Raw genomic sequence first — 129,771 nt, forward strand, 5'->3', positions numbered from 1 at the left:
ACGAAAGTTTGACCTAATATCTGAATTACTGTGAGATCCAGATTCTCACTAGCACTTCATCCATGGTGTCTAGGCCATCTCTTACAGCTAGAATTGCATGGAAGAAAATCAACAACATTTCACCTGTTCTCGTCTCTTCAATCAGGAATCTGTGTTTTTAAATCTCAGGGGCAAATGCATGGATCTCTAAAATACTCTTTTCCAAGTTGCTAGCAGGGCTATGAATTCAGTAAAATTAGCTTATTACCAACATTATTTTTATAAGATTATTTTGCAGATCAAAGTGTTATTTGCAGTCAAAGATTGCCAAAATCCCATAGATTCTTATGATCCATACATAAAATATAGCTATTCCGTTCCAGAAGCACCCCCAAACTGGACAAGCAACTACCTTTGGGGCTGAAAGATTACTTGAAACCAAACTGTCACAAAGTACTAAGCTGAACTGCTGGTCTGCAGGAGTAAGATGGTAGCATCTAATCTTCTGTCTGACTTTGAGGATAGGTTATGTCTTAAGCAAATCACTCAATGGTTTGAACAGTTTTGTTATTATCACCTCTGAATCATAAACTTTAAGCTAAAACAGTGAACCAGAGCTCCCAGAAGGCAACCTGTTCACCAAGTGTTTCTGACTAATCTTAGGAAGAAGTCCATGTAAATAATTCTAAACTCTTTCTCTCCTTCTCTTCCATATTCTCTTGTCCTCTACTTTTTAGAGTTTATAATCGTCACACTACTTAATAATTAAGTTCTCAACAATGGACATTTCTCTAGGAATGGAGATGTGTGTAAATTCGTTTCATATTCAGATTGTCAGGCAGCAGAATCAGCTGAACATTTTTAACCTATGATTTCCTAGTTTTGTGATCCTGGGAAAATTAAACTTCTTTGGGCCTGCTTTTCTTTTTCATTAGTACAATGTAACTAATAATCCCTGCCTCATCAGGTAAACTGTAAGAATTAAGTGACATATAAAGTTAGTAGAATGTTATAGGCAAGTAAGATATCTTAAATATTTTAAACAAAAATTTGAATTTATGTACTTAAATAATTTGTTATGGATGTGTTTTTCTTTTGTCAAAAATGTCTCTACTGTTAAATTATCTTTATTCACCATTTTAAAAAGGGAATAATCAAGCTTGTTTAAAATTTCCATGATTTAAAATCTTTATACAAATACAGCATTACATTCTGTTCCTACTTTTGAGTTAACTTATATTTTTAAATGTATGTTATCACATAGTCTTTATCATATTTATTTTGTGCATTCAAATTTTTCATAGAGTGATGTATGCTAATTATCTCTTTCCATTATTGAACATGTAATTTGTTTCTTATTCTTCAACACTATCATCAATAATATTGGATGGGAGGAGAAATTTTGTGTATAAGAGCTTTTTTTAACTTGTTAATTGTTAATTTCCTAGGATACAGTTCCAGAACTGAAATTACTAGATCAAAGGATGTGAATACATTTTTATGGTTCTGATCTGTTTTGTTGATTTAAAGTGCATGAAAGGAAGACACTACTGTGAGAAAGAATAGTCAGAGGTCTAAATTTGTGGATTTGGAGGATTGGAAAAGAAATATTTCAGAAAGAATAAAAAAGCCTTAAAAAATCAGAATCAAATAAGAGTTCAATATGAATAAAAGGCAATGGAAAATCCACCCGACCAACGCTGGGTGCTGTAGCTCACACCTGAAATTCAGGCAACATGGCAGGCCTAGGCAGCTTGAGCCAGGAGTTTGAGACCAACCTGGGCAACATAGCAAGACACCATCTCTAAAAATTTTTTTTTTAATTAGCCAGTGTGGTGGCATGTGCCTGTAGTCCCAGCTACAAGGGAGGATCCCTTGAGCCCAGGAGTCAGAGGCTGTAGTGAGCTATGAACATAACTGTGCATCACAGTCTGGGTGACACTATGAGATCCCATCTCTTAAAGATAACTTCACTTTGAAGTAAAAGATTTATTTTGGCAGTAATAAGAAATCAGTCTGGACAGATTGAGAAGATTCTTACAAGAAGGGACCCTTAAGAGCGAGATAAAATAAATTAAGCTTGCAGTAGTATGCCTAGAGTCCAGGACAGCAGCAAAATTGAGAGAAGGAAATGGTTTATGACGAATTGCTGGCAGTGGGATTGAGGCTGAATTGGATGAGGACATGAAGTTGTGGAAAATAGCCAGAATTAACACTTCACATGTGATGTCAAAGAAGAGGAAAATGGAAAGCAAATACAGACAGTTGAGAGAAAAATAAAAGGACGTAAAAAGAAGCAGTGTACGAGAGTGAAGAAAAGTATACTTCCCCACAGTTCCCACCTGAGAGACTAGAAGTGAGCAGAAATAGTTGTCACTCAAGTGACAGCAGACCGGCAATTTTGGGAAGGGGACCAAGTTTATTGGAGGGGTGAGATGGGCAAGAGATATTGATGTTGAGTTGAGAGTAGGATGTTCAGATGAAAAGGCCAAGTATAGCCTGTTGGAAGGCATTACATTCCTCAGGACGTTAATGGTTTAAGTTGGATACATGCAAAACAAATTTATATTGCAGAATATTTATTTTACCAGAAGATGGGGAAGATACAGTGAAGTTTCTGAGATGGCCTCATTAGCCAAGGCCGTGGACCAAAGCAGCAAGTGATTCTGGCTTATCAGCCATGGCCTCCCAGGATTGAGGTAGTGTCAGAATTTCATTAGAAATCATGTCCCATCGCTATGGTCTCAATGTTTGTGCCCTCCTTCTCCCCACCACCAATTTCCTATGTGAAACGTAATCTCCAATGTAATAGTATTAAAAGTAGGGCCATTGGGAGGTGATTAAGCCATGGGGGCAAAGCCCATGTGAATGGGATTAATCCCCTTTTAAAAGAGGCCTGAGAGAACTTCTTCGCCACTTCCACCATCTGACAACATAGCTGGAAGGAAGGCGCTGCCTGTGAGGAAGAGGATTCTTATCAGTCGCCAGCCTGCCAGCTCCTTGATTCTGAACTTCCCAGCCTCCAGGACTGTAAGCAATAAGTTTCTGTTGTTTATAAACCACCCAGTTTATGGCACTTTTGGTATAGCAGCCAGGATGGACTAAGACACCCATTCTCTAGTTCCACCATCACCATCATATGTGGTAAAATATAATTGTGGTAAAGCATCAGGACAAGAAGAAATGAAATTCAGAATTATTTAATGGAGATGCAAAACTAGTAATACTATCATAGGCTCAACTCATTTTATTTGGGGGTCAATGACATATAATTTATGAGTAATTACTTTTTTATTTGAGAAGGCACCTGTATCGAAAGACCCCTCTAGGCCAGGCACAGTAGCTCACATCAGTAATCCCAGCACTTTGGGAGGCCGGGGCAGGAGGACTGCTTGAGCCCAGGAGTTCAAGACCAGTCTAGCCAACATAGTGAGACTTCATCTCTGTTAACTTCGGGAGGCTGAGGCAGGAGAATCACTTGAGCCCAGGAAGCAAATGTTGCAGTGAGCTGAGATCGTGACACTGGACTCCAACCTAGGTGACAGAGCGAGACTCCATCTCTAGAAAAAAAAAATTAAAAAATAGCTGTGCATGGTGGTGCCCACCTGTGGTCCCAGCTACCCAGGAGGTTGAGGTGGAGGATCATGTGAGCACAGGAGTTTGAGATTTCAGTGAGCTATGAACATGCCGCTGCCCTCCTACCTGAGTGGCAGAGTAAGACCTTGTCTTAAAAAATAAAAAATAAATAAAAATTTTTAAAGATTCCTCTAAAATATATCTGCAAAACTCAGAAAATCTTCCCCATTAAGAGGAGGAAAAATAGGTTTTAAAACACTACCCATTAATGAAAATTTGGCAGGCCTTCACACCTGCAAAAACTTACAGATAGACTCATGTCCACACCAGACAGTCAGAATTCTGGATTCATCTTTTAACTATAGAAAATTCCACAAGAAGAATCAAATAATCTCCTGGGTCATCCCAAACCACTGAACACATACCCACTATTATAAATATAATCCTTTGCATTTTTCCTTAGAGGAATACTAATGACATGTGTGGACCATATGTTGCAGTCTAATATCTCCGCAATCAGCAAGGAATTTCCCTGGATTTTTTTTATAGGATCCCTGAGGAACCAGAAATAGACAACAGGAAAATTCAGTTTGAAGTAACCCTCTTAGATTGAATTAAATATAGTTGTATCTGTAATGGTATAAGGATCTGCTAGAAAATTTGAAATGTACAAAGTGTTCCTGAATTTGTATGATTTGTCTATTTTTAATTATTACTTTTAAATTTCTGAGGAAAATATTTTGTTAAAATAAGACCATTCATGAATCATAAATAAGACCATTACTTTGAGTAAGCCCATAGTTAGTCACCTCAAAAAAGGCTCGCACCATCTTAGAGATGAGTAGAGAATGCGCTAGAATAACTCACAGCCATTGCAACTGCTCATGGCCCAAGGTGCCTCTGGACAATTAAGCTGCTAAGCATTCTTAGTTTGCAGAAGGCTCTAGAAATTGCTACTGGTGAGTCACTCTAAAGCACTGTATCAGAATCAAGCTAGGAAAGTGTTAGATGCATCCATCTCCCAAGAGTTTTGAACCACAGGTCTCCAGGGTCTTCTAAGTACAAAAGATGTTCTGGCCCAGGGTCTCCTGCTTTCTTAAAATCTGCAAAGCTAGAGTGAGGAGAGAAAGGAAGAAGAGACAGAGAAGGAGAGTGGAGAATCACTCTCTTGCTCATTACCAGAGGTTATTTTGATTCTTTTAAATTGATAGAAGTACAGAATTACATATTTTTCCTTTTCTGTAACTCCAGTAAATATGTTCATTGCAATTAAATAAGATTTTGCAGTCCATTACCTTGTAATGAATGTAGCCTTTGGGTGTTTTTGAAAACTAAAATTAAAAGAAAAATGAGCAAGTGAATGTGTTGATTAATGTATCTATAAAGATCTTACACTAGCTTTTAAACAGACTAATAAACATTTTAAAGCAAAATAAGAACTTGAAAATAAGTATATTGTATATTTGTTTTTATTCTCTTTTCTTTATTTATTTAGACAGGGTCTCCCTCTATTGCCCATACTAGAGTGCAGTGATGCAATCACAGTGCATTGCAGCCTCAGCCTCCTGGGCTCAAGGGATCCTCCTGCCACTGTCTCCTGAGAAGCTGGGATTACAGGCACGCACCACCACACCCGGTTAATTTTCTAATTTTTTGTAGAGACAGGATCTCACGTTGTTGACCAGGCTGGTTTTGAACTCCTGGTGGGCTCAAGCCATCCTCCTGCCTCAGCCTCCCACAGTGCTGGGATTACATAACAGGCATGAGCCACCACTCCCAACCTGTATTGTATTTGTAATGACAAACCTGTTTTTCAAAACAACCACATGAATTAATATTGTTCAATACGTTCTGAAGACGGAGACAGGAAATCACAAGGAGATAACATTGCTATTGCACACAGTAACTTGGAAGAGGCAGCAGCCACTAAAACTGCTGCCCAGCCAGATGACAGTGATTATCATGAAATTTGTCAACAGTTTCAAAGCTGTACCCATTTTGCTTAAAAGAAGAATCATATTGGCTGGTACAGTAGCTCATGCTGGTACTCCTAGCACTTTGGGAAGCTGAGGCAGGTGGATCATGAGGTCAGGAGATGGAGACCATCCTGGCCAACATGGTGAAACCCCATCTCTACTAAAAACACGAAAATTAGCCTGGCATGGTGGCATAAGCCTGTAGTCCCAGCTACTCAGGAGGCTGAGGCAGGAGAATCTTTTGAACCTGGGAGGGAGAGGTTGCAGTGTGCCATGTTGGGTGAACTTAATGCCACTGAATTATACACTTTAAAATGGTTAAAGTTGTAAGTTTTATTTTATATATATTTTTACGATAAATTTCTCCTCTTTGCATCAGTCACTAACTCCTCCCCATTTTTCCTCCAGAGTGCCTGTTTTATGTTTTTCTGTCTTCATTGCCTCAAGCCTTCATCATCTCTCATCAAGGCCATTGAAATGAATCCCTAAATGGCCTCTCTGACTTCTGCCTCTTCCAGTCTAATCCATTTTACAATTCTGATGTAAATCCATCTTACAATATCATCTGATGTTACACTCTCAGTGTCTCACTCTTGTCTCCAGAAGCTTGAAACATATCGACCCAGCCTTATCTCTCACTCAGAGGGAAAGCTGGTATGTTTAGGAGAGGTCATATTTTTTAATGTGCATTATTTAACTTCTTTTGATTGTAAAATGTAACATACATGCAAAAGAGTGCATTAAACTTTGTGTATAGTTTTAAAAAGCAGCGAGGTTAAGATAGAACACTGCTCATTAGAACCTAGAGCTGCCTTAATCCACTGCTGACTGGACAGTATTGGTAGGCTTACAGAGAGGCCCTTAGTGGCTGGAAGAGTCTCAGAAAAAGAAGAGACAGAGACAGGCTTTCTCACTTCATCACTATAACCCAAGCATGGGTTATAATACCTTCTAGCAGGACCAAAGTGGGCACACAGGCATGTCTTTTAAAAAAATCCTTTCAGCAATTACAATATGTAAAATGAGCATAATACCCAATACACAAAAGTAAATATGGTACAGAAGCTAGAGCTAGGAAGATGAATATGTTATAGCTCCTGCCCTGGAGGAGACAGACGTGGATACAGATAATTGCAATAAACAGCAATTGGTCTATAATAAACAGGTATACAAAGTAACAATGTGGAGCACAGAAGGGTTTGGAAACAGAAGGAATTAAAATTAATCCAACCATGAAACTAAGCCAGAGCAATCAGTATTGGGATCCTTGTCATCACTTAGTCTAAAATTCCCACTTTGAGCTGAGAAGGAAGGTGCTTAAGAACCAAAAGAGATGGAGGGGGGAAAAATGACTTCATTTCTCCATTGCCAGAATCTCTGAAGTAACTAGCAGCAAGTTACCAGTAGAAGTTGTGGAGTTTCCTTCTCCAGAGATCTTATGAGCGACATTGTAGCCCTATGTTTTCAATGCACTGCCAAATTTGTTAACACAACTGGATGCTTGCCATCCTGCCACTTCATTCTGTGCTGCGTGGACACAGTCGTAAGCGTGTGAAGCACTAATAAAGCACTTAACGTTATTTTTGGACTTATCTGATTTCCCTTTCTACTGAGTTTGTAAGTTCCTTGAGGGCAGTGCATCACACTGTGCTCTGAGTGGCAAACATTGGACCCACTAAAGGTAGCTTAAAAAGGAAAAATGATTAACTTTAGTTATCTCCAGGAGGGCTAGGAAACTAGGTTCAGAGGGTACTCCACACCCAGGAGACAACAGCAACACCTGGAATGTAACTCTGGAATAGGCTCCAGAGCAGGTGTTACCATCATGGGCATGGGAATCAGCTGTTCCTTTTCCCACAGAAAAAGTGTCAGGTTGTTAGAGGGACAGAAAATGAATACTGGGCAAGCCAAAACAGTGGCAACTATATAGTAGATCCTCCACAGGATTTAAACAATTTCAGCCAAATGAAGATACCTAATACCATTAGAAAAAGGACATATTTGACAGTCAGGCTCAGTGGCTCACACCTGTGATTCTAGCATTTGTGGAGTCTGAAGCAGGCAGATCACTTGAGTTCAGGAGTTTGAGACCAGCCTGGGCAACATGGCAAAATCCCGTCTCTACAAAAAATTAGCTGGGTGTGGTGGTACGCATCTATAGTCCCAGCTACTCAGGAAGGAGGCTGGGATGGGAGGATCACCTGTGCCCTGGGAGGTCAAGACTGCAGTGAGCCAAGATCACGCCACTTCACTCCAGCCTGGGCAACAAAGTGAGACCCAATCTGAAAAAAGAAAAAATCTGTTTTCAGTCCTCTCAGGAATACCTCAAGGGATCAAGTTGCTAGTGAAATAAGCCAACTTCTAAATAAAACTAGCAACATGATTAGCATTTTCTTATCATGGTTACTTAACCCTTACTAACCTTCTTGAGGCTTAGTTACACTTGTGTTTTTATGTGTGTTAATCTCACATACAACTATCAAATTTTATAAATCTTACTACAACAAAAATGAAAGAATATTTTAGTGTTGCTCCCCAGAAAACTGCAAAGCTTACTAAGAATATGCATTCTTTTAAAAGTTTGCCTATATCTTTATAAACTTGCTTTTAACATTTCTTTAATTTTATATTATAAATATAGAAAAATGATAAACAGAATAGTTTCCCACATTTCTTGGATTCTCCATTTTACTTAAGCTAAAGGTATACTTTTCTTATTGATTTGCTAATCGTGAATTCTGCTTTTATCAGCACAATTCAGAACTTGTTTCCAGCTGGTAGGATGAAAATTGAACATATGTGACACTCAAATGCTCAATTCCCTGTTGAAGAAATGAATGATAGACCTTATCTATCATTTATTTGACTCATGTGTACACCCATGTATATCACAGACATTTTTATTTAATTATTCAAGAATTGGCACATGAGAAGCATTATCTAATTCCTCCGGGACTTTCCACTGGCAAAAATAAACGAAATGACTGCGGCTACCAGATGAATTTTGCCCTTTTTCTTATATTTGAAAGTAATGACTTTATTATTTCTACATTTGATGATTTAAATTTTAAGCAAAATAGAAAATCACTACAAAGAAAAAAGTCAACAAAATCTTACTATGTAGAAGTAACCATCATTAATACTAGGTGAACATTTTCTTGATAACTCTATGTAGATACTCAGATATCAGGAGTGACAGATACATAGATAACTTGGTACACAATTTTATAAAACTGGATACATATCATGCATGCTATTTTTAAATAAAAATATTAAATTTACATTAATTAAATGTAATAAGAGAGAGAAACAGATGAAACTAACAGATAACTGTTTCTTCACTAAGAGAGCAACCTCTAAGAAAGCCTTCTAGGAGTGTGGGAGAAAACTATTTATAAGTTTAGATTTTTTAGCAACCTAAATGTGTTGCTGAACTTTATTAAAGTGTTCCTAAAATTAAAAATAGAACAAATAAAATAAACCAGTTGAGTATGGTGGCACACACCTGTAGTCCCAGCTATTGGGGAGGCTGAGGCAGGAGGATGGCTTGAGCCTAGCAGTTAGAGGCTATAGTTAGTCATCTATAATTGTGCCTGCGAATAGCCACTGCACTCCAGCCTGGGCAACATAGTAGATCCTGTCTTTAATTTTAAAACAATAAATAAGTACATAAATAAACAAGCGACCCTAATACTACATAATCTTAATTGAGAAAGCCTTAAGCCAAAGCTATTCACTATGAGCTCCAAATGATAATTATGTTTTATAACTAAAATTGGAAGGAGGCAGAAATGGAACATCTGAAACCTTTAGTCTTTATTTACATATGAATTGGAGCTAGCTTACCTTTGTCATTGTGATACATGTTGAATTAGGGAGAGGTACAAAGCAATATCTTTATTCCTCTTAGTTCATTCAGAAGAAAGTTAATTCAGTTCATTGGTGTAATAAAATATCTAAGTTGCAATTGTTTGTGTTTACATGGAACCAGTTGAGATAACACTGTCCTCTAAAATATATAATTTTTTTAAAATCAAGGGCCAAGCCAAAAATTACAAACCTTTAATAAAAACAGACTTTGACAATTCTCAGATAGCTTCCCCATGTGACAATTCTGAAGTATCTTGAGAGACACAAACACAGCTGTTTCTAAAGTTTCCAAAGGAACCATATGCTGCTAGTAAGATAGATTATTCTGGTTGTATGTATGCTTTTATTTGTTGTCAAAACAGAAGAGTATTGGACTTTCTTGGCAGGTTAACCCAAGGAAGTTTAAATTTTAAAGTCTATTTAAGAAAATCTATTTAAGATTTTTAGGGATAAATAGTATGCTATCTTTGAATAAGAAATGTTATAGTTTTAATTCATCATTTGGAGCTCATTTTATATACTTATGTTGAATCTATCTTTTCTACATTTTTTTTTTTTTTTGAGATGGAGTTTTGTTCTTGCCACCCAGGCTGGAGTACGAAGGCGGGATCTTGGTTCACCGCAACCTCCACCTCCCAGTTCAAGCGATTCTCCTGCCTCAGCCTCCCAAGTAGCTGGGATTACAGGCGTGTGCCGCCACGTCAGGCTAATTTTTTGTATTTTTAGTAGAGATGGGGTTTCTCCATGTTGGTCAGGCTCGTCTTGAACTCCCCACCTCAGTTGATCCACCCATCTTGCCCTCCCAAAGTGCTGGGATTACACACGTGAGCCACTGCGCCTAGCCTACAATTCTTTCATAAGCTAATAGTTTCTTTTTTTTGCCCCCTGCATAAAGCTAGCACACTTAACATATTCGAAATGTGACTCAAGTTTCAAATGTAATAGGAGGTGAAAAAATTTACATATGATAGAGTAATTACTCATAAAGGCAATTGAATACTAACACTATTTTGACAGGTCGTAAGCTATCAGGAAAAATAAAATACTTTCTATTTACTTAGAACTGTCCTTCAGCCATTAATTAGACCCCGAAGTGTCCTTTGCAAGCTTTTATTTATTTTTTTTCCAGTTTAAGAGTAGGTTTTTATAAACCCACAATGGAAATAGTTACAGTTTTATGCATAGTTGAGAAAATTCACAATTCCCTACTGCCAAAGTAGGTAGAGGGAAGAATTTCTCCTTTCTGCAGCAACAAGCGTTAATGTGGTTGATCCCTCCTGTTTTAACTTTGATGTCCACAGAACACAACAACCTGAGCTTCTCTATTTTAAAGAATGATAAATTCAACTCTGGGGGAGTTGCTACAATGTAGCAAAGACATGTAAATCATCACTGCATTCTAATTTATGGCTCTTGACTCCCAAAGTGCCATGTATGTGAATTCACATGTCCTTTTGGACAGGAAAGAACTGAATGAAAGTGTGATGGATTTAAGTTTTCTGTGATGCTCAGAATGAGCCAGTAAACTAGAAGCAGTGGTAATGGCATGACACCCCTTACATCCTTTATTTCTCTTGGGCTTCTTCTAAGGTCTTGGAATCTTAATTTAGTGAGTGCCCAGCTGTTGCACTCATCAAGCATTCATTAACTGTCATTTTTCTTTCCTCTGTAATTATGTACCACCAGTATTTTGCTAAATATAATGATAATCCTAGACCTTTACTTATTCTCTCCAGCCATATTCCCTGTAATGATTCTTCCCTTCCAGTATCTCTTCAATCCTAGTGTTGGTAATAGTCTATTCATGGCACCTGGGAACTCAACACATATTTGTCATATATGTAAATATTTCTCTCCCTCAGCCCCTGTCTTTCCATCCTAGATGCCTATCACAATGCTCATCACCCATTCTGTCTTAATAATTAGCAAATGTTACACTATACATTGTGCTAAATGATCCACATGTGTTATCTCTGTTCTTCCTCACAAGTCAATGAAGTAGAGACATTAATATTCCCATTTTTAAGGGAGGAATGTAGAGCTGAATGACACTGAGTCATCTGTCCCAGGATTTGTGCCCAAGACTGTCTGCTTCCAAGGTTCACCATGGTAACTACTATATTTAACTATAGTTTCTGCTACTAGAGAAACCCTATGTTAGACCTCTTTTGGTTTCAATGATCTTTCTCCAGGAGTTCTGTTTCCATAAGGTACTCCAAAAACTATAACAAGCAACAAATACAATATATTAAAAAGCCTCAAACAACAAACAAAATGCATTATAAATTTTTGTAAGAATAAAAGAGATTGGCCAGGTGCAGTGGTCATGCCTGTAATCCCAGCACTTTGGGAGGCCAAGGTGGGTGGATCACCTGAGATCAGGAATTCGAGACCATCCTGGCCAACATGATGAACTCCTGTCTCTACTAAAAATACAAAAATTAGCCGGGTGTAGTGGCAGGCACCTGCAATCCCAGCTACTTGACAGGCTAAGGCAGGAGAATTCTCATAATATGGCAGGAGATTCTAAATGCTTAAGCAGGTAATACAAACAATAAATATTACAGCAGCTCGGAGGAGTTAGCTTTAAATTTGGATGATGTGCTGGGCGTGATGGCTCACGCCTATAATCCCAGCATTTTCGGAGGCCGAGGCGAGCGGATCACGAGGCTAGGAGGTCAAGACCATCCTGTCTAACATGGTGAAACCCGTCTCTACTAAAAATACAAAATATTAGCCGGGCATGGTGACACACGCCTGTAATCCCAGCTACTTGAGAGGCCGAGGCAGGAGAATCGCTTGAACCTGGGAGGTGGAGGTTGCAGTGAGCCCAGATCTCGCCACTGCACTCCAGCCTGGGTGACAGAGTGAGACTTCATCTCAAATTAATTAATTAATTAATTAGGATGATGTGAAAAAGGTTTTATAGAGGTCATGAGGTTTGAGCTATGCCACAAAGGATGACTTTGGATAGAGAGAAGGTAGGAGTAAGTATGAAAGAGGAATGACATGAGAAAAGGTTTAGAGGCAGAAAAGCACCCGTTTCTTCTTGCAGGGAGAATAAACAGTCCACACCAACTGGGGTAAAGTTTTTGTGTCAGGCAGTGGTGGGACATGATCAGGGAAAAAATGGCTGGACACAGGTGTTAAGGGCCTTGAATCCCAAGCTAAAGACATCTGAGTTTCTTCTACTTGCTACCAGGAGCTACTGAGAGTTCAAAGTGGAACGATGCAATGAAAGCAGGGCTTTCAAATGGATTGACTGGGAAGGAGACTGGAGGCAAAGTGACCAGTAAGGCATCAGTTTCATTGCTGAGTGAGAAATGATGAAGACTGAGCTAACGGAGAGGGAGAAATAGACAGGATTTGGTGACTAATGGAAAGGAGGAGAGATTTGTTTATCCATATTTTTTTTCTTCAACAGAACAGAGTCCCATTTATCTGAAAGGTAGAGAAAACATTCAATATCACTTCTCTATTTGGAAGTTGTCAACTTTGAAGTATGGAATTAAGGACAAGGAGATTGAGAATCCAAATGGGAAGTGCTGACACCCATTTGAAAAACCTCTTGTTAGAATCTAGTTTACCTGTTCAAAGGGAAGTGGTCTTTTTGGAGGCTATCACCATCGTTAGCTTTTAGTTAACCAGGTCGACTAATGAGGAACATTACCTAGTTCACATATACATATGCACATAGATTTTAAAACCAGATAGATTAATTTTGAAACGTCTCAGATATTACTTCAATCCCAGCCTCTTGTTGACATTATTCTTACAGAGCTACAGTACTACTAAATAAACTCCTCAGTAATAACCAGCAGAGTGAAGCATTGTGAAGAAATACTAAGGTGATAAGGGAATGTAATGATCATCCATACCAACCCACTTTGTCTTATAGGAGAATCTGAGATCAGGAAAATTATTTTTCCTTTTAATCAGAAAACACAGCTGGAACTGAAATCCAGGTCTCCTCCCTTAAGTATAATATTCTTACTGGGTGTGGCGATACATGCCTATAGTTCCAGCTACTTGGGAGGCTGAGGTAGGAGGATCACTTAAGCCCAAGAGTTCGAGACCAGCCTGGGCAACAAAACAAGATCCCATTTCTAAGAAAAGAAAAAAATAATGATGTTATTTTTTCGTCCTTTACTTCGGCCTTAGCGGTTCCAACCTAGGAAATGTTTAGACACTAACAATGTGGTTGCATTGTCTTCAGCTATATCTTTCTCTTCTGTTCGTATCTTTGAGAAGAAAACACAACAGAAGAGAACCTCTAGGAATCTTAGAATAGGGTTCCCATTCTAAGGCAGTGAAGTAAGTCCACTGGCTAAAGTCAGCCAGCCAGTATAGCCCAGAAGAGCACACTGAGATTGAGATGCTAAGAGAGTAGAACAGAGTGCCAACTTGCCCTTGTCCCCATTGTCCACTAATTTGATGCATTTGAAGAGAAACAAACAGTGACTCTGACTCCAATCATTGCTATCATCTCATAGGTAATGATGGCAGTGAAGAAAAAGCAATGATTTCAAGGAAGGGGCAGGTATGGATTTACTATGAAACCAGTGAAACTTAAACTTCACTAACTTGAGCCAGTCCACATCCTGGGAATTTTGTATTGACAATTTTGTATTTTTTTTTTCCCTTACAGATGTCTCCGCAAATTGTATAAGCCTAGGCTCTGAAAAATTCCTAAGAATTCAGTGTGCTAAAGAGTCTAGTATCTTCTAGAAATGCCTTGAAAGTGTCAATTTTAACTTGCAACAGTTTATTAGCTATTACAAGTCCAAATGACTACTCTTCGGCCCTTCTTTCCAAAATATATCAATAAGATTTCTAGAAGGAGAAGAGATTGTGTTGAAATCTTTACAAGCTCAGTAGTAGACCCTCCTTCCACACCAACATTTAGGATTTTTGTCCTCTTGATTCATTATTGAATTTAGTTAAACAGTTTCTATTGAAATTTTATTTCTGAATAACAAACTTAATAAGCAATTCAAAATGAGATGTTGAAATAGAGTTATTTTGCAGATTTGTTGCACGTTCATGACTTGAAAACATTAGAGGTAAAAACCATGAACATCTTCCTTTCTATTTAGATGGATATTTATCATTATTTGTGAGATATGTCCAGGATGGTTTTACTTTAAAACCACAAATAAAGTTTTAACAACGGGCATTTTTCTTGTTGAGAGGTCTGTGGTCAGACTAAACATCTCTCAGAACTTGATTAGATCCCGAGGTTTTCAAATTCAATATTCAGCAAATAAAGATCATTTCTTTGGCCATAAGAAATAATTAAGAACTTCAGAGCTAATGCAACTCTCCTGAGCCTGCTGCCTTTTTTTTCAGATGACATGATAATCAGACAACCTCTTCTGGGGTTGGGCCTCACCATATTTGAGAATGAGGCAGCATAAATCACACACAATTAATCTTTTGAAACTCTAGGTGACAATGCTTTAGGTTTTTATATCAGCAAAGCCCTTGTTTGCTAGTACTCAAGTTATGGGAATTTTATTTATTATTAAATGTTTTCCTTTTCCTCACTCCCAATTATCCTGATCCAGAAAAGTAGACACATGCTCATTATGTGAAGACAAAGGAACACTGAATAGTTATATAACAGCCAGAACTGTCCACTGTGTATGCATTCTTGCAACAGATCGCTGGAGGGTAAATTAGCATATTTAGTTTGAAATCTTATAAAATAGAAATGGGATTGAATAGCTGCAGTTTATGTACTAACCTCATACTTCATGGAGATTTGACTCAAAATAACACAAGGCTCAGAATAATGGGGAAAGGAATGCTCTGTAAATGGTCCACATTGCCTAGGTATCTCCACTGACAAGATGTATTTGACAGTGTATAAAATCCTCTTTTCCTGTATAAACACAGTATCACTGTAATCCTAGAGAGTACATTTGCTTTCTCTTAGAACCTAACTCCCTTCAAATGATAAGTCTAAAATAAAGTATGCAGAAGTCACTGAATTGTAGCATTTTCATTGCTGGGAGAGGGACCTCCAGAGATCACCTAGTTCATCCCGATCTCCAGCGAGGACTCTTCCTAATACTGAATATAGCTGTACAGTGATCTGCATTAAGAAAGCTTTTAAAGATCCCTGGGGTTGGGCAAAAAATAGCTAATATTGGCCCGATTCATAGAACAGCATTATACGAATGTCATAATAGCCACCTTCATCAAGGAAGACATCCATCAGGGCTAAGTGCTAGTACTAGCTTCAGAAGGAAAAGCTTTATTTTCTCAGAGAAAAGGGTGATAGATTAAGGAAATGACCAAGCACGTTGGTATTTTGTTGTTGTTTAGGTGTACATTTAAATGCTTATCAAAAAGGAAACATTGTCATGTCAAAGACCCCTGCAGGGGAAGCCCAGGGGTGGCTGTAAGCAAGCAGATCACAAGTCCTTTAACAAGTTCCTTCAAATAGCAGCAGAGCTCAGAGGGAGGCCGTTGTTTCAAACAAGATTCAATTAGCATCAAGTTATTGAAGGGCAGATGGGGAAACATAAGAATAATATTGACAGACCGGCTTTTTAAGTGATATCGTTTTCCTCTGTCTGATCAGCTGAGTTGGTTAGAGCTGATCATTTTATTTCTTGAACTCCATTCAACTATAGGTGCAAAGAATGAGAACTTGAGTGTAACTTCAATTTTCTAAGAGGACTAATCACATTGATCACATTGCTGTTTTATAGGAAAGGTAATCTTTCACAGTTGCTTAGATTTATGAATCATTAGATTTGAAACATTCTACTAGAATCTAGAAATCTAGCTTGAAAGACCTGAGATTCTTATTTGAATTATTTGGGCCTTTAAGCCTTTCTGTTGAACTGTAGAAAGAACTTAAAGATCTAGCTATAAAATAAGGAAAATGATCTATTCCCAGAAATTATTCCAAGTATCCACTTGATTTTGTGTGTTTACATTGCATCTTTTTATTCTCATATTTCGGCAAGGTTACATAAACCCTGGTCAACTACGAATGCCTCCAGAAATGAGAAATGAGAGCTAGGGTGGAAACAGAGAAGAGGTTTTGAGATTTTTTTTAACCACATACTCTCTTGTCCACTTTCAAATTGGGTGCTTGTACTTCTTTGAAATAATTTATTTGAAAATATTTCATTTTTGAAATCAGAAAGACACCTTCTGTGCTTTGTCTCAGTCAGATGCTCAGTCTGGGTTACAGGAAGTAGAAGCTTGTGACTACTAGCCTTTTCCAGCCTTCTTTGTAACTCTTGACTTTGGAAATGGGAATTCAGCCATTGAGAACTTTTTGATGTGCAGCTGCCTTTCTCAGAGAACACTAACCAAGAAACAAAGTCTTCAAGTCACTTTTCCTCTTCCTTTTGTGAGGACAGGAGACAAAAGAATAAGATATTCCCTAAGTGTCTCCTTTTCTTTACAACATTCCACAGTAGACACCCAATACTTGAGTTAATGTGCAGACTACACACCTACCATAAAACCAGGACACTGTAGGTAAGGAAAGTATTTCCCATAGTTACATGGACATTTGGCAGAGTAGTTTTCTCTCTTAAACTACTCAGATAATTGTCCATAACTTGCTGGGTGTGTATATAACCTGTAAGAAATATTATTTTTAGAAGTTATCAGCCAGGTGTGGTGGCTCACACTTGCAATCCTAGTACTTTGGGAGGCCCAAGAGGGCAGATCACCTGAGGTCAGGAGTTCAAGAACAGCCTGGCCAACATGGTGAAATCCTGTCTGTGCTAAAAAAAATATGAAAAATTAGCCAGGCGTGGTGGCTCATACCTGTAATCCCAACTACTCAGGAGGCTGAGGCAGGAGAATCACTGGAACCCGGGAGGCAGAGGTTGCGATGAGCCAAGATTGTGCCACTGCACTCAAGCGTGGGTAACAGAGCAAGACCCCGTCTCAAAGAAAAAAAAAAAAAAGTTATCAACATAAATTATCATAGCAGAGTCAAGTAAATTCAAGTACAGGAAACGGAATCAACTTTAAAGAAAGTGAATCATGGTGAAAGAGTGTAAGAAGGCAGAGAGCAGCAGATTCTATAATTTTTATTACAAAAAAAAAACACCCTTTACATGCTATGACATTAAATGTCACTTGTAAGGTCGTTGCAAGCAAACCTTTTAAAAACTATACATAATGTATATATTTACATTCAAGTTTGAATAACTGATGTCAAGATACAGTTCAGATTCTACTCTTTACCCACTCTGTGGATTTGTTGAGCTAGTAACTAAACAGAGATTGTATCTTCACTTAGGCACATGGAGAGGTAGAAACCACTTTTTAAGGAAAAAAAAAAAAAACTGGAGTGCAAATGTGAAAATCATTGAAGCAGCTTAGCTATATCAAGGAAACCCTAACTAGCTTTGGTCATCTCAAAAAGCTGAATACATGTAGCCTTGTCCTTTCAATTAAAACCAGAACAGCTTTGGGCAGGTGCTCTTCTGAGCACATCAGAGGGCTGACAGAACTCAGCAACTAAAGGTTTGCCACTCTGCACCAAGAATTGCATATGACTGAGGCAAAGACAGCACCAGAGCTGGACTGGCAGCTGGTCACCTTTTCCCTGGTAAGACACAAATCAGAACCAAACAAGTGGTTTAGGAGATAGCCAGTTAATATCTGGATATATAGTCTGGAACCCAGAAGCCAACTAAAGTACTTCATTTCCTAAGTGAAATCCCTACTCATTTCTGTTCTCCCACCTCCTTCCCAAACTGAGCTCCTAAGTCTAGATAAGGGCGGGGGTGGGGGTAGCCTGGGACTTCTGCAGGCCACGGTTTCTTGGCCCCAAGTCCCGGCCTCACGAAGGCTCTTGGGACTGAGAAGGGCTGCCCGGGCTCTTGCTAAACTTGGTGGGGCTTGTTCCAGGGAAGGGAAGTTGGAGCGGAGCCACAGGAATGGCCGTGGCCAGAAGCCCTTCTCGTTCCCTTTTCTTCTGTTTCATCCTGCGATTCTGGAACCAGATTTTGACTTGCGTGTCATTCAGCTGCAAGCAGTTGGCTATCTCGATGCGTCGGGCTCGAGTTAAGTACTTATTGAAATGAAACTCTTTTTCCAGTTCTGTCAGTTGCTTGGTGCTGAAATTCGTGCGGATCGCGCTGGAGGGGCTAGCTGCCCCATACTCGGCGAGTTTGCCTGAAACGTAAAGACAGGGCGTCAGCGGGGCCAGAGGCCGGGGACAGAATGTGGGCTAGCAGTGGAGCTAGTTAGAATCGAAGTCCCAGCGTGGCCCTCCGGGGTCCCTAGGAACACAGTTTGTGCCAGGAGAAACTCCACGGAGAGCTCCTTTCTGAAATTTTCTCAATGCCTGGCACATTTTCCGAGTCTGTTCTCGAGGCACGCTCAATGGAACTCGCCCGGGACCGCGTCTCCTCCACAAAACCCCAACCGCTGTCTAGAGAGGCAGCGGCACCGCGCTCCCAGCGCAATTCCGGGGGGAGTCTGCGTCCCCAACCTCAGATGGCCCCATCCAAGGCCCGTGGACTTACTTTTCTTAGGGGCGTTCCTCTTCACTTTCATCCACTCGAACGTGCTGAAGGCGGCGGGGAGGCCGGAGGCGGGAGAGACGGACTTGGGGTAGGCGCCTGGGGCCGGGGATGCGGTCTGGAAGGCACCGGGGTGGCCATCGGCTGGCTCTTTGAGACACGCCGGGAAGGGGCCGGGCTCGCTAAAGGCCGCATAATCCACCTGACCGCTGAGGAGGAAGGAGCCGCCGCCCGAGAAGACGGCCGAGGTGGCGTAGTGGACGTGAGCCCCGCCGTCGTCGGCCGCCCGCCCCAGCACGCCCGGGAAGTCGTACGCGGGCCCGGGCCGGAGGAAGCCGTAGTCCGCGCCCCCCGCCGCCGCGGCAGGTGCTGCGCCCGGCTCGGAGGCCCCCTCCAGGATGCACGGCGCGTACTGGGGTGCGGCCGGCGGCGGTGCGAGCTGCCGCGCGGGCGTGGCCGGGGGCGAAGGCGTGGGTCGGGCGGCGGCCAGGGGCAGACAGCTGACGAAGGCGCCGTCGCCGCTGCCCAGGGAGAAGGCGGGCTGGAGAGTCACCGGCCGGATGTCGGAGCGGCAGAACTTGGGTGCCAGACTGAGCACGTCGCCGCCGACCCCGCTGCCGCCGCTGCACGACACATACTCCAGGTAGGAGCTCATGGTTCCGGCCCCAATGTCCTGAGGGCGCAGGCCGGGGCCGGAGTGCGGAGCCGGGCAGAGGCTGGGCAGGACCGCCGCCGTCTGCGGCGCTCCGCCTACCCTCTCTGCCCGAGCTGCCGTCGCCGGGCCATGGCGAGCGAGACGGAGGGAAATAGTGGCCTAATATACCGGCGGGGGTGGCCACGTGGCGCTGGCCGGCCAATGGGCGGCCTCCCCGCATGGCCCAGGTCCCGACTGGCGCTTCGCTCCCTGCTCCTGCCCCGCCGCCAACTTAGCCAAAGCAGCCTTGGGCCCCCGCCCGGCGCCCCCCAGCCCCGGGGAGAGGTGGCCCGGCCGGGGGCTGCCTGGGCAACGGCGGGGCGAGAGCGCAGGACGCCTGCTCCGGGACAGGTATTGGGCGAGGTGGGGGGAGAAAGGAACGACCCGCCGCTTGGGTGAGGGCGAGGGGATGGAGGGGCGCGAGTCGCTATTGCTCTGGACCGTGGGGGACTAGTCCCTCTGGGGAGGAGTGTGGGCTCGCGGCGTGGAAAAGGTTAAACGGGCGCCTGGCGCGCGGAGGGTGGAGACGGCTCTTCGCCTACCTCCAGGATAGGTAAAGTTATTCCTCTTCCCTTCTCCTGAGTCCTCTGCGCATTCGGTTTTCTGGGCACTGATGTTATTATCCTTCTTCTAAACCTAGAGCAAATGCTTGGTTTTTTCCCTTTCTTCTTCCTTTCCTATGACTCATGGCCCTACATTTTATGCTGTGAGTGCTGTGTGCCTAGGGCAGGACAACATCTTCACTTTTTGACTAGGCTTCCTTTTCACGTGACTTCGCAGCTTTCTATATCCCTCGCAATTTGTGGCAGCGTGATGAGGGCCAGTGTTGTAGTGCCAGGTTTTGATAAAGTTTCTGCCTTGTGGGGAAGTTTAGCAGATTTTCCCCTCCGGCTGGGTTGTTGAAATAAAGCATCCAGGGTGGTAGTGGAACCTCTCTGGGAGGCTGGCACAGGCAAGGTGCGGTGCTTGCTTTCACCGAGGATCTTGTCTGGAGGGCGCAAAGGCTTCCAGAGGACGGGTGAGATCTCAGAGGTTTGGATGGACTTGTACCTCGAAGCAATTAGAGCTTCTGCTCCATCAGATAAGTGCTGTGTCGTCTCTTGCTAGTGAAATGTGAGGGCTCACGATGTTAATGGGCTCACGTCTTTCCCTTGATAATATGGTTTTACTGAGTGTAGAGAGACGGGAAATAAAAGTGCAACTGGCACAGGAAATGAAGAGTAGAAAGGTTACAAAGACCAGCTTTATAATGACAAACTTTAAAACTTCCTTGAGTATTTCTTTTAATGTTTCCCTTTTTGGGGGGCTGTGGGAAAATAGCAAATTAGATAAATAGAGGTTATTTAGACACGGTAGTAATGAAAAATGGTGGTTTCCTAAAACCCTGTGTGAATAAAGATTCTAAAGAGGCTACTCAGAGCTTATATCAAGTACCCTTGAAAACTTAATCTATTACAGCTTGAGTTATGGTAACCGAGGTTTTATTATTGTTTTACTGATCCACTTGTCATAAAGGAGTGATTGAGCTGTTGCCTAAAATTCCACCCTAAGGAAGTCTTTAGAATAGAAGCCATCACAGCTCAGGGAGCCAGTTCCTTCCAGGGATGTGGACTTGTGAATAAACAAAGCCCTGCCAAAATGTAAACTACCGGTGGACCTGAACTTGCTGCAGTATGGAGAAGGGGTGTCCCCAGGTTGAGGGGAGCCGACAGAGGGTGGATGCCTGGGAATGAGCACAAATTTAAAGGGATCTGTGGTTCCTGCACTGCTGGCGTTCTTGAGTTTGATTGGAAATGGAATCCCTGTGCTGAAAATAGCCCTTCAAACTTGATTTTGCTATTTCAGTTTTGTGGTGTAGCCAGTCAGATGACAAAGGTCCTAAATAATTTTTAAGAGGAGAAAAATAAAAGTTCTTCCCTAGCACCCTAGTTAGGAAATGATAAAGCTCTTCAGAGCTAGGTCAGCCTTAAAATGTAGACATGTTCTTCACTGCTCTCCCTCTCTGCTGTTTATGCAAAAGTATCAGCAAATAAGATGCTGCTGAGTTCACAATGCCCCTTCCTCCACCTCTGGCCAGATTTTAATAGCCAGTTTTATCTGCAAGATGTCCCAGCTTTCACAGCATTCCCCCAAATAATACTTATCATATCATAACTCCTAAGCCCAGAGGTCCCATGGGTCAAGAAGGAAGACTGGCTTTGTAAACCTCTTTGGGGAAGACATCGAGCCAACTGCAACCCAAGGTTTAGGGCAGAAAAGTCAGCCTGTCTGGCAAGTCTGACCAAAACCCCTCAGATTAAGGGCCTATTCTCTAAGGTTTCAGAAAAATCAGGCTGCCTTGGTGTCCTGGCAGCTTTCATGGCAACAAAGTCTAGGTTTTTCCTGCTGAGCATCTAGGGCAAAGGCTAGGTCCTTCCTGATATAATTAGACCTTGATTTTGATGCACCCATTAGCTATCCACACTAGCTCCATCAAGTAAAATTTTGGAGATTTAGCCTTTCTGAGGGAAGAAAATGTCCTAAAAGAGTGAGGTTTTTAAAAATACTGTTTTGTTTTGTTTTGTTTTTACAGTTGTGGGTGAGAATGAGGAGGAGTTGTTCAATATTTGTTCAAACCCAATAGCATTTCTCTGATAATTGCATAAAGAAAGCTACATTCACACTTCTCTCCACTCCCTTAATCTCCGAAGATTGGAAGTCAAGACTCTGGTCATCTCATACTCAAATTCAACAGATATTTACCAAGGATTTACTATGTATGGGCATTTTGTTAGGAGAAAATTAGGCTAGGGAAAAGACATTCTCGAACCAAAGGAACTAGAGATTAATTTCTAACACAGGTCTTAGCTATACTATAAATTTACTCTAAAATAATCTTAATTTATAATTATCTAAGGAGAGATTGGAAGATATTATTTGGGGAAATGTAGAAAGATGTGAATGTAGCATATTTTGAGTTACTTTAAAGTTTGTCTCTTAGATGTTCACAGAATATGGGAGAAATGTCTTACTAATTTTATTACTTGTCAAGCCATGAATTCCCAATGGTCACTTGCCCTGCTGGGTCCTGGTGCTGAGTTCTCCACAGGAGATGAGAGCAGAGGGGCCCCGATTGCCGGGTTGTGTTTGATGTAGGAATGCTTTGAAATCTCTCCCATCCTGCTCATCACAGCAGTGACTCCCTACCCATTCCCTATCCCTTTCATGACTACCTTTCTTTCCCTTTCTAATAACTAGCCTCTTTTCTGCAGACAGAAGTGATGGAGGATGGCAGTCTGGTCTTCTGTGTGTTTGTTTTATTTTATTTTATTTTTGAGATGGGGTCTCGCTTTGTTGCCCAGGCCGGAGTGCAGCTGCACAATATCAGCTCACTGCAACCTTCTCCTCCCAGGTTCAAGCGATTCTCGTGCCTCAGCCTCCCTAGTAGCTGAGACTACAAGCACATGCTACCATGCCTGGCTAATTTTTATATTCTTAGTAGAGACAGGGTTTTGTCATGTTGGCCAGGCTAGTCTTGAACTTCTGACCTCAGGTGATCTGCCCACTTCAGCCTCCCCAAGTGCAGCGATTACTGCTGTGTTTTTAAAGTTGTTTTCAAGAAGCTCTGGGCAAGCCCTTTAGACAAATCCCACTATGTTACCATTTGGAGACACTTGAGCACATTAAAACTCTTGGCTTCCTAACCCCAAGACACAGAAAGTCTTTGTTGGGGTGAAAAATGGTGGGTGTCTTTTTGTCTTAAGCCACATTAAGAGAAAGTGCAGATTAAGATGCTGTTCTCTGTAGCATCCTTCAGTCATCCTAGGACGGAGGTAGGGATGCAAAGGGGTCCTAAGGACAAGAATTCTAAACCTGTTGGAAATCTGACAATATGACCTTCCCTGAGGAAAACATTTAAAGTACTGTGCCTTTCCCTGAGAATTTTGTGAATGAAAGTCTCACTGGTCAAGCCAGTGATTTGCACGTGGAGGCATTTGACAAATGTTTCTTTGTCATAAGCAGAGTGAATAGAATGGTGTGTCTTTACCAGGACTAATACTGGCTGAAGGATATCTTTAGATTATTGCCTCCCAAAACACATCATGTGGGTAGAAATCACCACAGAACCTTGTTTAAAAGTTGAGGTTTCTATGGGTCACCCCCAGAGACTTTTATCCAATAGGTATGAGTCAGGAATACTTTTTTTTTTTTTTTATTTAATTAATTTTTTTTTTTTTTTTTAGAGAAGAAGTCTTACTCTGCTGCCAGGCTGGTCTTGAACTCTTGGGCTCAAATGATTTACACACCTCAGCTTCCCAAAGTGCTAGGATTGCAGGCTCGAGCCACTGTGCCTGGCTTAGGAATCCTTTTTTTTTTTTTTTTTAAACAAGGCCTTTGGAGTAATCCTAAAGCAAGATTCTTTGGAACTACACTTCGGAAAGTTCTGCTGTAGGAGTTGGGTTGGGAAGGGGCAGTGTGGGAAGAAAGGAGATGTTCCTATGGGAGGGATCATGAATGATGCCAGGTCATGGCTAGCTGGTACGTGAGTATACCTCAAAAGTGTCCAGAGGTCTCTTGGGTTGCAGATAGGTCAATGTCAAGGTCAAACTTAAGTCTACTTGGGCTGAAGTTTTAGAACATATCCTTAAGAAGTGGTCAGTTGGAAGTTTCCCAAGTTTTGCTGGCCATTGGTGATTTGCAGAGACTGGGCTCACTTCTGCTTCTTGCCACTTCCCTATCTTGGCTCTGATGATGCCAGTAGGGTGGGAAGAGAAAGAGATTTGTCTCTTCCAGTCTCTTCAGAGAAAATTTAGAGTGGTTCTGAGGCAATGGGAAGAAGAAAGAAGTGAGAATGGGCATCTCAAGAGAGAGGACTCCACCCTTTTTCCTTTGTGTTTCTCAAATTGTCTGGAGTATGCCTTTGAGCCCCAGGGATCCAGAGGGGGCCAAATGTCCCTTAGCCTAAGCTATAACTCTTCCTCTGGCTAAAGGCTGACTTTTCACAGCCTAAGATGTCAAAGCTAGAAACACTGTCTAGGTAAGCTATATCAAACCCCTAATTTTAGAGAGGAAGTCACTTTAATTCAGGGGTTAAAAGGCAAAGCCATCCTGCAAAAAATGAAACCACCTTTGGTCTCCTGACTTTCCACAGTCCATTGCCTTTTCACAGTCTTTGAAGAGAAAGAAGTACAGTAGCGGCCGGGCGCGGTGGCTCAAGCCTGTAATCCCAGCACTTTGGGAGGCAGAGGCGGGTGGATCACGAGGTCAAAAGATCGAGACCATCCTGGTCAACATGGTGAAACCCCGTCTCTACTAAAAATACAAAAAATTAGCTGGGCATGGTGGTGCGTGCCTGTAATCCCAACTACTCAGGAGGCTGAGGCAGGAGAATTGCCTGAACCCAGGAGGCGGAGGTTGCGGTGAGCCGAGATCGCGCCATTGCACTCCAGCCTGGGTAACATGAGTGAAACTCCGTCTAAAAAAAAAAAAAAAAAAAAAGTACAGTAGCCACCCCTTGGCATAGTGGCAGGCCTCGATCCCGAGCAAGCAGAGCAGTGCTCAAGAAGGTGTACTCATTTCCGGGAGGCCACACAGTCAGTGGTTCTGACTGAGAGGCCTGCTGCTTTGCCCCAGACTTCTATAGCCTCATCTTGAGTACTCCTACAAGAGAGGGCAGAGACAGACCTAGGTCCCCACCACCAAGCAAGAGTAAAGGGTCACCTCATTATCATTGAGGTTGATCAGCATCAGAGCCCTGGGGGAACAAAACAAGAGGTATCCCAAGATTAATTTTGCTGGATAGAGCAAGTATGAATAAGAACACATATGAACACACACAGGCACACCCAGGTCACTTGTACTAACAATTTGTTGTTGTTGCTGTTCCTTTATTTACTTATTTTACTCAAGGTGAGTTCCATTTCTTTTTAATGGTATTGTTTTGTTTTGTAATTTTTATTTTAAGTTCAGGGGTACATGTGCAAATGTGTTACATAGATAAACATGTATCATGAGGGTTTGTTATACAGATTATTTCATCACCTGGATATTAAGCCTAGTACCCATTAGTTATTTTTCCTGATATTCTCCCTCCTGCCACCCTCTACTCTGTTCTTTTATTATTTTTTTTAATTTTTCATTTTTATGAGACAGTCTTGCTCTAATTGCCCAGGCTGAAGGGCAGTGGCATGATCTTGGCTTATTGCAACCTCCACCTCCTGGGTTCAAGTGATTCCCCTGCCTCAGCCTCTGTGTAGCTGGGACTACAGGCACATGCTACCACCCCTGTCTAATGTTTGTATTTTTAGTAGACATGGGGTTTTACCATGTTGGCCAGGCTGGTGTCGAACTCCTAACCCCAAGTGATCAGCCTGCCTTAGCCTCCCAAAAGTCCTGGAATTACAGGTGAAAGCCACCATGCCTGGCTTCTTTTACTTTTTCAAATGGGTAATAAATTTAAATGTGCCTGGTTCAAGATTCAAAGGGTACAAAGGGGTATACAGTGAAAAGTCTTCCTCCCACTCTTTTTCCCAGCTACCTAATTCTCCTTCACATAAGCAACCAACTTGGGTATCTTTTCAGAGACAATTTTTACTAGCACAATTTATATACGTGTGAGTGTGTACCCCACAGGTTTTTACACAAATGGTAGCATGCTAGGAAGACTTTTTTACACCATGCTTTTCCCCCATTGTATCTTGAAGATCATTCCATATAAATGATGTTCATATAAATACACATATAACTTCCTGCATTGTTGTTGTGGTGGTAGCTTGAGACAGGGTCTGACTTTGTTGCTGAGGCTGGAGTGCAGTGGTCCAATCATGACTCCCTGCAGCCTCGGGCTCAGGTGATTCTTCTACCTCACCCTTCTGAGTAGCTGAGATTGCAGGCATGCACAAACACGTCCAGCTAATTTTTGTATTTTTTTGTAGGGACAAGGTTTCATCTCTACAAAAATCAGGCTGGTCTTGAACTCCTGGGCTTGAGTGATCTGCCAGCCTTGGCTTCCTGAAGTGTTGGGATTACAGATGTGAGCCACAGCATCTGGCCCTGGTTTACTTTTATAACTTCATACCGTTCTACTGTATACACCTGCCACAATTCATTTAGCCATTCCCTATTGATGGGCATTTAGCTTGTTTTCAACCTTTTGCTATTACAAACACATGGTCAAGCTTTTACCTATTAGAAAAATTTGTAGAAGTGAAATGATTTAGTCAAAAGGTATGTGTACTGACAGTTTTAATACATTTCTCTACAGAAATGAATCAATTTATACCACTATCAGCAATATATGAGCACTCCTGTCTTCTCACACCTTTGCCAAGTTAATGGGAAGTTTTTATGTTTGCCGATCTGATAAGTGAAAAATAATACCTTTTACTTACCCTTATAACATCTCCCAAAATCTCTCTCTTCCTTATCTTGAACCTTTCATAATTCTGTATTACAAATGATAATACTAACACAGAAAAGATAAACAACTTGCTGTAATCACACCCAGTGTAAATGGCCAGAGTCAGATCTTCAGCACTATTCCCTGTACTACACCATTCCACACGGGGCTTAAGGAGGTTCAAAAGACAGTAGGTGCCTTCAAGCATTCTCTGAAAGACAGGTGATATTAAAACAAAACAAAACAAAACATGGAAGCTGTGTGACATTGGCTAAAAGACCTCTTCTTTAATGGTCTGATACCAAGAACACATTTCTGCATGACTCCTCCAGCAAGCACTGCTCTTGAAGGAGAGGTCTCTGATTAGCAATTTGATCTAACCTAGTCCTAAACATTAGCTTGGATTCAATATCTGCAAAGCATTGTTTTTAATTTCTCTAAGACATTTCTCACTGGCCACCCAGGATCTAAGTATTAATCAGCATGGTGTGAGTGGGGGTGTGTTTTCTTTAGGTTTTAGGTTTCTATAGAATACTCACTTTACTGATATCTAACACACATACCCATACTACTCTAATGATAAACCTATGAGGTAGATATCTTTATTGACTCTTTCACTGCTGAAACAGAAGACCAGAAAGATTAAGTAAATTGCATAGGGCCACACAGTATGTCAGTAGCAAAGCAGAAAATACAATGTAGACTGCAACCAAACTCATTAGCTTCCCTGCAAAGGCTTCTCTTCTCCCTCCTCTATTTATTTTAGTGACTAGGATGACTCAGCTCCTCAAATCTAGAGATTAATATCCACAACTCCTCTTTTACTCATCCAGTTGATCACTGAGTCCTGTGAATTCTACCTCCTAAATGTGTTTTCTCTTCATTCTTGTTAATTAGTTCCTCTCTGATTGGAACTAGTTCCTCTCTAACTGCTGTATTGATGCAGTCACCTCCTTTTTTGTTCTTCTTGCCGTGTCTCTCTTTTCTCCAATCAGATACAGCATCCCTAACAGTTAGCTTCAAAATACATAACTTCACATCCCAGCTTAAAACCTGCTGTGGTTTCCTACTCTGGACAGAGTAGGTCCAGACTCCTTCATATAAACCCTGTGCAACTTCCCTTTTCAGCCAGGATGCCCACACTCCAAAGTATGCTCCTTGTTCCAAGTGCAGACTTTGCTTTTTCCTCCCTCTTTGCTTTTGCATGAGTTGCACTTTCTACCTAGTATGGCCTTCCCTTCTTGGCCTGAAAAACTCTTATAGTTCAGGAACCTGAATTTACCTCCTCTGATTTTTTTTTTTTTTTTGACCTTACAGTAGTATTAGTGGCTCCTTTTTTATTATAGAAACATTTTCACCACACCTCTGTTACAGCATCCACCATTATTGCTTCAGGATTGTTTCTCTTCCCCACTAGATTGAAGGGCACACACCATCAGTGACTCATCTTTGTATCCCAGAGCCCAGCACAGTGTGTATAGGAGCTGTTCACTAGGAATTGGTGCAAGGCAAGGAGGAGGGACAGACTGAACCAAGGACAGCAGGACCAGTAGTTTCATTGCTCAGTGAGTTCAGGACACTGTGTGGGGCTTAATGCTTCAGCTTATATCTATGTGAAGCAACATGGTAGAACATTTTTCCAAAGCAAGTTCATTTTCCACCCAAGAGGATGAAGGGAGAGGATGAAGGGAGAGAAGGCTGAAGGAAGAGGGGGCAAAAGCTGAGGCTTTCTGTCCTTCAGGGACTCTTTCCTGTGGGCTAAGGCAACACATTTACTAACTTCAGAAACATCTCAGCTGATGTCCCCCAGCAAAAAATGGGGAAAGGGAAACTAGGCTGGAATTTGGTTAGGATTTATAAGGAGAACAGCATGACCACTCCAGAGGGATTATAAAAATGCTTCACCACTAACTCCACCAAACCCTCCTGCTGTAAACAGCTCTAATGCTAATGACTACCCTCCGAAACTTGCTGTCTGTCCCTTTAGGGTGTTCTTAAAATAAGCTAGAAAGAACAGAGGTAAAAATACTGGAGTGTTTCCTCCACATTGGAAAGGAGAGGTGAGTCATATCATTGTGATTGGTGTTTTAAGTATATTTTTATTGTTATTTTAAATGGCATTCAAGTTTAGCTTCAAGTTCAACAGCAGTCTTAGCCTACTTCCTCCCACACAAATACTCCTGCCAGTAAATAGACACTCTTAAATAAAACAGTGCCTGCAAGAACCTTCTGACCCATTGAAATTAGTCCTGCCCTGCCTTCAAAGGTGGATTCGGCCCTCTCTGGGTGTAGAGCAGCGTTTAAGGGTGGCATTCCGGCACGCAGGAGGTGTGGCGGGGGGCGGGGAATGCAGGGTCACTGTGGGTCAGGGGCGGGTGTGGGTGCAGGCGCGTTGGGAGGGCCCTGGGCGTCCCGGGAAGTCCGAAGGCGGGCGGCGGGGCTGGCGGGCGGCGGGGCTGGCGGGCAGCCTTGCTAGCTTCGGACGTGAGGGGGCGACGGCCAGCCCTGCGCTGCCGACTGCTGTCCCGGCTGCGCAGCTCCCCAGCAGGCGCGGGGCTCAGGTCGCGCCTTCCATTAGCGCTCAGCTTGTGTGCCTGCGTCTCCTCCGCTTGCGGTTTCTGGTCGGATCCCAGCTGGCCCAGACTTGCTCAGAAGTAGGAGGAACCGCTGTCGAGCGAAAAGTGCACACCGGGTGATTGATGAACTCTTAATAGGACTAACCTCTCCCGTCCCCCACCCTAGACACACACACAGAAATCCACCCCAGCCCCCTCCAGTCCACCTCCTGGGCGAGAGGGGACCCGGTCGCCAGCCGGTAGGGTGATTAACTCACCGTTTGTCTTTGCGAAAGTGCTCCAGGTGGATCAGGAGCATCAGCCCACCCTGCCTGCAGCCTGGCGGCTCGCGGGGGCGCGGAGAACGCGCGCGGAGCGAGCCTGCGCATCACCGCGCGGCGCGGACCTTTGTGCCTTGCGCTCGCCAGACCGCCCAGGAGGCGGCAGCTATTGTTCCCCGCGGGGGTTGGTGGCACCCTGAAACGGGTCCACGCCAGCCCCCTCCCCAGCGTGTCTTCAGGTCCAAGGACGGGTGGGGCTTCCTTTGTGTGTTCTCTACCAGGGGCAGGGATGGCATCGTTGCTGCCCCAAGGGGTAGCCGAGGGTGGGTGAGGGACGCTGGTACCAGCTCCCTAGAGCTCAGTTTACCGGACCTACTGTTCCCCTCGGCCCTGGCAGAGGAGGTGGGGTGGGGTATGGTATATGTAGGGCAGCACTGTGAACAATGGAGCCATCAAAAGGCCTTCCCCCAGCCTCCTCACCAACCACGGACACTCCTGGCCCAACAAGCCCTCCTGACCTGGTTTTGAGCCCTGCTTCAAGCCCTGGTTTTGAGCCCTGTTTTTAGCTGTTCCGGTACAGATAAAAACACTATCTGTACCGGAACTCTTCATGAATTCTGGCTTAAATTAGGATTTAAATTCTTCTGGCCCTTACTAATGTTAAAACTCAGCTTTTAGGATTCCCCAGATATTATTATTTCTTTCAAATAATCCAGAATAGCTACAGGAACCAATCAAGACATTTTGCCCAAGATCTAGGACAGGACGACTCATGCAATAGCTCCTGCCTTACAGATCTGGGGACCCTTCACCTGCCTCTGCTATTGCAAATGATTGGACATTCATGTCACTTGGCTCTTCCCTAATGTGTGGAAATATTTTGTTCACTCTGTTTCATGCTGGACCTGGCCTGAAGATTGGCCCTTATACCGTCTTTGTACTTTCCAACTTGCCAAGGTGGGTGTGAAACCTGGGAAAAGTTTTTAGGAATAGGCTTTAGGCTAGATACCTAAATCCATTTGTTTTCAACCTTGGACTCCAAAGATAAGGGTTTTTGTAGCTGGAATAGAAAACAGGGAACAGGGCCAGGCTCGGTGGCTCATGCCTGTAATCCCAGCACTTTGGGAGGCTGAGGTGGCTGAATCACAAGGTCAAGAGATGGAGACTACCCTGGCCAACAAGGTGAAACCCCATCTCTACTAAAAAATACAACAATTAGCTCGGCGTGGTGGTGCACGTCTGTAATCGCAGCTACTCGGGAGGCTGAGGCAGGAGAATCGCTTGAACCTGGGAGGTGGAAGTTGCAGAGAGCTGAGATTGTGCCACTGCACTCCAGCCTGGTGACAGAGCAAGACTCCATCTCAAAACAAAACAAAACAAAACAGGGAACAATGAGAACTGAGAACTAACATTTCATCCTCTGTGATAATCTTCATCATTCACCATCCTTCCTCTTCAGCATCACCAGTGCAGGGAATGTGGAGGACTTATATATCCAGTATTTCTTCTTTCTATCCAGGCCTTCTGCAAGAGAGATCTAAGAACCAGCTCTCCAAGATGGTAAGGGCTTGGAGATTGTCACTTGGCTAGTGACAATCCAGTCTCAGCTCTCCATGCCCAAGTGTCTAGAAATAGGCCCACTCACCCAGGCTCTACATATATACTCTCTCTGGGAAGTTGCAGCGCCTTGAAGTGATTAGGCCATAGGCCTGTGAAGACTGGGGTCTTCCTTCTCTCTTCCTGCCTACTCACAAACTTCTGTTCTTCCTATTCTTTTCTTCCAGTTTCTAAAAGAAGGACTAAAGTAATGTCAAGAACTCGCAGATGAAGAGGACCTTCCTTAGACCTGTAAGAGATTCACTACTGACTTCAGAAGGAAGTTTCAGCTAATTCTCAGGAAAAGGTCAAAACAGGCCTGTGACTGTCCCTGGAATACTGAAGGTATAAACAAGCTTCTGGCTCCCCCAGGTCAAAGCAGAGGAACACTTTTTATTAGAATGAAGGGTTACTTCTTTGTTATTCAAACACACACCCACACACATCCTCTTTAGTCTCCCTAATGAAAAACCTCAACAGATGGAGAGCCTGAGCTCCTAAGCCCGCAGGCTGAGAAGATGCACTTCACTCAAGGGCCAGTGGGCTGGTACAAACTGGGGAAGGGAGAAGGGACACAGGCAGCTAGTATAGGTAATCGCTATCTTTTAATACTCCTAACACATAGAAATTCGAAAAATCTTTGTTCAGCAAGGTTAGCAGCCTCTGGAGCCTCAGAAACTAATTTGGCTGATGTGTCTCTGATAGGGAGCTTGGAGCTGCACCAAGGGAAATGTACTCCTTCTATATTCTCTCCTCTCTCTCATTTGAAAGCCTATACAAAGAAATGGTACAAATGGATGGTTAACTTAATGATTCCATCAGAGGCAGATTTTTCTCTGTCAGGTCTGTAGATGAGGCGGAGGTCTGAAAGCCAGGAGGCAGAATATGTCCTTAATCACCCTTTCTGACTTGCTTACCAGTGGCCAAGGCTACTCTTCAGGCCTTTCTTCTGCCACTTCCCCATCCCTCCTGACTAGCCCAGTTGGGTCTCAGCACTTCACTCCTGGCTGGATCCTGAGTTTTTCGCAGGGAAAGCTCTCACTGTCTGCATCTCCTTCCCCACCCCCACCTTCCATTTTGCAGCTGGCCGTTAAGGCTGCCTCACAGCTATCCTGCCTTAATTCCCATTTGATTGCCTGGACAAAACCACCAAGAATGTCCAGACGACTACCACCCCCCATCCATGGGCCTGAGCTCCTGCCTTGACCCCTTTCTTCAGACTTCAGAAGGCCTCACAATCTGCCTGATTCCCACCTTCCCCAAAGCTGTCTTTATAGGCAAAAAGCAGAACTGGCTGAGGCCTGAGACAGCCATTTCTTCCCCTTGGGCAAATAAGGTGGACCCTCCCAGAGACCAGTGCCGGAGAGGCCCGGCCCGAGCTCCCTTTACAAGGCCTTCCCCATCACGGAACCCATGGGAAAACCTGGCACACAATGGCGCGGCTGCTCCTGGCACCCTCAACCCAGCAGCTGGCGGCAAGGCCTGAAGCAGTCTTGTGGTCTTGGTGCTCTCCCTTTGCCCCCCCCAACCCTTCACGAGCACCCATCCCAGGAAAGAGACCCTGGCAAGGGTAGAGATTGTCACCCCCAAAGGGCGCTGTTGCTGAGGCATCCCCTCCCCCATCCTCTTGTTTCTCTGCTTGTGAGACCCGGGAGGGAGGAAGCAGGCGCCTCCGCCGCCGCTGGAGCATCTATTGTGACCTTCCCTTGCAGAGCGGGAACCCAGCAGAGTGTGCGGCCGGCGATGGCGGGGGAGGAGGCGACTGTGTGTGCAAACCTCAGGCGCAGAGGGGGACACTGGGAAATAAACGTTTGCAACCTCGGGCAGTTGGGCCTTTCAGAGGGCGTTTGGTTGTGTTTAGACTCGGGTGCTTTCTAACACTAATTGCAGGCTCAAGAGGAGCGGAATTTATTGAGAAGGCTAAGGCGGCATGTTTATAATTTATGAAGTTTTAAATGGCTGTGCCGCAGGCCCCAGCTCTCTCTCGGGCTGGCAGCCGCGCGAAACGCGCCCTCCCATGGCTCGCCGCCACCCCGACCAATGCCCCTCAGATAAGTCTCACGCCAATGGCAGGAACAGATTCGAGCCATTCTTAGAAGTCTCGGGAACCTCCAAAGGTGGGAGAAGGCAGCGGATTTGGTCCAAGCCCTCAGCCCACTCGAGTGGAGGGCCTCGGGGAAGGCTGGGGAAGGCTGCGGCTGTCTGGAGAGGGAGCCCCAGATCCCGCACTTCCTTGGAGCCTGTGTGTGAGAGGAAGCTGATGTCAGCCGGGCTAGACACAGTTTAAAGTCTAATCCATGAAACCCTAAGCCGCAAATGATACTTGGGGCTTTGCAGACACCCGCAGACTCAGCAGATACTTCTGCGGTAACACACTGTGCTGGAAAACGCCTGGAGCCATGATACATTATGTATTTTTATTATTATTTATGGTAGGAAGAGGAGATGAGGGAAAACTGGGCTGAATCTAAGCAGCCTGACAATTCAGCTATTTAATATTTAGCCAGTTAAGAAAGGTGGTTGTAATCCCTGAAAGGCAGTGAACTCTTCTTTGATTTCTCTAATAGCTTAAAAAATAATTTCTTGCCAGACAATTAGAAATTCTGCCTGTGGATGCAAATTTCATAGAAAACAATGTTAAGCCTTGAAAGTGGGTAAAATATGCCTTCGATTGAAGTCATTTATTCTGTTGATACACTTCTACAACATATATATTTTAAACCTGCTCAGATAAAGTGAAATTTAGCAAAAGGATATCCTCTCCCACCCCCAATCTAACATGCCATTTTAAAAACAGCACAAAGGAACAAGGAAACTAAATATTATTTTGAGCCATCATTACTTAGCGAAATACAAACATCCAAATAGAAATGATTGTTGTTCCACCAGAAGATGAGAAGTTAAATTATTTCCACGCAATAGGAATTTCACCTCATGTCATCAGGGATGTAGTGGGAGTTGCATTATTTGTCAAACCAAATAGAGATGTGTGGGCTGACTTTGCTGAAATACAAAAGAATTGAACCTTATCTGAAGGCGTTTTCTAAGTGGCCCCTCTCATAGAAGCAGGGAAGTTGTCTACGCCTAGCAGAAGCCACATTAGTATTTACAAAATGGTTATAAATCCTTGAAGACATTTTTGCCCATTTTGTACAAAGAAACAGGAGCAAACAAGGTGTTTATACTTGTTATGTTTCATTTATGAAACTGTTATTTCTTTACATCATGGAGAATGTTTGATTTCTTTAGAAATGAACTAATGACCACTACAAAGGAAGAATTCATGACAGCATTTCCTAGAGAAAAGGCTTAGGTGTGCATCTCCAAATGATGGTTTCTTTTTCTACACCTTAGCTTTTTCATAGCTCAATTCTTTTTACAACTTCTCTTGTGTTTTTTCTTTGATTGTCAGTTTTCTTTCAAAGTTTATTTTTTGCTACTTAATGCAGAAAAGTGAGCTCTGGCCTCCCTAATGTAAAAGTCGATTGTGTCCAGAAAGAGGGCAGTAAAAAGAGCAAAGCAGGAGCTACTTTCAAAAAGCCCTATCCAAATCATCCTGCCTAGAACCTTTCTAGGTTTGCATCCTCATTTCCCCCTCCCCTAATTTCAATAGCTGGAAAGTAATCAAGTATCCCCAGAACCAATTTTTGCACTAGACTCCAAATAAATAAAATAATGTTTTCAAGTGTCAGTCTATTTTGGGGCCTTCCATGGGGATTGTGCGAGATAAAGGCATAGTGATCTGCTTGCAAGTGTGCATGATTAACACAGATACACTTCCAACTGAGAAATTTTTTTATTCTAAATATTTGTTCCAATAGTACCAGACAATTTGAAATCAATAAACTGTGGCGAGGGCTGTGGCTTTTGAGAAATGACTAACGTGTGTTGTGCCACACCACCGGGCTTTCTGACTCTACCCATGAAGGACAATTTGCGGTCTTAAATCCTTTACATCAACTACAAACACCAGCCACCCTTACGACTGTTCAAAACTACTCTTTCAACTAGTTCAAACCAAGGGGACTAAGGAGGTGAAATGTGGCCCCCACGGCCTGGAAGCGAATTCCTAAGCTCGGCCGGAGAAATCTACAAATATACACATAAATACATTCAGACAAGGATAAATAATCAGGGAAACGAAATGACTCGCTTCAAATAATAAATACAGATAGTTTAGTCCGATGCAATCCTTACGGGACAGGAAGGAGAATATAAATTAAGGTCTCCGAAACTAAGCTAGACGCGGGCCAGGCCCAAGACTCTCCGGGCTCTGGTCCCTCTGCAGGGCGCGCCGCCGATGGGTCTCAGACTTACCTTTGGGACACCATTACCAGATTAAAGTCCCTTGGTCCGCAGTATGTGGCACTGTCAGGTTTACAGGGAAGGATCCTTGCGGCTGATTTATGGCGAGTCACCCAAAGGAGGACACCCATGGAGGGGAAGGCCCGGTCGCCTGCGCCTCCACTGCTGGAGGCCTGAGACCCGGGAGGCGGCGGCGGGGCAAGAGCCGGGGAGGGGGTTCCCGAACTGCCCCGCGGGCCCCGCCCGCCACCCCACCACTACAGCAAGAGAGGTAATTGCGCCGCGAGTTCGGGCTAGCGGCGGCCGCTACAGATGCGTCAGTTTGGGAGCCTCCGGCAGTCGTCCCTGAGACGAGTGGTGGGCCGAGAGATCTGTGTAGGTGGGATGAGGGTCGCAGGGTCCATGGTGGTGGTTGCCTGGAATCTGCGCGGCGCAACTGTAGTCCACGCTGGCCGACGACGGGTGCGAGAGGTGGCCCAGGTTGAAGACAGGCCCGGACGCGGGAGCCATGGACTCGACGAAGTTGCCGCCCACGTACACCGGGCTGCCCTGCAGGTTGGCGCTGGCGAAGCCGCCGCCGTTACTCGCCATGGGGTGGGGCTCGAACTCGGGCGCCGCGTAGCGCTTCTGTTGTGGCAGGCAGCTGCTGAGCGGCGCCGTGTAGGCGGCCAGGCCGTACATATTGGGCTGTGATTTGGCGAATGCCGGCGGCGAGGGCGCGTCGTAGGCCAGGCCGGGCACTGGGGGCAGCTGGCCAGAGTAGGCCACGTGGCCAGCGGCGCCGCCGAGCGGTGGGCTGCGCTCAGGGGACTGGCCGGCCGGCGAGTGCAGGATGCCCTTGGCCTTCTGGTCCTTCTTGTACTTCATACGCCGGTTCTGGAACCAGATCTTGATCTGGCGTTCCGTGAGATTCAGCAGGTTGGCCATCTCCACGCGGCGCGGCCGGCACAAGTAGCGGTTGAAGTGGAATTCCTTTTCCAACTCCACCAGCTGCGCGCTCGTGTACGCCGTGCGTACCCGCTTCGATGCTGGGCCTGGCGGGCTCTTGTCCTCGCAGCTCTCTCCTGGACAGGGAGGGAAAGAGGGAGGGCGCTGAGCGAGGGGGTGGGTACCCTCAGGATTGAAGAGGGGTGCTTCCCTGGTTCTCTTTTCCTCCCCCCTCCCCTCACCTTCAATCCAGGCTGGGGTGGGGAAGGGCCTTTTGAGAGGTATGATTCCGAGGGAGAATTCACCTACCAATCCCCTACAAGGCCTACCTATCAGTCGCACCTGAAACCTCCATCAGCCCTCTGAGATCCAGTTCACTCTGCCCACCCTCTCCCCTGCAGCCTAGTCCCTCATCCCACGCCCACCCAAAGGCCATGAAAGAGTTTAATGAGAGACTAGGAACAGCTGGTAAGGCCTCCCCCTGTTAAAGAGGGGCCAGACTCCTTTAAACACTCCTCCCAGCCTCTGCTGCCAGGGATGGGGTTTGGAGAAGGAAAGGAGAAGGAACTAGCTCCAGCCTGTCTTGCTGGCTGCTGGGCAAAGCCCCCACCAACCCCCAGCAAAGTGTGGGGATGGAGATCTTGGCACCTCACTGCAGCCCAACTGCACCCAAAACCAGGGAGGTGATACACCAAAAAATAAAAAAATAAAAACCAAACAAACAAAACACTGCCTGGGTGTTTCAGGGAGTCCAAGGCCAGGCTAGAAGCATTTTGAGTATTCACAGTGGTGGGAGCAGCAGCCGCAACACTCGCTTTTACTACCCTGCCACCTCTCAGCTGCTTGTCCACTCCCTCCCAGGGAAGACAAATGGATTTCTCCTGGGAGGGAGGGCCTGAGCCTGCAGCTGAGGAGGGAGGGGCAGGAAAAGCAGCTTGCAGGCAAGATAATACCTTTAGCCTAGGAGCAACCCCTGAAAGCATCAGGCAAACCAGAGCCCTGATAACAAGCACACCCCAGGCCCCAAACTTGCCCTGGACCTGGAAGCAAGTTCATCTTGAAGATAAATCACATCAGATAACACAAGGTCAGAAAATTTCAGGAACCAACCAGTCTAAGCAGAGAGAGGGGGCAGGCCTCAGAGCTCCTGGCCAGGCCTATCTTCTACATGCCCTGGGTGGACCTAGAGAAGGCCCCAAATTGAGGGTCTCCCCTTCCAGTTAGAGAAATCCAAGGCTGGTCTTGTCTCCCAGAACATCCTCTCCTAATAGGACAGGCACCTCCCCATTATGGATTTGCTGGAGCAGGAGAATGGGCTGAGGTGGGCCAAACAGAGACTCATGGTCATGCCTAGCAGTCCCTAAAGCCAGACTGGTTGGACTCAAATGCACCACTTTACAGTTTTGTGATCTTGGGCAAGTTGCCTATCATCTCTAACAGTTTTCTTATCTGTAAAATGGGGATGTTATCATATACCTACCTCAAAAGATTCTTTGAAAAATTAAATTAGATAATGCCTAGAAAGTATTTGGTATGTATGGTACTTTCTAAGACTTTAGGTTTTTTTTTTTTTGAGACAGAGTTTTGCTCTTGTTGCCCACCCTGGAATGCAATGGCATGATCTTGGCTCACAGCAACCCCTGCCTCCTGTGTTCAAGCGATTCTCCTGCCTCAGTCTCCCAAGAAGCTGGGATTACAGGCATGCACCACCATGCCCAGCTAATTTTGTATTTTTAATAGAGATAGGGTTTCTCCATGTTGGTCAGGCTGGTCTCGAACTCCTGACCTCAGGTGGTCTGCCCACCTAGGCCTCCCAAAGTGCTGAGATTACAGGCGTGGGCCATCATTCTTGGCCAAGACTTTAGTTTTTATGAGTTTAAGGGAATGAGATTCATGTGATATGGGCTATATAACCACCTAGGCTTGGGGATTATACCTGTCTTCAAATCTTGAAGACCTGTTGGATGGAAGAGGGAACAGAGTTATGATTAGCAGCCCAGGAAAACAGATATGCCCATATAAGGAAGCACTCTCTATTAATAGCTATTAAGACCTGTCCAGCAATAGCACCTGCAGCCTGGAATGGAAGTGAGCACCCTGTCACTGCAAGGGCATAACACCAATCAGGAACGCTAAAAAGGAAAAACATTTTTATATGAGTAGGAGTTTAGACATATGACCTCCAAGGTTGCATTTCCAGCCCTGATTGGGGCTTCCTTGGGTCAGTCTGGAGGGGGCTTGGTCTGGGGGTGAGCCACCTCAGAGAGCTACCTGCAGTGGCACAGCTGTTCTTCTGCTTGGAGTTCTGTCGAGACTCTTTCATCCAGGGGAAGATCTGCTTGCTGATGGTGGCTGAGGAGCTAGAAGCATTGGGCCCACCTTTGGGCTTCTTGGCAGGCACTCCACCTCCAGGATTGGTGGGTGAAGATGGGGGCAGGGTCGGTGGTGGAGGAGGGGGTTGTGGTGGCTGCTGCTCCGAGTTCAGACCAGGAGGCTGGCTGCCACCACCTGCACCCTGGCTGTTCCCAGTGCCAGGCCGCATGCAGCTCCCATTGAGTTCAGCTCCTTTGTGTGCTGGGGCTCTCAGAGGGGCAGAGCTCTGGATGGAGCAGGCAGAACCCGGATAGTCAGTGTCCAGGGAGTTGGCAGCAGCAGAGGGTGGGTAGGGCTGGTGGGGGGTGGCGTAGCCGTAAGTTTCAGTGGTTTTGCTGTAGCCATAGCCTCCGAACAGTCCTGGGTTTTCATAGTAAGCCGCCTTCTGCATTGTGCACTCAGGAAGCTCCAGGGCCTGCTGACCCTGCTCAAATAACATTGACTACCACTGTATCCTTAACTGCCACTTCCAATGTCTGCTGAATCCTGAGAAAGCTGGACAAGCCCCCAGGCTCCAGGTGACCTGTCAGAAGAAAAGCAAGAAGCCCCAGAAGGAGTGTCATTGGCAAGACCAGTCAATATAGAAGGACTAGCCCATGCTCTCTGCTTCCCACCCATTTCGTGGTGGAGAGATTGGCAAGGTGCTGGATCTGAGTTTATTTACCTGTTTATTTACTGACACAGTGTCTTGCTCTGTTGCCCAGGCTGGAGTGCAGTGGCATGAACATGGCTCACTGCAGCCTCAATTTACTGGGCTCAAGCGATCCTCCCACTTCAGCCTAGTATTAATAGCTATTTCAGAGTATTTTAGAGTCCCAGCTACTGGGGTAGCTAGGACTACAGGCTCACACCATGCCTGGCTAATTTCTTACGTTTTATTTTGTTTTGATGGAGTTTCACTCTTGTTGACCAGGCTGGAGTGCAGTGCCATGATTTCAGCTCACTGCAACCTCCATCTCCTGGGTTCAAGCAATTCTCCTGCCTCAGCTTCCTGAACAGCTGAGATTACAGGTGCCCACTACCAAGCTTGGCTAATTATTTTGTATTTTTAATAGAGGCAGGGCTTCGCCATGTTGACCTGGTTGTTCTCAAACTTCTGATCTCAGGTGATCCACATGCCTAGGCCTCCCTGAGTGCTGGAATTACAGGCGTGAGCCACCATGCCTGGATCTTAGTTTTTTTGTAGAGACAGGGTCTCACTATGTTTATTCGGGCTGGTTTTGAGTTACTGGGTTCATGTGATCCTCCCATCTTGGTCCCCCAAATTGTTGGAATTACAGGCATGAGCCACTGTGCCTGGCAGATTTTATGAAGTTCAACTTACTTGAACCTCTGGAAAAGTCAGAAGGAATTTTTCCTAAATGTAAGATAAGATGTTTCTTTCTTTTTTGCTAAACTCTAGCTGAGGAAAGGGGTTTCCCGCACCTACAGATACAGTTTACTTTCTTCAAGATTGTTCATTTAGCCTTTATTCTGTGTGGAAAAGCACTTATAGCCTCAGACATTTTATTGGCTGATTCTCCCACTAGACTGTAAGCTCCTTGCAGGCAAGGGCTGTGTCATTTGTCTGTATATTCCTGCATGTAGTTAGTGCAATAAATGTTTGTTGAATACGTGAATTAATAAGTGAATCAATCAGTCAATCATTGGGTCAGCACAAAATTTCGATGGGAAATGAAATTCCTATAACACACTCAGAACAGCCAGAACATTAAAAAAAAAAAAAAAAGAAAAGTGTCTCCCCCACCTGGTTTCAAAATCACAGCATCTTTCATGAAAGTTCACATAGTCCACTTAGTGATGACAGGGTGAAAGTCAGCTGAGTTAGCTCTATGGATCAGCAGTGTGAAATCTACAATGCAGAAAACTAGGAGATAAAAACCAAAAAGAGGACTTGCAGACTTCCAGATTCATTTTGAGGCTAGAAAATATTTCTTCTCTTTCATCTATATTTTTCTAGACCTTTTACTTTTGACCTTCTACTACTTTTAAATGGATACTACTGGAAATAGGCAAAGACATCTAGAATTTGAAATGCATGGAAATGCATGGGTGAATAGAGAATGCTTTATAAATTTATCATTTTTGCCTTGAATCTATTGTATAATAGATATTTTTATTGACCTCTGCTCTGGATAATCTATTCTACCCCACCTCCCACCCAAACCACAACCAATGAGAGAACTTTTCATGACATGATGAATGGACCCAGAATTTGAAGAAGAAAAAAGCTAAGAAAAATTCCACCCCTTTTGTATTCCCTTCTTGGTAAGGGTTTCCTTTCGCACCCTCCCTCCCTACTTCTTCTGAAAGGCTCCTAAAGAGTTAAAGTATAACTAATACCATTGAATCACTTTTGTCTGTTTGATAAAGAAAACTCATAGGTCAGCTCCCTGGTCTCAATTCTTGATCTGTCTTTCAGGCAACTTTCCTTCCTAGAAACTCTCCCTGGCCTTCATCCTGGTCATCATGATGGACCACATCATCTAGACAGCTTATGTAGCCTAATGAATTTGACTACCGATATCAAAATCATTCACTCATTTTTCCCTCCACCTTCACCAAAAGCCTACTCTAATTTTTAAAATTCTCCTAATTAGTCTTTGTTTGGTAAGTTGTTTTGTTGCCCATTTTTTTGGTTTGTTTTAGAATATAAGTGAGTATGCCATTTGTCTTGATGAGGACAGGCCCTTAATACCAAGATATTATGTTGTAGAAATTGTTTCCATTAGTGTTCCTAAATGTAGGTAGTTAAGATATCTACTTAACAAAACTAGACTTAATCTTTCTTTTGATTAATTTTATGTATCATTCTTTGTTAAAAGTTACTGAATATCAAATGGACAGCTATCTCTTCAATCTGTGACTAATATTCACATATGTTTGCCCCCCTGCTAAAGAAAGAGGCACTCTGGATTTGATTAGGTTTCAGGCTTTTCTGGTATACTGCTTCTAGTCATAACCTCCTGGAGGCCTAATGGTCACTCGGACACTCAGACCACCAGAACATTCTGCCTCTGTCATGCCATTTACAACTGTGGAAGCAAAACATCCCCACTCCTGCCTCCCAAGTTGACAAAGTTCATCTAGATAGGTGAACCAGTCACACTGAAATAGCTTATTTAGGAACTGACTAGTTCTTCTGGGACAGAAGGCTTTAAATATATATTTGCTCCTATGGCATATTCTTAGAAAAAGTTCTGTACAGACCTCAAAAGTACAAATATTGGGCAGCTTCCTGAAAAATCAGAGTCTGTTTTCCTGTTCACATTGTCTTAAGAAATTTCCCACTCAGTGACAATCCACTACCTTAATGTCCATTTCCCCAAAAGCAAGAGCCAGTGGTGGTGCTGTCCTTACTGGAAATGGCTTTGCAGTCCCCCCAAAATACAGCTTCCCAAAAAAGTAATCCCTCCTAAAACAAAACCTGAGAATATAATTACAAAACTGGTAAAAAAAAAAAAAAAAAAAAAAAAAAAAAAGGCTTATTTCTTTTCAGAAATCCCTACTCCTTGTGAACTCTGCTTGAACCTAAAAAGCAGGAACGGGTCATAAATCACTTGGACAATGGTCAACTGTTCAGTGGCTCATCTTTTCGATCACCCCCTCACCCTTTTTTTTAAAAGCCTTTCTTTTCTCTCCCTTTGGTACCTTTGCTCATTTGGGCTCCAAGACCAAAATGCCTTGGGGTGAAGATCAGCCAGTGTGGGGGAGGGGTGGTAGAGCAGGGCCACCTTATTTCTTCCAAGTCCTCAGCTGCCCTTTCCTCTCCCTCCTCTTCTCCTCCAACCTCTAACCCGGGGAACTGGCCAGGGCAGCCTCCCCAAACCCTGCTGGCGCCGTCCCCTGCTCCTCCTGGGAAAGGGGTGCCAAATAGGTCTGGTTCGCCCTTTCTTGCGGTGATGGGAAATTGCCCCACTCAGCTTGGCGGTCCAACCGCAGGCCCGGAATACAGGGCCAAACGGTCTCCCCCTGGAAGGATGGTATTCTCTGAGCGGCCACCGCCCGCTCCCCCCCGCCCTGCCGGCATGCAGCGCCCGCTGCGCCTCCAAAGCAGCCAAGTCCTGATACTTGCTCACCGCACTTAATTCTACCAGAGATCAATACCTAATATGATACCGAATAAATAAAAGGCGCTCACAGCGACCAGGGGACGGGGTTATTAAGCAGCTGGAGCTCTCACGGTGCATATCAATGCACCTGTCATTGTGGTTTGTAGCAAAATTTATGACTGCAACCACGGCGGCAGTAAACGCTTCAGTAAGGAATGAAAAGAAAAACACTTCCCAAGGCCCGGCACTTTTCAGAAGTGGAAAGCAGGCTCCGCGTAGGAGGCAGCGCAGCAAAAGAATTCCCTACTCCGCACTTTTCTCGCTCTCGCTCGCGTACCCTGCGAGCAGCGGGATTATATAAAGTGACGGGCGCCTGCCTCTGCTAGCAGCTCTGCTCCGAGGCCGAGAAGGGATGAACGCGCGCAGCCTCTCCGGGGATCAAAAATCTGCCCGCAGTGGCCTCAGACGCCGAGAGGCTCGTCCGACTCTTGGAGGCCGGCTCGGCGCTCGCTCCTGTGCCCGTGGCGGTGGAAAGGCTGAGGGTGCTTGGGAAGGAAGGGGGAGCCAGGCGCCAAGCTATGGCTGCGACCATCTTAAATCACCGACGGGTAGAGTCAGCCCATGCAAGTTAAAAGAGAGGGGGAAGGCGATGGAGGTTGCGATCAGTTTCTCTCAAAATCCGCTAAGGCTCAAGCAGGTCTCAGCGCTTCTCCCTGTTTTGCCTAAACCAGGGTCAGAAGCCCACGGATCTTTCTGGCGGCCAAGACTTTTGCTGAGCATCCCCATGCATTCACTGGAACCGAGAAACGATTCTCCCCTTCCTGTTGGCTTTGCTACTTCGGGATTCGAAACCGCTGGTTTTCGGGTTTGATTGAAAGGGGACTTTATGTTCTGCCCAAGTTCTCCTGATCTCTAAGTTTGAGCCTCTTTTGCTCTATAAGAAGCCCTGGATGCGCCTTCTAAATCACTCTTATTTAGCCCAGATAACTTAATACTCTAATGCACCCTGTATTTAAGGCACTGGGCTCGCCCCATTAAAGCGCCATAAATTTGAAGGCCAATAATCAGTTTTCATGTAACGGGCGGCAGTTCCTACTGAAGTGACCCACTTCAAAGCTGCCCTTTGTTCTATGTCTTGATGTATGAATTTTGAGATGGATACCTTGAGTTGCAGGACAGATGGAAATGTAGTGGAAAATTTTTTAAATGATGCCCACTCACCAAAATTATGTATGTGTATGTTTTCTTGAATTTTGTCTTTAACTCTTTTTTGTAGGTTCTTCAGGTTTCTTTTGGTATCTGTGGAGGCGGATCTGGAACAAAATGGAAAACTCAGTAGCAGCCGTTTCTGCTTACAAACACTTACATATTGAAGGGCTTTTCCCACTTTAAGGGTGTCACAGTCAATATTACTATTGTATACGGTACCCCGTGGCCATCCAGACGCCTTCTCCCCAGCAGAAAGCAGACTCAGTTGGCTCCTAGGGAGGGAGAGCCACTTTAATGCCAAAATCCATGGCTGGATGGGGGAGGGAAGAGCCCGGACCTGAGGAAAGCAGCCAGACCCTCAAGCCGGGGGGTGAGCCAAGTGGGTCAGAGGTGCAGGGAAGCTAATCTGCTCTCCTCCTGCCCCCACCAAACTCTAAATGCTCCTCCAGGTCCCAATCCTGGAGGCCAAACACCCTCCTAGGGGCAGAAGAGAGAATAAAGGTGGGGTTTTGGCAGGGGAGGCTGCAGACTAGGGTACAAGGAAAGGACAGTAAATAGGCCTGGGTGGATCCTGGTCAGAGGCTGCTTTACAGAGCCTCAGTGAAGAGGGTGCTGGGCACTAGCTAGTTCCTGGTTTGTACATTAAATATCTGTTGCTTTCCCTGAGTTTATTTATTCCGGTGAGTATCCACCACACTGTTGGCCCTGGGCTGCCCACTTCTGGGTCAGGATCAGACTGCAAATCGCCTAAGAAACAAACATCCTTTCCACCCACACCCGAAGCCACAGACCAAGCTTCCCCACCACTGTCACCACTCAGCCGGTGCCCACCCCCATCAGGTGAAAGAAGAGAGACAGAGTCCCGCTCTTGCATCTGCCCTGTGCAATTTGTCGACTCAGTAGTTTGCAAACACTAAACTACACCCGGGAAAGCCTCACACAAAGCGTTCCCGGCGCTTCTAAAGACTAGAGCGCGCAGCCATAAGCCTTTGAAGTGACCTTTGGCTCGCAACGCAATAACTCACCCCTTAATGAACACCCAACAGAAGCGTCTCGAAGAGATCCCAGCCCGGTAGGGCTCCTAACTTCGCGCAGCGGCTTCAGCTTCCCAGCCAGCCTCGACCCAGGGGGACACGCCACTCGCCCGCCCCTCTCCCCCAAGCTCTTCTGGCTGGGCCGGGCCCTGAGGGTGGTGCGGAGGATGCGCGAGGTACCAGGGCTCTCAAGCCAGCTGGTCCTGAAAGCTGCTTTATATAATACATTCACGTGGGCGGACGTCAACTTTCGCCGCTTGATTATTTTTATTTATTTATTTTTTTAAAAAAGAGTTCTTTAGAAGTAGGAGCATCCCCTCAAAAAAAGAGCTAAGTTGGGAGGTCACCTGGGGCCACCACCCCCTTATGCCCCTAGCTAGATTTTGTTTTTCTAGCCACGGAGGAACAGGGTAAGTTTGCGCCTGGGCGTCCGGGGTGCGGTGTGCTGTGAGCTGTTGGCACAGAAGCCTTGGTAAGGAGAAAGGAAAGAGGACCCCAAGTTGACTAAAGTTGGGCCACTAGAAAAGCCTTCAGCACCTTCTCCCACGCTCCCTACCCTGCCCACCCACCATCCCACGAGGGCCCAGTTTTATCTCCTTGCTTGCCCAGAATCTCAGCCTTAACTGGGCTGGCTGTGGGCCACCAGTACTGGTGCCCTTTTTGGAGCCCAAAACGGGGAGAGCAGGAGCGAGCCGCATCGGTGAGCTGTCAAGGAAGAGCTGAGTCCTAGCGGCCCCAATCTTACACCTCATCCCTCAGCAGTGCCCCAGGAAAGCTCTTTAGGATAGGGCCAGCATGGAGCCTTGGTGGGGATTATTGAAATTTTCGGGGGAAGTTATAAGTGAGTGCTCCATGGGGCCAAATGAAATGCTGCTCGCGGTAATTGGATTCAGCTGACTAATCTGGCAGGCGCGCAGCTTCAAGGCAGCTAGCAAAGAAAAATGTCCAGCGACTTTAAGTTCTGATGGAGCCAAGCGCAGGCAATTGACAAAACAACTTTACTGCTCTCCTTTGATGGTGAAGCGCCTGGAAGTCGGTTCCTCTCCTGCTAGGGCCTGTCCCAACCTAAGCTAAGGGAGTCCTCCTTGCTTTTGAGGTTCCTTCCCCATAGGGGTCCAGTTGGGTCTGGCCCAGTGGCATTCCCTTGAGCATGGAACCACTCACTGGAGCTCATGGAGCTGCTCACTCCATCCCTGGCCCGGATCGACCCGGGATGGGTTGTCTTCTCTCCCAGCTAGGAGTCACAGGGAGCGAGTAAACAAAAGGAGAGATGGGATTCGGGAATCATGATTTAGCGTTCTTTCAGGGTTCCTTGGGGAGAAGGACCCAGAAACCCTAAACCTTTTCTCTGCCACTATGGCAATCAAAAGCTTAGACTGATAAAGGGAAGTGTGGAGGAACCTCTCAAACTCTTCTGGGTAGTTTGGGGGTTCTCTCAAATGTGGGAGGGGGAGCACAGTAGCGTTTTAATCTCCCAAGAAAAAAATTAAACCAGCAGCAAGAGGTAAAGCCTGAGTGTGGAGCTGCTACCCGAACAATGCAGGGAGCTGGCTGGCCACCGAGTTTATTTTAAATTCATATAAATCAACCCTACTGCACCCAGCCCAGCAGCCGAAGACACACAATTAATATGACTCTCCATCTTACTTTGGCAGTGACCATGTAAAAAAGTTCTTTTAAAAATTTCTTTTTCAGTCCATTCTCCTAACTGCACATTTAGCCCCCACATATTTCCTCCAGCCCCCAATCACCTCACCAGGTCCCCTCCTTAAACTGCAACTACCACCCCCAATGCTGCCGGCCACCCTCCAAGCCTGGAAAGGTAGTGTCCTCCTAACCCTTTGGTAGGCGGGGAACGTCCCCACAAAGCGCGCCTTGTTACGATTAATCACCGTCCTCGATGTATATGTAGCAGTGTATCTAGGTCTACGCGGGCTGCCTCACCAATTGGCAATAATCAAGATCACAGATTACACAAAATAAATCATATTTAGTATCCCGCTCAGGGCAGCAAGCAGCCCCGTGCCCAAAGATTTCCATTTTGTCATGCAATTGCTTACCTGGATCCCAATTTATCATAAACCTGGTGTCCTCGGCCTCAGAGTGGGCGCCAGTGGGGGGCAGAGCTAGCCTTCCCCCTTTGTCTGCAGACAACACTGTCCCAACCCTGGTCTTGCGCGCTTGCAGACGCGGCCATATACTCGAGCACACGGAATTCCCGGTAGAATGGAACCAGGCTGAGGTTCAACTACCAATAAACGCAGGAGGAACGAGTTCTTAGTCCCCGAGCTGGCTTCGCCTGCGCTGCGCGCCCATCGGTCCACCCGCCCGCCCGCCCGTCCGCTCCAGGGCCCAGAGCGGCGGCCACCCGCGCCCCCACCCACTCCTGGGTTTCTGTCCAGCCCTCCCAGGACCCCCAGAGCTTGGGGTTTGTTTTGCTTGCGGAACGTGGTCCTTTCTGGATTTGGAGAGAGCCCCGGAAACCCCCTCAAAGTCGGGAAATACGGATGCTGCCTTCAAATGCAAGCATATTTGTTCACGTGACCCCGAGGGAAGATTGTACTGATTGAGGCTGGAACTTTCACACCACCCAGCCCCGGAGCGCAGCCAGGCCTGGGGGCTGGAAGGGAGGCACAGGAGGCTTGGGACCTGGGCTCCTTCCCTGGGGCAGACGCGGATGGGTGTGGGGCTGAAGGAAAGAACTCATTCTCGCTGCTCCTGGCCGACTCAGTCTAGGCCTGGACGCCCGCACTGGGTTGGGGGCGTTGAGAGTCTCTCCCCACAACGACCTCTGACCCTGGCTGGGCCTTCCGCCAGACTGGCCCGGGAGTTGGATATTTTAGAGGCTGCCTCTCTTAGAGGCGTCTCTGGAGACGGCTGTGGAGCAGCAGAGGCTCAGGGTACCCCTAGCTCCCTGGCCCCGCAGAGTACTCCGCATCCGCACGGACCCTGGCAAGGCAGCCTCCCTGCCGCCTAGGCGGACGCCCCGCTCACCTCCTCCCAGGGCGAGGTGGTTATGTGGTGGCACAACACCCGCTCTGATCCTAAGGTGGAAGCCGCGGCTCTCAGCCCTGGCGGTCACCTCAGAAAATCCTGCCACTACCACCACTCCGTGGCTCGTTCTGCGGACTCGGTCTGCGGCAGCCAAGTCGCCGCCACTTCTGAGACGGAGAAGGCGCGCGGCAGGCGGCCGGGACCCAGAACGACCTCCCCTCTCTGACCCCTGAGCACCCCAATCTTGTCCTTCGAGGCCTGCAGCCGACTAGGCGCTGAGCCACTGCCTGCCGAGATCTGTGTGACTCCAGATCTGGACAGGACCTGCAGATCCCATGGGCCCAGCGACCACGAAGCCGTGACTTCCCGCTTCCTGCGGTGCCTCCAGGAAGGCAAGGAGGACTGCAGAATGAGTCCTGGCTGGGCTAACCTGGGGGACGATGAAACTTCTATTTTAGAAATATTCAATCAAGACAGATTCCCACCACTCTCCGAGTGGCTATTGGGAACAATTCTGCAATGTGGGAAAAAGAATTAAGCGTGCCAGGGCCAGCAGCCGACCTCCTGGCCTTGTAATGAGCGCCCAAGGCCCTCCCCAAGCCAGGCCCGCACTCGGGAATCCCGCACCACTGGAAAGTCTCCATCCTATCCCCGAAGTCTTGGTTTCGTTGCCGACTCTGCTTTTCAGCGGCATCAGGCACAGTGAAATGCTCTGTTGCTGATTGCAGGGCTTGAGACCGGCGAAAGCGCCCAGCAGCCATAGACGAGCACGGGAGGAGTGGGTAAGATCCACCGCATCCCAACTACAGAAGCTGAGGAATGTCCTGGAGGACCGAGCCCCCAGACCCTTACACGAGCCCCTCCTTTTGTTCACTTGGCCGGACCTGGCCAGAGGCCCACTCGGGGCGTCTCGAAGCTGGATCCTGGGTGCCCCCAGCCCACCCCCCACCCGGAGGACTCCGCCCCCTAGCCTCCTGCCAGAGGCCAAGCCGGTGGCCCCGCAGCAAGTGTTAATCCCCAGCCAAAGAGGGGGGCTGCTTTGCGGGAATTTGTCTCCAGGAAAGGATCTAAGCCTTCTTCAATCGGAGCATATGTTCATAGAGCAATAAACCGGAAAGATTTACAGTCCTCGCCCGGCCCCCAACAGTCTCGCACCCTTTCAGGAATTACTTACGATGATTTATCACACCAACCCGGGCAATTGTCACACTGATAAAATAGCCCGGGCCGGTGCCCGCCAAGCCGGGGCCTTGGGAGGCTGTTGGCTGCCGGGCCGCCAGCAGGGCTGGGGAAGTTTTTGTGGGTTTCTCTCTGGGCCTACAAGGGGGTATCTAGGTGGGTTGGAGTGGGTGGGGGTGGGAGGAGAGACGATTCTCATTGAGAAAAATGCAAGAAGCTCAGAGAAAGCGCCCGGAATCTGCGCCCGAGTCACTCGCAAAGCACATAAACATTTGTCATCTTTGAATAATTGAATTAATGTGTTATTGTTTGAATGTATAATTCATAACGGAGGAAACTTTGTTCTGTCCTGACGGGGAAATATACATACACCAAAAAAGAAATGAACACACACACACACACACACACACACACAATCCCAAAACAACCACCATGCGCAGCCAGCCACGGCTAGCTGAAATCATTCTGAAGGCCAATGGAGGCATCTCACAGAAACAAGAGGGAAGGAGGCGGCTGAAGAGGCACCGGGTCGGACTGTGAGCTGGAAGAAAAGAATGCCCGCTGTTGCCCCAGCCTAGGTTCCTGGCAAGCTGGGGGTGGAATGGGACGGAGCGGAGTGGCTCCTTAGAACACCGAATTTTCTTGGAGTGCGGGTGAAAAAAGGCAGAAACGGGAGAGAGCAGAGAGACAGCCTTCTGCAGCCCGCCCTGGCCTCTCCCCATCCTCCTTTCGCCAGGCTTCCTGTCGCCCCGGGGTCTCCCACTCGGGCTGCAGGGACTTCTCGCGTTTATTTTAGCTCTTCCAAAATAGAAATAAAAAATACACAAAAATAAAGGGGAAAGAAGGGGAAACTCGCTGGGGTGACAGAGGCAGCAGAGCTTGGGTGGGGAGAGCGGAGTAGGGGAGAAGCAACTCGGAAATCGTTATCTGTTGGTTAAAACCTGCCTGGGGTAAAATTTCAACTGGATTTTGTAGCCTTCTATTATGACGCAAAGAAAAATTTACGACCCTCGCTTGAAAAGAGGGCCAGGGCCTTTTCTCACCGGTTTAAGAATAGGCGGCAGATGCCGTGACAGCGACCATTGTTCCCGGTAGACGCAGGCGACCGGGCAACCTCGGCCCGCGTGCGCCAGGCGCGTCCCCAGCCGGGCCGGTTTTTTTTACAACTCCTGTTGTCTTGCAGCAGCCCGCGCGTACCTCACCCCTCACCCCTCGCCCCCAGCACCCTAGCGCCTCGCACAAACACCTCTCCTTGTCTCTGTCGCTGTCTCTCCCTCTCTTACACACACGCGCGCGCGCGCGGACGCACGCACACTCACACACACACACACACACACACACACACACACACACACACACACTCGGCCGCTCTCAGTAATTTTTCATAAGTGCAAAGCTTTGCTGAATCAAAGGTCACCATCCAAGCCACTAACAACTTCTCCCCGGCTCGCAGTTCCAAATCAGGAAGCAAAGGGAACTATTTGTCAGCAGCCCTGACAGCTAAGTTCATTAAGGATTTAAATCTGATGAAATAAAAGTTGCCAAAATATTTACCTGCAGGCCAGGCTCCCGCACCCTCCAAGGGCCGGGGGTGGAGGGCCAGGGGCGCCGCGCGGCCCCCCTGGGTGGGTGATATTCTTGGGATCCCTGCACTTTCCAAGTCGGAGAGAGCCCTTTGCGTGGCAGATTAATGACGACTCCGTGTTTCTTAAGGGACGTGCTGAATTAATTATTTCGCCAATCACGTGGTCGGGACTTGTAGAAATCTATTCTTATCATCTTCCTCGCACTTTGAAAATTCTGCGGGTTATGAAAGGCCCTCCCCCGGCTGCCAGCGAGCCCTGGCCGCCCAGCCTGGCGCGGGGGGCAGGGAGGGCTCCCCAACATGGCGGGTGGGAAGCGCCGTCTGCCGAGGGTCCCGATTTACTGTACTGTACTCAGCGGGCTCTGCTATGGACGCGCTTCCTCCTCATCCCTGCCAGCGACTCAATACACACACAGTATTGATGTATTGGTGGGCACAGGAGGAGCCATTAACCAGAAGACGGGCAGAGGACAATCATAAAATGTGTCTGAATATTTAAACTTCTGCCTGCGCACTTATAAATACACATGTCCACGCGTCTGGGGCAAGCCCTTCCATATATTAAGGACACATGTCTGATTTTATGCATTCTGCTCATTTCCTGTCTGGAACAAGACCCCCATCTATTTTGGGACTCCTGTCTTGGCCCCTTCTTCAAGGCGAGGCCACGATGTGAAGAAGCCCTTGCCATAAATGTAGTGCACGGCACTTTTTATAGCAGGGAGTGTTTATTGTTGCTTGAGGGGTGGAGGGGGCGCGGGAGAAGGAGGGGCAGGTGCTAGAGTCCCCGCAGGAGCTGAGCAGCACCGGAAAAGTAGGAGCCCAAGAGTGGAGGCCAGGGGGTCAGGTCAGAGCAGCCACCCAGCAGCCTCGGCTCGGCCCAGAACCCAGATCGCTCTCCCTGCATTGACTGGGGGGAGACCGGTAAGGTGTCTCATCCACCACTTCACAAAGACTTCCTCTGAGGGTTTCCAGACCATAAGGATCTGGGGGCTGGCCCGGGCCCAGCAGAATGCCAACTTTCATCCCCCTGTTAACCTGGGCAATTACTTCTTTTTCTTCAAAAAAATAACACCCAACACTCTGCACCCTGAATTCAACTCCAGGCTTCCCAATGCTCACAAAATATGATAGCCAATTGGGAGTGTGTGTATATGAGGGAGGGGGTAATAACAGAATTGCTAAGCCTCACAAGGCTTAACCTTCACACCTTAGGCACCCCACCCCCCAAAAATGGTGCCTAATTTATTGCAGAACATAATAAATTGTTTATATTAAATATTAGCTTCTAGAAGACTTAACAAAGAATGAATGCTTCTGTTAAGGCACCAAACAGGAGGGAGATTTGCTACACCTTTTATTATTTTAAATATAGATCAATGAATTACATCAAAACTACAAGCAACAATTAGTATAAATAATACTTTAATCAGTGGCAGCAAAACATTGGTCAATTCTATTTAAAAAGCATCTCCTGTGAACAGACACCATGGGGCTGACTGACAATGTCATCTCACAACAAAAGGCTGCAATGGACAGAGTGAGATGGGAGTCAGAGGAGCAACGTCCTCAGCAAACACTTCACTCTGCCCCTTCCCTAGTCAGGACCCCACCATTTTTTTTTTTTTTTTTTTAAACACCAACACAAACACTTCTGGCTCAAATGTAAAGAAACAAACTGGAAACAAATAATAGCAAATGGGCACTGGAGCCTTTCCATACCTAGCTTTCTCCAGAGCACGTTCCCCGATAGAAACCCATTTCCTTCCCTGCCCTAGGTGGTTGGGGGGCCCTACCCCTTCCCTGGCTCACTCCTGTGGGCCCAAATGGATGCTGAGGTCCGGCTGGGACCTCAGGGTTGGGGGCTACATTCTGGGCCAACCAAGCTCCATTAACATTTCAAAAGAATCCCTCGAAGCTGAGAAGGAGAGCTGAGACTTATAAACAAAGAAGTTTCTCTGATTAAGTTACTTTCCAAAGTAGTGGGGCTGTTTGAGAAGGAGCTTGGGTTTTCCTCCTGAAAACATGTTTCTTGGCTTTCCTCTGGGGCAGGGATGAAGTCAGTTAAGTGTTTGTGGCATTTGGTATGAAGCTGGGGGTGAATAACCTGAATTTTTGAGGTGGGAGAAAATCTATATAACAAATTTCTATAATATATATGTAGTCAGATGTTGTGAAAATATATACTTTTTTCCCCTTCCCAAGGAGAAGGTTTAATGAATACACAGATTAAAGTTTTAGGAAAGAATCTTAGCAACTTTCCAACTTGCCTAAGGATAGCGGCTCCTTTCAAACGGTACATCCAAAGACTGCTTTCCACGTTAGAGAGGAAAAAAGAAAAGAAGGGTAGTTAGAGTCCAAAAGGTTAAGGGTTTAGAGGTCAGTCCTCCCGGCTGAAATACAGCTAATCGAATAGAAAATTTGTCCTCTGGATGAACCTGATTCTGTAATTTACCCGAACTTCAGTAAAATACCTTTTCAGCTTCTCTACGTGAGGGCGTCAGAAAAAAGACGTCTTGACTATGTATGAACTCTGTGCTTTTTGTCATAGAAACAATGATGTGAATAATGCAGGAATATCCATCTTTAATATCTCGACGTGGTGATATTCAAGTATTGCCATGTGCAAGTCTGAGAGCCAGGCTCACCCCAAGGAGGAACAAAGAGCAGTCCCTAGGGTCTAATACAAAAGACCAAGGCTTGGAAGACACTTTAGAGAAGCGGAATTTCAGCCTAGGGACTGCAGTGAATACCTGCCCTCAGTTCTCAGGAGACACAGCCAAAGAACACGCCTACAGAGAAACTCTTTTTTCCCTCCCACTTAAATGTATTTTTTAAATTACCACAGAAACCTTCTAAAGTGTTTTTGAAGCACTGAAAAAATATCCCCTTTCTGGATCTTAAAATTAAGTTTTAAGCTTACCCTTTCTCCCTCTTTCACTTTGGTCACTTTTTGATAGCTACAACCCTTTTTTCCAAGCCTGAGGCCTTGGGAAGACTTGTTTCATCTAAGTATATGAACTCTGGTCATTACCTTTGACTTTTTCCTCCTTATGCTTAAGGGTCAGCATTTTAGAAAAATGAACTTTGAACCCTTCCCGGGCGAGACAGAAGAAAAATGACTAAAGAACATCTCTCCTGTTGAGAATGATTCTTTTAAAAAAGCACTATTCTCAAGGCAAAGATGAGTGCTTGAAAACTTTTATACTTTTACATATTCCGCTTCTAATTAATGGGCTGAGGAAATCTTCCTTAGATTTGGTTTTTTAAAAAATTAAAACTTCAGGAGAAAAAACCTCTAAGGCTAACTTTTGTGGATGTCTAGATTCAATTAGGTTTATTTTTCTTTCTTTCTTAAAGCAAGAGTTCCTCACCTTCCCACTTTCTCCCCACCACACAGCTCTTCCCCTACACAGGCCATACACCAGTTCCTGTAAAACACTGCTACGTGGGGATATTCAGGGCATTTGAAATCCAGTTGGATCAGAAAATTCAGTCATTATCTAACGACCCAGTGCATAGAGGTTTTGTTTTCTTTCCCCAGAAGGAAAATGTTGGACCATTTGTTGCTTTTTTCCCCTTTCCTTTAATCACCCAGAACTGTTGGTAAGCACAGTGCTGAAAAAAGCACATGTGGAAATATATTTTCAGGAACTCAACTTTGAGTGGATCCTTTGCTTCCTTCTGGAAGGGTTAAGGGCCCCTACACACACTTCCAGAGAGCGAGGGTGAAGGGTGGGGGTGGGGTTCAGAAGTAAGTGCACATATCTTTCATTCTGCTCCCTGAAGTTCAGCCCCTTTCACCATTTTAAGATTTTTGGCATGAAGGTGTCGGTTTTTTCTGTACCACATTTCCCAACAAATAAATATTTAAGCAAATATCTAAACATAAAATAACCCGTTTTCACTTCCTTCTTAGACCCATTTCTTTGGACACAGGGCCACTGGGAGCAAAATATATATTTTTTAATCACATGAAATTCCATAGACAATCCAGAAAGTTCAGAAATCCTGACCCAGCTCTCTGGCTTCCACTGAAAGCACCTAGCACAAGGGTGGCCAACCTTCTGCCTCAACTCCCCCACATTATTAAGCCACAAAGCTCCCTGGAGGGGTGGAGTGGGGGAGAAAGTCCAAATTCACAGTGGGATAAAGCACCCAACCTTCATTTGCAAATTCAAAATCCAAGAGTGGTGATTTTCATGAGTTTAATGACTCGCCAAGATTTTATGTTCTCAGTAGCTCCTGCCATATAATATACTTAGAGAGAGAATCCCGCCCCCCCCCCATACCCATCCCGCTCTAGGGAGGGGGCTGCCCTCGGGCAGGATGCTAACCTAGTCCGAGGGCGGCCTGCTAGTCCCAGGTCCACCCCACAGTACCTTAGAGCCCAGCAAGGTGACAGCAGGCCCGGCCTGCCCCCGCAGCTTCGGCTCAGCCTGGTGTGCAGGGAGAGATGGGCCCAGGGTCCCCACTTCTATAAGGTTGTCAGGTCCGTGTGATGGTCTTTGGCCATCGGCTGTAAATGCTGGCTGGGGGCGGTTGAGGAGGAACAAGACGAGGAAGAAGATGAGGACGATGACCTGCCTTTGGTGTTGGGCAGCTTATGATCTTTTTTCCACTTCATCCTCCGGTTCTGGAACCAGATCTTGATCTGGCGTTCCGACAGACACAGGGTGTGAGCGATTTCAATCCGACGGCGCCTTGTCAGATACCTGTTAAAATGAAATTCTTTTTCCAGTTCTAGGACTTGCTGCCTGGTGTAGGCCGTCCGGGACCGCTTGGGCTCCCCACCGGTGTAGTTGGGGTTCACTGCGAGACAAAACAGACAGGACAGCCAGGTCAGCGCCCGGCCACTAGTTAGGCCCCTCGCCTCCGACGCTCACTTCCTGGCGCGGACCTCCCCGCGTGCTCCCAACCTCACTTTGCTTCCTCCCTCCCACCCTCTCCCCGGCGCACCCGCTCACTCCCACCCACCTCCTCAAACACACCCACACACCCCAGGCTTGCAGGGCGGGATCCCCAAATGTGCTCTTTCTTCCAGGCCCACCATCTGGTCCGGAACAACCCAGCAAGCATTTTGGAAATCCCCTGCTCCTCCACAGCCTTCCCCCTGCTCTGAAAATGGAGTCCTCCCCCACCCCACCCCCATCCCCACCCCCTTTTGCGCCCACAGCGGAGCAGCCAGCCACATGGTCCTGGCCTGCTCCCTCAGCTATAAAAATTTATGGGGAGAGTAATTGCGGCGCCCATGGAAGCTCCACACGCCCACACCTACTCACACCCCCTTCCAGGGGACCCAGGCCAAAGGGCTGGGATGCCGGCAGAGAGGTTGCTAGACCAGAGTCTTACCCGAATTCACGTGCACCTTCTTCATCCAGGGGTAGACCACTGCCGGCTGCTTGAGTGCCGTCCCGGGGGGCGGCTGCTTGGGGTCAGACTGACTGCAGGCCCGGGCGCCAGACAGGGGCGCGGGCGGAGGCGCTGGGGGCGCTGGGCACGGCTCTCCCGGGGCGGCGTAGTGACCACCAGGGCCGCTTGGCTCTTGTCCGTGACCCCGCGCGGGCAACGCCGAGCCGGTCCCGGGGCCGCCGCCTCCGAAAGGCTGCTCACCGAATTCGGGCCGCGGGTAGAGCCCCGGGGGCTGGAAGTCTGCGCCTTGCGCGCCGCCGCCGTAGTAGTCGGCGCCCTGCTCGCCTAGGTAGCCACCCTGCAAATATTCCTCGCACGGAGGGAACTTGGGGTCCACATACTTGGAGTTCACCATATACGAACTCATGACCATTAATTTCAGAAGGTAGAAAATACTAATTTTTCTCGTGTTGTCTTTTTTTCTCCTTCCATAGGGCCCTCCTACTTGCTGTCAACTGAATAAAGTTGGGCGGCCATGTGACCAGGCCAGCCAATGGCAAGGGAGCAAGTTTATCACCGGGTTGGTGAGCATCTCATAATTTTTACAAATTTAACTAAATAACATACGTGTAATCAAGTGGCTTGCTGTGGCACATTTGAGAGCCCCAGCCAGATATTAATGTAGTTCCAGTTCCCAGCACCCCGTTCCCTCAGGTAATCCCAGCTTTTGTCTGTCACTGATTTTGCCAACCTTCCGTGCCCCGTTCCAATCACCCCCAGCTGAAAGCAACTACCCCCCCACAAGCCAAATAGACACAGCTCAAGGGAGAATGGATCTTCCTACTGGGGTGCAGAGCAATGAAAGGTGGGTGGGCGAAGTCGCCCATGAGTTGGGCAGAGTGCCCCAGGCGGGGAGGGTTCCTGCCTGCCTGCCCAGCCTGCGGCCGGCGGGAGCTGGGACTCTGCCATACAAAGGCTGCCGTCCTGGCTTTGTCTTCATCAGGGTCACCCGAAAGTTACCAGAATCTGGCCAGCTTGAATCAAATTAGGCAATGAGTAACCACCATGCTTTCTACCAGTGCCCAGGCCCGGGTGTTCCCAGCTGAAGCCAGGCCCTGCCGAAATGGCAAGAGGCCCTTATTGCCCTTGCCCATGTAGCTGGGGGTGGGCTGGGATGGTGGCGAGGGTAGCCTCAACTCGCTCAAATGCACCCCAGAGCTCCCCATTGGGCTTCTTTGAAGCTTGCTTTCTTCCCACAGGAGGGCCCCAAATACCAGCGAGCCCCATTAGAGTTCCTTTGCACCTCATGTCCCTGGAGGGCAGAGCTGGGACTGGGCAAGCTGGCCTTGCACCTCACTCCCTAGTACCACCAAACCTAGCCCTTTGGTCTTGCATCCGTGCAACCAATTAGGCTTTTCTTTTCTTTTCTTTTCTTTTCTTTTCTTTCCTTCTCTCTCTTTTTCTCTCTCTCTTTCTTTCCTTCTTTCTTTCTTTCTTTCTTTCTTTTTTTCTTCTTCTCTCTCTATCTTTCTCTCTCATCTTTCTTTCCTTTTCTTTTTCAGCACCCACAGGATCCTCTGTTTAAAGGTGAGGAGCTTCTGAAGAGGGAAATGCTGCTCTGTGTCACCAGGCACAGCTGATCCTCCTGGAGTCCAAGGTAATAAAACAAAAAGAGGCGGCTGGCCAGTGTCGGCTGCTTCTAGTCTCCACTTCGCACTTTGGTCTCTGGCTATTCCGAAGAAACGTGAAGTTTTTGCATCGACCATATATTCCCCTAGAATCGAATCTGTGACTATATGGATACCACACAAATTCGGTTCTACAGGGTATATATAGACAACGTTACAACCTCTGGGTCCCACCCAGAGTGAGGTGCCTAGGCCGCTGCCAGCCCCAGCCTCTTCCTCTGAGCCACCACCGCCTGACGCAGCCACCCGCACTTTCTGAAACAGTTCAGGTAGCCTGATGGGCTTGGCGACAATTTGAAGCAACGAGTTCACTCATTCTTTTGCCAGGGTCAGGGTTACCAAGCAGCCTAGCAACCAGAATATTCTTTTTAAGAAAGAAAGGGAAAAAAAAGAAATAAAAATAATCCATCCCAGGGATGGCGGCTTTATTACCCCCCTCTCAGGATCCAAATAACCCCCCCCTTATCAAGTGGTATTTTCCAGAAAGGAACAAATGCCCTCAGCGGCAGAAAGAAAAGAGGCAAGAGGAGAATATCCTCTGTCCACTGCTTTTCCTACTGCCTGACCAAGCCAGGTTGTCTGCCAAATCTACTCCAAGAAGTCGCGCATTTACCTTCATGGGCCCTGAGCCGGGCTGGTCTCTCCGTTCCGCGGCTGCTGCAGACCCCGAGGCAGGCGCTACTCACAGGCACCGAGCCGCCTTGGGCTGAGGCCGGCGCGCTAATGGTGAAGGGCAGGGAGAGGGGTCATTCGAAATCATTTACAAACATATCACAAAGTTTCATTATTTTTGCTTTGCCGACAGCAGCACACAAGAGTACAAAAGTTCACAAATTTCACCCGCCCCAGTGCCTCGGCACTGCGCAGGGCATGCCCCTCAGTTCAGGGCATGGAGAGCGCAGACTCACTCAGGGCCTGGATGGATTTCAGGGGCACAGGGATGCCCAGGCTTGAGTGGGGCTTTTGAACGCCTAACTGTGGGCTGAAGGTGCTCCTTTTTTTTTTTTTATTTTTTCCTGTCTTAATTGCCCTTCCTACTTCCCACATAAATCAAACATTAGCTTCGAGCTTAGGCCTGGGCCTGGTGGGGTGGGGCAGGAATACTACCCCTCCAGGCATGGCACTTTGCACACACCCCCAATCCTTTGGTTCCATCACTTTACCTCTTTCGTAGAGATTTTTTGGGTGCCCATTCTAACAAGGGCTATGAGGCTGCAGAATCTGTTTGTCCCTGAAGATTCCCCCCAGTTTCCCTGAATGCCAAGGACTCCCACGTACCCACCTTCCTGGGACACTGGGCCTAGGCTCTATCCAGACAAATTGGGGGAGGCTGCTGAGCTGGCTGGGGACCAGGGTGAATGTACACATTTTCATATTTGTTAGACGCTGTGACCTGCATTTCACCTTATTGCTCGACTTGTTCAGACAGGTCAAAGCCAACGAGTTATTGATGAACAAAAGCGTTAAATATTCACCTCCCGCTCAACTGCCCATACTAACGCTTTTGATCTCTCGGGCTTTTTGTGCTGTGTTCAGCTACCGGGCAGTGAATGTGGGTTTGCTAGCAAGCAGCTTCCGCAGAGATAAGCACCCAAAGCCAGTGCAGGGGAGGAGAGAAGCAAGACCAGGGGGTCCCCAGGACACCAGATTTTCCAGACTGGGGCCCAGAGCCCTTTTCACTTGGATCAGCCTGGTGTATAGAGGGTAACTGCTCCTCTAGGGGTGTGTACAGCCTACAAACGGTCGACTAGACTGCCCAGCCCAGCGGGGCCAAAAAAACCTGCCCCTGAGCCCAGCCCCAGCTTTTCCAACCATGAAGGAAGGAGGGTACCTGGTTGCTGCAGCCCTCTCATATTCTATCTCCCGTTAAAATAAAATCGCCTCCGTTTTGCAGTGAGAGAGGGGCCACAGTTCTTTTTGTGACTCTCCCGCCAATACCATCCTCTTAATGAGATGGTCCTCCAGGAGGCTTCACAGGCCTAATCAGAAATGTACCTGTCTTTCGCGGCACAGGCAACTCAGAAAGATCCAAACATCCAAGCCAAGGGCCCCAGGAGTCTCTGGCCCCACCCCACCCCGCTCCACCCTCCTATGTCTCTTTGCAGCAACAGCGACTCTGGGGAGGAAATCCTCCAACTGCAGTTACAGAGAAGCAGAGGTGAAAAGAAGGACCGTATCCCTCCTCGTTCAGCCAGTGTCCCAAACCCAGAGCGTGCAAGGCTGCAACTAGATCGGGGGAGGGTTGGGGAAGGGAATGTCCCATAAAGCTCAGAATTCACAGCCCTTCCCAGAAGAGAGCAACTTAACACACCCACGGCCACAGAGGATTGAGTTTTTGTTTTCAGTTAATATTTTTAAAAACAGAAGGTTGGCCAGGCTGGACCGGGCTAAGAACGGTTGGACTGCGGAGGGGATCGCATTGCCTTGGTGTTTATTGCTTTGGTTTGATGCCGCAGGTCGTTAATAGGACAGGCTGCTAACTAGCAAGCTCTTAACAGAAGTGACCGTCTTGGAGGAGCTGCACCTGTGCTAAGCAGGGAACGGCCACGAAGGTCCAGGAAGGCCCAGGGAGATCAGGGCGAGACGCCGCGGCCGGTTCCCTTAGGCAGGTGTCTGTGAACCAGGCCCAAGAAAAGCTTTCCAGGAGCTGGATTTAGCGCCTCCACCTCCCAAGGCGAGCTAACCTCCCAAGGCTAGGCCCGGGGTGGGGGTTGGGGTGGGGTAGGGGAGGCAGGGCCTTTCTTCATCCGCCCACTCCGCAGGCTCGGCCCTAAGCCCACCACTTCCCCGCCATCGGTACCGCCTCTTCGCGATTCGGAAGAAACGGGAAGGTACTTACAGCGGCGCTCTCTCATGGTCCCGAACCTGTTGCAATGAAAACGGGGGTCACTTAAATTTCACAGGATAACAAAGCAGAAACATATGACTCACAGAAAAATGACAAGGCCAAGACACCCCACCAATACTCAGACCTCCCTGCTTCAGGTGCCCGTCCCTGGGAACTGCGGAAAGTTCCCCGCGGAGCTGGAGATCGCAGTCCCTCAAGAGCAGAGAGAAAGATTATGAGAGAATTCGGTCTCCATTGCCTCCCCCACTCCATGCACCCTTGGGCAAAACCTCACTGGTTATTTGGCCCAAGTCAGGCCGCCTGTAACAGGGTTTTCCCAGTGGGAAAACGGGAAGCGAGGAGAAAATGGGCCTTTGTGTGTTTCCTTCTGCGCAATCAGGCTGGGTGGGTGCAGGTCCACTGGGGAGGGGTAGCCGCTCCATCTGCCCCTCACCCCAGCTTCCTATCTCTCTCACCCTGGGAGCAATTCAGCCTTCTTTTCCAGCTTCAGGTTGATTTCAAATTCCTCAGCCCCAACCAGTGTTCCCAAAACCTGTCTTCTCCTCCTCAAAGAAGAATCAGGCATGGCTGGGACTTGCCTTCCCACCTCTACTCCAATTCAAAACAAAGAGCAATTTCCAGGGGGAAATGAGGACCCAAATGATAACCAAGGAGGAAAATCAATGGGTTTAAAGGTAAATGGCAATGCTTTAGATTGTTATCCAGCTCTATGGGTATGACAACAATTTTTCAGAATTGCTGCTGGAAAGCCCAGAAAACAATCTTATAAAGCAATGGTCCTCCCAGAGGCTGGTGTCCAGTTTTAAGTTTTCAGTCTTTCCTAATATTATTATAAGAAAGCAATATCAGAAATCTCAGCGACAAAGCATCTTTACCCTCATCCTCTCTTTCCCCCCCCCCCAGAATAGCATTGTTTTATTCCACTTCTGAAGGAGATGCTCTTATGGGAAGAAGCGGGACAGTAAGTCCCTCTTGTGAGGGGGGAACCCTCAATTCCTAACTGTCCCTATCCAGAAGGGAGGGCATGAGAGATCAAGATGCTCATTCTATTTGTTAATTTAGGTTTAGGCTAAAATTAGAATAAACTTCGATGAGACTTCTCCCCATCCTAAGCAGAAAAGTCAGGAACAGAGAAATCCCACACCTCTGAAGTTGTGGAAAAAGTAGTAAGTGACTTACTGTTTTTCTTTCCTAGTGGGCAGGGGAGCTGAGTAGAACTGTCTCCTTCTTAGCTTGGTGCTGGCTGGAGCCTCTCACGTTCCTATTGCTGCTCCAGGAACACAGCATCTGCACTTGTATGCTCTTAACCTAATTTATGGTGGGAATTATATTTTGGCTTGTCAACTCTCAAGCAATAAAACAAAGTTTATTGGAATCACGTGCTCGTAAATAGCCACTCAGGTCTCATCTCTGCAGAACCATAAATAACCTTTGGCTTTAAACTTTTATTCACTAAATAAAGGTTTGCTGCAACTGTTCCCTCAGATTTAAATAGTTCCAAATATCCAAGATGCAAGGGAGGTCATATTCATATCAATACCCAGGCTTTTCAAATAGCATCTTTTCAGAGAAGCTGTTTAAGTTGGGAGATAGTGCTATTTGGAAAAGGCTGGTTGGTGGGCATGTCTTATGATTCTTTGGCTGCATTCACTGTGAGTACCATCAACCCCTTTATTTCAATAATTTCCTAGCTCTAGATGTGATAAAGGGGAAAGTCAAAAGCCATTTCTTACTTGCTTATACCAGAAGTTGGAAATTTGAGATTTTGTTCAAGTTTCAATAGAGAAAGGTGGTTAGAGAGAGGCTGGGTGGGCTTGGGGGTGGGAGTGGCAGTTGGAATTAACACTTGGCTCCCTCCGTATTGTTGTGGATGAGTTTGAAGAAAATTGAAGGTAGCCACATGCCTAGAGGTTTTTATAATTTCCTTAGATCTGAAAGGGAAGCGTTTGCAAGTGACCAAACTGCTTAAAACATCAAGACTTGGGATTCGGTAAAGTGAGAAAGCGGAGAATAGCCCCTTCAGAATCTTTGGCAACTAAACCTCTAAAGAAGGTTATAAAACAATAAAACAGCCCTGGTGTGAAGGAGACAGGGTGTGAGGAAGCAAATGAGACCCTCAAGGAATCCAAGCCTGGGAAGTCAGATGTCCCCACTCCCACGGTGCCCCCAAGCACAGGGATCAGGGCTCAGGAGCTTTGGGGGCTCAAAACTGGGTGGGATTCTTAGGAGGACTACCCCCATACCCACACTGCTGCCTGCTTCAAGGAGAGAGCCCAAGAGAGGAAGAGGGAGTACACTGCCTCTGTCCTGCTGAGAAAGCCAAGAAAAGGAGCTTGGGCCTGAGGCCGCTCTCTAGGAGAATGTAGCATTCTCTGCTTGGGGGAGGATGAGTGGGGGTAAGAGAGAGAGAAAGATGCCCCCAGCTCCCACCAAGGAGCATAAATAAAAAGAGAATTGACCCCCCAGCACCTTTAAATAGCCCACCAGAGTTGCCACCAAACAGTGTAAAAATGTGTGTTTTTGACTATTCTGATGAAAATAATGGATGTTCTGTGGAGATTTGTAGAGCACACACACACACAATTTCTAAATCAAATTCAGTTGCAACTGTTCCCATCAGAAAGTCCCACTAAGCCCATAAAAAAAAAAAAACCTTCATACAAAGATCTCCTTGCATCCCACTTTCCACCATTCTACATGCACTTCCAAACCCATTTCCTGATTTGACTGTCATTAGCTAGAGAGCAGGGGGCTGTTAGCCTGGATTGTAAGGCATCCATCCATTTCTCTTCTTTTGTTCCACTAGGCATGTAGACATATATTTTTTTTTTTATGGTTGATGGCATCTGTTTTTAAAAATGGATAAACTCTTCAAAACAGTTTCTGATTCTGATTAGCACTAAATGAGCAGCTGTCAAAATATAATAATAATAATAATAGTTTGAGGGGTTGAGAAGAGCTTTCTTTATTTTCCTGTAATCCCAGCACTTTAGGAGGCTGAGGCAGGCAGATCACAAGGTCAGGAGTTCGAGACCAGCCTGACCAACACGATGAAACCCCATCTCTACTAAAAATACAAAAACTAGCTGGGCGTGTTGGTGCGTGCCTGTAATCCCAGCTACTTGAGAGGCTGAGGCAAGAGAACTGCTTGAACTCGGGAGGCGGAGGTTGCAAGTGAGCCGAGATCACACCATGCACTCCAGCCTGGGGGACACAGTGAGACTCTGTCTTAAAAAAAAAAAAAAAAAAAAAAAGAAAGAAAGAAAAAAGAGAAATTAATCACAGTACATATTACTTTCCAGGCAATTGTGATGAGCTTTTTTTGAGAATGGGGTAAGGACAAGATAAGACTGAGGAGAAATGATGTTTGAAACAGTGATGGGTAGCTAGTCAGGACTAGATAGACATTCTTTGAAAGAATGGTGATGAAGCATGTGACTGAGACATGCTTGCAACCTTTACTGTGGCCTACACAAAAAGATAAAATTACATAGCCTATCTGTATATTTAGCTGTGAGTAAGGAAAAGGAGAGATGAAAGGAAGATATTGAGGCAGACATCATTTATGTCTTGATCTTAGGAAAGCAAGACAAAGTGAGTAAAGAGAGGAAGTGTCTACCTTCCCATAATCTTCTCTTGTCTCCTCCTCCCTGTCTTCCTTTTCTCCTCCCCTCCTGGTCTTCTGTAGATGAGAGAGAGTGGATTGGGGAAGAGAAACTGAGTGATGGGAAGAGCAGAGCTAGCATGTGCCCGTTTGTTGGGGAGTTTCCCAAGAACTTGCAATGGAGGTAATGGAAGAGACAGTGGGGAAGGACAAATTGAGTCTTCTTAAAAACCTGGAAGGAATTAATTTTTAGGTAAAGTGGGACTCTGGGTACTGTCCCTCCCCATGTGGCTAAAAAGAGCCTAGAAAGCTCCCATGAGATAGGGCACCTTGTAGGTTCCACTGCCCCCTGGGAGCCAAAGTAGCTCACAGTAAGGAAGAGAGAGAGATGGGGTCCTGGGAGGCAGCAGCTCTACTCCAAAAGTAATGAAAGTCAGCCCTCTACCCACCTTAATGGCCCCTACTAGGTGGCTCCAAGAAAGAATATTTTCATGTTGGCTCTTAAGAGGCCTTTTGCCTGAAGGGGGTGGAGCTTTCCTCTTAAACTAAATGGTTGTACAATAGAAGAGATAAGAGGGGCTTTGAATGTACTTCCTGGCCAGAGAGACAGGTGGAGGAAGGAGCCTGCCCAGGGCTAGTACTTAAGGATATAGTCTGGGCGTGTAGCCAGAGAAGGGCTGAGCAGGGAGTCCGAAGCATGAGAGAAATGTAACTCTATATTCCTGGCACTATACTCTATCACCAAAAGAGAAACACTGTTCTGCCTGCCCACCTCCCCCTGCCCCAATGGAGTCACTCATTGGTGCTCTGGCTTGAGGACCTCTGGGAGGAAGAGGTGACCCCACACGAATAGGCCAATAGTGAGAGATGAGACCAAAACAATTGGGTAGGGGGGTTGGGGCAGGATGTCTGAGAGCAGGGTGGAGGCTAGAAAAGGCTCCAGTGGTCCCAAGAAGAGCAGAAGAGGCTGAGGTGGCCATCTAAGTACTAGGAGAACCAAGATTTGTTGGAACAGGAGAGGGCAGTGGCTAGGGAGCTAAGTGCTGCCCTAGGCTATAGGCAGAATACTGCCTGACAAGGTTGGCAGCAGAAGAAACTGCATGTTTTGAGAGAAAATCTGACCCAGGAGGACTTCCTGGTTAAGCCAAGCAAAGTAGCTTGTCCAAGAGCCACAGAGGCCCTCATGAAAACAGACTGTAGACAGAAGTCATGGCATCGAGAACTATGGATGAGGACTTATCCCTCAAATTTTCCATTGACCCTTCCAATTCTTTGAAATTCTGTACATCTTTTGTGATGCATTATAAAAATACTCTTTCCAGCTACAACCCCCACACATGTTGGGGGCTGAGGCTCAGCTACAGCCCTGGAGTACAGATCCTGGGTCACAAGCGGATGAAGGGGTGAGAAGGGTTGGGGGTGGAGGCGGGGCTCCTCGGCTTCCTTGGCTGCTGTTGGCCTTTTGCTTTCCTAACCTGCCCTAGATTTTAAGAGATTAAGGAGGGTCCTTGCCCTGGGGTTGTGGGAGAACAAGAGGAACAACCAGCCCAGTGGGTGTGACTGACAGGACAGGGTGGTGATGGAGAAGGTGACTGCAAGAGCTGGATCAGTGGGCCTGCTCTCAGGAAAGACCTAAAGCTGTCCGTCTGTGGGAGTCGAAGATGTGCCTGTGTGGGTGTGAGGACTCCCCTCCCTGACACCGGCCCACTGAGGAGCTAGGGCCACTTTCTGCCTGGGTGTAACCCTAAACATTTAGGTGCCAGACACTGAGACCCAGCGGGCCAGAACTATGTGACCCACTACAGCAATAGGTTAGGTCCCAGAACTATGTTCTCCTGAGTCTGCTACTTCCTGTGTGTTCAAACCTGTTTTGTCCTCCATAGAATTCAAGAATTTGGTGAGTGAACCAGGTGTCTTTTGCTCTAAAATCTAGGCCTGATTACTCAGCAAAAGGGGGATTGATAATAAGAAATATATATGTAATGAATACTTGGTATGTGCCAAAACACTGGTTTAAGTACTTAACCAGTGAGTTAAAGTATGTAAAGCAGTTAGTGCCTGACATACAGTAGTGCAAGTAAGTAAAAATTCTCATAGAAACTCTTGAAAGTACTCTTATCCCTCGTTTTCAAAGAAATTAACAGGTGTAGAGAGTTGCAGTACTTGCCTAAGATCACACAACAGGTAAGTGGTACCATGGCAGTCTGAACCCAGAACTGCTGTTGAAACCTCCAACCCAAAAGTAAGGGATCCATGGCTCCTTCCCTAAAATGGGAGAAAGTACTCAGCCCATAGGGTGGTGGCAATAAAAACACAACCCTGGGTGGAACCCTAGGGGCTCTGGGGAATGCCTAGTTGTAGAGGTAGAGGGAACTTGATCTTTGGAGAACAAATAATCATTAAAGGAGTGGGAGAGATAATAGACCAGTGGCTCTCAAACATAAGCTTGCAGCCTAACTGCCCTGTGGGGAGGAGTGCTTACAAAATGCAGGTCTCTGGGTATCATATCTGGATATTCTGATTCAGTAGGTCTGGGATAGGACCGAGAAACTTGCCTTATAAACAAGAGATTTGATGCAGGTCTTCACTGAGAATCATTGCCCTCGAGAAGGGCGGGGGCGGTAGTGAAGCAAAAGACTGCATTGCTAAGAGATAACAGAGGATCAGTGGGATTGGGTCAGAGCATTATTTAAGTAAGGTGTCGCTGGCCCTTGAAGTTGATGCGAGGAACGCCCAGTGGAGCCCACAAAAGGCCTGAAATGAGCGAAGTGGTGGTAGAAGGGTGGGTGGGTGGTGTGAAGTAGACATGCGCATCTGGCTAGTTCTCTCAAGCTGCTGAGCAAATAGGATTTACCCAAGCTCTAAGAGTCTCCAGGGATTCCCAGGACCCAGGCTCCGTTCTAAGTGAGCAAAGGCAAGGCCCATCAGCCTGTTCGAGGTGGCACTAAAGGATGTGCTTTTCATGTCTGTCCATTCTGGGTACCAGGAATCTGGGCCAAGGTAAATGGCAGGAGGGAGGGGCTGGTTGGGATCCGAGGATTGGGCGCAGCTTGCCCCAAACAGGATTCAAGGAGCGCAGCACGAGGAAGTCGCGCCCCCTCTGGGAGGGTGGAGAAAACGAAGGGGCCCGCCAACCCGGAACGGCCCTAGGCTCCCTGGCCTCGGAGCTGCTTCCACTGCCAACCTGGCGAAGGGAACCCCTGGGGCTGGGCGCAGCACTGTCGACCCTTGTTCGAGGCCTCACACACTTTGCGTGCGGAGGTAGAGGGCGGGGGAGAGGGAGGAGCGAGTGGCGAGCCCTCCGCTGCAGCCCTCCCGGCCCGCCGCAGCCGACGAGACGCTTGTCCTACAGCGCCTCCTCCTGGACGAGGCGCTAGACAGCAGAGCAAGGAGACCACCAGCCCCGGAAACCTGAGGCCGGGACTTCGGGCGGGCGGAGGCCTCCCCGCACCAGAGGCTCTTCCTACAATGTCCCCTGGGGCGGCCGGAATGAGCGAGAGGGCCCTGAGGACGCCTCTCATCCCCTACAGCCCACCCCAGCGCAGACAACAACCTCGTGGGCCAGAGGCGCTAGTCCCCGGTTAATTAAGCGAGTCCAGGCGAAAGAAGCCCTTAATTGTTCATTTATTATTTGACTGCTCTGAGCCGAGCTGCTGCCACTATCCTCCTCCCCAGAGCCCTCGAGCGTGCTGTGCTGGCGTAACAGGATCCAGGGATGGTCGAGCTGAAGGACTAGCCTGAAGTTTGGCTGTTTGAGCAGGCGCCAGAAGGAAAGGCCTTTTCCCAAAGCAGTAGCACCAGGCTGAAAAAAAATCTAGACCCTTCCCCGAGGGGCACATATATACTATATGATGTGTGTGTGTGTGTGTGTGTGTGTGTGTGTATAACAACTGGAAAGAAGAGTATTTCCTTTGGCCCCTATCTCGTATTTGCAGCCTGTGTCTAGCATACAGATTTAAATTGGGGTGAGGTGATAAGTCATGATGATTGGAAATGCAGCCAAAGGTCGAACTGTTCAGCTATACAGGGAAGGCTGAGATAAAGGCAAGATGAGTAGCGAGCCTTGACTAGCGAGCCTTGACCGAGGGGGAATGGAAAGATCGGGTGTATCTTCCTGCTCGAGTCCACTCGCCCACTGCCCCCACCCGCGCTTGGCGGATGGCATCTCCGGGCTGGGTCATCTCACTGCACATGCGCTGGATGCCTGGCGCGCGTGTGTACGGAGGGCGCTGTGAGGCCCTGAGTGGTGCGGAAGGCGGGCACCGCGCACCGCTTCTAGGCCTGGATGCAGAGGAGCTTGAGAACCTCATCTCAAAGAAGCAGGAAGCATACTTTTCTTTTTCTGGAAAACCTGTATTAAAAGCCTCAACTGTCCTTTCTGATTTGCAAACCCTATTCCGCCGAACAAGCAGCATCTCCTCGTTGCCAATGAACACTCTAAACGTTGTCATGTGGATCAGAAATGTCACATCTGGGGCACTGCTTCCCCTGAGTCGTTCTTCAAGGCGGGGAAAACCACCCTGCATCCAGAGAGCACAACTTCTCCCTTACTCTGCAAAACTATCAAATCTAAAGGACCAGTCCCTAGAAAGAGGGCATCTGTTCACGCCATTTCAGAAAACATGACCCTAAATTGAATTTCAGTTGGAATTCTGAGTTCTTGGTGGCTTCTCCCCAGCTTCCGGTGCCCCCGCATCCCTACTCCGCTGCCTGGTCGCCGCATTGCGGCAAGGCAAGGCCGTAAATACCTCTAACAGCTGCCTGCCAGCCCAGGGTGAAATACTGTCTTTGTTCGATTTCCCTAGCCTCTCGGGTTCAGAAAACAGAACTCTGGCGAAATGTATTTATTTGTAGAAACATCCGACGGGAAAATACGCTTCGTTTTCAGCCCTCGTGGTTGGCTACATTCATCATTGCGAGCTTCGCTCTTTCTCCTGGTCCTCGAAGAGATCTCAAGCCCAGCTCACGGCCTGACCCGTTGTCACCAAGGCCGGGACATGCTATCGGCTCCCTGATCTATACGAGGACAGAGGTTTGGGCCAAGGACGCTGCGAGTTACACTTCCGGGCTTCTCAGCTCTTAGGGTCCCAGCGTTTTAAAATTTCGTGTTTTTTTGTTTTGTTTTGTTTTTTTGTTAGGTTAACAGAAACAATGGGGTTATTTCCGCCAGAGGCAACAGCACGAACTAGTCTCCTTGCGGACTAATGGCCCAAGTTCCTGTGATTTGCGGATTATTTCCCTTAAATGCAATCGACCATTTCGTTCCAATAAGAATTAATGCTACCACGGGGCTTACAAAGAGCTCTTCAGTCTTCCACATCTGCCCATGACATCAACCTGTGCTGTGTAATCGGACCAGCAGCCAACGCAGGTTTTCAGTTAGCCAAGCGCGCTAGGCTACAGAACCCAGGGAAAAGTAATGAAGCTCTGAACCTAGAGCTTGGCCATCAGGGCCACACCCCCACCCCCCACTTGGGTCCCATCCGACCTAGGGACTCTTCCTGTTCCGGATCTACTCGGCAGGGCCTAGAAACCATGATCCAGGTGCCTGCTTTTCAATGGGAAATATCTTTTTACTCCGATCAAAGAATTATCTCAAAGGCCATTGAACTGTAGTAGAGAAATAGTTACAAAATACAAACAAGCCAAATTAAAAACCAAATCACTCAAGTTTCTTATTTGTAAGTGATCAGAGTTAGTGATCCAGGAGAATTTGCAGGCATCAACTGGCCACAAATCGTGGACCTCCATTTTGAAATGAGCATGATTCCATCATTAATTAGAAAAAAAAAAATCTTTCCACAAAGATGACATTTTTTTTGTTCAGAAACGCTTTTAAGGTCAATGCTGTTACATTGGAATTTTAAGGGAACAATAAGTTAGGATTTACCACTGGGTGCTTTGGGGACCATATCCTTGGCTTCCGCAGGGCAGTCTCATGCGCAATGCGGCAGATTGTCTAAAGGTTTCATTTCACAATGTTCATGAGGGAATAGGCAATAGGATTTGCGAACTGCATCCTCAAGTGCCATTCAAAATCAGTGGGAGAAAATAGTTTTTCCTTCTGCAAAGGATTTTCTTTTATGCATATTGTTTCAGTTCAGTAGTTTTGAAGTCAAGGGAAGGATGTTGCAATGTAATATTTATTGGTAGGCGGGGGGGGGGGGGGAATCTACCAATACATTTAGAAAGCAAAAAGGTCTACTCTTTTCCTACTCTGGCAAGTAAGAAACACACGATGTTTGAACACAGAGATGCCTTGTATTTCTGAAAGATCTATTGGTTTTTTTCCAAGACCTGCACCAGATATTCTGATACCATTACCTCCGAAAACATGCATTCGTTTTGTGATATAAAGTAATTCAAATTAACCTGACAGATTATCATATGTGGGAAGAACCTATCTTGAGTTGTTTAAAAATTTCTCTAAGAGCTAGAGAAAAATTTAAAAATATTTAAAATTCTATCTCATACAACACAAGGCCCAATAAACCATCAACCATAGAAATAAACCAGCATCAGTCACCAAAGCCTAGATTCAAACACCCAGCACATCCTGGGAACACAGAATTTACCCCACCCCCACCCAAGCCCCAACCCTCAAAAAACACCTGTTAGCCTCCCAGGTACTACCGTAAAAACCACAGCTCTAAATAAAATGCCTTTAGTGACCCCCAGCAAAGTGGAGATGTTCAGGAGTAACCCGTCTACACACTTTCTCAGGGTGGGATTGAGGGGCTCTCCATCTAGGCAGTGGGATCCTGTCTGTGGATACCCGTTTCTCAGAATCTCTGGAGGAAATACTATTACCCCCTTAGACTTCTGAACCTAGCTGGATCCCACCCCGGGCCCCAGGGGACGCCCTAACAACGAAGTGATTGGGGGAAGGGGCTTAGACAACGACCCCTAGTTCCCCGGGAAATGTAGGGGAGCAGCTGGACTCCCCGAGCTGCCCAAGGAGGTCGGCGCCCTAGGCTTCTTGGTGGCATGCTGGGGCGCGGGGAGGGGGTGACTCTTACCCGAAGGTTGCCTTGCTGCAGGCGGCGGTCGGTCCGGGCGGCGGCTGTAATCCACCAGGCGCTGCCCCGAGGCGCGCACTCTCGGCAGCAGGGACCCGTTCATGTTGGAGGAGAAGCCGCGTCGGAAGCGCGCGGCTGTAGTCGCCCCGAGCAGGCCAGTTGCTCCCGGCAGGCGGTATCGGCGCCGGCCGGGAGCTCGGCGCCTAAAGCCCCTTCTAGGCCCTCCCTCCCCAGGCTCCCCACCAGCTCCGGAGGTGGTAGCAGTGCAGACCGAGTGAGCGGCGGTGGGGCCAGGGAGCGAGCCGAGGCTGCCGCGGACTCCGCAATCCCACAGCCGGCGACTGGAGCCCACCTCTGCAGAGACAAAGGTTAGAAAAAGAGGGGGTGAGGCTCTGGGACAGCAGAATGCGGGGGGAAATTCGCCTGGGAAATCAGGAAAAAGGCCGTGAAGGCGAGCGGCGCTTGCACATGACCAGCCGCAGCCAATGACGACCGCAAATAGGTCATAAAAAGGTCTATTACCAAGTTGTAAATTTTCTTCAAACAAAAAGGAATTTACTGCAATTCCTTGCGGATTTTGCACATACAGCTCGCAAGCGCCATGTTTTTTCCTCTCTTGCTTTCTCTCTCCCCCTCCTCCTCTCTTCCTTCTTCTCCTCCTCTCTCTCTCTCTCCATTCTCTCTCTCCTTCCTCCCTCCTTTCTTTCTCTGTCCTTCTTCACCTTTCCCTTTTTTCTTCCCTTCATTGCTCTTCTCTCCCTCCCCCACTTCTCTTTCTCTTTTTCTAGGAATGTGTGTGTGTGTGTGTGTGTGTGTGTGTGTGTGCGTGCGCTTTTCTTTGGTTTGGCTCAAAACCTCTGCGCAGTTGGCCATTGTGAAGGAGGGAAAATGAACTCAATGTACTGCTCAAGCTCTGGGGAAGCAATCCCCACAGCAACATACCCCCATTTCTTACCCTGTGCCAGGCACTTGGCTTCTCCTCCCCTCCCTTCAGGAAAAGGCCCGTCCCCAAAGCCAGTCAACCACTTTCGGTTTTCTCCCCTCCCACTCATCCCCTTGCAAGCTAGCCCCAATGATCCTGGGAAGAAAACCCACCCAGTCTCTGCAGGCCAAGAAAGTGTGCCCCCCCACTCCAACGCAAATTGGGGTCCCTCCCATTCCCTGGAGGTTCTGCCATAGGATAATCACCAACCAGCTTAAAGGCTGGAAATGGTTTTAGGTACTTGTCAATCTCACCGAAATATCCTTTTGAAAGCCCACTGCCTGGTCTTTCTCCACAGAAACATCTTTCTGGACAGACAGGGTGGTGGTTTCTGGATTCCTTCTGAAACTCCTTGGTCTACGTCCCCCTCTAAGAACAATTCTCATTGTTATGGAATTTAATTCTAGTTCTTCCCTCTCTCCTTGACCCCAAATGTTTCCCCATTGAAAAATTTGTTCAACGAAATACTGGAAAGGGGTAACATTTGTTCAGGAAGAGTGGCTTCCTCAGATCAGTCTAGAAAAAAAAATTCCTTTTCCTCAATTGCCAGTGTCACATTCCCTTTATATTTTTCACAGGAACTGCTCTGGAGATCTTTCCCTGAAGGTAAATGTCCTTGGCTGGCCTCCAGCATTCCTCTTACGGGCATAGCCATCCAGCCTTCAGAACCTGCCTGAAAGAGGTTCGCCACCCCCCATCCTTTTAAAGACAGTATCTTTGGACTTACAATACTATGTTACAAATATTTGCATTGGATATCTGTGTATAAGTTCTCTGCTATTAACATCTTCACACCCAGTAAGTACCTACGTGTATGTGGACTGAAGCAGGAAGCGGCACAGCACTCTGAAGCAGGCCATTTCTTATCCCTTGAAAAAGTTCTGATGACCTTGGATGTTTTTGATTAAAGGACTTTTGCTGCCATCTGTCAGAAAAACTCATATTCTTTCTAGAAAAAAGTCCAGTGGGCCCTAACTTTGCTGGAGGGAACCGCAGCAGCAACCAGGGTCTATTAAAATGTCCTCTCTCCTTCCGTGTTCAGCCCCAGATGCCCAAGGATTCAGCAAACACCGGGGAAGCAGAGAATACAACAAGCTTGGATGTGAAATAGCCCTACCTTCTGTATTGCAGAAGAAAACAGTATTTTAAATTACACAAGCAGATGGGGCTTGTTGGGCCCTCACAAGCCCAGAAGACTTCACACTGGTATACTGGGGTGTGTGTGTGTGTGTGTGTGTGTGTGTGTAATTAAGCAAAGAACTTGTCCAATTCCAAAATTTTCTGAGAAGTAATCTCAATAGTCAATTTGCCTCATTATCCTCTCCCTATCTTACCCAAATAAAAGCAGAGCTTTACTACTCTCCTTTTCAGCTTGGGGAATGAGGGCCTCGAAGAGACTTTGCACTGAAAAAGCAGCCATATTTGCATTTTCTCCACTTGTGTGGAGGTAAGCGATGTACTGGGCTTTGTGGAACCTCACAAAATGGCATCCTTGAACTGACTTCTCTGAAAACCACTGAGACCCACATGCTCTTTTGTGTGTTTCTGGTTGTTGCAAACCAAGAGCCTAAATCACTCAGAAGGCCTGGTTCTTTCATTCAGCGTTAACATTGGAGAGTACTATCTTTCTCTAAACCATTTACAGACCTCTCCAGGCAGACTGCCGCAGTCCAGGGCTGAAAAGTGCTGCCTGGGATGGCAAAGCATTCTCTGAAGGTTTATGCAAATTTCTGCAGCAAAAAAATGTTCGCTTGTTGCCTCAACGCTCTGATGTTGACACATTTGAGCCAATTAGAAGGGCACCTTGTGCGCAAGTCACTGCCAGTCTGTCTGCATGAAACATCATAATGGGGGTGGAGATATCTAGTCAGTGTAAGAAAGAAGGTGGCGAGTAATTCCCCAAGGTCTTTATTTGAACACAAATCTATGCTCTTTCCTAGCTACAAAAGGAAACATTTACCTACATTTATAATCAACACTCTGGGCATGTGTGTAAGCTATGTATACATCCAAATTTATATTCTAAAATACACCAGCTATTGCAACAGTCTTTGTGCATGAGCTATGAATTTACCACAGTTTAGGGGGCCAGTGGGGCCAGAAGGTACGCTTCCAGACCAGCACAGAATGCTGAAGAAATGACATTTTTACCTACCCTTCCTTCCTTGATTTCCAAACCCATCCATACATTAGGGCTCCCACGTGACAGTCTTGCCCAAATCATCTCAAGATTCTAAAAGCATTTGGTGAGCATCCTTGAGCAGTAGACAGCCAGTTTTGCTAATATACAAAGGAATCCCAAGTCCTTTAAATCCATGGCAGCTAGATTTCAGCCAGCACTTGTCTTTGGATGGTTTACACTGGAGGCTGTTCCCCAGCCTCTTGGCCCTTGGCATCCTTACTCTGTATCAGCCGACAGCAGAGTCTCAAGCAGTGCACAGAGCAAAACATTCTCAAATCCAGCATATGCATTTACAGCTGTCTCTTGGAGTGTAAATGTTTTAAGTCTTGGGCCACCTGTGACTTAAAATTATCTTTCTTGGTTCAGGTCGGACAATGTCACAGCCATCACTTCTTTCCAGCATGGAAAGCCAGGTGGTGCTTTCCCTCTGACCTGGCCAGTGGCAACATTTCTGTGGCCCAGGAAGCTACAGGCAAACAGCCCAAAAAAACCCGATGGGGTTACCCTGGCCCAAAACGATAGTATTCCATTTTCTTACCTATGTAATAAAAGCAACTCTGGAAATAAAAATGTACCTCTTTGAAAACAAACATGGTTAGAGAAGGCAGAGAGCTCTTCGATGACTACCTAATAAAGGTGCTTTCCCTTTTTCGGGAATAAATGTTACTTTACTTGAATTTCTCCTCTATTTTCCCTGCTCCTCTTCCCTGCCCCCACTTTCCCCTGTAAAATGGCAGCTGCAGGAGCAGCCTCCAATGGAAAACGGATATCTTGTTAATAACAGATGCCAAAACCCAGCATCAACACTGGCTCAGTGGAATAAGCTGTGGTGTAACCTGGACTCTGGGTCGTCTCCCACTGGGCCTACAACTTGAGTCCTTTAAGAGGTTCAAAGCTCTTAAGAGTATCTTAGCAAGATTATTTAGAGCAAGATAGACTAGCCAGCCCCCTCAGGAAAGAGAAGGGGCCCCTGCTGCATTTTTTTTTTTTTTTTTTAACAGCTCGAGATGTGTGTAACTCCACCCCTTTCTTATTAAACAGAAGCCTAGTGACTCAGGGAAAACGGGTATTTGCGGCGCTCAAAGACACTAACTCTAGATAAAGACATTCATTTCTTTATTAAGGAGCTAGAGACATTCTGGAGTGGTTTACACTCAGATTTTTCTGCGTTTCCTCTCAGGGCTTGTTTCAAATAGGTGAGGCTATTGCTTTTTTGAAGAACAGCAGAGGGTGTACCAACCGACATCTCACACAGTAAGCTGGTTTAAAACTAGCAGGCGAACAGAGCAAAGGCAATACAAATAAATACGGCATCTACTGAAAAAAAAAAAAAAAACGGAACACAGCAGCAGCCACGGCATACAGAGCTAGAGATTTCGGGCGATTACAAGGGCGGTTCAAAACGAAAGCAAGTTAAGAAATGAGATGCATTCTACAAGGCGACTTGCCAGAGTGAAAAGTTAATGAGTAAAAATGTCATAATTAATTTTTCAAGTATTTATTCACTCTAGATTATTTAATTTGTATGGACTACAGAAAAATAATTGTCAACTTTGACATTGTCTTGAAACTCTTGTCACTGGCCCAGTCTTTTCCTGAAGTTTAAGGAAGCTGCAGAGCTGGACTACACGTCACTCTTCAGCTAACGTGTGCTTTCAAATATTTGGCCCAGCCTTTTCCCCGAGATATTATATTTAGAAAATACACAAAGAAACTACTTAGGAGTAAACAAAAGGCACCCGAACCATTCATTATAAAAAAAGAAGAAAAAAAAATCCATAAATAATACTTTGTAATCAAATAATATAAAGTAAATATTCTGCAGACATAATTTTTAAAAAAAATTTATAGACTCCTTTTAATTTACTCACCATAAAGATTAAATGTTCAAGTGCACTTGTTTAATAAAGCATTTTATATTCAATTATTAAATGCTAATCATTAGGAAGTTTACGTTGTTCAGGAAAATCACCAGCTCAGACATTAAAAACCATTATAAAAATATAGCTACAAGGTCAGTATCAAATTACCCTTCCATAGGGCAGCTCAAGGACTGCTTCTATGTGATACCAGAAACTTTTTAAAACACCCAAATCCCTCTCAAAGCGCAGAAACCTCAAGAGCAATGATATGAAGGTAGCTTGAAACACAGGTAAAATCTTTTTCAACAAAGAAAACAGGTGGTGTCCACAGCATATGGTTATCATTAGTTTTAATAGTCTGTGGTAAAATTTTAAAGGTAGAAGTTAATTTGTCGGGCCTTCAGCTATGTCTTCCTCCAGCTCTTGGGCTTCCTTTTTGGTTTCCCCGTCCTTCACCTCCTGCCGGGAAACGGGAAATTTATCCTTGTTGTTTTCCTTTTTCCATTTCATTCTCCTGTTCTGGAACCAGATTTTTACCTGTCTCTCCGTGAGGGCTAGGGCGTGGGAAACCTCGATTCTTCTTTTCCTGGTCAGATAGGGGTTAAAAAGAAATTCCTTTTCCAACTCTAGAGTTTGGAAGCGACTGTAGGTTTGTCTTCCTCTTCGTCTACCAGGAGCTGCTGATTAAAACAAAAAACAGGGGAAATAAACGTTTTAAAAATGTAATGGTGCCTCTGCATGTTGCTGAAGGTTTGTGGAACGAGGGGTCTACAGGCTCCGATATATATAGAGTGTGCAAGCAAGAGGGGCAGAGAGAAGGTCTTCACAATTATTCTGTCCCCATCATCTTTACATGGTTTCTACTATTTTTTTTTTTAAAGTCTGTATTACTTTATGAATAAGAGCCACTGTGGCTACAGAAGAAGGAAAAGGAGGGGGAGAGGGAGAGGGACGGGGAGTTTTAAAGCCCGAACGTGAGATGAAAGCAGATTTCTTCCCCTCTCCCCTCTTAAAAAAAAAAAAAAAATTGCATCCCAACCTTGTGGTCTCATCCAGGGAAACATTTGAGAAGGAGACGAACTCTGATTTAAGTGGTCTGGGTCCTCGCCAATATTACCACTGGACGATTTACAGTCAGGATATTGTACCAGCTCGGCCTCTTGCTGGGTCGTAAAAATCGGCTGTCTCTGTAAGTTATCGTATCCGTAAAACTTCGCGGGCTCCCCGTGACAAGCAATCCCGCCGCAGGGGGGAGGCGGCGGCGGAGGCAGAGGATGCGGAGGAGGAGGGGGGGCGGCCTTGTAGGCAGCGGCCGGGCTGCCCCCGCCGGGATGGAAGTAGTCCTGGCCCGGGCCGCCCCCACCGCCGCACCCCGGTCCGGAGGGCGGCGGGGACGGGTGCGGGTGCGCGTGCGCCTGCGGGTGCGCGTGCGGGAAGCCGGCGGCGCTGTTGCCATAGAGCTGCAGGGCTGCTGCGGCAGCGGCGTGACGGCCGCCGACCTCGGGCGCGAAGTGACAGTCGTAGTAAGTGGGATTGATGGCCTCGCCCGCCGCCGCCGCCGCCGCCGCCTTGTACTTGGAGTACAGCGGGTTCACGAAGTACGAACTCATTGGGGCGGCGGCGGCGGCGGCGGCGGCGGCCCTGGCGGTGCTAAGCAGGCAGGGAGCGGCGCCTCTGCTCGGCCGCACTGCCGCGGGGGCCTCTGGGGCGGCTGCTCTGGCCGCCTGGGCCGCCGGGCTACCTCGGTGCTGCCGCCCGCGCGCCCGCGTCGCTTCTGAGGCCGGGCAGCCGCGGGCGCTCAGCTACTGGACGCTCATGCCCGGCTCCTGCGCCCGCCGCCTCGGCCTCGCGCCGCCTCCCTCGCGGGTCGCGGGGCCTAGCCCAGCCCCCGTGCGCCGCCGCCCTCCCGGCCTTTCTCGGCGCGCCTGGGCTCGGCCGCAATATAATCGCCGACGCCCCGGGCGACCAGCCCCGCTGCCTCCACTGTTTCCTCTCAGGCACCAGGAGGGCCTGAGCGCACCGGGACAAGAAAAAAAGTGCGCCGGCCCACGGGGACACTCTGGCCTCGTTTTACAAACCTCCGCTCTGGAGGGAAAAGAAAAAAAAACCCTCTGCCCGCCGCCACCTCTCACCGTGTCCCCCCCGCGCCCTCCGCCCGCCGCTCTCGCCCCCGCCGCCGAGGCTGCCGCCCCGGTGCGCACGGGCGAGGCATTTTCGCAGTACAGCGCTGTACGGAGAAGTAGCGTGCCGGGGGCAAGGAGCCCCGCGGAGGGATCCACTCGCACTTCAGTCGCTGCGCCCAACGGACGGAGCGCCGCGCCCGGCCCGAGATGCCTCCGCCGGCCTTAAAGGGGGCCCATAAAGCTGCACTGCCAAGGGCTCCTTGTGCCCCCGCGGCCGCGGGAACGCGGGCCGCAGCCTGCAGGGAGGGGGCGCGGCGGAGCCTTAGACTTGGGGGAGGCAAGAAGGCCACTCCCAGGAGGCTGCGGAGCAAATGATTCCCTCCCCGAGCTCATAGGGCAGCCCAGCAGAGGTTGCCCGTGGCTTTTGCAGCTCTGGACACGTGGGCACAGCCCAGGGAACGTGGACAAGAGGTGTGACGGACCGGACCGTGCATTTGAGTAGGGGCATATCGAAGTGGTTGGATTAAAAGCCGCTAGTGTGCCCCCAGATCCTGGCGTTATCAAATCAAATCAAAACCCTTCTTTTCCAGCCGAGTGGGCTGTGGAAATCAGATGTACATTTACCCTTGACGCACCGCATGCCTGGCCGAGGCTCCCAGGTTAATTGATATTTAATGGAAATCATGCCCATGAATATAGTTTCCATCATTTCACCCTTGATAGACGTCAGCACTGGGCGCAGAGGGAGGCTGAAGAATGCAGGAGGGGGGCATTAGCCTTGCTGAGACAGTGAATAGAAGAGCGGATAAAACGTTGTGAGGCGGGAAAAGGGGCTCACGCTGGGGAGGGTGACATTTCCTCGGGCAGGAGGCGGTTCCCGGGTCTCAGCCCCAGCGCGCAGCGGACCAGGGCGGGTTGCGGTTCCTGGAGGAGCGCGGGGAGCCGACGACCGCGAATCCCCCCAGGAGGGCCGGCGTTCAGATCGCGCCGGTTGCAGGCAGCTGCAGGCGGCCCATCTTCTGCTAACGATCCTAGTTCCTCCGCCAAGCCTGTGAAATTGCTGCGGAGAGAGCGCGCGGGCCTCAAAGTTACGAATTTTTCCCAAAGCAGAGGAAGAGAAGGCTCAGCCTAGTTTGTGAGCAGTGGTGAAGAAAAGCAGCCCGAGTCATGTGGGCCAGTCGAGTGTGAATCGACAAAGTATTCCTGATTTTAGCAGCTCTCTCCAAAGCTGCCTGGCTCCCCACGCACTTCCAGCCGCCTCCCACACTCTTCCTTTCCCTCTCTGCTCCGGTTTCAATGTCCAATAAATGCAGTGCTTATTTGTTGTGTGTGTGTGTGTCTTCTCCTCTCCTGTCCGGCCTTTTTCGTGGGCTCTTTGGATAACTGAGCCCCATTTCCTTCGGGATAGGTACTACATGTCGTGAGGGCGCCAGGCCCACAGCCTTGGAAACGGACCTCGAAGGCGCCCCCGCTCAAGCTAAACGCACCACGCCGGCTTTCCACACCAAATGCAAATTTCCGAAAACCCCAGACGGCCTCGGAGACGCCACAGGCCGGCGAGCGATTTCAGCTACCCCTGGCTCCTTGTGGGTTGGCCCAGCCTGCGAGCGCGATCCTGAGGTGTGTCCGGGTGGACTGAAATATCATTTTTACAAATGGAGAAAATGAAGTCGAGATGGACAGACGTAGTGAGATGATAATGTCTGACTCAATTATTTCTACTGGGAATGACTGACAGTGGTTAAGGTAAAGGAATCGTTAATGAATCTGGAGATGATAAAGACGTGCTTTATTTAATTTTCAATTAGTAGGGAGCGCAGACTTAAGGTGGAGAGCAAGGGTTTTTTTTGTTTTGCTTTCTGTTTTTGTGGGTTTGTTTTTTCTGCTGGTTACTGCCAAGTATAATCACTTTCGTTAAATCCGTAGGCGAACCAACTGATTCTGACAGTTAAGGATTTGTCCTTCAATCTTGCAAATACCCAATTAAAAGATTATTATTGTCAATAAAGCCTTGGAGCTCCCTTTGTAATTGTGCCCCTTTTTTCAGTTTGGCATATGTGTGTGTGTGCGTATTTGAACCCTGGATAAATGAGTGGATTTTGGAATGGAATGGGGAAAAAATGGAAGAGACAGCCAGGGTCTCAGCAATACCAGGCACCTTCTAGAACTGCGTGACTCCTCAGGGAAAAAAAGACAAACGAACACTAGAAAATTCATTCATACATATTCAGGCCAAATTTAGAAAACATTACAACACATTTCCTCTTTGGACAAAACAATTTTTAACATGTATTTAAGCATTCCGTTTATAATATGAGTAGAAAAAGAGCGCGATTACCTTAGTAAGCAAAGATCTATGCTTTTTACACGTTTCTGTTTTGCTAAAATACATTAATTTATCATGTTTTGTAGGCTCAGCTGTGCCATAGTCTAAATTTTCTGAAGCACTGACTGAGCCAAAATTTTATGCCCAACAAACACGAAGAATTTGATAGTTCACCTCGTTTATTTTTGTTAAATTTATCCTAATTTGGAATTAAAAATAAGATTGTAAATATTTTTAATCAAAGCCTTCCGCAGCAATTCAGGCTTTACGAGATCAGAAAGTGGAGCAACAGCGCTCTCTAGTGGCCAAATGCCACCTCCAGTCCACTGAATTTAACTTCCTTTTATTCATCTCAAACCAATTCTAATCTCTTTAGCTTGGGGCTTGGACTGCTGACACTAATAATGCTTCATTCCTGTGACTGTCAACAAGTGAAGAGCAGCAAACAGGGGCTCCTGCATGCCTAGGATATTCTAACGTGTGCTCCCGACAGCTTCCAGTAGTGCCTTTTCTAAAAGGTTTCAGCCTTTCTTTTGCCAGATACCTAAGGTCCCCATGCTGTAACCGTCCAGCTGTGCCTTTTAAAACAATTATAGGACAGGCTAGATTTAACAAAACCTACAACTTTCTAAATATCAACTGCCAAGAGACTTTTCTTTTCCAGAGGAACCAGACTGTTTGGCAACCAAGAAATTACAGAAGTCAAGCATTCTTGTGTTTTGTTTTTCTCTCACAGCTGTTGCTTTTAGGATTAAATCATGAATATTTGCTATTTTAACAATGTAACTTTAATGCTTTGGACTCACTTATCTGGGCGATTTTGGGAGGAATCGAAGCCAAATCAAAAGCTTTTTGCTGGATCTCTGAGTGGCTGTCTGGAAAGTCCCTTTGGGTTTGTGTTCGTTTAAATTTCTACGGACAATAAATGGGATTTTAAAAATGTGTATCAAAAGTCATTGAACTGAATTGACTAGGAATTCAACTAGAACTTTTTCTTAAATATGACTATTCAATTGGCTTAAGTGTTTCCTGTTAATCTTTTTACTCATCTTCAAAAATGCTCTTGTCCAGTTTAGGTGTAACAATCATATTTTTAAAAAGTGAATAGACATAAATCCCAACAATCTTTTTCCTTCAAAGTTTGGAGTGGAGGGCCAGAAAATCTTCTGAATAAGCATCTAACTGCATCTTTTCCCTCCAGCCACACTCCTGGGATCAGTAACCGCTGGACCCCCAAATAACAGGCCAATTTTTTGTTTCCAAAGAACCAGCTAAACCGTGGTCATAGTCAAAATCTTATAAAATCCCACTGCCTTAGGCTACTTCCAGCACCCGGTTTATTTCAAAAATCAGAAATTCATCACCTCTTCCTTGCTACGTCTCTTATGTTTATTTCCTAGGTGCTCACACCTCACCCAGGGGCTCCCATGCCCCTGCCTTCTTGGTCCAACGCAGTCTTGTTTATATTTTATTGTCCAGATTTTAAGACCCAATTTTGTCTGCATTTTTCCTTTCCTCCCACAAACACAAACATCAAAATGAGATGGTTTCAAAGCAAAGTGCCGGACCTGTCGTAAACTCATTACCTCCAGACGTCTGGCCGGCTAGATGGCTTTATGACACCTTGGCACTTCCTGTTTTCAAAGAGCCCTAGGTACTGGGCTGGCCACTGGGGCAGGGGTACGCAGCACCTTCTGCCGGATCTGGGCCTTGGCTTTCCCTCCCAGCCCCCTCTGCTTTTTCTTCGAGTCCCCTCTTTCATCAGGATCCCTCAAGATCTTTGCCACCGCCCCCACCTTCCGCCCAGCCCAGGCCACCCGGCGCCGCTGCCTCTTAGGGCTGCAAAGGCTGTGCTCACCCGAACCCTCACTTACAATGACCTTCATTTTAGCCCCTGAATGCAGCCTCCAGAGGGCCAAGCTGGGGGCTAAACATACAGAGAAGCTGGTGGGGAGGCGGGAAGGGGCGGTGGGTTGGAGGTGGCTGGGGAGGAGAGCCTTGACCATTTTGATCGCTAAGGTCACTTTGGGGCTCTGGTGGGGAGGGGCAGCAGCTCACAGCCTGACCGGACCTCTCGGAGCCAGCCAGCCTGGCGGAGCTGGGGGAGTTGCTCCACCGTGCAGAGTTGGCTTTTCCCTTGTTTGGAGAGGGGTTTGGCGGCGTGGGCTCCGGGTGCCTGGGAGGACTATGGTGCTTTGCACCCAAGCCCCAGCCTGAAAGTTCCTGGCTTCTGGGGCCTGCTGGCTCCTCTGCGCGCTGCTGGTAGGCTGAACTGTGCCCAAGCACGGAGTTCCCAAAGGAGCTGGAACAAGGCTTGGGGAGGCACTAACATCCCCCCAGAGTCTGTGCTCTAGGCCACACCTCCCCACTCAAAGGGAAGCTCAGAGACACATCAGAGATATCTGTCAGGTGGAAGGGCCAGGGATTTTTAACAATGTCTCCCTCCCAGGGGTGAAGGAGAAATATCCTGAGTGTGATATTTTGCAGAGAGGCAGAGGAAGCAGGCACACAAGGTTTAGGGCCAGCGTCTGGGCTCCATTGATCAGGTCAGCATTTATTAGTAGGAAGCAGTAACATTTACAACTGGTCCTCGGGCAGGAACTGGGAGAGCCACCACCCGCGGCCGCCCACGCAAGCCCAGTCCTAGGGGAAGAGAGCGGCACGTCCAATGCACTGAGGAAGAAACCCCAACCCACCCGAGGCCCTGGGTTCCTCTCTAGGCCTCACTGAAGATCTTCGCCGAGGTGCCACGGGCTCCCTGAGGAAAGGGGGTTTTTGAAACTGTTGGGCAACCCGGCCGGGCTTCGGCAGGGGCTTGCAGCCGGGGTGTCCGCACTGTTGTCGCTCTGCCTTCATTCTCGGAATTGGGGCGCGCTTGGCCCCTGTTTGGGCAGTGCTGGGGGTGGGGGGACTAAACTACAGCACTGTTCAGAAACATGAGGAACATTTACACAAGAGAGGGCTCCCCAAGCCAGCGTGCACTCACAAAATATTGCATTTCCTAAGGAACCAATGGAGCAGGAAAGGGAGGGTGTGGGATAGGGTGAAACCCCAAAGCCACTTGGTTTTTCCAACGCGTAAGCGAGCAAATAGAGTCCCCCAAATACCTCACAGAGACCAACCACACAATCACTTCTACCTAAAAAAAAAAAAAAAAAAAAGAAGTCCAAGTCGTTGGAGAGTTTCTGGAAATCAAGCACCCACAAAGGAAAAAACAAAAACAAAAACCGCTGCCTTTGAGCGCTCCCGCCAGCACGGCACCGGGTCAGTCTCCTTTGGGGCATTTCTCTTTGCTCATCTTTTTCATTTTCATCCTACGGTTCTGGAACCAGATTTTGACCTGTCTCTCTGTTAGGTTGAGAATCCTGGCCACCTCGTAGCGCCGGTCCCGGGTGAGGTACATGTTGAAGAGGAATTCTTTCTCCAGCTCAAGCGTCTGATACTTGGTGTAGGGACAGCGCTTTTTCCGGGTGGAGCGAGCGTGGATCCAGTTCGCTGCGGGGTTGTCTACAAAGAGGGGGGTTTGGAGACAGGGAGCGAGGGGCGGAGAGGAGGCAGGGAGAGACGACAGGGTGGAGAAGAGAGGTCGTTAAATTAATTTCACCAAGGATGGCCGCTTTTCACAACTTGGGGGAATTATCATAAAAGCCTTAATGTCCGCGCTCTGTTTACCGTACAAACCGAGCGCCCAGGGTACGTGGTTATGGGGAGCTTTTTTATGGATGCGTGTTGTTCGCCTAGGCTTGGGTAGGCGTCTAGACGTTTTTATAGGTTAGTAAAACTATCAGTTTTGCACATTCGAGCCTTACAGGTTTCAGCAATAAATCAGGGGGCAATTTCTTTTGCACTTACTTGGGTCAAGTTGCTGCTGTGGCGGCTGTGGATGCTGCTTCTCCTCCTCCTTCAGCGGGCAGCCGGGGCTCGGGTGGTCGCTGCAAGCAGAGGGCTCCGACGAGCCGCACGTCCCGTTCCCGGTCCCAATCCCTGTCACGGGCCCGGTTCCCCCCGCCGCCGCTGCCGCCTTGTCCCGCAGAAAGGAGTTGCACGAGAACTCGGGGCCGCTGCTCCCCTGGGACTCCCGGGCCGCGGAACACTCAGTCCGTTTGGAGGAGGAGGATAAGGAAGTGGAGGAGGTGGTGGAGGCGGCCGTGGCGGGGGCTGGGGCCGCTCGGGTTTCAGGCTTAATCCCGTAGTGGCGCCCGTTGGCTGCGCCGCCGGGGCCAGGGCTGGGACCGGGGCCCGGGCCGCCGCCTCCACCCCCGCCACGGCCACCGCCACCGCCACCGCCGGCACCGCCCGGGAAGCCTGGCAGCGGCTCCATCCAGGAGCGCACATAGCGGCCAGGCTCGGAGGCAGAGGCGGCCAGGGGCGGCGGGGGGACGTACGGGTGGTAGAGACCGCTCATCGCCGCCGCCGCCGGGGGCTGGGCGGGCACCGCGGACCACGAGGCTGAGAACACGGCCGATTTGGGGGCAAAACTACACGAGGCGAACTCGGCTGCGGCGGCGGCCGGATTATCAGCCACACCTGCAGGCCGGCCCTGCGCGCCTGGCCCCGGCGGCCCGAAGCGCGCCGCGAACACCTCGTCGCCCTCATGGCCTATAAGCGAGTCCACGTAGTAGTTGCTGAGGGTGCCACTGGAAGACATTTTGAGGCGCCCCGCGCTCCCACCCAAGGTTACTCTGTCCGCCGCGGAGCCGCTCCCCACCGGCGCCCGAGCCGCCGACTAGTTCGCAGGCTGCAGCCTCCACCATTGGTCGCGCGGCCCACGTGATCATATTTACCAATACCGGGAGTAAATCAGTCCGCTAAACTGGGGGCTGCTGTGATTAAAAAAAAAAAATCATCAACGTAAGAGCTGCAATTAGAGCCCACAGGCCCAGGTCCATGAGCCCGGCTCTGCCCGGCCCAGCTCGGCCGGGCCCGCCCAGCGGCGGCCGAGACCACAGACGCGACCGCGGCCGGAGGAGGCGCTGGGGACTATTTGTTCGCTTCTTCTCGAGGCCCTTGGTCTTGCAGTCCAAGCCCCGGCGCTGGCTCCCCAGCTCCCGAGCCGCGGGCGGTGCGTCCAGGGCACACGGAGCGGCCGGGGACATGCTAGGCCGGGTCGCCCGAGGCAGGCGGGCCCTCGGGGGCGGCCCCTGGCGCCCGAGGGGAGCTGTTCTCCCCTCTCCTCTCTCCCTACCCAAACTCACCCCTCCCCACACATCCCCACACACACGCTCGCTCACAGCTTGTCGTGTTGTTTAAAACAGGTGGAAGACCTCTGTAATGATATTATGCCTTTCAATAAAAATTTTATGAGGTGTATTTGATTATAGATTAATGTTTCCCTAATAAAACGGACGGATGGAGCAGCTCAGAGTGCCCCCTCCCCCTGCCACACTCACACACGCCCCGCGCGGCCACACACACCCCGACGTGAGGCTGGGCACACGCCGCGGCCCGAGGGGCGAGCCGAGCCGCCTGGCGCGGCGGCGGCGGACGCGAAGGGGCTTCTGCTTGCCCGCGGAAGGGCTGCCGGGCGGGCGAGTTGGCGGAGCAAGGACAGTGGCGGCCACGGTGCCTCATCTTCTCCGGTGCTGCTGGAAAGGCCCTGGAAGAAAACACGCCACAGGGCAGAACCCAAATGCTACAGCAGCCTGCTCCCGCCCGCCGTCCCAGCCCTGCCTCAGTGAGTCTCCCCAGGCAGGGCCGCTTCGCGCGGTTCGCACTTAGAGGCCTCAGACGAGACTCCCAAAATGTCTAAAAATCTGGCCGAATGGCCGGGTCCTTGGGCCACTCCCTTCTGAATTTTTTTTCCCTCCAGAGGTGAGGCTAAGCAGCCTTGAATCTGAGGGAAATGCCCATTGTCACTCCCAAATCCATGGTACAAAGCCTCGGAAGCCCGGCTGCGAGCCGAGACAAAAGCCGCCGGGCGCTGCCGGAGGAGGGCATATTCCTCGTTCCACAAGTTGTCTAGCGCATCCTTGGAGGGCTCCTGGCCCACCTCCAGCCCCGAAAAGGAAGAGAGTAAATGGCTACTTATGGCCTGATTGATTACCTTTGCCAATAGCTTTCTGATTTTTGTTCCAGAGGGGATGCCTTTGCCTTGTAGCTCAGGCTTTCCTCGAGACATGGCCCCCTAACAACTACTGGCGCTCCCCACACGCTCGGAGAAATGGTTAAGTCAAAATTACCCTCCTCCTGCCCAACCGGTGTTAAGTCTGGGGCAAACCTATTCCAATGTTTTCAATCCGGCATTGATTCCAAGCCCTCTCCCCCACCCCCAGGAAATGGCCCCCGAAAAGGGTCTGTCTTGGAATGTTCCTGGTTTGGGGGAGGAAGTTTAAAATTCTAAAGGCCACTGTCCCAGAGACTCCCTGGATGAGGACTTAGAGCACCTAAATAGTTTTTCTTAGGGAAACATTTAAAAAGGAAGAAATGGAAAAGATGTGTTTTGTGAAACTGCTGAAAGCTGTTTGAAACCGCAGGCTGGACCTGGGGTAACGAATTTTCTGTTCGGTTTTCCACGAAAGGCCTCTCCTCCCTTCTCCCCCTCCCCCAACAGGACTAGATAAGTCTGGGCTCTCTAGCGGGGATCCTGCAGAAGCCGGTGAAAGCTGGTGGGAGTCTCCCCGGCCATGGCAGCAAATGGAACATTGGACTTCATGGGAAGTCATGTTCATTTGCAAAATTTTCAGTCACCCTTTTTGCATTTTCTTGCATCCCAGATGCAGCAGCTCCAACCAGCACTTGTAATTAAATAAAGGAAAGACTGACTGGGGAAAATCTTTTCATTTCTTCCTTTAAAAAAATTTCATATGGGCCACTAAAAGGTAATGACAGAGCACAAAACCCATCCACAAGGAGACCAAGGCAAAGTGGGATGGGAAAACTCACCCATCCTCGGCTTCTCTGAGGTCTGGCTGTCTTGAGCTTGGGATTGGGGTAGGGCTGAGGGAAAGGGGGCAGAATTGGATCCGCTGCAGTGCTAAACTGCTGCTTGTCCTTGCTCCTGTAATGGAGGCCGGCAGCTTCCAGGTGGGCAAGACTAGCTTCAATCTAGCCCCTGATGATTGCTCGCCAGCCAGAAATCACCAAGATGCCACTGAAAGCATTAAAAACAACACAGCCGAAACCAAAGAGGAGAAAACACACAAATGGGAAGCTTTGAGGAGAAAGTGGCTTGGGGTATAGGCTTACTTACCAGGCTCAGGCCAGAGGGAAGCTCACACCCATTGAGAGTGGCAATTATGTTACTATCACTGGGGGCTGGGAAAGGAAAGAGGAGACTCCCCTTCCTCCCAATTATGAAAACTGCACTCTCAGGCTGGCTTATCACTCCTCTTCCCCAACCACTGCCAAAATCTGACACCCTAGGCCTCCTCCAGCTTTTTTCACCCAGCTCCCTTCCCCTATTAGTCTATCACTCCCCCACTCAAATGCCCCAAACAAGGTGTTTAACCAGTAGATAATCTCACCATAGCCTTTCATTTCCACCATAACATATTTCCATTTCAGAAAGCAGAGGGAGCGAACTCGTTTCCAGAGTTTATTGCATTATACATGCGACCAGAACATGCACAGAAAGGACAGGTTGCTGTTGTACTTCTACCAAACCACAGATGCACCACAAGGGAAAGGCTACAAGGCATAAATCGTCAATGTTCCATCTCACCAAAGACAATTGCTAAATTCATTTGTGAAAAGATACATTGGAATGTGCTTTCTTAGTCCCCCTCCCTCCAAGCTTGTGGGTTTTCTTAATATTTTATTTTAAATATATATGCCATTTTTAAAGTACTGGATGTATTCAAAATGCCATGAATTCATGTACTAACCACACACACAGACCTTTTGTGTTAGGAAAGACATGAAAAAGTCACATTGCTGGATGGATGGATGGATGCTCTACAATAAGTTAAGACCCAAATGAAAATGCGCAGTAATAGTTACCCTGCATTACGATGAAAAAATAATAAATTACACGTGCTAAGTTTTTTAATATATATATATATATATATACTCATAAGGATTACAGATCACTTGCAGCACGAACATAATGACCCCAAAGTCACATTCTAGCAGGAAAACAAAATACAACAAAACAAAAAACAAAGAGCGGTGAAGGTTTTGTTTCCGCTTTCCCAGTCCTCCAGCACTGGGCCCTGGAACGGGGTGCCCCCTCTCCAATCCTGGCCTCTGACCGGCCTCAGACCTAAGAAAACGTGAGGTTGGCGGTCAGTTCTCGGATCCGGTTCTCTCGGCTCATCTTCTTGAGTTTCATTCGGCGGTTTTGAAACCAAATCTTGACCTGCCTGTCGGTGAGGTTAACGCTCTTACTGATCTCTAGGCGGCGCTCGCGGGTGAGGTACATATTGAACAAGAACTCTTTTTCTAATTCCAGCGTTTGGTGCTTAGTGTAAGGGCACCTCTTCTTTCTGCCACTCTTTGCAGTGAGCCAATTGCTGGTTGGTGTATCAGACTTGATTTCCTCTAACAAAATTAAAGGGAGAAGAAAAAAAAATCAAGACGGTTTTTTTTTTCTCAGTCTGTTCAAACGTACCCTTGGCCATGACCCTGCTGGCAGCCAGGCCGCTTTGGAAAATGCTAGTATTAAACATTACTCACATCAAGTGGGCCCTGGAAGGGAATCTTACATTGATGCTACATTACTTAAATGACATGATAGCAGGACATTGCATTTGGGTTCTCTCTCTCTCTTTCAACTTTCTGACTTGTACAAAACATTAGTATAATAGTAAACTTTCCAGATCTCCCCAGCAACATTCTAAGAGTTCAGCTCCTGACAGGGCCAGAGGGGAATAAGCCACAACCTGGACAAGCCTACCAATCCCACTGCTGCCTCAGGTCCCCCAGTCTGCCGCTTCTTCCCCACCTCTCCTAGGCAGTCAGGGAGCCCCACAGTCAGGTTTATAGGTGCCCATTATCTTTCAAAAGATACATGGGGAAGCAAGAACACCTTCCCCACCCTGCCTGGGTATGGCTGCATTCCCCAGAATTTCCTGAATTTTTCATGTCTTCTTGCCCCCACACAAAAGCACTCCCCCAGAAATGGAGCCCCCTACTGTGGCCCACCTCTGAGCATTGGGGAAGAGGAGCAGGGGTAGGTTTCCTTCTCAGAAAGCCAGATCCATGGCTCTTTGCCCTAGCCCAGCCCTAAGGCTGGCCTTACAGCGTGGGCAATGCGGGTTCCACTCTCCCCCTCCGCTTTTGCCCTCTTTGGCGACGGATTGCAAAGCCTGCGGCACTTTTCCTAAACAAAGCCAAGGTTACCTAGTCCAGCAAAGGCAGGAAGTCCTGTTCACCAGCCCAAGCACCAACCAGCCCAGCCATCTCGTTCTCCTCACCACCCCCAAGCTCGCAGGATGCGGGGTGCATACACTTGAACACGAACACGGTGCCCTGGGTAACCTTAAAATGATTATTGGGCTCAAGGCAAAACTGGAACTGCAAATCTGAGCAGGAGAAAGGAGGCTCTGGGGTCGTGTTTACCAGCCGCAGGTCTCCTTTGCGCTCTTTTGTTGTGTTTCAGGTCTAGCTCAGGAAAAATAAAACCGGCAAGCTTTTCCTCTGCCCGGGCGCCATCAGCGTGGGGCCAGGACTGGCGGGGAGGGCCAGTTCAGCAGGGGACAAGCGGGGACTATCTCAGGGCTGAGATCACCCTTCTAAAAGCCAGGCGGAGCAGCACCTGCCAATTCGGGCGCAGGCTCGGCGCTGGGCACCCGGGCGCTCGCTCTCTGCCGGTTCCCGGGCTGCGCGCCCCGCTGGGGAGGCAACTCTGCTCATACCGACCTTTGCTTTCCTTCTCCTGCACTTCGGGACTGGACACGGAGACCTCAGCCAGGCAGCTTCTCTCTTCGGGAAGGCCGCCTTTGGCCTCGGGGCTCTCCACCTGAGAGACTTTGGTGGGCTCCTGGCCGTTCGCGGGCTCGTTCATCTTCTTTTCCATTTGCAGCTGGGCAGCCGAGAGCTGCGGCTTGGCCGCGCCACGAGGGTTGAGCTGGAGCATGACAGTGGAGCTGCCTTCGGGGCTGTTATTGTACTCTTGGGTTTTCCCGGTGGCGTAGGTGTGACTCAGTCTAAAATATCCAGGGACGGGAACCTCAGGGTTCTCAACGGGACAAGACTCAGGGACCAGCCTCTGGTAAGAAGGTACCTCGGCCGAAATGAGTTTGTTGCGCTTATCAGAATACATGCAGCAATTGGATTCTTCCTTAATGTTGGTGGTGAAAGAGCAAGTGGGGACTTGCTGTGTAACAGGTTGCTCTATTCGACAAGATCTGTTCGGGTCTGTCCAACTGTCTACTTGAGGTATATAAGGATGCACATTCATACCCATATTTTGGTGGTTCACTTCTCTTTTGGCCAGAGACGGGAGCAGTCCACAGGTTTGCATTCCATAGGTCCCCATGTCTGCGCTAGGTGGTGGCATGTACATGCTGGCGCTGCTCGAATAAAAACTGTCACTCCTGCAGGCACTGATCAAGGAATCTACTAAAAAAGTATTAGCAGCAGGAGAGCTGTTGGGAAAGGACATTTTGGGGAGGAATTTGAAGAAGAGAGATTGTGTCCTTTGTAGGCTGACATCTCTAGGAAAACATTCCCCGTGTAATTGTGGATGCCTCTGCCGACCACATGACAACCAAGCCAATGAGATTTGAAAATGGCCTTGAGCCACAGCCTCCTCTCAGGTCACGTGCTCCAGAGCCCGGCCGGCCGGCCGCGTAAGCACGGACAACAGCGACATCTACTACGCGCCCACGATAGTGCGCGCTGGAGACAACCGGCCCAGCGCTCTCCGCAGCCCTCCTGTCCGCCTCTCCAGGGCTCGCACCGCCAGCCCGCCCCACTCGCGTACCCCTCTTCGGCCACTGGGCCCAGCCGGCAAAAGGAAAGTCTCGGCCGGAGAGAGCTTCCGAGTGGACACTCACGGACGGGGAGGGAAGCCAGAGTACCCTGGCGCCAGCGCACAGAAGCATCTCCCCCGTACACATCCAGGCAGAACGCGCTTAAGAGGGCCGGGTCCAGGACAAGAGGGTGGGGGCGCAGGCTGATTAATTTAGTCCGGGGCAGCCCAGCGGGGAAGGTGAGTCGGAATCCGCCGGCCCTCAGACATCCCACCCCAGGGGTCCAAAGGAAAGATCCCTTGGGGCAAAGAAGCGGCCAAGGTGTCTCTCAGAGGACAGAGGCAAAAAGGGCTGCGAGGGCCGAGAGGCCAAGCAGCCGGCCTGCCCGGATCCCTGTAGCTGGGTCGGATCCCGGCGTTATCCTCCCCCTTGGTCCTCCTGCCTAGCTCCCGGTCCCTATGCGCCCCGGCGGGCTACACTAGCCTTCGGCTCTCAGAGGAACCACACCCTGACCTCTGCGGAGCCGGGTCTCCGGGAGCTTTCAGACCAGAGACAATTCTTTGCCTGCAGTTCACTATTCGCGAAAGCGTCTCTCCCGCTCCCTGCGGGAGAACTAAACCGAGGTTTCCCTCCCCACACCGTGATAACAGAGGGCAGAAAGGAAGGAAAAAAGGGAAAAAAATTTAAGAAAAGGGGAAAACGCTGACCCTCAGAATCCAGAAGTTCCAGAAAACTGACTGGGCCAAGAAGGACAGAAAGAAATGCAAAGGTGTCATTTGGTTCTTCTGCAAAGAAAAATATGTTTTCCTTTTATGGATTTTGTAAAAGCATTGGTTTCTGACAAGTGCGAGGTACAAAAGGTTGTGGAATTTATTAATACATATTAAGAAGAATCAGGGCGATCAATAAAATTCTCATCTACATTCTTGGGCTACTTGGTAATTTTCTTGCTTCTGAAGGTTTTTAAAGAGTTATGCCCGCTGTTGCCACACACGGGAAGATACTTTATTAACAAATCAATCGAGACTTTGTAAAGGATAAGATTAATAGTTAAATTTAGCATAATGGCATTCACTTTATGAATTATTGAAAATTATACTATTGATTTTTTTCCCTTTGCTGCTAACCAAGAAGGTCAATTTTTGTTTTAACACAAATTGTCAAATATTAAAAGCTACACTTTTGTCAGAAGTTAAGTTTTATAGTTTTGGACAATTCCTAAAATTATTTGACAAGGCTTTGCAAGGGAGGGGAAGGAGGTGGACGAATCTTAGTCCTCTGCTTCCTTTGGTGAGGGCAAGTTCTATAAAGAGGATATGGTCTGGGGTTGTGGTCCAGCTCATTAAAGAACCACCACTACCACCACCACCACAGTGGAAACTCAGAGTTTTATGAGAAACTTCAACAACTTCCTCCCTCCTTCTCTGGTTGCAGCCGGGTGAGCCGCCCTGCGGAAGCCGGGGCCTCGGGGCAGCAGCGGGGAGCTTTAACCTTGATTTCCAAAGACTTGCCCTGAGTGAGGGGCCGGCCAGGGCTTGGAGCCGTCCTTCGGCCTGCCAGGTTCCCTTCCCGCAGCCAAGAAAGTAAAGCAGCCCCAGAAACTCTGACCATGAACCAGTTCTCAGGCCAGGAAGGCATCTGTGTTCTCTTTTCCCCACACTCCCCCGGCATGGGCTGGCCTTGGATTTCAGGCCCAGAGACTGAACTTGTGGACAAATTGGGTTTCTGCCTCAACAGAACATTTATTTGGGGCCTGATGTTCCTTAAAGCGCCTCAGCATTCTTGGGGAACTAGTAGCCTGCCCGCTCCTTTACAAAAACCTCTCCCAACAAACCCTTTGTCCCTCTTTCCAAAAAGGAATCTCCCCTGGCCTGGTGGAAACAAGCATTGAACATTATTTTCGGCCTTGGGACCGTTTCGCCTGCTCCCTCTCAGTGCCCTCGCCCAAACAATAACCTCTTTTAAAAAACTCCTCGGTGGCAATGAGACAGACCTTTTAAACCTTTACGCAGCTGTTCAAATACAACATCATTGTCAGGTTAAAAGCCTGGCGCCTCTAACAGCTTCGGCTGCGGCATCCCAGCATAGCCCAAAGTTTAAACATTACCTTTCCACAGGGTAGCTATTTTCAAGCTTGGGGGTGGGGGTTGAGGAAGGCAGGAAAAAAAAAAAAAAAAACCCATAACTTTTGACTCTGGGTTGCTAAGGTCCTGTTCAAAGCTAACAGCCACTGACCAGTGCCCTGAAATTTGCTTTCTCACATGGTGGAGATCTCGTTACAAGGCAGGGCGAAGCGTGCCCAAGTCTGGATAATGTGCCCGCTGCACTCGCTTGCGGCAGGCGCCCTGACACTAGCCTGGCGCTCCAGCAATGTCGAGTGTCGCCCTTTTGCCTCTTCACCAGGAGAGCTGCCTCGGGAAGTCGTTTGCCCAATTCTCCCTACCCAAAGCAAGGCAAGACTGTTCAATCTAATCGGGAATTTTATGCCCATCAAATGCCCTTTCATAATCTTTATTTATACATGAAGAAAACATCCAGGCTAAAAACAAGCAATTCCTTGCGGGCGGGTAGGTCCACAGTGAGCCAGGATGGGCAGGATGTGTCTTCAGAATTTGGGGACCTTTCCATTTCAACTCTCAGTGACTTTGAGCTCAAAGTCACTCTCATAATGGTTAAAGTTAAATAGGTTTTTACTCACAGACAAAAATGTGTATATCAGATATAATTTTGAATCTGTTCTCACAAAATTCTATTTTTTCTCTTTAAAATTTCTGCCTTCAGACCCGCTCCTTGAGACCAGAGACTGTCAGTATTTTGAGAGATTTTATTACTAAAAAATTGAGCAAGATAGAAATAATACAAAAGAACGATCTGGGCCCCAAAGGATGGAAAGTGTGCCTAAGACTCAAAGGCTGAGATGAGACAAATGGAATAAAAGGCAGTGCTCTAAAGGCCAGCCTTTATTTTGCTTATGAGTATTTAATGTAGCTGCTGCCTTCGATCATCTGTAGATCAGTTGGAGCAGTTACCATTAATAATAAATCAATATTGCACCATAAAGGAGATGGATACCCATATCCGTACCAAGACGCCCTTCTCCCGGCCACAGTTCTTTCCAGGGAAAAATTTAAAGGATAGCTTGAGCAAGAAATTAGCATTTGTAATCAAAAAGTGGCTTGCAGCTGCACTCTTGTCTCCTAGAAGAAAAGTTGAAGCCCTGGGCCTGAGTGGACCTGTGAGCTCTTAGGGTAATCCCGGATTAGGGTCCTGAGCAGCCTCTGGGCTGTGCCACTCTTTGGGGACAGAGGGGATGGGGTCAATTAAAAGCTGTCTTCCCAGGGTGCTTTTCCGGATTGCACTGTGCACCTCCAGGCCAAGGTGAAAGGAAATCGAGGAGGCAAATGGGGAGCCTACCATCAATATGATAAGGGGTCTATCCAGACGTGCGACAAGGGCGGGCAGCCGGAGAGCCTCTTTCTGCACAGACACAAAAGACTCCTACTTCGGGCATTTCCCTTCCACTTCAGAGTCTAAGACCTCGGCGCCTCAGGATCCAAGGCCACAGTCTGCAAGCCCCACACATTCTGAAAGATGGGGGGCGGGGAGAGGTCTTCAGCCCACAGGGGCCCTGGTCTGATCCCCGGCCATTGTCAGGCCCATCTTGGGTGCAGGGAGGAAAGAAGCTGCAGACCTCTGAGAAGCGGTGTTTCCGCAGGCGGCTGCCAGCCAAGGCCAAGGGGCCCTCCCGCACAGCCAGATGTGCAGCTGCTGGGGCTGCCTTACGAGGAACACAACGACATTTGGGGAGGGCGGTTCTTACGCCACAAAGACCGTGGTCCGGTTCAGACTCCGGTAAGGTCGACTCACTATAGCCAAGCTGGACCGGCGGTCAGACTAGTGGAGCTAAGGTTGCCCACGGGAAACACACACGCCACTCGTTGGCGCCTCGCTGGGGGCTCAGTGGCGCCCCAGCCTCCCCGCCAAAGCTGATGCCAGCTCCGGGAGGCAGACAAGCGGCAGGCCCCAGGGCCTTTGGTACAGGGCTTGGAGGGCGGAAGACACACAGGGGAGCCAACGAGGCCGGCGCTAATTCTGGGGGATGGAGGCTCTTCACAATGAACTTCGGGGAGGGAAAGGGGGCAGTCATCCTCCCTTAGAGAGGCCAATGTTCAAGAGCCCTGTCTCCTCTCTTTTTGACTCCGGACGGGGACACATGCCCTCCCCAAGTTCAGGGGTTTTGCTGGGGAAGGGAGGGCACTCAACAAATACACTGCTTTTGAGAGCCAAAATTCAACTCCACTCTGCCAGACGGGCGTGCAATTTGGAAGGGTGGCCAGTGTTCTGTCAAACGCAAAGTCCGTTTGCTTCAAATACAGTCCCCGTTCCACAACGCCTTGAAGTATAAATGTTTCCCCCTGAGTGCCTGCTGCCTCCCGTGGCCGCAACAGCCCAGCCTGGCCTGGGCACACCAACTCACAGTCCTGCCGGCGCCTCCCGGTCGCCACGGGTAGCCGCGCACGCCAGGCACGGCCCCCGGCTCCCTAACCCAGAACGACTCTCCCAGGCCTCCATGCGTCTTATTATTATTATTATATTTTTTTTTCTGAGAGACATTCGGCTAAGTTGCCCGCGCCCTGATCTGTTATAAACAAAAGACTTTTAATCATCTCAGGTGGTCTAAGAGCTGGCAAAACCGATGAAGATTTTTGTTTTTTTGAAGGGGGAGGGGGATGTAAGTGAGGGGTGTCCAACCCCAGACGAGGCTCTCCACACTGAAACCAAGAAAATCGATTTCCCTAATTTAACTAATTAGCAGTGACTATGATATATTTCAAAATGCATACATTTATCTTTTAAAATTCTCCTCCACACTATCAAGTTATACCAAGGTACTCTTTTGCAGCAGCTTTATCTTTAAAGAGACAAGGTGATCTGTTTCGTGAATCTAGTTGCTCCGTTTTCTGTCTCTATACAACTTCTCACACCTCATGGCTGCTTAGAACAAACAAACTAGCAAACACCTTAGCTGCCGCCTGTTACTAAGGGGTTGAGGTCGCCTATTAGAATCCAGTATTGGACGGATAGGTACCGCGGCCTCTTGGTCAAACGCGGCTTCTGGAACGTGAGCGCGCCCTCGTGTGGATCTCCAGGCCCCTGCAAACGGGAAATGGTATCTCGGTTCGGCGTGCCTTGGGTGGTGGGCACACAAGCTTGCTACATTTAGATACAGTTTAAAAAATAGATGGAAACAGAAAGGAAAAAAAAAAACAAAAAACAATAGTTTAATCTTCTGAAACGATCACACCGTTAGGGCACTGACGTTTTAACCGATGCCTAGAATTCCAAACAAAGGAATCCCCTTCTTAACGAAATTTTTCGATTGTAGGCTTTGTTTCCATTGCATCTTTCACCAAAGGATGCTTTTAAAGGCAATATAACTATATTTTCTTTAGTTCCTTATTATAGAAAGTGCAATAATTTATTTCACAGGGTGGCAAATTGCTTTCAAATTTAATGAAGGTGTAAAGCTGCACAGAACTTCCTCCTTCAAATACCTGATTTAAAAACTGCAGTTCTTCATTAAAGCAAAGGGGACCACAATTTAAGACCTCCCCCAAAAAAATCCTCAGCATTTCCTAGCTGTAGTGAAAGCAACTAGCAGGCATTTTCATCTAACCAATATTTTAAAAAGAAGTTGACTGCTATTGCATTACAATAACGTTTGCGGGGAAATTAAGGTTATTGATCCTGAAATCAGGAATTTTCTTAGATTTATGGTGAGCTCCTGGTATTATTCTGTGTGGTCATAAATGTGTGTGTGGGTCTGGCTATGTGTGAGCATGTATGTGTGAGAGTGGGTGGCAGCTGAAAATCAAGAAGAACCTTAAGGCGCCTAATTATTCAGAAAGGTTAAAGGTGATGACCTTGACATTTTGGAAGTTCAAAGGCATACATTTATGCACTTATTTTTTCCTTCCCAAATAAGGCTTAACAATTTTTAAAAATTGCATTTCAAAATGCACGACTCCTTGGAAGATGCATGGGGTACCCTGCATTTATAGATTTATATTTTGTCTTTGGGCTTAGGAGAGGTTGAGTCATAAGGTTCACTTCCCTCTTTTCAGAGAGAGAGAGAAGCTTTTCTCACTTCTCGTTTATTGCACATTGCGGAAATCTCTTTTGGGCCCACCAGAAGGTGTATAATATAACCCAATTAAGCTGTTTAGAACTTTGACTTTTATGGTATTGTCTAGACAGTTCAAGGTTTTGTAAACAGCCTGGCCTGGCCCTGAAGCATAAAGTGCAGTGCAGCCCTCACCACATTCTTTAACTTGAAGCGATAAATGCTGCGAGAGGGTCTGCAGCTCCTGGCCCCATTTCAGTGGGGGTGGGGAGGATTTACCTTCCCTGCTTCAGATCCACTGTGAACCAGCAAGGACCACAAGCCCTTTCCACCCACTGATAACTTTCTTTTTGAAAACTTCTCCCTTCAGTGGAGGGTTCTAATTTTGGTTTCTTCTTTTAAGGGACTGTGGCTCCTCGTTACCTTGTAAGATATAATTTGAATTTTCTAACCAGTTTTTAAAAATGGTTGTTGTCTTTTCGGAAATCCCAAGTCCACTAGACTAGGGGTTGGGGTGGGAATTTGCTTTTTAGGTTCCTGCTGCCCCAGGTTTATTGCCTGAAGAAGGCAGCGCCAACACTGGTTGGTCATATCGTCAATTCAGAAATTGATCACTAACATGATTTTAAAACCAATGTAGCCTAGAGGTGGTGGGAGAGAACGACTCCTATTTTACAGGGATTAAAAGGAATTTCATTCGATTTTCAGTTGCAGGGGTTCTGGCCACTAAAATATCCTAATCAGGCACTAAACCTCAAAGAGGAGAATTCATACAGTGTATCGAAGCTATAACCTCCATTTTACTAGAAACCATTTATTCACACAAAAAGACAGTGACCCATGCCTTGATATGACAGACCAGAGGTACATTTCCCAAAGTTTAAATAATCTCCGTTCACTGAAGAGGAAGGAAAGGCTCTCTTAAAACTCAGAGCAAAACACCAGCGCCTTCTAGCCCCCCGGCCTAACTTCCTAAAGACCCCGCGGCATCCCCAGGAGGGCTGGGAGAGGGGGAGGGGGAACAACAGCATATTGGCGGTAAAATTGTAAAGGGACGTTTGCATTTACCATTTTCCCCTTATTAGGATCCGCTCGGCCAAGTCCCGGCCTCGTCCGCAGGCTGCAGTGGTCGCTGGGAGGTCCCGAGTTGACCGTGGGAAGGAATCGTGAAGTTCCACAGAGAAGAGGCGTCATTAAACCCAAGGACATTGGGCCTGCGGAGGGCAGGCTGGTGGGGAGGAGGGTGGGTGAGTGGGGCTGGGGGAGGGGGCGCTTCCTGGAGCTCTCAAAATAAGGGGTTTCCAGTGAAATACTGCAGACGGTCTCTGTTCAGTTTCTTTTCTTTCATCCTGCGATTCTGGAACCAGATTTTGACTTGCCGGTCAGTGAGGTTGAGCATCCGAGAGAGTTGAAGTCTTTTCTCTTTGTTTATGTACACGTTAAAGAAAAACTCGCGTTCCAGTTCGCGGATCTGGTACTTGGTATAGGGACAGCGCTTTTTCCGGGACCGCTGGGGGGCCACTGCAAGGCAAAGAGACCAAGGGGTGAGAGAGGCCGCTTCCTGCCAGCCCCCAACCTCCTGCCCCAGCCACTGAACGAGGGCCAGGCGCTGGCCCCGTTGGGGACGTCCTCTGCCGCGGCTGAAAGGCCCTGCCTGCGTAGTGGGGAATGATATATGGGCGGGCACAGGAGAGAGTGCGGGCGTGGACATGTGTTCACGCCCGGGACACACACACACACACACACACACACCCCTAGCCTGGCACCGAGGTGCGGAAGCAGAGGACAAGGCAGGCTCTGAACTGGAACCTGAGGGAAGAGAGACACAAGCGTGCCCGCCGGAGCATCTGCCTGACTCCAGGGCGCGCGTCAGCCAGCAGCTTGGATAAAGTCCAGTGCAAGGATCAAACTCCCCTCACACCCCCCCCTTCTCCGCCTCTCTCCCTTAAAAGCAAGAGGCTCGGGTGTACGCACTCTCACTGGCTTGAACTCTCCCTCCCTCCCTCCATGGTCTCTAGCACCCCCATGCCCAAAACTAGGGAAAAGCTCTCTACAGCGATTAATGTCCTCCTCGAAGTCTACCTTAAGCCCACCTAAATTGGTTTCCTACCATAAACACGCTTTACAACGGCCCGGGAAATCTTATAGGATATATAAACCTCTTCGAATGCTTATAAAGTAGCACATAAAACGGCGCAAGCAGAGGGAGGCCCCCCGCCGCCCCCCCGCCCCCGCGGCCCCCGGGCCCACCACTCGCCCGGCGCCCGGTGCCTACCTGCGCCGCCGCTCTTCTCGGCCCCCGCCTCCCCCGGGGGGCCCTCGCCGTCGCCACCGCTGCCTTCTGCTGCCCCCTTGGGCTCCGAGCCAGGGGTCGCCTTGGCGCAGGGACTGCCCCTGCCGCCACCAGCCCCGGTCTTGGGGTCGCCCTTGTCGGCTGCGCCCTCGGGCTGTGGCTGCGCAGGCGGCGGTGGGGGCTGCGGCCCGGCGAACGGGGGCCCAGGAGCCGCCTCGTAGAACTGGTCGAAGCCCTGCGGCAGGATGCCATTGCGGCCCACCGCGCTGTAGAAGTTGGAGGCGGCGCCCGCGGGGCCGTGAGGCGGCCCCGGCGCAGCGCACACTGGCTCAGGCGCCTTGAAGAGCACGTCCGGCCGGCGGCTCGCGGGCGGGAGCAGCTCGCGCTGCATGGCCGCCTCCTCTGCCGCCGCTGCCGCCGCCGCTGCCGCCGCCGCCGCGTAGTAGGGAGCGTAGCCCCCTGCGCCGCCGCTGCCCCCGCCGGGGCCGCCCCCGCTGCTGCCGCCCCCCGCGCTGCCGCCGCCGCCGCCGCCGCGGTACGGCCACTTGGCGCGCTCCAGGCCATAGTCGCGGAAGGCCACTTCGCGCACGGGCTGGACGTGCGGCGCCAGGTTGGAAGAGTAGGGGAAAGTCATCTGGCAGGACGACGGCTGGGAAAGGAACGACGGCTTGCTAGCGAAGTCAGACGGGGCCACATAGTAGGCGCAGCCCGGCAGGTACATGCTGGCTGCACTCGGGCCGCACTCGTCAAAGTCGTTCATGGCTCCGCGGCGTGCGCGCCGGCGAGCCCCTGGCCGCTCCCCGCGCAGCCAACCTGAGCCATCGATTGCACAAGAGGCTTGGGCCAGGATCAACTAAGCAAAAATCCCCACCGGGCGCTGACGTGCAATTCATCTTGATTGATTCTGGTGGTAATTATGTCACGTGACGCCATGAAGAGAAATGTCCTTATATCTATATCAGCGCTCGCCAACAAGCCCCGGGACGGCTCCTGGCGCCGAGACGCGCGCGCTGGGGGCGGATCGGCTGCCCTCTCCCGCCAGTTCTCCCCGGGCGCCCCCTGACCAGGCTGCGCCTCAGGCCGGTCACCTGCCTGCCGCTGGCCGCTGCCACCGTTGGGCGCATCTGCCACCGCCCGACCGGGCCGCCAGCCCGCGTCCGCCCGCCCGCGCGGCTTTAAGTATGCGGACCGAGGCCGACGGGGAGGAGGAAGGAGGGGGAGGAGGGGGAGGAAGGGGGAAGGGAAAGAAGCAGCAAGAAGAGGGGGGAGCCCCGGCTCCTGGCTCCCTAGAAGCTAGGGACTAGATGTGAGGGTGTGAGGCTCCGAAACCCACCCCCCTTACTGCAGTCGCTCCCTCCCCTGCGACTCTGCCACCCTCTGCAGCTCACCGGCCTGGGAGCTTGTTGCTTGTAGTTCACCGGTAGTAATTGCGCTACTCTCCAGGGCGCAGGGAGCCCTGATTTACATATTTCTCTGCCCAGCGCGTTAGGCGAGGAGTAACTTGGCTCTTTCCGGTTCTGACCCCAGGGGTGCTAGTGCTGGCCTCAGAAAACCCAGGCCACTCACCTCTTAGGCACTCACCCAGGCCAGGGCCTTCGTGCCCACCTGGCTTCTTCCCTCCTCTCTGGTTTCCCTCTCTGTTCTTGTCTTTTTTTCTCCTTGCTTCGTCTCTCTTCAGTCTTCTCCCTTCTCTCTCGTCTTCACTTCTCTCCTTCCCCTCCTTTTCTGCTTTCCTTCTTCATTCCTCTTGCTTTCCTGTCTCCTTTCTTCTGTCTCTCTCTGCTTTCTCATCCTCTCCACTCCTTTCTCCTATGCTGTGTGTCACTGTCTCTGTCTCTCTCTCTGTTGCGTCTCCCTTCCCCTTCAGCACTAAAGCCAGGAGAGAGCTCAGCCCTTGGCCTCAGGCCTCCCTAGAATCTGGGGAGTCTGGTGAACAAAAGGATCTGAAGTTCTACTCTCACTGTGCGGCTTCCCCCTGGCCCCCCCGCAAGAGACAACCCCCCAACACACACTCGCACCTCCGACCTCCTCACCCCTTCTGCTTGGCCTGGCCTGGGACTAGTCCGCCTTACACCCAGATCCTTCACTGCTTTGGAGCCCCGGCAAAGCCTGTGTATCCGCACTGCGTTTCCCCGAGGCTTCTTTGGCACCCTTGGGTCGGCACGGTCACTTCAGCCCCTCCCCCCAAGATAGGTTGCCTCTCTGTGGGCTCTCAGCGGCGCCTGACTCCCCAACTGGAGCCCCTCTGTGTCACCTCGCACTGAGGTGGACTCTTCGTGGGGCGCCCTATCGACTCCCCCAAGGCCTCACTCTCCTCCCAGCCTTCCGCGACCCTCTCCTAGCCCATGGATCCAGGCGAGACCTGGGCTCCCACCTCCAAGAGAGCAGACGCTTTTCAAAGGTAAACCGTCTCTTCCCAAACCCAAATCCCAGAACCGAGGGCGGGAGGCTGCCCCTTTCCCCAAGATTCCTCCGCCCAGGCAATCCCAGCACTGGGGCCTGGGCCTCAGTCCTATACCCAGGGCAGGCGGCGCTGGCTGTGATGCTGGTTCCCTCCCTGGCCCGGGCCGCTGCAGTGCCGGTGCTGTGCGCTCTGCCCACCGTGCGGACAGACAGAGAAAAGGCGGGTGGTCTGAGCTAATATCTATTTTCTGGCTGATGTCCCCCCCCTTCCTCTTTTTCTCCTCCCTCCCTTTCTCCCTTCCTCTCTCCTTCCTCCGCCCCTTCTCAGTCTGCTTCCCTCCCCCAACACTGCGCAAATAGGTCTGTGGCGACTGGAGGGCACCGAGCCTCCCCCAACTAGAACTACCCATCTGTGTGCCCCCTCCTCACAGCTGGCACCCCCGCCCAGATTTCAGCTGGCATCCTTCTCCTCAATCCAGACCCCTAGCACACTTATCTGCCTCCCACCTCCATCCCAGGCCCAAGCCTCTCCCTTTCGGGCTCGGGCTCGGGCTCGTGGTCGACGCCCCTGGATCTCTCTCCTAAAATGGCTCCCCGGACTCTGCACCACTGGCCCTGCGGTAGATCAGGACCCAGGGCAGCGGCGGGGACTTCAGTCCGGGTCTTTATGTGTCTAGGGGTTCGCAACATTCTCGCACCTTCTCTCTACCGGCGGCACGGGGTGGGGCGCCGGCAGCCCGCCGCCCCCAAAGTGGAGCCTGCTGACCGCCGAAGAGGAATCTGGGGAGGACGAACCATTCAAGTTCAACGACATGGCGACGGCAGCTCCGGCGGGAGCAGCGGTGTGGCGGGGGAGGGTGAGCCATCTGCAGCGGCGGGCCGGTGCACAGGGGAAGGGGCGGCCGGCCCCTCTCGGCTCCTTAGCGCGGACCCTTGCCCCCCACCCCCCACTCCACAATCCAGAGCGTTTTCTTTCCAGTCCCAGCCCGCTAGGATCTTTGGCCCCAGCTCCCTCCTAGTTCCTGCCCCTATTCCCCAAACCCGGGGAAAACCGCAGCCTCCGGACCCACGCATCCCGCTCGAGAACCTACCGTGGAGACCCCGTCTCTGTGGCCTTGTCCTTGCCTGCGCGGCCCCACCCGAAACGTAGGCGCACCAGGCCTTCGGGGCGCAGCCAGCAGCTCCGCGAGGAAGAGCTTTCCGCACAGCGCCGGGACGCTATGCGGTGATTTTGAGCCACCCAAGATAAGACACTAACTTGACCTTAACTTTGTCAGGGCGCCCCTGGTATCTGGAGAACGTGAACAGACACTGTCTGGCAGCTCTCGTAAAAGCTGACTGGGGAAAGGATTCTGAGTCATTTCATTTATTGCCACTACAGTTCTGCAAGAAAGCTTTTCCTCCCTGCCAAACTTTAATTATTTATGCTCTTTTAAGAAACGAAAGAAGAGAAACGCAGGGAAAACACCCAGAGCCAGTTCCTTCCCTGCAGAGCCCTGGGAATGGACTTCTTAAGTCAAGCGACTGGAGAACAAAAATATGGGGAGATCACCTTTGTCTTAGGACAGTGGGGCAGGCGCCTTGCCTTCCCCCACTATCACTGAGGGGGGAATGCAGTTGGGAGAGGCGGGTGAAGGGGCATCCCCCACCCCCACACACATGAATATTTACAACGATTCCGGATTTCTCTTCCACACGCGGGCATCCCGGAAGCCTCCCCGGCCCGCCTCCCTTAGGGAGAACCCCCAGCTTTAAAAGTGTCCCCCCTCCCCCACCACCCTCTGAGTTCGAAACTGATTGAATGCCAGACGAAGCCATTTTTTCTGCTTTTAAAACCGTTTTCTTAGTCAAGAGGCCCGCTTGGACTGCAGCATTTCAGAGGACGCATTTGTCTTTCTGCATGAAATGTTGAGCACTCAGATTTTAGAGTCCTTTCTCTTCAGCATTTGTTTCTTACGAATTTCCTAGTGGTTCCAGATCTCTGCCGGAACCAGTGCTGTGGAAGGAGACACCAGAGTCTTTGTATTTGTGTGAACTAGCAAAAGGGATAGATTTGGAAAAAACTGCTGAACCAAGAGATAGGCTTTTATACTTAGAATAATTTAATTTTCTTTGAGGAGTGATCTCCATGAATATCTACTCCCCCCACTCATCCCAGGCTAAATGGAAAGAAACAGCCTCTGTGTTTTCTGTCTTAAGGCCTGAGTCTGAGTTCGCATGCTTTCCTCCTCCTTTCTCCAGCCTTCCAAGGGCTCAGGGAGGCTTCCTCCTTTGTTCAGTTGTTTTCGAGGAGGCAAACCTCTGTATGCAGACTCAGACTTGGAGCTCCTGCTCTGGGTATCACTGCCTCTATGTGCCCAGCCAGGTGGGGAAATCTTTTGAGCCATAGGGCCTTGGCAGCTCTTGCTTCTTTCTCTCCCATTGAATATATATATACATATATTGTATATATTGATGGATGTGTAAACAAAGAACAATTAAAAATTTAATTATACACCAAATTCGCTTCTGGGAAGGAGAGTTGGAATGTTGAATATTCAGTGTTAGTGATTTAGTGATTTCGTTAATTCTCCCTCTAGCTAAAAGCTAGTTTCCACCTCCACCAGCTAGGAGTTGCAGTTTGCAAGAAGATGAGTAGCAAGCAGGCCCTGGCTTTCCCGACTGAGCTAGAGGTTCGTATGGACTAGGGGGTCTTAAGGACCCATTTCCCAAGGGAGTCTGCTGGGCTTCTGGTAAACTTGCTGGCATCAAGGATATAGCAGGATATAGCTGGTTCCAGAGGAGCCAGAGCCAAACTTGGTGGAAACAGACCTTTTTTTTTTCTTTTTTTTTTTTTTAATCCGAGGAACCTCAAATCTTTACAGTCCACCGATAACAGTAAGCTTTAAAGTTTGAGAATTTAGGCTAAGTGCAGAAGTCCCAGCCTGCAACAAGCTGAGAGTCCCCCTAATGTGTGAGGCACACTCAGATCTGCCATGGTTCTTCCCTTTTGGATATTCTAAACATATTTGGTTGGTAGGCTTTTACACACCATTTCCTGACCGCCTTGGAAGCCATTTTCTCATTTAATGAACAGTCAACACCCGCGATGAAACAACAGCCAGAAAAGAAAAACGAATTTGGTGGCCTGAAAAACATTAGAGGGGAACCCAAAACATTTTGAAAAATTGACATCAGCCCCTTGACAGCTTGGCTCGGACCTCAATATTTATTTTCACTCAAAACATTTGTATATGTTGTGTCTGATATATACAAGGTATTGTTTGCAACAAAATCAAAGCAAAACATACATGTTAACTATTAGATAGCCTAGAAAATGAAATTAGTCTAAACATCAACTGAAGTCAGCTGAGCTAAGGCTCTGGGCTCTCTGTGAGGTGCCCACGCCAGGTTTAGGGCCAGGTCCTCCACTGAAAAGAAATCATTGGATTTTGGGAAGGAATCCTGAATCCTTGGGCTGCCGTACATCATGCCAGGAGTTGTGGAGGAGGGTGCTGCATGTCTGAAGGAGAGGGATAAGAGGCAGAGATAGTAGAATAAGCTAGCAGAGGGAGGCTTGGGTTCACTGAGATTAAGGCTGGACACTCCAGCACACCCAGAACAACTCCACCTGGCATTTGGGAACTCCTGTCTCTATGAGGCAAGCCTGGCAGGGCCCAGGGCCTCAAAGTCTCCACTGGGACAAGCCAGACATGCCTCAGAAAGGGCACAGCAGCTGGGCCACTGGTAGATTTGGCGGATGGTGGAGACGGTGAGAGGAACTTCTGGTCCTCTTTGCTCTGTCAAGAGCAGCTAGCAGGAGCTGAGAATCTAAGAGATCTCCTTCCCCACCCCATTACCCTTGAGAAGGATCTTTTGCCTGTCCTTGTGGGGGTCCATTAAGGTTATTCAAGAAAGACAGATGTGTCAACACCTTTACTCACCTCACCTGGAAAGCCATATTTACAGCTGGAGTGTAGCACCCTCCTTCTCTTGCTCACTCCCTTCTCCTCCCCTGGATATCTTTCCCTCCTCCCTGTGCCACAGCTTCAAAGCAGACCAACAGCTCCTTTCACCAGAGCTAGGCTCTGGGATCCAGTTACAGGGTTCATGAGCCTGGCCTAGGCTTGTATGAGGAGGTGGGAGTAGGGCAATGTTTGCCAGTCTTGTCTGGAGATTGCACTTTGTCTGGAGCCCCAGTCTCTTTCATCCCATCTCAGGGAAGGAAGGCTCCACCCTATTCCACCCAGCTGGAGGGGCCAGCCTAGCTCGCATTTCGCATTTTGAGATATCTCCAAGCTTGCCCCACTACTCAGCCCCTCCCCTTCTCTCTTGTTTCCTCCCGAAGTCTGAAGGTCTAGTGAGTGTGGCTTTTGTCCTTTCAAGTCAGCCAGGGCAGACAGGAGGGTATTGGCTGTGTGGTGTCTTTTCCTTTTTCCAGAGTGAAGATCTTGGCCTTGCCACAAAGGGCTTCTGCTGCAGAGACCTAATTGTACCCACAGTCCTTTCCATTCCCTCAGGAGGCCTTCCCTCTGAGCCCTAACTAGGCGACTGCTAAATGCTGAAGGGGCTGGAGAGAGGGGGAAAGAGAACGAATTGGATGGAAACAGAAAAATCCAGGTACCAGGGAGCAAGGATGAGCCGTGGGTGCAAATGCCCCAGCCTGGAGCAGGGGGAGGTGGCCTCAGACCCCACACTTGGAAGCCTTCAGGCCAGGGTTGCATTGGAACTTCCTCACTTTCTCCCAGGCTTCTCAGGGACGGAGGAAAGCAAGGAGGCCCAGCTGGCCTGGTCTCTAAATCTCTTCGTGGCTTCGGGACCGGCGGAGAAGGAACCGAAGGAAAAGCCTTAGCCCCAGTTCCTCTCCCCACACCAGGCCTCTGTCCAAAAGGGCAGGCCCAGCCCTGGCCACGCGCGCGCTAGTAGAGCGCCAGCGCCTGCTCCCGGAGCACCACGCGCTTCTTCTTCATACGCCGGTTCTGAAACCAGATTTTGACCTGCTGGTCGCTGAGGTTCAGCCTGTTGGACAATTCCTTGCGCTTCTGACGGTTGATGAATTCGTTGACGAGGAATTCGTTCTCCAACTCCGCAATCTGCTGCTTCGTGTAGGGTTTCCGCTTCTTGCGGGCCCTCCCCGGGGCCGCCCCCCACGCCAGGCCTGCAACACAGCCCCGACCCGCGTCAGCCCAGCCCGTTCTCTGTAGACTGCCCGCTCCCAGGCGGTTCACCTCCCCTTACACTCTCCCCTGAACCCCACCTCCCATCCCGGCCCAAACCTGCCCGGGGAGTTTGGGCACCGTTTACCGTCGGGCAGTGAAGGTCGCAGGCAAGAGGCAACGCCCGCCGCCTGCACTGTCACGTTCAAGTTGAGCGGGCCCTTGGTGTCGTCCTTGAAGCCGGGAGCGCAGGGAGCCCCGTGGAGCAGGGTCGCGGAGCCCGGCGCGGCACGACCCACACCTGGGTAGTCATACTTGGCCGCTTTGAGAGCAGCCACTGCAGGGGCCAGGCTAGAATCGGGGGCGAAGGACGGCCGGGTACGGCCGCGCTCCTCTGGCCCAGCGGCCTCTTCGGGTGCATAGAATTTGGCCTGCTCTTCGGGTCCGTCCTTGGCTGTTGGGGGCTGCAGGCCGAGAGGCCCGGAGCCAGCCAAGTAGGGTTGCGAAAAGCCGCCGAAGGCGGTGGAGCCCGCAGGCTGCGCGGGGGCACAGGAGGCGGGCGTGGCGGCCCAGGGCAGCGCCCCGCGTGGGTAGGAGATAGGGGGAAGTGCGGCCAACTGGCTGCCATTCGGCCGTAGGTTGGAGAAGTAGAAAGAGTCTGGCGACTGCAGATTGAGAAACGAGCCCACGTAGCCCGCTCTGTAGAGACTGCGCTCACACATCTCCAACAAAGGGCTTCGGCTGCGCTCGCAACAGTATTTAGTTACAACCGGGAATAAGAGGACAGGCTCAGACGATTGGACGAAACTTTGCCTGCAGGTTCTTCAAAGCCGGTCATTTCAGCACCGCCTACATCCCCCCGACCCGTTTTCCCCCCCTTCAGAGTATTATGATAACACCCGCAATGTTCTATGGCGAAGGACGAGGCTGCCAGCAGAGCCAAATCATGTTGAGCGAAGACTAAGCCTCTGAGAGTTTCCAGGCCCGGCTTCAGGAGCTGGGGGCATCGGGCAAGAGGGTGCCTTTGCCCAAGTGTCCCTTGGGACTCTTCTTGGTGGTGATTGGCTTTGCAATCCGTTTTCCGCAGGCTTTCTGGGCCCAACTTGCTTGTTGCAGCGGTGGCATTTTCCATTAACCAGCGCCTCTCCACTTGTCGGGAGAGGGCGCGGTCCGGCGGCACCATGAGCTCTGTCCCTGGGATTGACAATGTCACTCCTGCCCCAATCACTCCCATAGAAAGGCTTTCTCCAGAGACCTCTGCCTGGGGAATCTGGCAGCACAGACCCATTCGCTGCTTGAGCTCTCTGTCCCAGGCCGCAGACACGAAAAGGGCATCACAAACTCTGCCCAAGTTTGGCATCTAGGAAGGAGGCCACACTACTCCTGGTTTGTTCCCATGGCTTAGAACTCTGATCCTAGGGGAAGTTGCCATCCAGGTCCATGGAGAATGTCCGCCAGGGAACCCAGCAGCTCAATTCATCAATCGTGGCCAAAGGCTGCATTCCTTTTATCGTCTGGAGTCCTCTCCGGTACTACACACTGCAAACCAGAACTCCGAGGTGTCCCCATCCACCCAGTGGAGGGCAGAGCAGGGTGAACTCTCGTGACCTGGGTGTGGAAAGGCGTAAGAGCCAGAGCCACCTGGCCTGGGAACAGCGGCGTTCTGAGGCAGCTGGCTAGCAGAGTTCCTCGCCTCAGCGCCCCCAGAGGTGTCGGGACTAGGGAGCTCAAGGTCCTGACAAACCGGGAAGTGGGAAGGGCAGCAGTTCCTAGCGGGGAGCGCTGTGCTCAGACCCCGCCGCAGGCCCTCTTGCCTAGTCCTGCCAGCGGACTAGGGATTCTCCCCTCCTGCCTCCGATCCCAAGACCCTTGGAGACCCGGTGACCGGCGCCAGTCTCAGCCTGAAGCAGTCCCCTCGGTCCCCAAGCCAAGCTGGAATTGGTTAGACCTCCGACTCCCGCACTGAGACCACACAGGCGCCGCCGGAGGGCAAGGCTGACCACCGCGCTGCGACTTTATTGTGTGAGTTACGGCGACCAATTGGGTGGCTCTGGGGAACGCAATCGGCCTCTTCCTCCTGCTGCGGGGGGGAGGGGGGGTGGGGGTGAGGACGTGGGGGTGGGGACGTCTGGGGCTCCTCTGGCTCTGCCAGCGTTTCCTTAGGAGCTCAGGCACTTGCTCTCGTCCTCTCTTGGGAGGTGGGGGCAAGCAAAAGCTGCAACCCCAGTTCCTAGATACTTAAGGGAACACAAGCCTCAGATCCCTAAGAGCTCTTATTTTGGGGAACCCATTCTATTTTCGAGGAGCTGCAGCTTCGTTACTCCCGAAAGCTCCAGCTTCAGGGATTCCTGCAGTCTCTGCTCCTCACGTTTCAGTGCAGGACGATTCCTCGTTATTTCCAAGCTGAGGGGTGTCTCCTTCGGAGCTTTAGGCAGTCCTACAGCAGCTGTTTGCGCCCAGGACTAAAGGCATAATAGAACTAAGTGAGAAACAGGAAAGACAAGAACAACTACTTTCCCTCCATTGCTTCCTGCCCAGCCATTCCACTTCATCCTCCGGGTTTATGACTTTAGAGGTCTGGCAGACAAAGTCTTATGCGAGCTGGGGACTCGGAGCAAGGGAGGGTAGGGGTGGAAAGCAGCGGCAGTAGGTGGCTTGCCTGGTGCTTGAGAAAATGGAAAAGGATTTGGCTGAGGAGCCAACAGCGAGCTCTGCCAATGCCGCCCAACGCCCAGGAGATGGCGAGCGCGCTCCATGCCTATCGAGGCGCAGCCGCACGGTCAAGATCAACAGTGAAGGGCGGTGCGGCCGCCCTGGGATCGCCAGCCCGCGCGGTCACCGCCCGCTTTCAGACGCAGCTGAGCGCCTCCGAAAGCCGGAGATCTTGGCGGCAAGGCCGCCCCTCACAGCCAAGCCGAAGGGACCAGGAGGTTGCCAGAGGCGAGGAAGCATTGCAGTCTCCCCTTTGTCTGGCCGTGGGTCCCTGCTCCAATGCTTCCTTCGCCGCTAGAATCACGCATAGACACGGGGGCCTCGGTCCCCCACCCGCGGCGCTAAAAACCTGCCGAGTTTCTAAAGCGCTTTCCCTGCGGCCTGTCTCCAGCAGAAGTAAAGGCCTCTCACCAAGCCCCCTTAGCTTCCCGGGCTCCCCAACGGCCTCACTCCCGGTGCCTCCGCCACTCATCAATTTCTCTCCTTTCTCCGCAATTTGAAATGCAAAGGAAATTCATATAAATAACAAAGCCTTCTTCTGTTATTGATTTAGCCCGCAATCCAGATTCCGCCGGAGAGCATTGGAGCACAATTTTAATCTTCAGCAAATCTCCCATTTCTCTTGGGAGGAGGAGCAGGAGGACTGACGTGAAAACTAAAGATGGAAGGAAAACCTCAAGGCAATCTCCTCTATCCAAGATGGGAAACCCGAGAAATAGACTTGGGAAATGGAATGAAGCTCTGGAGTGTGGGACTCAAAAAAAAAAAAAAAAAAAAAAAAAAGCCCGTTTCTGCTGAAAACACATCTTTTGAGAAAAACCACAAAAATGCTAACGACACTTCCCGAAGTGTAAGGTTGGAGACGGCTTGGCCCCATGTACATGGGTTATTTCTTCTGCAGAGATTGAATCACGATAAAATCTCTCTCTCTCTCTCTCTCTCTCTCTCTCTCTCTCTGTCCCTCCCCCTCAAAAACAAAGTTAGCAGTCCACTTTCGCCAGTAAGATGTGAAAGAAATCGAACTGGGACAGAGAAAACGAAAGTAGGTCCCAGCCTTAGGTCTCTGCGTTTTCTCTCACAAAATTGTGAGGGAACCCTCCCACCAGGAGAGTTCACATGCTAAGTGAAGTTTTAAATATCAGTATGTAACTAACTTACACACGAAAACGTTAGCAACCACTGAGATAATTGTGTGGGGAGCTAACCTTGACGAGTAATCCAGTTCCTCAGCGGCCATTTCCCTGAGTGGCAAAAAGGCCTCAAACAGAAAGTTCTAGTGTCTAAAAATTGCGTCTGGAAGTTTGGGTTTTATAATTATGTTTTCAGTTGTCAATTGCTCTGTGCAGACTGCCTGGAGAAGGCGATATGGGATAAGCCTGAAATGTTTCTTTTTTGATTGCCAAATATGGATATGTCTTTCTAATTTCAAAATCTTCCTAGTCCAGGTATTTATAATGGTCTTTCTAGGTTGAAAATTTTCAAGTAAGTGAGTTTTCCTAAGCAAAGGCACACAAATATAGATCGATTAAAAAAATAAGTAGGACTATATAAATAAACTGCTAATAGTAAAAGAAAAGTAAAATTTTATTGGAGAAGTTTTTTGAGCTGGCCTAGTAGAAAATATTTTAAACACTGCAAATTATATCCGCATTTAAAAACATCATTGCTTATGTTAAAGTAACCGGCAAACAGGAGGGAGGGGGGGAAAACTGGAGAGCATGAAAGTTCCAGAAACCAGAATTAGTGTTGAGTTGCCCTCATCTATAGAGAGCATAACTGTGTTCAAGATATCAAGATTTTATAATAAATAAGAATAATTTCAATAAGAAACACAAACTTGAAAAAATGAAACGAATGTATAAGGACTCAGAAAAAAAAAGAGAGTTCTGTTTACTGGCATCTCCCTAGGAGTAAAAAGTGATTTTTAAATGCCTGAAGCACTGCCCACATATCCCAGCTCACAGACATTGCATCTACAAAAATAATCTCTCAATTGTATAAATATGCAGCACTTTAAAAGTAATTATTTATCATCACTTTCAGAAACATCATTGCTTTTCTTCTTGTATCTTGGAATTCTACATTTTTCATGTTTGTTGGATGCTTTATAACTCCATGAGAGGCCCAACCAACGCATTTGATCAGACAGTCAAGTTCTTCATTGGGTTCTGGATGTGAGTTCCCACCCATGACCACATTGATTCAGCCTCTTTTTGAGGATTGAGGAGATGGCCACAATCCCAGACCCATTGATCCAAGGCCAAGAAAAGGAGGTGCATGTATGCCATTCACGGTTCACTCTACTGATTGCAGCCATTTAAATATCTGCATCGAGAGCTCAAAAAATGAAGGCATCCATGAGGACACAAGAGTTTCAAATTAAAGATTATGATAACACAAGCCTACAAAATGATAAAAATATACAATTAAAACAGCAAGTGAAACTCCCAAAGTTGGAAAGATTGTCTTAATTTCAATATTGATACAAACCCTATTTAATAAAGTGGCCACTTTTAAATCCATCACATACCTTCAGCCTCCTGTTTTTACACTTTCCCGGTGACCCCAGAACACTGCCTGCCTAGAGCTGTTTCCACTTGCTTCAGGGCAACTGCTGAGAGCTAATGATTCAATTACCTAATTACAGGATATGAATGACTGCAAACCGTTCTACCTTAATGAATTATGAAGATAATCAGTGCTGGGAACGAGCAAATAAAGTGATTTTTAAAAATAAAACACTTAAATCAGAATGACACTTCTGAAATTCATTTGGGGGAGATTATTTAAAAAATACTTCAAGTCCCTTTATACTGGCCTGGAGGGAGAAACAGAACATTTAAAAAAAAAAATATATATATATATATAAAACCTAGGCAAGAACAAAACCAATCATAAACAAGTAAAAATCGGAACTACAAAGTCAGGTTGGGCAGCAGAAGATTTTAGAGCCAGATAAGGGGAAGAGAGAAAAACAATTCACAAAATTTGCCACCATTGGCAGGGGGTGGGGAAAATTAAATACATATTCAAGTCTTTCCAAAGGCCTTTTGGAGACAACCGAAGAGCATCTAAACTGTTTGTGGCCAACCTGGACCACATCAGGAGACAGTATCTTTGAGCTTGGAGACAATTTTCTTGTCCTTCACTCTTCGGTTCTGAAACCAAATGGTCACTTGTCTCTCAGATAGGTTCGTAGCAGCCGAGATACGCCGCCGCTTGTCCTTGTTAATGAACTTGTTAATGGCATACTCGTTCTCCAGTTCTTTGAGTTGCAGTTTGGTGTAAGGCACTCTCTTCTTCCTTCCCCGCCGGTAGACGCACATGTCCGGTTGATTTAGAGACACATCTCCTGGTACAAACAAAAGCACAAGAAAAATTCGGATGGGATATTTGGAGCACCTAGCTGAGGAGTGTGTGTGTGTGTGTTTGCAGGGGATGCAAGAAATAAAAAAAAATGCTGTTAGTCTTTATTATTTACATAGACATAATACTTACCTGTTATTAAAGAAAGATTATTTGCATTTAACAACAAATGTTAATTTGATTGGTTATCACAGTTTCTCAAACCGGCATCTTAACAAGACTGCAATTTTATGGTGTGGTTATTGGGCACGTTCATAAGGACAGTTTCTGCAAATGTCGGTTGCATAAAAGCAAACATACATACGTAGACACATACAAATTCAGGTCTTTTGCTCAAATTTTGATTTCCCGAGTTCCTGTTTTTGGAGCTTGTGGGTTTGGCCTAACAACATTTAGTGGTCACCTTGGGGTAGTGAAGTCTTTGAAAATGGCCCAACTCTGTGAGGCTTCTTAAAGGCCTCTTTAGGAGAAAAGGGAGAGGCCTGAGCAAAGGGCATGCTGAGACTCTCAACTTTAGGAGAAAATCGCGTTTGCGCTGCGCAGATAAAGGAAAGGGCAGTGACGGAGGCAGTTGAAATCATAGGAGGAATTTACAGATTTCACACGAACTGGACAAACTTCCACAGGGTTAACCCTGGTCAAGTGTGGAGCACAGGCACCCACTCCCAAGTAGGGGCGCACACTCCTAGTCTTGTCTTTTCTCCTTCTCTCTCCCACTCCCTCATGTCGGTCCCTTTTCTCTATCGCCCCTACCTGGAAAGGAAGATTTCCAAAAGTGGGAGCCCTGTGGCTGGTCCTTGGAGCAGTACACCTGGCTGTTCCACCCGTTAGCCAGCGTCCAGGACTGGTAACCCTCCATGGAGATGTAGGCCTCGTGCCGAGGCTCCCCAGAGCCGAAAGTGGACACCATGTCGATATAGCCGGGCACGTGCTGGTAGGGGCTCGTATAGCCCTGATAGAAGGATACCTCCTTGGCTCGCGCTGGCACCTCGTTGGCCGGTACGCTGCTGCTCGCCAGGCCGGACACGTCCATGTACTTCTCCACGGGGAAGCCTCCCAGTGAGGCGTGCGGCGATGACTTGAGCGCATTCTGCTGTAAGCCCACGCCATGCGACATTCGGCAGCTGTAGTAGCCGTTGCCGAAGTGGTAGCCGTAGCCCAGGGCTGGAGCGCTCGGGGGCGCTGCAGCGGCCGCAGCGGGCGTGGGTGCTGGGCACTCTTTGGCTGGAGGAGCCTCCGGGCGCGCTGCGACTACCGCAGAAGATGACGACGACGAGGAGGAGCCCGTGCGCTCAGAGGTCCCAGGGTACGCAAAGCCAGAGGCTGCTGCTGCCGCCGCCGCAGCCGCAGCAGCCGCCGCCGCCGCCCGTCCCGAATGTGTCCCGGCGAACACAGGCGCGGAGAGAAAGCCGCGGCACTGGCCTGAAGCCGCCGCCGCCGCCACCGAAGAGGAGGAGGAGGAAGAGGCCGGGGCGCCACCGGCGCCCCCGCCGTCCGCCCGCAGCCCGTCCATGTCCCAGCTCCCGGCGCGGCTCATGGCCCGGCCTGGCCCGGCCCGGGCCCTGGCCTTGGCCCCGCGCAGGACACCATGGCGCAGCGCGCCTCCTCCCTCCTCTCCTTTCTCTCTGGTTCGCTCGCTCCCGCCCTCTTCCTCTAGCCCTCTCTCCCTCTGTGAGCCTCCCGCCTCCCGCCGGCCCGCCCTCCAACAGGTTAGCTCATCGCGGGACGTTTATAAAAACGAAGTTCAGGTTGGGAGGGGGCCTGGGCCGGTCGGGGGGGCCGCCTCCCGCCCTGAGGGCGCCCGCCGGGGGCGTGCCATTGGTTGCGCAGAGCCACGTGGGGGTAGGGGGCGCGGGGGAGCCTGGCTCCCGGCCCAGGCTGGGCTGGACCCACCCACCCTGGCCCCCACCCCTCTCCTACCCCTTGCAGGGTCCACCTCCCATTCCCGCCCTCTCCCCGCCGACCCAGGCGTTTGCGCTGCAGCCACCCCCACGAGTTGATTGCGTGACGGCCCATCCCGGGCCCTGTCTGCGACCGAGGCGGGCGCCGAGGCCTGAGCCTTGTCTCCGCAACTGCTGTTTTTGCCACCTCGCCTCGGCTCCCAGAGCTGCACAGCAAAATGAAGATGAAGGACAGAGATGATCAGAATGATGTGAAAACAGGCCCAGTTTTGATCCTGTTGCTTAATCCCTCAGTTAGTCGACCTCTAGACCCCAAATCCGAGTGAGCTAATTTGCCCTACCTTGCGCACTGGTGTCGGGCAAAGGCATTTCACAAAGGTAAGAGCCATGGGAGCAGATCCTTCCTATACACACAGGCTGTCCGTCCGGAAAATGCTCACGAAGCGCCCTTGGGGCTGGCGGCAGAGACTTAAACAGATGAAAGGCAGGCGTCCGCGCGGTGAGCCTGACAATCTGTCCCAGAGAGAAAAGTTCATGGATGCCTACTTAACGCCATTCGCCTCTACTCTTGGGCCAGCCGGGAGTCGCTTCCAACCTGGGACTCCTCAGCTCTCCCGGGTTCTTCCTCAGTCGGCAGAAAGACCCGGTGAACGGCGCCGGGGAGAAAGTCACTCAGCCGCCCGCAGTGAAACTTCTGTGTCTCTCTAGCAGCCTACCGGCCTCGCATTTTGCAGTCACCACCCACTCCCGCCCGTTCCTCACACCAAATTAATTGAAAACTTCACTTTCCCAGGGACCTTTGTTTCGTTTCCTTTTCTAAGCTGCCAACTGCAGAGAACTGAGAGGGGCAAATTAGGAGGGCGCTTTTTCCAAGCAAATTCTGAGCTTGTGATAGGAGCAGCCCAGAGAAACGGTCTGACTTCAAGGGGTTAGGTGGGCTCAAGGCAGTGCTGGTGGGGCTAGGTCCAGCTCTGGAACTATGCTCCCAGGGTGATGGGGATTACACTCCTATGCCTCATCATCCCTTTCTGCTGTTCCTCAGCCTCAGAGATCCAGCCCACCATCCCTCAATCTCAGCAATTAATGGGGCACTAATGAGAGTCCTGCAGTGACTTTGGGGCTCTACCTTAGGAACAATATTAGTTCCAATTAGTTCAGGGTGCTGGGGTGGATATGGGATCCTTCAGAGCCCATTTGGCTCTGTGGCATACACTCCCCAAGCCAGCCCATCTCCAAGAAAATCACTCCCCTAAGCCTGTGATTGGTGAGAGCTTGTCACCCAGCACCACTGTTCCCCGACCAAAGACCCAAAGACGCCCTGAGTAGGATGAGGAAGAGAGCCAGAGAGGCCCGCCTTGGCCTGGTCTGGCATTTCAGGGTGGGCTGCTGGTGTTAGGAGTGTTGACACGCAAAATGCAGTAACCATAAAAGGCTCAAATAAAGGGGAAAGTTATGAGGGGTGTTGGAAAGGAAAAGCAAGAGACTGTTTCACATTTTTGAAGTTCTAGACATGTTCATGATCAAATTTGAGATGGGAGGGGCCTGAATTTTACAGGAAATTATAAGGAGTAGAAGTTTGCTGATGAGAACAATTTTCTCACTATTTAGGAAAAGAAGGCTAAAATTAGCAATGAAAGCTCGTCAGGCATTTTTAAAAGGCCAACCGTGGCCAGACACGGGGTTGCTAACTTTTAAAAAGGGTTTGGCTGAGTCTTTACCAAACAATTATGATATCAAAGCGCCAACCATGGGCTACTCTGAAATGCTTTTATTTTCCCTTTGTCTCCTTTTCTTTTCCTCAGAGAGGTAAAACATGGAGATAGTTTTAATTTTTTTATGACTCCAAAAAGCAAATTTGTTGAAATATTTCTAAGATATAACTAGAACCAACAAACTATTAGTCTCTTAAAATTAAATGTCTGTGGTTTTCTGCCTTGGACTTCTGCTTCATTTTCTCACTAAGTACATTTTGATGATCAATTATGTGTTTAACCACAAAGAAAGTAAAATGAAAATGAAAAGAATGTGACAAGATTTGTTGATTTCAAGCAGCCCATCACTTTTGGCTGAATTTTCCATTCAGCAAATTAAGTTGTGCAGGAGTGGGAGAAAAATATGAATTACTACTCAGGTTGAAAGGGATTTCTCAATGGTGGCACTGCTTTCAAAAATCACTGTGGGACCTTCTCAGAGCAGGACAAAAGGTTTCTCTGTCTATCCTAATGGATGTTCAGAAGCCAGGAATATTTTGAATTAGGAGCTTCGCCTCTGGATATTCTGCTGCTGAACCTGCTTCCGGAATAGCTTTTGGGGGTCCCAGCTTTGTGGGAGGTCTTTACCCTTAGAAAAGGGAGTCTGACTGTCCATTTGGGCCCCCAAGCCCAGCACCTCAGGACAAATGTTGAATCCTAAGGCTTTGGTTGTGTACCAGGCAAAGTCAGGGCTGCTTTGTATATGAACAAATGAGACACATAGATAACAAGCTGGGGATGCCAGGTAGGGGATAAATTTTGAGGCTGAATTTGCAGAAACATTTCATTCTGGTTTAAACTTAGCAGGAATCAGTTTCTTTAGCTGGCCAGGAGCACAGACTAAGCCTTGTGTTTGTGTGTGGGTGTGTGATGCAGGGGTCTTAACAACAGAAACAGGCTTTGTTAAGTGAAAATCCTTGGGGAACACACAGGTCTCCAAACATTCATGTCTTCAGTGAAACCAGTTTTGCCACTGTTCCTGATTTTGGTGAAAAATTCAGGATGGCCCTTTTGTACCCAAAGTCCCACTTTACTATCCCATCACTTGCTCCTCTTCCTCCTTTTCCTCCAGAGGCACCTTTTTTAAGCATCAGTGCTGTTCTGGAAGTCACATTCTGTCTTTTCATCCTAGTAGATTATCTTTCAAAATTTCCTCCTGTCCTGGGTTGGAGGAATGGGCAGATATAGGCTGTGATTTAGATTTATTGAAGTTGTTCTGCTTGCCAAGACAGCAATGAGCTCAATTAACCACATAATCAGTGGCCATTAAGGCCAGGATCACAGGATTCTATCAGAGTAGGGTCCTGGGGACCCCTTTGAAAGCATTTGTCTTGATGGCCATGATTAGGAAGTGCAGGACACCCTCCTAATTAACCTGTAAGACGCCAAATATTCCATGTAGAAATAGAGTCTTAATTCCAAAGTAAACTCTTGATGTGTAGCGGAACTGGCTGGACATTGTTCTTAACCAAATCTGTGTTCCGCCAACTTTGGAGCCAATTTTCCCTCCCCAGGCAACACCCCAGTTTTACTCAGGCTGGCGAAATCAAAAGAAACAACAACAACAAACCAAACCTGGGGTGAGAAAAGGGGACTCCAGCAACAACCAGACAGTGGAATCTGCATCTGAGCACTTTCCACCTTTGAGACATACTCCATTTGGGTTTCACAACACGATTAGGCTTTATCAAATGAAAATCGTTTGCAGCAACAACAACCCCAAACCCCCTCTAAACCAGAAACATTATTTGGTGAAACCAGGTTTGCCTCATGGAGGACGGCGGGGCCCTCGTTTGGGATGCAGAGGACTTCTCCAGCCTTGGAGAGAATTAAACACAGTGAGGATCTCTTCCCTTGAAAAGAAGCACTAATCTCACTGTGAAAGGGAGCAGGAGGGTGTGGCAAGAGCCGCCGGAGACCCTGAGTAACTTGTTACCTTTTTTGAAAAATAGAAGCTGGGCCCCTATTTGCTCTAGTTTTATCCGATATCTCAAGGTGAGGGGTTGTCCTTGGAATACACTTCACTAGCAAAACTTATTTTTAAGTTCAGCAAATTCTCACTCTCTCGGCCGCTTGAGATAAAATAAAATGTCTGTCTACCTACCTATCTCCATTCCGCAGAGTCCATAGTCTCTATGGGGAATCCACATTGTCCTCATTGGCCGGGCAAAGGGATGAAGGTGAGGAAAGTTCCCAAGCATGGAGGGGGAGCCAAGAGGGAGGCAGAGGGGCAGTGTTCGCCTCCGCTTCCCAGCCCGGCAGCGCGCAGTTCCCCACGTCTGGCGCTAGATGTCCCTGCAAGTTTTCCCGTGGCTTTCGGGGCCCTGGAGCTAGAGGCAGGCGATGGGTCTGCGCAGCCCCAGAACCCAGGAAGAAAGTACCGCCCAACCACCGCACCACGACCGTCCTCCGTGGGGCGCGGGATTGCGACGGGAGAGGGAGGAGGAAAGACCGAAGCAACCGGAGAGACTCGGATGGGACAGATAGCTAGAGGCTGGCCTGCTGAGGGATGGCAGCATAAAGTTGCCACTACGAAGTGAGGACTGTAGTCGCCAAATCCGCTCTTCCCTTATGCAGCGAAACCTGCAGCAGTGGAAACCTCACTTTGCCCAAAGACAGGGAGCCCGAGGCTCGAAGCCCAGGCTTTTGCGGTCCTACTGTCCCACCTCACCCTGCAGCCCCAGCTCTTGGGCGAGCACGCTTCCCACGGCAGGCCCGCAGGTTGTTGGCCCCAGCGTCTCGCAGCCCCCAGCGTGAGAGGAGACCTAGGCCACGGCAGCGGCAGCCGCGGGGCTTAGCTGCAGCTCGGGCTTTACCGGCGCCCCTCCCCTCAGGCAGCCTGGACAGATTTTTATTGCCCGCAGTCATAGGCCAAAAGTGTTTACCACTTCACCTCGGAGGACCCGCTGCTGCTCAAGAAACAAATATTTAGTCTGGAAGCCTAACCAAAAAATTAGGCCTCTTTTAAGTCATTACTCCTCTAGAACAAAAAGTGCTTTTCAGTCCATGCGAAAAAGTCCTTCCCGCCCCATCTTAAAAAATTCTGCCAAAGCATGCGGGCGTGGGTTGGATTCTTGTCGTCTTTTATCTAGTGGGTCCTGTACCTTGGTAGTGGGTAAGAGACCTTGATGCTCCCAGGGGCTGCATCTAACCACCCGGAACATTAGACAGACCTGTTCCCAGCCTCTGCCTTCACATTCTGGGACCTGTGCAAGTTTTAGTATTTCATCAAAACACGTAAACAGAACTGGGTTCCTCTTGCTACCCTCTATATAGGTTCAATGGTTTTTGAGGTAGGCCTGTATTTACATAAGACATATGCAAAATGAGAGTATTAACCTAAAAAATGCTGCTCAAGGCTTTAAACAACTCTTGTGACTTTATAATCAGAGATAAGTTAAAATCATGAGCAAGTCCCTGAACCCCTCTGGCTCATAATCCCTGGAAAAGGGATAATAGTTTAAATTTCATGGCGTTGTTGTGAACCTTAGCCGAGATAACATGTAAAAAGCACTTGGAATTGCATAGTAAGAGCTTAATATAAGCTAGCCAATATTACTACTAGTGGATGTGGAATCTCTAAATAAATTAAGGGACATTAAATATTGGAATAGAATGCTCACTGTACCCCATGAAACATTACTATCTGCTACACCTAGGTTAGTGGAAACATTATAGGTGTCTTTTACTGTGAATAGTTTCGCTGACGTGGTCTCTGACATGCTTTTTATAATAAACGTGCTAGAAATGCAATATCAATGTTATTTAAAAGATGCAAAAGTAGTTTTCAAAGCCACTAATGAATGAAGGTGTTGCTGAGAAATAGTGTTTTCCCTTTCAACAGACTGAGGTCCGGTTTGGCGCAGCCTTTGAGACCAGAGGCCTCGGGTCCCAGAGGAAGGGAGGGTGTGGGAGACCCTTGGGCTGGTTGATAGAGGAAGGGGTTATCAGTTCTCACCTTAACCCCTAGCGACTGCTTTCCCGACTTGAAAACCAGCTCACAGCAGCCAAAACCGCGAGGAAAACAGATGGGGGCGCCAAACGACAGCAATAAAGGCATCCACGGATTTCCGCCCAAGCAGTGCCATGGCTCACCCACACCCTCCGCCAGGGTCTTCCACCCCCCCCCCCCGCCTCGCCACGACCGAAGCCTGAACCAAGGTGTCCCATTCAGTCCCTGGAGCAAGCGAGGACTGGATAGGGGGACCATTACCGGGTCATGGGGGCAGCGACTGCAAGGAATAAATAGTAGAGCTGGGCATTCGGGCTGCGGAGCAGGGAGGGAGCAGGTGGGGGCGTTGACAGGGCTGGGCTCCCGCAGAGCTAATGGCCCCAAAGCCAGCTCAATGAGAACTCAGGAAGCTCGGAGCTGGGTGTTCAATGGGGCAATGGCGGAGGGGACGCTGGGCCAAGTCCCAGTCCCGGTGCCGGTGCCGGAGGCCCACTCTGTGTTCCCTGCCGCCTTCCCCGTCCCCCCCCCCCCCCCGCCCCTTCCAGGCACCTCCCGCGTATTGAGCTTTCCATTTATTACCTTAAAGAGGTGGAATTGATTTTCTAAGCAAAGCTTGCGTTGTTGAAATAAGTTGGTGCCGAGGGGAACAGAAGATAAACTTTTGGCATTGACTATATGTGTGTATATGTGTATATAAATATACTTCACACCTCGCCTCCCCTTACATTCCTGACGCGCCCCCAACGGATCTAAGGTTAAAAAGAAAGAGCCAAGAGCCACGGGCAAATAGATCTCGGTTTTGCCCCTTCCACACCCCAATGTTTTGGGTGTGTCGGGAGAGAGGAGAGGAGGGGGCCCTGGTTGGGGTCTGGGTTGACGTTAAAGGCGGGGATGCAGGACCCGCGCCCAGCGTCCAGATTGTCAGGGTCTCTCAGCCGCTTCTGAAGCTGACGGACAGATCTCCGCGTCCCGTCCCTGTCCTCTCTCTCCTCCACCAGAATCCGAGAATTTCTCCCTCTCTGGGCCACTGGCCCACGGGCGGGCACAGTGCTTGGAGGGTCAGGGAAGGGTGGGGCGCAACCGCGGGAGATGAGGAGCGGCCTTGAGTGAAGATTGATCTCCGTTAAAATGGTTGCCACCGGCGTCATTATGACTATCAAAGTTATCGCCAAGAGGCTCAGCCGCCAAGCTCAGGCTGCAGGGAGCTGCAGTAAGGCTGTTCGGCAACTCTCCGAGCCCGGACTCAGTGCTGGGAATACCTGTGGCCGCAGGTAAGGGCTGGGGTTGATGAAGGGAGGAAAGAGAGAAGGAAGCAAAGCAAAGGGGAAGCGAGGGCAACGGGGACGGACGTAAAAGAAGGCTGTCTCCTCTTTCCTCTTTTGACCTCCAAATCCAGCGCCTTTGCCGCAAATAATTCTATTTGAGGAGGGAGGGGAAAATCTGGCAACGTGAAAGTGGATTCGGAGCGCCTGTATGGCGCTGTAAATCTCCACTGTGTTTAAAGTTAGCTGTCGAATTCTGCTATCAAATCGTCTAGCCTAGTTCGTTTCCCCTCGGGAAAATGAGTAGGCTAGAAGGCTTCCTATGAGCAGGATTATAAAAGTAAAACACCGGGACTTCGAGTTCAGAGCTCACTCTGCAAACGATGTTAGAAAATCAGAGAGGAACTAATGATTTCCGTTTGGAGGCGCGGGCCCAATGCACCTCCGCGGCCACGTAGCAAGAAATCGCTTTCAAAACTCTAGGATATTTCTCTCTCTCTCTCTCTCATCTCTCGCTCCCTCCCCCTCCCCCCCCCCCCCCCCCCCCCCCCCCCGGGGTGGGAGGACAACATTCAGGCTGAGATGAAGAAATAGGGAGGGAGAGAACTCCTGCGTCCTATTTGTTAAATAAAATACATATTTGGTTCTGAAATCCGACAGATAAGTAATCCAGACAGGAAAGGCAAAAGGTCTTCTTACGCAACTCTTCCTGCATCCTCCCCCTTGTCTCCCCCTACTTACGCCCCCAGCTTGTAAATGTTAGAAAAAAAAAAAAAAAAAAAAACATTCCCGAGGATCTACTCTGGAAAGTCAAAGCATTATCTATTATTTAATACGTATCTGTGTCCGAGGAAAAATGAGGAAGGCGCTGCATGATTAGGACCTAAGGGGCAACCCAGCAAACTGAGAGCGTAATGATGCCCCTAAATGAAGGGGGAAATGTGCCGCGGCGCGCTCTATTAATCAGACTGTCAATTTCACCCCCGAGGCCAAACCCCCGGGCGAGCAGAACTGGTTTGGAGCGGGCAAAGGACCGGAGCCTTCCTCACTTGTCTCTTCTCGCCTCCTACCTGGATCTATTAGTCTGCTCTGAAGCTGCCTTCATTACCCACTGACAGGAGCGTGTATTTATTTGCTTATAAACCTGTTACAATAAATGATTATTCGAACAGCGTCATTCGTACCTTAATGACGAGCGGGCGCTACTTTTTGATGAATGACATCTCGGGCTCGGAAGGATGTATGGGTCATTTTGACCAGTCATTCCCTCGCTCTGGCATCCCACATTTTTTCCGCCTCTCTCCGAAAGAGATAATAATATTTAGAGGCGTTCGCTGGGGCTGAATGAGAATTAGCCCTAGGCGCAGCCCATCATTAGGACGGGACAGCAGGGCCATTGTGACATTTTTAAGAAAGCTGAGATGATGGAAAGAATAAGAAAAGAGATGATTCTGATGGAGAGAGGGCTGCATAGCCCTCCAGCCGGCAAGAGATTCTCCAATTTGTCCGACTCGGCTGGCAATGCTGTGCTCGAGGCCCTGGAAAATTCGCAGCACCCGGCTCGCCTCAGCCCGCGCCTGCCGTCTGCCCCCCTGCACGGTGCTCTGGGAGACCTCCCCGCCAAGGGCAAATTCGAAATAGACACTTTGTTCAACCTGCAGCACCCGGGCAGTGAAACCACCGTCTCCTCCGAAATCGCTGCCGCCGCCGAGAGCCGCAAGAAGCAGGGCCATTATTCAGAGGCTGCCACCGAGGCCGAAATGAGCAGCGACGTGGAGGTGGGCTGCTCCGCGCTGCGCTCCCCCGGCGGCCTCGGCGCCTCTCAGCTCAAGGAAAACAATGGCAAAGGTAACTGCGCCGCCGCACCGCGCTCTCCAGTCCCAGCCTCTTTGCTCCTCCGCGGCCCCCGCCGGCCGTTCACCCGGCATTTGCCCCTCTCAGACCCTCCAAAAGCAAGCTACTTCGAGCTAGCACGGGCGGGGGCGGGATGCGTGCCTGGGACCCTGCCTTCTGGTCCTGCTTCTTAAGCTTTCCAACCAGGCGCAGGCCTGCGGAGGCTGGAACACCAGGCCCACCGCCCTCGCTGCTGAATCCGAGAAAATGTTTCTGCGCTCGTGTCTAAGAGTCCGAACGAGCCGGTAGACCCCTAGTCAGCAGCCGAGTTGCTTTTGGGAAAGGTATCCTGGGCAACTGCTCTGAGCTCTGCTGACCCTGAACCTTCAGGGCCAGATGGAGGGGGCATTCTTTTGGGTAAATCGGAGGAAGCCTTGCTGGGCGCCTCTGGTTAGGTCAGCGGGAGAAAGAGTGGAAAAGTAGATTCCACCCCCTAATGGCTCGGGTTTGAGCTGCTGCTGTCTCGAAAATCTTAAAATATTTGAAATCCGAAGACTCAAATAAAGGCTAGAGGGCGTACAGAAAGCCGCCCTGCGGTCTCCAGACCATGGCAAACCCAGAGCTTCCCAAACTGCGCCCAGAGGTAGGCATTTTCCCTAAGCCACTTTTCCTCCTTGGTTGAAAATTTCTAATTATTAAAAAGAAATCTTCTAATTCTGTTTCTATTATTTGCTTATGAAGGACTCCCCAAACTTTATTGATTCCATTAACGGCAGCAATTTGTAAGCATGACAGACCCTATCAATTCCGACAGCGACTCTCCTTCCTGACGGGGCTTCCCGATCAGCGCGCAGCACCAGTGCAGGGCTGTCGGCCCTACAGCGACTCATGCGCTGTTGGCCGTTTGTTTGCCAGGGTACACAGAGAACAGTTCGGCTGCTGGCACCACGACGTCGGCGTCGGGCTCAGGGCTCGGCAGCCTGCATGGAGGCAGCGGCGGCAGCGGCGGGGGCGCGGCGCTGGGTGGCTCCGGCTCCGGCGCTGACCAAGTGCGGCGCTACCGTACGGCGTTCACCCGTGAGCAGATCGCGCGCTTGGAGAAGGAGTTCTACCGGGAGAACTATGTGTCACGGCCCCGCCGGTGCGAGCTGGCCGCCGCGCTCAACCTGCCCGAAACCACCATCAAGGTATCGATTCCAGTGCGTGCCTGCCCTGGCCTCCCCCGGGGCATCTGGGTTGATTTGTTTCTTTTTCCCCTTTCCCCTTTCAGGGTAGCTAGATTTAGCTGAGGGTCTGGAAATCCGCGGGGGGTAGTCACCAAAGGAATTGCTTATTTCTTTCTTGGCTACCGAATACGAACGGTTGTCCGGCCTGACAAATCTAAGAAGGCCCCCGAATGGTGGCTCCAATGCTGAAAACGCTCGCCTCTGCTCCACTGTGCCCAACGCCTGCCCAGATGCCCCCAGCCCGTGCCCATGGCCCCACTTTTTCCTAGGCGGCAAACCCGGCTGGTCTTTGTTCCTCAAGCAGGAACCAGAGGCGAAACTTTTCATTTGCTCTTGATCTTGGAGATTTATTTTCCGCATAAATCGTTACATGGAGAAAAGGATACTATATTTTTAAAATCGATTGGCTTGAGACAGTAGTTTCCTAAACATTTTCCTCTTGGGCAATGGGAAAAGGGCAACCTCCTAGGGGGAAAAACAACGAAATTGTATATATATATATATATATATATACACACACACACACATATATATGTATATATATATATACACACACACACACATATATATGTATATATATATATATATATACAGATATATATATATATATATATATATATATATATATATATATAACTTTAGGTTATTAATTTTACTATACGTCTGGGAGAGATAGCCGGGAGGTTAGGCGATTTGGTGAGCCCTTCATGGAGCATTCCACATTGCAGAAAAAGAAAAAACTCCACAGGGTAGGGGAGGAGTGTGGAAGTCTTCCTCTGGTTTTATCGGGCTTTCTTTAATTTAGAGTTGTGACGAATGATGTCTTTATTAGAGAGTGTGGGGAGGAGTGGAAACGTCCCCTTCCCCGTTTATGGAGACATTGGTCTAGCCACTCATTTAAGGCAAACGATTCCAACAAAATCATCCTTTCGATATCAAAATCGGACCCGTGCCCCTAGGGGCAGGTCCTTGAGGTTCGGAGGGCTCAAGACTTCGCACGGCGACCTCTCAGAAAAACTGAGCCGCAGCCTCTCTTCAAAGGCTGCCCAGAATCCCCGTGCAAATCCTGGGATTGAGAGACGGTTGCTCGGCGAGGCCGGCACTGGTGGGTGGCGGCAGGGAAGGAAAGGTTGGGTTGGGACAAGAAAGCGCAGCAAGAAGTAAGGGAGCAAAACGCCCGATGAGCCCCAGCAGCCCGGCTCGGGGGAGGACTCTCTTCGCTGAGGACGGTGTGCCTACTGCGGTCCACACACTGCCGTCCACACTTTCCCAGCTGGGAGAGGAGAGTGGACTCGGGGTTGGGCTGGTCGAAGAGAAGTAGGCCAAGCCATTCCGAGGTCCAGGAGGGGCAGAGGTCCCGGGATAGGGGCCGGGAACATGGGGCGCTCCCTAACCCGGCTGCGGCGCGTCTCTCCCCGCAGGTGTGGTTCCAGAACCGCCGCATGAAGGACAAGCGGCAGCGCCTGGCCATGTCCTGGCCGCACCCAGCCGACCCCAGCTTCTACACCTACATGATGACGCACGCGGCAGCCACCGGAAGCCTGCCCTACCCCTTCCACTCGCACGTGCCGCTGCACTACTACCCGCACGTGGGCGTCACGGCGGCGGCTGCTGCGGCTGCAGCCTCTGGCGCAGCGGCCGCGGCTTCGTCGCCCTTCGCTACTTCCATCCGGCCGCTGGACACCTTCCGAGCCCTCTCGCACCCCTACTCTCGGCCGGAGCTGCTGTGTAGCTTCCGCCACCCTGGTCTCTACCAGGGTCCCGCGGCAGCCGCCGGGCTCAATAGCGCGGCCTCCGCTGCAGCGGCCGCGGCAGCTGCAGCGGCTGCGGCCTCCTCGGCGGCAGCGGCCGGAGCGCCCCCAAGCGGCGGCTCCGCACCCTGCTCGTGCCTCAGTTGCCACAGCAGTCAGTCGGCGGCAGCAGCTGCAGCAGCAGCTGCCGCAGCCCTGGGCTCCCGGGGTGGCGGTGGTGGCGGTGGTGGCGGCGGCGGCGGCGCAGGTGCCGGCGGAGGCTCGGACTTCGGCTGCAGCGCGGCGGCGCCGCGTTCTGAGAGCGGCTTCCTACCCTACTCGGCCGCCGTGCTTAGTAAGACGGCCGTGAGCCCGCCGGACCAGAGGGACGAGGCTCCGCTCACCAGATAACTACGTCGCCACCGCCAGGGGGCCGCGCCTACCGCTCTGAGTGCGCCCGGGAGTCCCCTGTGCGCCCCGGCGCCCTCCGTGCGCTGCCCGCTGCTACCGCTGCCGCCAGGGGGCGCCCCAGGGCCCAGGAGGCCGAAGGGAACCTACCCCGAGTTGGGGGGGAAGGAGCAAAAGCCTGGTGGGGGTCCCCCTAAATTATTTCTATTTTTGTATTTGCCACCCAGCCGCCTACACTTCTCTCTGTTTTCTGGCTCCAGGCCCCACTTTCCACCTCTGTCCTGAGTGCTTGACTCCCCAAAGACAATCCCCATTGTCCCCTAAGCTAGTCCTGGCTGTGCGCTGTCAGGCCCGGGTTGCTCGGTTGCACCGCGTGGCCCAAAGCAAAGGAGAACCACAACAAAGAGAGAGGGGGATGTTGTGCGCTCGTGTTTGGAGGCGGGGTAGGAGTCGTCCCCGAGGTTTCTCGCTGCTGCTCTTTTTATTCCATATTTCCTTTATTTTCTTTAAAGGAGGGTGGGGGAGGTGGCAAATGTTCTTTCAGCCTGAGCTCGTTAGGGACCCTGCCCGAAGAGAGCGGGAGAATGGAGGTCTGAGAAGGCCGGGAGGGCGGATGGAGAGCGTGGGCAGTGGCGGGTGTGTTTGTGAGATTGTTTATTGCGTTCAGGAGCAAGGCGGGTAGGGCTGTGGCCGCCTTCCCTGGGAAGGACGAAGCCGAAGTGGGAAGGGGTGGCCGTCGCGCCTCCTCCTTCTCGGTCCTACACCGTTCCCTCTTTTGGTCTTTGGTTTTAGTGCTGATAGAATGGAAGCATCTTGCATATTTTGTGCAAAAAATGATGGCAAAAGAGGTTGCCACAGCCAGGCCAGGGAAGGGACAGGAAGGGGGTGGGCGTGGGGGTGAGGGCAAGACTGATAGAGCGCTGTAGTATTTGGAGAGGCGTTTTCAGCTCAGTTTTTCAACTACCGGGTTCCACTCGATCTGGGAAATACTTGAATCCCTAGATATAGTAATATTATCCTAAAGCATTTCCTTAGACACTTTTCTAAGTTCGAACTCTCTATGCCCCTCGTCCCCTTCCCTCTTCGCTTTCCTTTTTCTTGGGTGAAATGGTTCTTGGCATATTTCTCACGCATGTCTGTTGCGCCTTCGCCTCTGCAAAGCCACCGCTGGGTTGCTGAGACCCGCTCTGCCAACCTGGCTACTGGAGGGGTTTCCTTGAACTTGAAGAAAGGTACATCAAAACCCACCAGTGTTAACTGCCACGTCAATTTTGATGCTAATAATGTGCAGATTATGACGAAAATTGCCAATCATGCTCTCTGATGGACCTCCTTTGAATGTGGAATTGGAGAAAAGTTCCCCGCACGGAGACCTGCTGTCAAGTACTAACAACCCGCTAAGGGAAGTCATTAGGAGAGACGGATAAGAGACTCGGTACATAAAACATTGTTCTTGGTGCATAGAATGTATGTTATTTAATGTTATCTCTGTTACCTGAAGTGATTTCGCAGAAGAAAGCCACGTTCTTATCATCTCAATTGCCAATTTTCATTTTGGTAACTTGGACGCCCTGGGTAGACTTTTCTCTGTTAAGTTGATATTCCACGAATGTGAACAGCCTCATTAAATCAAGCCCAGATATTTCCATAATGCTCCCCGCAGAGCCACTTCGCTCCTCACATAATGAGATTTTCTGAAGAGTTGAAGCCCTAAAATAACTTGCTAGTGCATGTTTAGGCCCAGCGAAGTGGTATGTGTGTGTA

General features: G+C 49.2%; 11 protein-coding genes and 3 long non-coding RNA genes across 17 annotated transcripts; 3 read left to right on the forward strand and 11 right to left on the reverse strand.

Moving 5' to 3' along the window:
* Positions 1-17,451: 17,451 nt before the first annotated feature.
* Positions 17,452-19,788, reverse strand: HOXD1 (homeobox D1). The gene is made up of 2 exons (XM_032292873.1): positions 18,914-19,788; positions 17,452-18,560 (listed from the first exon to the last, which is right to left on the reverse strand). The coding sequence occupies exons 1-2, from the start codon at positions 19,563-19,565 to the stop codon at positions 18,226-18,228; spliced, it is 987 nt and encodes a 328-aa protein (XP_032148764.1). The 5' UTR covers positions 19,566-19,788; the 3' UTR covers positions 17,452-18,225.
* Positions 19,789-19,856: 68 nt separating this feature from the next.
* On the forward strand, positions 19,857-35,102 carry LOC116561119. Its single transcript, XR_004273295.1, has 3 exons — positions 19,857-19,955; positions 31,603-31,759; positions 34,664-35,102. It is a non-coding gene; the product is annotated as an uncharacterized LOC116561119 (long non-coding RNA).
* Positions 29,062-30,546, reverse strand: LOC116561121. Its single transcript, XR_004273296.1, has 3 exons — positions 30,397-30,546; positions 29,816-30,361; positions 29,062-29,649 (listed from the first exon to the last, which is right to left on the reverse strand). It is a non-coding gene; the product is annotated as an uncharacterized LOC116561121 (long non-coding RNA).
* Positions 33,818-39,542, reverse strand: HOXD3 (homeobox D3). Its single transcript, XM_032292872.1, has 2 exons — positions 38,918-39,542; positions 33,818-36,783 (listed from the first exon to the last, which is right to left on the reverse strand). The coding sequence occupies exons 1-2, from the start codon at positions 39,456-39,458 to the stop codon at positions 36,026-36,028; spliced, it is 1,299 nt and encodes a 432-aa protein (XP_032148763.1). The 5' UTR covers positions 39,459-39,542; the 3' UTR covers positions 33,818-36,025.
* A 12,870-nt stretch (positions 39,543-52,412) lies between these two features.
* HOXD4 (homeobox D4) lies at positions 52,413-57,909 on the reverse strand. The gene is made up of 2 exons (XM_032292878.1): positions 56,425-57,909; positions 52,413-55,884 (listed from the first exon to the last, which is right to left on the reverse strand). Exons 1-2 carry the CDS (start codon positions 56,855-56,857, stop codon positions 55,550-55,552), a joined length of 768 nt encoding a protein of 255 aa, XP_032148769.1. The 5' UTR covers positions 56,858-57,909; the 3' UTR covers positions 52,413-55,549.
* A 63-nt stretch (positions 57,910-57,972) lies between these two features.
* On the reverse strand, positions 57,973-71,664 carry LOC116561118. The gene is made up of 2 exons (XR_004273294.1): positions 71,584-71,664; positions 57,973-62,268 (listed from the first exon to the last, which is right to left on the reverse strand). It is a non-coding gene; the product is annotated as an uncharacterized LOC116561118 (long non-coding RNA).
* LOC116561117 lies at positions 71,374-74,615 on the forward strand. 2 transcript variants are annotated; one of them, XM_032292880.1, is made up of 3 exons: positions 71,374-71,951; positions 73,144-73,171; positions 73,614-74,615. In XM_032292880.1, exons 1-2 carry the CDS (start codon positions 71,552-71,554, stop codon positions 73,167-73,169), a joined length of 426 nt encoding a protein of 141 aa, XP_032148771.1. In that variant the 5' UTR covers positions 71,374-71,551; the 3' UTR covers positions 73,170-73,171; positions 73,614-74,615. The 2 variants fall into 2 exon arrangements, with proteins under 2 accessions (XP_032148771.1, XP_032148770.1); XM_032292879.1 differs by lacking the exon at positions 73,144-73,171.
* Positions 74,616-75,848: 1,233 nt separating this feature from the next.
* HOXD8 (homeobox D8) lies at positions 75,849-79,918 on the reverse strand. 3 transcript variants are annotated; one of them, XM_032292877.1, is made up of 3 exons: positions 77,649-79,918; positions 77,147-77,289; positions 75,849-77,068 (listed from the first exon to the last, which is right to left on the reverse strand). In XM_032292877.1, exons 1-3 carry the CDS (start codon positions 78,217-78,219, stop codon positions 76,994-76,996), a joined length of 789 nt encoding a protein of 262 aa, XP_032148768.1. In that variant the 5' UTR covers positions 78,220-79,918; the 3' UTR covers positions 75,849-76,993. The 3 variants fall into 3 exon arrangements, with proteins under 3 accessions (XP_032148768.1, XP_032148767.1, XP_032148766.1); XM_032292876.1 differs by having other exon boundaries at positions 75,849-77,286; XM_032292875.1 differs by having other exon boundaries at positions 75,849-77,289.
* A 3,654-nt stretch (positions 79,919-83,572) lies between these two features.
* Positions 83,573-86,539, reverse strand: HOXD9 (homeobox D9). The gene is made up of 2 exons (XM_032292881.1): positions 84,911-86,539; positions 83,573-84,565 (listed from the first exon to the last, which is right to left on the reverse strand). Exons 1-2 carry the CDS (start codon positions 85,704-85,706, stop codon positions 84,324-84,326), a joined length of 1,038 nt encoding a protein of 345 aa, XP_032148772.1. The 5' UTR covers positions 85,707-86,539; the 3' UTR covers positions 83,573-84,323.
* Positions 86,540-88,575: 2,036 nt separating this feature from the next.
* Positions 88,576-91,691, reverse strand: HOXD10 (homeobox D10). The gene is made up of 2 exons (XM_032292882.1): positions 90,857-91,691; positions 88,576-89,536 (listed from the first exon to the last, which is right to left on the reverse strand). The coding sequence occupies exons 1-2, from the start codon at positions 91,599-91,601 to the stop codon at positions 89,259-89,261; spliced, it is 1,023 nt and encodes a 340-aa protein (XP_032148773.1). The 5' UTR covers positions 91,602-91,691; the 3' UTR covers positions 88,576-89,258.
* A 7,135-nt stretch (positions 91,692-98,826) lies between these two features.
* HOXD11 (homeobox D11) lies at positions 98,827-101,189 on the reverse strand. The gene is made up of 2 exons (XM_032292883.1): positions 100,311-101,189; positions 98,827-99,556 (listed from the first exon to the last, which is right to left on the reverse strand). The coding sequence occupies exons 1-2, from the start codon at positions 101,086-101,088 to the stop codon at positions 99,321-99,323; spliced, it is 1,014 nt and encodes a 337-aa protein (XP_032148774.1). The 5' UTR covers positions 101,089-101,189; the 3' UTR covers positions 98,827-99,320.
* A 4,731-nt stretch (positions 101,190-105,920) lies between these two features.
* On the reverse strand, positions 105,921-108,589 carry HOXD12 (homeobox D12). The gene is made up of 2 exons (XM_032292570.1): positions 108,015-108,589; positions 105,921-107,868 (listed from the first exon to the last, which is right to left on the reverse strand). The coding sequence occupies exons 1-2, from the start codon at positions 108,586-108,588 to the stop codon at positions 107,630-107,632; spliced, it is 813 nt and encodes a 270-aa protein (XP_032148461.1). The 5' UTR covers position 108,589; the 3' UTR covers positions 105,921-107,629.
* A 3,862-nt stretch (positions 108,590-112,451) lies between these two features.
* On the reverse strand, positions 112,452-115,645 carry HOXD13 (homeobox D13). Its single transcript, XM_032292571.1, has 2 exons — positions 114,698-115,645; positions 112,452-113,930 (listed from the first exon to the last, which is right to left on the reverse strand). Exons 1-2 carry the CDS (start codon positions 115,479-115,481, stop codon positions 113,680-113,682), a joined length of 1,035 nt encoding a protein of 344 aa, XP_032148462.1. The 5' UTR covers positions 115,482-115,645; the 3' UTR covers positions 112,452-113,679.
* An 8,400-nt stretch (positions 115,646-124,045) lies between these two features.
* EVX2 (even-skipped homeobox 2) lies at positions 124,046-128,010 on the forward strand. The gene is made up of 3 exons (XM_032292573.1): positions 124,046-124,658; positions 125,559-125,830; positions 127,291-128,010. Exons 1-3 carry the CDS (start codon positions 124,232-124,234, stop codon positions 128,008-128,010), a joined length of 1,419 nt encoding a protein of 472 aa, XP_032148464.1. The 5' UTR covers positions 124,046-124,231.
* Positions 128,011-129,771: the final 1,761 nt, after the last annotated feature.

Source organism: Sapajus apella, unplaced genomic scaffold, assembly GCF_009761245.1.
Source record: "Sapajus apella isolate SASKATOON/1434 unplaced genomic scaffold, GSC_monkey_1.0 scaffold28, whole genome shotgun sequence".
Classification (NCBI taxonomy): domain Eukaryota; kingdom Metazoa; phylum Chordata; class Mammalia; order Primates; family Cebidae; genus Sapajus; species Sapajus apella.

Coding starts and splice junctions, on each gene's coding strand:
- HOXD12 (XM_032292570.1), bottom strand. CDS start 108,588: ATGTGTGAGCGCAGTCTCTACAGAGCGGGCTACGTGGGCTCGTTTCTC. Junction 107,869..108,014: donor GCGACCTTCACTGCCCGACG/GTAAACGGTGCC, acceptor GCTGTGTTGCAG/GCCTGGCGTGGGGGGCGGCC.
- HOXD1 (XM_032292873.1), bottom strand. CDS start 19,565: ATGAGCTCCTACCTGGAGTATGTGTCGTGCAGCGGCGGCAGCGGGGTC. Junction 18,561..18,913: donor GAGGAACGCCCCTAAGAAAA/GTAAGTCCACGG, acceptor TTTACGTTTCAG/GCAAACTCGCCGAGTATGGG.
- HOXD10 (XM_032292882.1), bottom strand. CDS start 91,601: ATGTCCTTTCCCAACAGCTCTCCTGCTGCTAATACTTTTTTAGTAGAT. Junction 89,537..90,856: donor GCAGGAGAAGGAAAGCAAAG/GTCGGTATGAGC, acceptor TAATTTTGTTAG/AGGAAATCAAGTCTGATACA.
- HOXD13 (XM_032292571.1), bottom strand. CDS start 115,481: ATGAGCCGCGCCGGGAGCTGGGACATGGACGGGCTGCGGGCGGACGGC. Junction 113,931..114,697: donor TTGGAAATCTTCCTTTCCAG/GTAGGGGCGATA, acceptor TGTTTGTACCAG/GAGATGTGTCTCTAAATCAA.
- HOXD8 (XM_032292875.1), bottom strand. CDS start 78,219: ATGAGTTCGTACTTCGTGAACCCGCTGTACTCCAAGTACAAGGCGGCG. Junction 77,290..77,648: donor TCCCTGGATGAGACCACAAG/GTTGGGATGCAA, acceptor TGTTTTAATCAG/CAGCTCCTGGTAGACGAAGA.
- HOXD9 (XM_032292881.1), bottom strand. CDS start 85,706: ATGTCTTCCAGTGGCACCCTCAGCAACTACTACGTGGACTCGCTTATA. Junction 84,566..84,910: donor ACAGCAGCAACTTGACCCAA/GTAAGTGCAAAA, acceptor CCCTCTTTGTAG/ACAACCCCGCAGCGAACTGG.
- LOC116561117 (XM_032292879.1), top strand. CDS start 71,552: ATGCTGGGGCGCGGGGAGGGGGTGACTCTTACCCGAAGGTTGCCTTGC. Junction 71,952..73,613: donor CCACCTCTGCAGAGACAAAG/GTTAGAAAAAGA, acceptor GTTCAGCCCCAG/ATGCCCAAGGATTCAGCAAA.
- HOXD11 (XM_032292883.1), bottom strand. CDS start 101,088: ATGAACGACTTTGACGAGTGCGGCCCGAGTGCAGCCAGCATGTACCTG. Junction 99,557..100,310: donor CGAGAAGAGCGGCGGCGCAG/GTAGGCACCGGG, acceptor TTTGCCTTGCAG/TGGCCCCCCAGCGGTCCCGG.
- HOXD3 (XM_032292872.1), bottom strand. CDS start 39,458: ATGTTATTTGAGCAGGGTCAGCAGGCCCTGGAGCTTCCTGAGTGCACA. Junction 36,784..38,917: donor GAACAGCTGTGCCACTGCAG/GTAGCTCTCTGA, acceptor CTCCCTGTCCAG/GAGAGAGCTGCGAGGACAAG.
- EVX2 (XM_032292573.1), top strand. CDS start 124,232: ATGATGGAAAGAATAAGAAAAGAGATGATTCTGATGGAGAGAGGGCTG. Junction 124,659..125,558: donor CAAGGAAAACAATGGCAAAG/GTAACTGCGCCG, acceptor TTTGTTTGCCAG/GGTACACAGAGAACAGTTCG. Junction 125,831..127,290: donor TGCCCGAAACCACCATCAAG/GTATCGATTCCA, acceptor CTCTCCCCGCAG/GTGTGGTTCCAGAACCGCCG.
- HOXD4 (XM_032292878.1), bottom strand. CDS start 56,857: ATGGTCATGAGTTCGTATATGGTGAACTCCAAGTATGTGGACCCCAAG. Junction 55,885..56,424: donor GAAGGTGCACGTGAATTCGG/GTAAGACTCTGG, acceptor TTTGTCTCGCAG/TGAACCCCAACTACACCGGT.